General features: G+C 47.0%; 2 protein-coding genes across 10 annotated transcripts; one reads left to right on the top strand and one right to left on the bottom strand.

The window, feature by feature from the left end:
• Positions 1-13,893: 13,893 nt before the first annotated feature.
• XKR9 (XK related 9) lies at positions 13,894-37,943 on the bottom strand. 9 transcript variants are annotated; one of them, XM_084776607.1, is made up of 6 exons: positions 37,923-37,943; positions 35,803-35,924; positions 35,532-35,712; positions 33,238-33,864; positions 18,880-19,100; positions 13,894-14,588 (listed from the first exon to the last, which is right to left on the bottom strand). In XM_084776607.1, the coding sequence occupies exons 4-6, from the start codon at positions 33,504-33,506 to the stop codon at positions 13,960-13,962; spliced, it is 1,119 nt and encodes a 372-aa protein (XP_084632733.1). In that variant the 5' UTR covers positions 33,507-33,864; positions 35,532-35,712; positions 35,803-35,924; positions 37,923-37,943; the 3' UTR covers positions 13,894-13,959. The 9 variants fall into 9 exon arrangements, with proteins under 9 accessions (XP_084632733.1, XP_084632736.1, XP_084632732.1 ...); XM_084776610.1 differs by lacking the exon at positions 37,923-37,943 and adding an exon at positions 36,962-37,235 and having other exon boundaries at positions 35,606-35,712; XM_084776606.1 differs by lacking the exon at positions 37,923-37,943 and adding an exon at positions 36,962-37,235.
• A 2,444-nt stretch (positions 37,944-40,387) lies between these two features.
• LACTB2 (lactamase beta 2) lies at positions 40,388-72,565 on the top strand. Its single transcript, XM_084777415.1, has 8 exons — positions 40,388-40,584; positions 49,254-49,417; positions 52,342-52,468; positions 59,101-59,279; positions 67,041-67,189; positions 69,697-69,778; positions 70,338-70,420; positions 72,076-72,565. The coding sequence occupies exons 1-7, from the start codon at positions 40,463-40,465 to the stop codon at positions 70,379-70,381; spliced, it is 867 nt and encodes a 288-aa protein (XP_084633541.1). The 5' UTR covers positions 40,388-40,462; the 3' UTR covers positions 70,382-70,420; positions 72,076-72,565.
• The last annotated feature ends 52,784 nt before the right edge of the window (positions 72,566-125,349 follow it).

Genomic DNA, 125,349 nt, shown 5'->3' on the forward strand with positions numbered 1-125,349 from the left:
GCAGTACCGCAGCCAGAGTAAGAGACCACTGACCACATTACCTATCCAGTATTACTACTACCCACAGAAAATTAAGAGGTGCACAAAACTCCAGGAAAAAAAAACATTGCTTGTAAAAGTAACCCAATGCCCATTATCACAAAATAAAAAATAAAAAAATTGTAAGTAGCCTTCTGTTCTAGCTTACTTCTCTGTGATAAAAGACCAACTAAAAGCAATTTATGCTTCCTCCAAGTAACAGTCTGCCATTAAAGGAAGCCAAGGCAGGAGCCCAGAGACAGGAACTAAAGCAGAAATAGTGCAGGAAAGCTACCTGTTGTTCATTCCTGCTGCCTAGCTCAGCCTCCTCTCTATTTATCCCAAACCCACTGTACCACCCACAGTGGGCTGGGCATCCTACATCCATTAGCAATCAAGAAAATGCCCACCCGGCCATGCCCCCAGGCCAATCTAACATAAGCAATTCATCGACTGAGTTTCCTTTTTCCCAGGTGTGCCTAGGCTTGTTGACAAATTGACAACAACTAACTATGACACCATTGTCGCACAACTCAATGATATAAGTGCCATATCGGGCTGTAAAACTTAGCACATAGATGGCGCCACCAGCCAAAATGAAAACAAAGACCTAATCTATCAAAGCCCATAGTTATGGAAAAGTCTATAAATGTACTAGCATTGCCTGTCGGCTTCTGTAGATCTGCTTCTGGTGAACTGATCTTGTTAACTGAGGTGTGTCAACCCCGAACATGGCTTTTGTGCTTGAAAGCTCACCCTGAGAACACTGGGTGCTTGAGATCCCAGTGTAGCACCAAGTTACATTTATAAAGACTTTCTATTGGCTTAAATCCATGTCCAGTCTTCTCTGGTGAATATCCCACAATATACACCTTAATATTTATCTGTAGATGTAAATTAAAATATGATATAAAAAGCAAATAAAGGTATATTCCAGTACTATACCAAATAGAGATTACCAATAAAGAGATAGAAATTACACAAAAAGAATAAATTAAATTAAATAATATAAAAATAAATTAAATTAAATTTTAAGCTGCTAGATAGTCTAAAGAATATATTTGAACTGACAGAAGAATTAGTGAGTTGAGGATTATCTGATACAGACTATGCAAATCAAAGAAAAAGGAGAAAAATGAACAGCAATGTGGCAAAGTATGAAGTGTATCAATATGCACAGAAAAGCCAAGGGTATTTGCCACCAAGCCTGATGGCCTGGGTTCAATCCTCAGGATTCATATACTGGGGGAACGCTTTGTTGCATTTTTGCTCTGCTTTTTTGCTTCTCTCTCTCTCTCTCTCTCTCTCTCTCTCTCTCTCTCTCTCTCTCTCTCTCTCTCCTCTCCCCCTCCCCCTCCCCCTCCCTCTCCCTCTCCCTCTCCCTCTCCCTCTCCCTCTCCCTCTCCCCCCTCTCTCTCATCTCTCTCTCTCTCTCTCACACACACACACACTCACCATATAGTTCTGAATAAAAACAGTAAACAATAACCATGATTCAGCCCCATGGAAGCCTGCAGAAAAACTTTGCTCCAGAAGACAGCACTTCAACTTCCCACAGCTGCCCAGGTCAGCTGTGCTTTTTTTTTTTTCTTCTATGGTATCAGCTGGTTGATTTCACCAAGCCTTTCCACCCTAGGTGGGAGCAGATCTTCCTTGCCCAGTGCACAGAGTCAAGCACCTTTCTCCCCTGCCTCACAAACACACCTAGAAACAATGCTTTACCACTTACTTTTCATCATCACTGTGACAAAACTGCCAACAGTGGCAAATGAAGAAGTTTAGTTTGGCACTCAGTTTCACACAGTACAGTCCTCTGTGCCAAGAAGGCATGGTGATTAGAATGGCTTGGTTCACTGTGCCAGGAGCTTGCTGTAAAACCTATTTACATGTTGGCAAATTAGGAAACAGTGCTCAGGCCAACACCAGAAGTGTATACAACCTTCAATCTCTGCCCTTAGCAACTCACTTCTGCTGGCTAAGCCATGGGTGCCCAAGGGTCCCCCAAAATAGTGCCACCTGCTGGAAACCAGGTATTCAGATATGTGAGCCTGTGAGGCACAGGCAATCTGAATATCCCTTAACCCATTCTTGCTGGCATTAAATCTATTTTGGAGGCTGGCAAATCCAAGATCTCCACTGTGGGCCAATAAACTGCAGACACAGAATGAGCCAAGGCTGCAGTTCAAGTCCAAAGGTCAGAATTTTTTCTTGTCTATCAGAGGTCAATATTCTTTCTATCTAAACCCCAAGTCTATTAGATGTGGCACATCCACACTAAGAGAAGGGAGATGGGCTGGGCATGGTGGCTCACACCTTTAATCCCAGCACTTGGGAGGCAGAGGCAGGTGGATTGCTGTGAGTTCAAGGCCTGCTTGGTCTACAGAGCGAGTCTAGGACAGCCAAGGCTACACAAAGAAACCCTGGAGAGAGAGAGAGAGAGAGAGAGAGAGAGAGAGAGAGAGAGAGAGAGAGAGAGAGAGAGAGAGAGAGAGAGAGAGAGAGAGAGAGAGAGATAAGGAGAGGAGATGTTTCAAGTGCATTAGTTGTTGATGTCATCCAAAAGTATTCATAAAAATGATAATAATATTTGGCCACATGTCTGTCCCTGGGGCCTAGGCTATGCTGGCATGGAAAATTAACCATCACTGAGGTGATATCTAATGCTAAAGGTTTCTTTCTGAGGTGGCAAATTGTTCTCAGACTGACTCCAGAGATGGCTGACGTTCAGGAAAAGGTCAAGGCAAAGAACTCTAACTAGGTCAACTGTGCAGTACATGACTTGCATACTGGTAAAGCTGTTTTAGGGGAAAGAACAGACTGCAACAGCCATTTTCATATCCTTGACAATTGACAAAATGTCACCTACAATTCTTTTTTTTTAAAAAAAAAACTAGCTCTTATCTACTGACCACGGAAGAAAATACAAATCATTCTCTGAAGTAGTGCTCAATTGGTTAAGCAACCAGCATTTACTAAGACATTCTAGGACTGCACTACTAGTCAGCCCTCAGGAAGACATACTAATAGACTGCTTGATTGCCTCGGTCAGAAACCTCATCAACTGGACACAAACCTAGACTCACCTGGGAAAAGAAGATTTCAACCTAGGAACTGCCTCCACCAGATTGTCCTGTAGGAAAATCTGTGGCGTGTTTTCTGGATTGTTGATTGCTGTAGGAGGGCCCACCCTGCTATGAGTGGTGCCATCCCAGGCAAATAATCTTTGTTACATAAGACTGCTGGCTAATCAAGACTCGGGGATTCTCCCTTGGCCCCTTCTTGACTTCTTTGGGTCTGTGGATGGTAGCATGGTTATCCTGTACTACATGGCTAATGTCCACTTATAAGTGATTATATACCATATGGGTATTTCTGGGTCTGGGTTACCTCAGTCAGGATGATCTTTTCTAGTTCCATCCATTTGCCTGAACATTGCATGATGCCTTTGTTTTTGTTTTGTTGTTGTTGTTGTTTTTATTTTTTTTAACATTTTTTATTATGTATACAGTATTCTGCCTGCAGGCCAGAAGAGGGCACCAGATTCTCATTATAGATGGTTGTGAGCCACCATGTGTTTGCTGGGAATTGAACTCAGAACCTTTGGAAGAGCAGGCAGCACTCTTAACCTCTGAGCCATCTCTCCAGCCCGACGCCTTTGTTTTTAATAGCTAAGGAGTATTCCACTGTGTAAATGTACCACCTCTTTTTCTATCCATTCTTCGGTTGTGGGGTATCTAAGTTGTTTCTGACTACGAATAAAGCTGCTATGAACACAGTTGAACAACTGTCCTTTTGGTACGGTGGAGCATCTTTTGGGTATGCCTCTCAGTAGATACTTGAAGTAGATGGAGGGAGGGAGCTGTGTGGGAAAGTGGGTGGGGAGGTTAATGGGTGGGGATCAGGTGTAGGGAGAACAGTGGAGGGTGGAAAGGGGGAGGACCAGTAGAGAGAATGGAAATAGGTGGGGGAGCATCTCTGGGACAGGTGACGCCCCTGGGATTCTGTGGGGGCAACCCTAGTGGAGATTCCTAACAGTGGGGGATATGGAACCTGAAGCCACCACCTCCTGTAGGCAGCCAGGACTTCCAATGGGAGGGACAGGGACACTAACCCACCCATAAAACCTTCCACCCAAAATCTGCCCAGCCTACGAGAAATGTAGGGATAAAAATGGAGCAGAGATTGAGGAAATGGCAAACCCATGACTGGCCCAACTTGCGACCCACTCCATGGGAGAGAGCCAACACTTGGCCCTATTAATGATACTCCCCTATGCTTGCAGACAGGAGCCTTACTTAACTGTCTTCAGAGAGTTTTAATCCAGCAGCTAATGGAAAAAGATGCAGAGACCCACAGCCAAACAATAGGCTAAGTTTTGTGGAGTTCTGTGGAAGAATGGGAGGAAGAATTAAGAGAGGCAAGAGGGGTCAAGGACACCTACAGAGCAAAGTAGTCTGGGCCCATGGAGGCTCACAGAGACTGAACCACCAACCAAAGAGCATGCACGGACTGGACACAGACCCCTTACACATATATAACAGATGTGCAGTATGGTCATCATGTGGGTCCCCTAACACTGGAAGAAGAGGTTGTCTCCGACTCTGTTGCCTGCCTTTGGATCCCTTTCCCCTACTTGGGGTGCCTTGTCTGGCCTCAGTGGGAGAGGATGTATTTAGCCTTCCTGTGACTTGAGATGCCAAGGTGAGTTGGTACCCCTTAGCTTCCCCCCTCCCCCCGCCCTCCCTTCTCTGAGAAGAAGGAGAAAGGGAAATGGGATGAGAGAATTGTGAAGGCCGGACTGGGAAGAGAGGAGGGCTGGGATCAGGATATAAAATTATTAAATAAAAAATATATAATTAAAAAAGAGAGAAGCTGGAGAGATTGCTCAGTGGTCAAGAGCATTGTAAGGTATGTATCCATTTCTTCCCCCAAAGTGTTTTTTGGTCAGTGTTTTATCACAGCAATCTCAAAACCAAATATGCTGCTTGCTTGCTTGCTTTTTTTTTTTTTTTTTTTTTTTTTTTTTTTTTTTTTGAGAGTTTCATGTATATAGTTCAGGCTTGCTTCAAATTCCCCAGGTATTCAAAGAGGACCTTGAACTTCTGATCCTCATCTCTCCACTTTTGAGTTCTGGGTGGCAGGCATGTTTCACCACACCAGCTTATATGGTATTGGATGTTAAACTCGGGGCTTTGTGCACGCTAAACAAGTACTTCACCAACTAAGCACAGTTTCGTTATAGAGACTCAAGAAGAGGAGCAGTGCTCTGCTACTAAGGGACTTCACACTCTATACAAAGTTGTCTGAGGGACATGGAATTATAGCCCCTTATTCAAGAGGACTATACTCAGATTTACAAGCACACAACCACAGAATAAAATGTAAATTGTGCTCTGCTAGGTGAGCATTTCCCAGTGAATAATCTTATAGCAACCATAACTCCAGAAACCTGGGTCTAAAAAAAAAAGTAAGAAAAATATTTGTACATTGAATGAAATCTACCAGGCATCTAGGCGTATGCATGAATACATACTCCACAAACATTCTCAAGTGCTTCCAACTAACTAGCCATCTGAGATTTCTTCATCTCCTTGACTATGAGCTGGTTGTACTAAGGGTCTCTGTAGGCCAGGTGTGGTGGCACATGTTTTTAATGTCAGCATTTGGAAGACAGAGGCAGGCTGGTCTCTCTGACTTGGAGGTCAGTGTGGTCTGACCTCCATAGAGAGACCCTTTCTTTCTCAAAAAAAGAAAAAAGTATCCATATACTATAGGAGAAGGAGGGCGAAAAAGAAGAGGAGAGGGAGAAAGGGAAAAGAAAGGGAAAGGAAGGGAAGGGAAGAAAAGGAAAGGGGTTTGGAGGCTGAGGACCTTTTCCTGCCATGATGCTCGCTCTGCTGCCATTCCTGACACAGTCAGGTCTGCTGGCTCCGTGGGTATGAGGGCAGCTGGTTGCTTCTCCTTCAATGAAAGGGCTTGCATGGACTTAAGGCCATACAGACACGGCTGACGAATTACATGATTGCTCTCCAGTGTGCCCCAGCTAAGCGTATCCCCCACTGCAGCCTCCTTTAAACAGTGCTCCTCAAAACCCCTGCTTTCCTGATGCCATTTGACACAGAAGTGAGCAGGGTGCAGTCGGCCTTCACAGGTCAAGGCATTTTACAGAAAGGTGTAACATGCAAGCACAGTGATGCTCAGCCCTGCCCAGGGTCTTGGAAGAAGCCTGCACAAAGGAATATCCGAGCGTCTTCAGAGTGATCCGCTTGACTGTGAGGCCACCCTGACTCCTGGGCAATGTGGCTCTGCATTTGCACCAACTGCTTGGAAAGCTGGGTTGGCCAGCAACCCAGGAAGCCTTCAACTAGCAGTCTTTATCACTTTATTTGGGCTCACCACGTGATACTGAATAACCAATTGGTGTGCTCTTCCCTGGAGGAGACTATTTCTCCCATTCTCAGCATTTCTCCGCTGCCTATAGTTATCACATTTGTCCTACTAAAACCAGAACGTTTGCTCGCTTGCTTGCTGACATGATGGTGTTATTTAAAAAAGACATTTGCTTCTCATGCCATCAGACTCTGTATGGAAGTGTTAGTCTCACTCATAAAACAGCCAGCTCAGTCCTCCTTGGTGTTCTCACAATGTGGGTTAACTTGTTTGGCCCTGGCAGCTCATTGTATGAGAACCAGCAATCGATGGCGTGCAGCCAGGGCAACAAGGAACAGCATCTCAGAAGCAGTTGGTGACAGGAATCTCTGGCAGGGACGGGTATCATGGGAAACGGGCACACTAGGAGGTTATGCATCAAAAAGAAAAGACATGAGAGCCTCCTCCCCCAAAAGAGAGAGACAGAATCCTGAATCTGGGCCTGGAGTCACACAGAAGAAACCAGATAAATTTGGGAAGCTAATGTGAACAAGTGGTGGGTAAGAGCTGGAACAAGAGGGGCAGCTGAACTGGTTATGGTGCTGTGGTGTGCGAAGCAACAGGTGGCGTAAAAGCAGTCAGTACACAGGCCACTCTAAGCGAAGAATTTCCATCTTTCACAGGATTCGAGTGTTATTGCTGTCTTCTGAATCCTTCATATCTGAAGGGTGACTGTGTCATACCTGTGTACAGCATTGATAAAATGTCCATCCAATCAACACATCTCACAATAATCATATAATAGTAATGGTAGTGGTATTTGCAAGAATTGACACACAGTACTCTGTTTTCTCAAGGTAATACTCAGTATGAAATGATAGTAATTATATATGTATACATATACACATACATACATACATACATACATACATACATACGTACATACATACATACATATATACATAGGGCATAAGAAGATTAACTGCAATGGAAGGAGTACTAGACAGGGTAAGAAGGGAATATGGTTGAAAACACTATGTACATGCATAAATTATCACAATGAAACCTGTTGTTTTATACAATCAATATATCCTAATTTAAAATGTTAAGTTCTACAATACAGTAACAAGTAATTGTTGGTCAAGTCACTAATTAAGAAGGGTGTTGTATTAGTGTTTAATTGCATGGCAAAAAAAAAAAGGAAGGGTTTATCTCGACTCCCAGAAAGCAGTTTGTCGTGACGTGGAAGGCTGGGTGCCAGGAACAGGAGGCAGGTGCTCACTTGCACCCACACACAGGAAACAGGACTCAACGACTGCTGATACTCCTCCGCTTGCTTTCTCCTTTTAATCCTGTCCAGCAATTAGAGTGGGTCCTCCCACCTCCATCTAAAAGAGAGAAGCTCCCGCACGCATGCCCAGACACTGGTCTCCCAGATGACGCTAAACCCTGTCAACTTGACTCCCACCGCCTCAGCACAAACTCTGCTCTACAGTACAATTGCGAGTGAACAATAATGCAATAAATTGATGAGTGGTTTTAATAGTCTCGTGGCTTGTGGTAGTAACAAGTTAGCAGAAAAACTGAAGGAAAAAGCAGTGCGTCCAATTTGCCTGTGCTTCCACTGCCCTCTAGTGGTTACTTTGAAAGTAGTTCTTAACAGCTGTTGATTCAGAACTCAGGAGCGGTTCTCTAGCATCAGCAGCACCTGGGAATTTCAGACATCAAAGTTCGAGCGTCACCTGGTGACGACACCATCAGTCTATTTTAGTGGCTGTCCAGGTAATTCTGATTCAAGCTAAATGTTCTGAGGCATATCATTCTAAGAGGAAAGCATCCATAGTTACAGTCAACATGAAAGGTTTAGGCATATTTGTATGTCGTTAAGTAAAACCATTGTTCATTATTCTCTTTCCCCATTTTTTTAGAATCGTATTACATTTAGTGTGCTTGTTCATGTGTGTGCATGTGTCCTTGCACGTGCTCATGTGCATATGCCTGGGTGCGTGCGTGTATGTGCCTATGTGTGTGCATGTGTGGGTGTGCATGTGCCTGTTCCTGTGTGTGTGTGTGTGTGTGTGTGTGTGTGTGTGTGTGTGTGTGCATGACCCACACAGCATGTGTGGAGGTGTGAAGATGACTTTCAGGCAAATCAATTTTTTCTTGGTTTTTCAAGACAGGGTTTCTCTGTGTTAATCTATCAATTTTTTTCCTTTAATTATGACAATTTATCTGAGAGAGGTACACAAATTATGAAAAGAAATTATGATAAAGAAATTATCAATTTTTAAAGATTTGTTTATTTATTATTTTTACAGTATTTTGCCTGTTTGTGCCTACAACCAGAATAGGGCACCAGATCTCCTTATAGATGGTTGTGAGCCACCATGTGGTTCCTAGGAATTGAACTCAGGACCTTTGGGAAGAACAGCCAGTGCTCCTAAACTCTGAGCCATCTCTCCAACTCCAAAAGCCTTTTATATATACAGAGTTATGGAGAAAGGGCTAAAAACCTAAATCTTAAAAGTTCAAAGCCGTAAGTGAATGAGGCAGGAAAAGGGATAAATAGATAAAAAGAAATTTATTAGATATTAAAATTAGATATTACATTTTCATCTTTAAAGTAGACAAACTAAGCAAACCGTCTAACTAGGCTCTAGCCACTTATTTAAATATGTGGCTAACTATTGTTCATAGTACCAGTGACGCCATCCCAGCTCTTAGGCCAAGGCTGAAATCACTTGGGCATTGCATGGGCAACACTCCCTAGGGGTGGGAGTGTGTGATGGTCAGAGAGATCATTGTTTCAACCAGCATTTTGGGTAAGTTTACACTATTTCTTGGAGTCCCTACAACAGATAACTTCCAATTGGGGACCTAAAGTCTCATGTTGGATGGGTTCTTACGGGGTGGACGGCAATGGCGTGTCTTTGCTCTTTACTGAAAGCCTCCAGCTAGATGGTACTCTTATGAGCTTTTGGGCAGTCTAGAATGTTGTGTTTCCCTGGGGCCCAGGGTGCAACTCAGATCCCGTTCTTTCAATTAGCCATCAGAGTTCTGCACTCTCCGGTTCCTGGCGTCACAGGCTGCTGAGTGGGAGGGAAGACTCCATCCTAAATGCACTCTCTTGATCTGCTAGTATCTGACTGGGAACCTAATAGGTATCCCAGTTTTCTATGTCGCCAAGTCGTTATAAGGGTTAAATATGTGGACATAAGAGAATTAAATGGTTAGCTAAGAACACTTTAAATGAGGTGTTTACTTAAGGTAATATCATAATAAGATTGGCAAACATTACAGAAACTGAAGATGTAAATATGCAATCATGGCTACTGTCCAACTCCCATAAATAACCACTATGAACTGTCCAGGAGATATTCCAAAGCACTCCAAAGATAAATAAAACAACAGGAAGAGGTGGCCTTCAAAAGAAGAAACAGCGCAGAGACCCCAGACAGAGCTGGGCTGATGGTTCCGTTAGAAAAGTGCCTGCTGCTGATGCTGATGCTGATGCTGATGCTGATGCTGATGCAGCAGCAGCCTGAGGAGCTCGGTGAGGATCCCTGGAGCCCATGGGAAGTGGGAATGAAGGCACAGCCTTGTAAGAAAAGCTGGTGCTGTGCTGAGACAGGCAGAACCATGAAGCTCACTGGCAACATGGACTGTCGGAATTAATGAGCTCCAAGTTCAATGAGAGACCCTGGAAAGTGGTCAAGGAGAGATGCCCAAAAGAGACCTCTGGCCTCCATACAAATATGCAGACACACACACTAACAAGTACACACACACATACACACGACAACATACACACACAAAATACACACCACACACACATAAAAATTACAAGTGCAAACTTAGACCTCTTATTTTTTTAAAAAAAATCACTACTATTAGAAAATCTACAGTCTCCGTGGTGCTAAGGCCCAAGTGACAAAATGTGCTGTGACCTGAGCTATTCAAAGGGGAGGGGGTACTCTTGGAAATGAGGAAGCCAGCAGAGATGAAAAATTACTCCATGTACTAACCATGCTTGGCTATCTGGCTGGTTCTGAATTGTATGCATGAAGGACATGCTCTAAGCAGCCTCCTAAGGATAAACATTACTTAATATTCAAAGTTTAAAGTTCAAGTAAGATGCCTGCCAAAAAGAAAATAAAACCGCTGTGAGGAACAAACAGAATCAAGAGAGCCTAATATTTAGGGCAGCCAAGATGGCTCTGCAGGTAAAGATGCCTGTATCAAGGCTGACTGCCTAAGTTCAATCCCTTGAATTCACCTGATGAAATCAGAAAACCCAAAAGTATCCTCTGATCCCACACACATGTAAGTCTACACACACACATAAGTCAGATAAGTGTAATTAAGAGTTTCAAAATAAAAAGGAAGGTCTGAAGGAGATATTCATAAAGCCAAGACACAATTCAAAATTAGTATATATGCAAGGAAGCATAAAAGTGTGCCCCATTCACAAGAAAAGATGCAAGAAATGGAGACCAATCCCAGAATGACCTGGATATCAGCATTTTAAAAGTATAAAGCAGCAGGATGAAGGGAAATATGCATATGGTGAATAAAACCATATAAAACTTTAGCATTTAGAAACCATGAAAATTCTATAAAACAATCATGTAATATATGAATTTTAATTAATGGAATAAACGTAACAGAAATTCTAAGAAAGAAAAATATACTAATACATTGTAGACAATTCTAATCTGAGGAACCAGGAAATAAATTGGGAAAAATAAGCTTCAGAGATATGTAGGCTGTTAATAATAAGGCTAGCATAGCTGTGAATAGAGCTAGTTCAGGAGCAGAGAAAGGGAGGAAAACGGGTGCGAACAACAGCCAGATGCTTCCTAACCTGGTGAAAACCAAAAATGTACATTTTCTAGAAACTTGAAGAAACACAAATTGAGATGAAGATAAGGAAGAAACCACACTCATTATCACAGTGGTCAGACTAATGCAAAGCAAAAGTAACCATAAAAATCTCAAGCCCCACCAGAAAGTAACAACACATTCACAGAACAATTTGGCTGGCCACCAATTTCTTATCAGAAAACATGGAGGCCAGAAATAAGTGGAATCATTTCCTAACAATGAAATAAGTACCCCAAACTTGAAAATATCCTACCAACCCAGAATTCTGTATCTGGAAAAAACCTGTTAAAAACAAAGGAAAGAAAATCACAGGATTCAGGTTTAATAGAAAACATGAGCCGGGTGTGGTGGCGCATGCCTTTAATCCCAGCACTCGGGAGGCAGAGGCAGGTGGATCACTGTGAGTTCGAGGCCAGCCTGGTCTACAAAGCGAATCCAGGACAGCCAAGGCTACACAGAGAAACCCTGTCTCAAAAAACCAAAAAAAAAAAAAAAAGAAAGAAAACATGTTACAATCTTGTGCCCAAGGTAAACTACAGATTTCCAGTTCCTCCGAAAGGAAATGGTTCTAGAAGGGGAGATTGCTGGGTCGGGAGCGCGGCCTTGTGTGAAGTATGAAGACCCAAGTTCAGATCCCTAGAATCGACATTCATAAATAACGCATCTCTTATTGCAGTGCCCCTGCCATGAGGCAGGAGACAGAAACAACAGAACAATCTCCAGGAGCCCTCAGGCCAGGCATCCCGGCACGCAGCAATAAACAAGGTGGAAGGCAAGGTCCAACACTTAAAGTTGTACTCTGACTTCTACATGTGCACTGTGGCTCACGCATATCTGTACTCACCCACGTGAACAGAGAGGGAGGGAGGGACAGGGAGGGAGGGAGAGGGAGGGAGGGAGAGGGAGGGAGGGGGGTAGTTCTTCCACACTGCTGTTGACTTTTACAGCACAGGGGGTGTACTTCAGTAAGCATTCTAAAAGACAGCTGTTGGCTTTTTTTAAATTAATTTATTCATATTACATCTCAATGGTTATCCCATCCCTTGTATCCTCCCATCCCTCCCTCCCTCCCATTTTCCCCTTACTCCCCTCCCCTATGACTGTGACTGAGAGGGAATCCCTCCCCCTGTATATGCTCATAGGGTATCAAGTCTCTTCTTGGTAGCCTGCTATCCTTCCTCTGAGTGCCACCAGGCCTCCCCATCCAGGGGATGTGGTCAAATATGGGGCACCAGAGTTCATGTGAAAGTCAGACCCCACTCTCCACCCAACTGTGGACAATGTCCTGTTCATTGGCTAGATCTGGGCAGGTGTTTGAAGTTTACTCCACGTATTGTCCTTGGCTGGTGCCATAGTTTGAGCAGGACCCCTGGACCCAGATCTGCCCATCATAATGTTCTTGTAGGTTTCTAGTACCCTCTGGATTTTGCCATTCTCCCATGCTTCTCTCATCCCAATAGGATGTCCTCCCCTCTGTCCCACTTTCCTGGTAAGTGAAGACATCCATGGGGCATGCCCCTTGGCTTTTGTCAAAGCTTTGGCATGTGCCCCTTTCAAGCAGCAGACTCTGTCCACATCTGTCCTGGATCCCCAACAGTGCCAGCACAGAGCTAGTACCAAATGTTTTCAAACAGCTTTGATTCTTGGTAATCTATTTTATCCTTTAGGATTCCTATTCTAAAGAGTTACTCAACAGTTTCTTATGGTTATAAGACTAGATAGGGTGTGTCCAGTGTTTCTAATAGTAACAGAAAAATGGATTTTTAAGGATTCATCCATCAAGGCTCACAGTGAAGAATGAAGAACAGAAGTCAAGGCAGCTCAGTGGGGAGGTTTGGGGTTTCCAGGAACCTGGCCTCATACAAGTGTCCTCTTAATTACTCCTAGCACCAAAATGGACTCCTCAGAACTGCCCGGACAGGGCTTGGTCACTGCCAACACTCTGCTCTTTTTAAATCAACTTGTGGGATTGGTGGCTGTTGTTTAATTAAAGTTATTTATTTTGGACACAGGCAAATCCTTATAGAAGGTGGGCCAATAGCCATAAACACATTTAAAAATGATCAGAATCCCTACATATAGAAGTTGGAAATAAAACAATAAAAATATCACCTCATATCCACTGGGATGGCTGAGAGAGACAGAGGAAGGCAGACAGAGACAGAGGGGGCCACAGAGAGGTAGCACAGTGGACAAGTGCTTCTTGACAAGCACGGCGGCGAGGGGCGGGGAGCCAGAGTTGGGGTCTTGGGCAAACATTATGGCCTCCCCAATCTCAGTGCTCAGGAAGCAGAAACAGGATCTCTAGAGCAAGCTGTCTAGCTAGACTAGCCGAGTCAGCGGAGCTCTGGGCTCAGGGAGAGAGATCCTGTCTCCATAAATAGTGATCAAAGAAGACACTTGGTGTTGACCTCTGAACTTATTTGCTTGGAACCAGTGAGTTGGCTGCGGGTGCAACTCCGTGGGAATATGCTTGGGTAGCATGTATAAGGCTCCAACTTTCATCCTCAGCAACACAAAGAAAAAATCATTTTTAAGAATAAAATATTATTATGCCCTTTTTGGCCCTGTACTATAACTCATTTCAAGTCAGAGGTGAGAAAATAAATAACAATACATGCATATGACAGACATTTTCTTTACTAGGCAACGAAACAAAAAATAAAACATCTTTCATAAGTTCATAACTTAGTCCATTAGAAAATATCTTATTCTGCAATCTCTCTGAGGTGCTTTTCCATCAACTTCATCATGTTGTGTTTCTGTATTTCTGTTTGGATGGAAAACTCCATAATAAACAATTAGAAAAATAATCCCAAGAAGAAGACTGAGAACTATGATTGCACTAATAGGGATGAAGTAGTCTGAATTAAAAATAAAGAGAGGGTAAACCCAGAACACAGCCAAGATGCCCAGGGTGCCTAACACCCTTACAGTGTAATAGCAAGACATTGGCCATCTGGTGTTCTGTCCCTTGATATTAAAAAACGTAAACACGAGGATGAATCCAACAACAACCCTATATAAGAATTCCATACCTGCGGAACTGCAAAACTGAGTTCGGTTTATAAGTGCCCATACGAATCCCATGATCCAAAGAAATGACAACAGAACCAAAGCAACCTTCACGTCTAAAAACAGCAGAAGTACTACAGTCAGCATCCATGATAACAAGGTAAACAACTTGTAAAAGAGATATGTGAGTTTGGGGCAGAGTCCATTGAGGAGACGTTTATCAGGCAATGACTTCCTTAGAGCTATTTGAAAATCAACCGTTGACCAAGAAATAGCACAGCAGGAAACCATGATGACTGCATCTACAAAACAAACAAAAACAAAAGGCATGCTGGTTTAGGAATGGTAACGATATTATTGGTAATAGTAATAGAAAATTAGCATGTGCCGTGCATGCTTTAGTGCTGTGGACACACACCAAAACGTCAGGTGGTTTGCTTATCTAATCCTTTGAGGGCAGTTTTTGTTTGATAGCCTCATATTGCATTAGAGGAGCTGAGGAAATATATTACTTGATTCTTATCGTGCACTAGAATGTGAAGGAACTGAGACTTGAAACTAAAACCTTCTGAAAGTTGGTATGCTATACAGGGGGAGGTAATCCCCCTCAGGAACAGTCATAGGGGAGGGGAATAAGGGGAAAATGGGAGGGAGGGAAGAATGGGAGGATACAAGGGATGGGATAACCATTGAGATGTAACAAGAATAAATTAATAAAGGAGAAAAAGAAGTATAAAAATAAAAAAAAGAAAGTTGGTATGCTAATCAACCATACTGTACTGCTCTAGAATTACCTTGAATAGATTCAGTAAACAATACTTTGATTACACACTACAATTATAAGTCTAGGCTTCCTGCACTATTTGGTTTTGACCTTGTACACATACCGAATTTACTGAGAGATGGCTTAATGGGGTATGAGACAGTTTAACAGAAAATTTAACATACGTGTACACCATTAACAAAACCTTTTCTCATAATCTACAGGCCCTTAGTCACATGAATAAATAGACTCTGAAGTTCACAATGTCCTATAGGTTTGACACCTTTACCAATTTTGTTCCAGCAAAGAGCAGAAGTTCATCACTGTTCTGGAAATACAAGCCATCACTACCTCACGGTCAAAGCAGGGGGTGGCTTAAAAGGCGAGTCAAATACATGAAAAGTCAGAATGAAATAGTGACAGAGATCACAGAATGTGAGTGACTCTGAGTGAGCAGCAGCCAAGATCTGCGCGTGCACAGCCACATTTTCAGTCATGTCTCCTGATGAGGACGGGCTAGGAACACCTTTCTCCTCTCGAGTTTGGCACAAACCAGTCCAGATCTGAACTAATTTTTTCCTCTTGTTTTGTTAAAATATCACTTTCTCCTAAATTGTCCAGTGATTTTTTTTATAAGTCTTTCGTCTATGGATGCTTTGCCTGCATGTACCTGGTGCCCACGGCGGCCAGAAGAGGGCACGGAACCTTCTGGAATTAAAGTTACAGGCGACTGTGAGTCTTCACACAGCTTCTAGAACCCTGCGCAAGAGCACTAAGCGCTCTTAACTGCTAAGCCATCTTTCTATCCCATGTGATTGATGGTTTTTATATTGGGTGAGGGGGTGTTTTTTGTTTCGTTTTGTGAAACAGAGTCTCACTGTGTAGTCCAGGATACTTTTGAACTCACGTTAACCTGTCTTCCTCAGGCTCCTGAGAGCTAGACTTATGAGTGCTAGACTTACAAGTGTACACCACCACACCTGGCTTCGATCTCCTCCAAATTTATGCATCCACGTGGTTTTAAAAGTTCTACTAGCCTTAAGGAAAACCAGCAGTCGGTTTCTGTCATTCCCGACACTGAGCTGTAACCGCAGGAAGACATGCCTGTGAGCTCCACTAGCTGCCCCTCTGACGTGCACTAGCACGCTTCACAAAGCACACAGCCTGAGTTAATCCGCAGGAGAAACTGCTCACTTGACTTCTTTTTTTTTTTTTTCAGAACAAGGAAAATTTAACACATATAAACATGGCCTTCCTAAAATTTCCTCTCCCTCTAACGGCCCAAATGTGAAACAAAATGGTGTTTGGTGAAAGCTCTCAATGTTCACCTTATTACAACTATGTAGATAGGAATTAGCAGTTACGGAATCTGACACTGGAATTCATATGGAGATCACATCAAAACTGGACATCACTTTTGGTAACACAGTCATTTTCTCCTTATTAGTTCTGCCAAGCGAGGACCACAGGAAATCTTTCCATTATCTAGCACCTTCTTTGTTTTGCTTTGGTTTTTTCCAGTATCTTGAAGTTTTCATTGCACAGGTTTTCCTCTTCCTTAACAAGGTTTATTCCTAGGTACTTCATTTCTCCAGTGTCTTCATTTCTCCAGTGTCTTCTCTGTGAGGTCTTTGTTGTCTGTCTGAAGGCACTGGTTTTCGTATATTGATTTTGTGTCCTGCAGCTTTACTGGAAGTACTCTATTAGGTCTGCAAGCTTTGTGACAGAGTCTGTGGAGCCTTGTAGTGTAGAATTATACAGTCTGCAAGTAGGGACAGTTTGACGTCTTCCTTTCACACTTTTATCCCTTTTATGTCTTTCTGTTGTCTTGTTTATCTGACTAGGACTTTGAGCTCTCTCCCGAGTAACAAAGATGAGAACAGAAGTCCTTGTCTCGTTCCTAATTTTAGAGGCTGCTTTCAGTTTTAATGGTAGCATAATATCGGCTAGAGGTTTATTGCATATGGCCTTTACCATTTGGAGGAACGAGCCATCCATTCTTAATCTCAAGACTTTTATCACAAAGGCATGTGACACCTTTTTAAATCTTTTCTGCATCTCCTGTCCTTAAGTTTATTTATATAATATATTACATTTATTGAATTGAGTGTGTTAAACTAACCTAGTATCTCTGAAATGAAGCTCATTTAGCCATGATGTATGATATTCTTAATGGTATAATACTGCATTTTTACATTTTGAATAATTTTTATGATCATCAAATAACATCCAAAAACATTAAAAAGATGAAAAATTTTTCATTCATCTTTCAACTAGTAGTAGCAGCCATACTTAACATTTTGGCACACTTTCATTCAAATTTCTTTCTTTCTTCTAGTCATTTGTATCCTTAAGAATATGCTGATGGAAACCCTCATAAACAGTTTTGATTAAGTTTGATCTCATAAATGCTTATGCGTTAAATTTTCTTTGTAAAGACTCTTCTAAGACCTATATGTTTTATTCTAAATACCTACAGAAACTCATTTACCAAGTTCTCTGTTTCTAAATAATATCTCCTCCCCCCTCCTACTATTTTTAATTAACTTTCTTCAAATTCTTCCCTTAAAAAAAAAAAAAGAACAAGCTGGGCGGTGGTGATGCACACCTTTAATCCCAGTACTCTGGAGACAGAGGCAAGCACTCTCTGTGAGTTTGAGACCAGTTTGGTCTACAAAGAGAGTTCCAGGACACCCAAGGCTACACAGAGAAACCCTGTGTTGAGAGAGAGAGAGAGACAGAGAGAGACAGAGAGAGAGAGAGAGAACAAAGAAACAAAGAAAGAAAAGTGGAAACCCAGAAGTCATATCCATTTGATAACCATTTGCAAATGAAAATTTAGTTTTCTCCAAGGGAGTCTCAGTGGGGGAACCAAAGCACTCTTAGTGTAGGCCACATGCCCAGCAGTAAATGGTAGATGCCAGCAGAAAATGAACTTAAGGTTATCTTTGGAGGTTCCTTGTTTTATAAAGCATGTGTCGGGTTTTTTCTTTCTTTCTTTTGACTTTATCTATTTGTTTGTTTATTATCCTATAGGTCCTCTGTGTGTATATATATATATATATATATATATATATATATATATATATATATATATATATATATATATGGCTTCTGGTTTTGTCTTTTTATGGTATCACTGTGTGTGCAAACTAGTGGGTTTCTGTCCAATTTGTTTGGGGTTTTATGTTATTTTATTTATTATTATCCCTTAGGATAATATCAGGATATATTGTTTGAAAAAAATCTATTTTAAATAAAAAGGATCAACTGAAAAAAGAAAAACAGCAACAATAAGGACAGCATTATAACAGAAAGATGCAAAAGTTAACTTGTCACATCATTTAATAGTCAAATATTTTAAAATACAACCTAAATTAATATACATATCAGAGTGGCTGGTAAACTGTGGTTTATCTGTCATTTGTAGCATGCTGTGTGTGCTAAGAAGGATGGGGAACCCTCCCTGTATTGATTCGGACAGTTCTGCAGGATGTACAACAAAATGCAAAACAAAAAGCCAGTTGCTGTCTTCTTGGTCTTAAGGGAAAAAAGAAAAGAAAAGACAGCATACATTTTCCAGGCTCTCTGGAGGACTGTGTAGTGACTGAGAGCAGTAGTCCCTCACTGGGCAGACAGGGAAGGAACATGAAGACCAGAAAGAGAGATTATAGCTTGACACATTTCTTGATAATCGAAACACGTTGTGAACTTCATTTCAAAAAGTGATTTTTAGGAATTAAAGGTTTCTAAAACAATGCTAAGATTTCCATAGTTACGATAGGATCTCAGTGGCATACACGTAGCCCAGAGCATTAAGAAAGACTTACATTGACTTAAATTTGCCTGGCCATACTGCAGGAAGGCGTAGAGTTGGAGGAGGAGTTGTGGGCACCCTTCCAGGTAGGTCTCAAACAGCCTGAGCATGCTCAAGTCGGTGGCTGTGTCAATAGCTTCTTTGTGAGGATCCGTCTGTTCCTCCGTGACATTGTTCTTCCTGTGGCTGTGTTTGAAAGCCACATGGTAACCCTGTCTCAAGGCAAACCAAAACCTGTAAAGTAAACGTGAGCATTTCTCTTCAGTCATATACTTTTAGACATTAAATTCATTTAAAATAACATGTAAAAGATAAAATACATATTTATGAGACATGGATGTTTCAAAACATGTACATGTTGAATATTTAAATCAAGTTAAACATAACACCTCAAGTACTTGTTACTTTTTATAATGAAGATTTACAAAAAAATCGTTCTAGGTTTTTGAAATACATATAATATTATCTACAGACATCCTACCCTACAATAGACCTTGTTACTTTTTTTCTCTTACTATTATTTAGCACCTATTGATCAAGTCAATGCAGTTAAACATTTTGTGGCCTATTTTATTTTTCTGGAGAGATACAGAGAGAGAGAGAGAGAGAGAGAGAGAGAGAGAGAGAGAGAGAGAGAGAGAGAAATAATATGTAAGTACCGAATTTTTCCACACATATTCTCCAGTATATTTCCTTATAATCACTTCACAGGCTTCACTGAGATTTGGCCCTCATGAAATTTAAGTGTCTGTGTGATGTATCTACTTTTATCTACTAAGTACAGATGATTATATCTCATTTTTACAATAATCATGAGATAGTTGGGAGCTGTTTTCATTTCACAATTGGAAAAACTAAGGCTGCAGACAGTAAAACGATTCACTGACACTTATATGGAGAGTAGTAGGCCAACCTAAAGTCCAAACCCAGATTCTGGAATCTTTAACTACTGCAGTCCAAAAGACAAGCCCCAATTTAGTGCTTGTTGGTTTATCTTAACCTCAGCACAGAACATTTCCTTTCACAATGTGAAGGCTGAAGAGGAGATTGAATCTTTCCCATTTAATTTATCAAATCATTAATACCAACTGACAAAGGGACTCTGGGCATTTTCATAATAAAGATATTTTTAAAAACAGAAAAAAAAACCTCAAAGACTCTGACAGAACACCTGTTCAGGTTTTTCTTCTAAAATAACTTAAATAAATACTAGATACTATCCTAGAGATAAAATTCATAATTTTAAAAAGTTGATGCTTATTTAGAAGCAATCTGAGGCTAAGAGAAAGACAACCTAAGCACTACTTTAAAACCTATCAGAACCCCTTACCTGCCCTCGGTTGCTTCACACATATAATGATGTGTAGACAGATGATGAATGATAGGTGGATAGATAGATAGATAGATAGATAGACAGACAAATAGATAGATAGATAGACAGACAAATAAGTAGATGATAGATGACACATAGATAGATTGATATTCCATGACAAAACCAAATTTAAATAATATCTAGGCACAAATCCAGGCCAGCCCTACAGAAGATACTAAAAGGAAAACTCCAACCCCAAGAGGTTAACTACACCCAAAAAAATATAGGAAATAAATAACTCCACACCAGCAAAACCAAAAGAAGGGAAGCACACATACACACACACACACACACACACACACACACACACACACACATACACACTGCCAATAACAACAACAACAACATCAAAACAACAGGAATTAACAACCATTGGTCATTAATATCTCTCCACATCAATGGACTCAATTCCCCAATAAAAAGACACAGGCTGACAGAATGGATGCAAAACCCGAGTCCATTATTCTGCTGCATACAAGAAACACAACTCAACATCAAAGACAGACATTACTTCAGAGTAAAGGGATGAAAAAGGGTTTTCCACAAGAAGCAAGCTGGTGTAGCCATTTTGATATCTAATAAAATAAACTTTCAGCCAAAATTAACCAAAAGAGATGGAGAAGGACACATCATACTCACTAAAGGAAAAATCCACCAAGATGACATCTCAATTCTGAACATCTACCCCCTAAATGCAAGGGTGTCCACATTTGTAAAAGAAACATTATTAAAGCTTAAATCACACATCAAATACCATACATTAAAAGTGGGAGACTTCAACACCCCACTCTCACCAATGGACAGATCATCAAAACAGAAGCTAAACAGAGAAATAATGGAGCTAACAGACATTATGACTCAAATGGACTTAACAAATATCTACAGAACATTTCTCCCAAACAGAAAAAAATATACCTTCTTTTTAGCCCATCCCAGAATCTTCTCCAAAATTGACCATATACTCCATCACAAAGCAGTCCTCAACAGACACAAGAATTCAATGAAAATGAGTTCACACATACCCAACCTTACGGGACACAATGAAAGCAGTGCTAAGAGGAAGTTAGCACTAGGTGCCTTCATAAAGAAATTGGAGGCATTCCATACAAGTAACCTAATGGAACACCTGAAAACTCTAGAAAAAAAAAAAAAAAGAAACAGACACACCCAAGAGGAATAGATGACAGGAAATAATCAAACAGAGGGCTAAAATCAATAAAATAGGGACAGAGAGAACAATACAAAGAATCAAAAAAGCAAAGAGGTTTTCCTTGAGACAATCAACAAGATAAATAAACTGTTAGCCAAACTAACTAAAAGACAGAGAGAAAATACCCAAATTAACAAAATCAGAAATAAAATGAAGTACATAACAAGGAAAATCAACAAGACAGACAAACCATTAGCCAAACTAACTAAAAGACAGAGAGAAAACACCCAAATTAACAAAATCAGAAACAACAGACACCGAGGAAATCCAAAAAAAATCATTAAGTCTTAACTTCAAAATCATGTGGAGACTGGAAGGCAACTTTGTGGGGTCTACTTTTGGGCATCTTTATGTTGATCAAGGTCAGCTTTGCATACCACACCACAGACATTTCCCACTAAGCCATCTCAATGATGCTCAAATAAAATTAATAAAAACATTACATCAGTAAAAACACTATATAAGTAAAATATTGTCTTCTGTTCAGATTATAAATATGTTATCATCTAAGGATGGAGAAAAACAAAATAATTTGAATAATAAATTCTATTTGCAGCTGGAGAGATCACTCAGTGGTTACGAGCACTGACTGCTCTTCCAGAGGACCTGGGTTCAACTCCCAGTCACCCACATGGCAGCTCACAGCTGTCTGTAACTCCAAGTCCTGACATCCTCACACAGATATACACACAGGCTAAACGCCAATGCACGTAAAATTCAACTAAATAAATTATTTTTTAATTCTATTTGCAAATGAAAAAATCAAAATCAATTGGCCAGAATTAACAGCAAACTTAGTTACAACCAGATTGCTGAACTAAAGATAAGTGCTATAGATTGAATATTTGTGTTCCCCAAAATTTATATATTGAAAACTAATTTCCATTTTGATATTGGAGAGGGGTTTTGGAGATAACTAAATGGTGGAATTTGTGGCCCATAAGTAAAATCCTAAGTGTATCTTACCCTCTCACCAACTAGACAGCAACTAGGCAGCTCCTGAGAATGAGAAAGCAGAACCTCTGTGCTAGTCTGAATAAGAATGCCCTCACAGGTTCAAAAACTTACATGCTTAGGGAGTAGCAACATTTGAAAGGATTAGGAGGTGTGGCCTTGTTGGAAGAAGTGTATCACTAGGGGTGAGCTCTGAAGTTTCAAAAACCCAAGCCAGGCACAGTGGCCTCTCTCTTCCTGCTGCCTGCTGATCTGGATGTAGAACTCTCAGCTCCTTCTCCACATCATGTCTACCTGTGTACCACCATGCTGATAATGGACTAAATTTCTGAACTGTAAACCAGCTCCAATTAAATGGTTTCTTTTATAAGAGGTGCCTTGGCCATAGTGTCTCTTCACAGCAACAGAACAGTGGCTAAGACCACCTCACTAGGCTTTAACCTGCCAGGACCCCAATAGTCTCTAGGACTGTGAGATATAAATTACTTTAGCTTAAAAGCCACCTGGCCTGTGGTATGTTTTAAATGTTATAGGAGCCTCACAGACTAAGGTAATGGCTCAATAGAAACCAAACTAAAGCGCAGAGGAAAAAAAAGGAGTGTGGGTACCTATGAGATGAACTTCAAAACACTGTGTAGAATTTAAGTAGCAGAAGAAAAGGAGACTAAAAGAGGAAAATCAACTTGACAAAATATTAATGAAAATATATTCTCCACATGATCAAAAATAGCAATTTGCAGATCCAAGAAGTTTAATGAGTCTAAGCAGAGAGAATGTAAACAAAGCCACCCAGGGCCACATCCTTGTTAACTGCTCAGAGTCCAGCAGATAGAGAAGATAGGTCTTCTACACAGGGAAGCAACGAGAATGCTAGCTGACTTCTAAGGTAAGCCAGAAAAAAAAAAAAACATTATCAGTAATTACACTGAATAGAAATAGATTAAACACCCCACCTAAAAGAGGCTGACAGATTTTATTTTGTAAAAAAAATAAGAAGCATGGCAGGAAAAATAGCTCAAAGATTCGATTCACTGGCAGACCTCACAACCCCCCACCCCCACCCCGCCCCCCCAGCCCCACCCCATGGCCACTCACTGCCATCTGTAACTCCAGTTACAGGGAATCCAATGCCTGATGGCCTCTGCCGGAGCACTGGGCATGTAGAACATAGACATAATGCAGGCAAAACACTCATACACATAAAACAAAAACAAATAAATCTTTTTAAGATGATGCAAATCTATGTGACTAGCAAAATACGTGCACATAAAACACAAATAGTTTCAAAGAAAATCTCTGATCTCCAAGACGAAACAGACTGGGGAAGGAGTAAGCAGGATGAGGAGGAAGTGCTCCACTGCTGTCAGAATCAACTCTTCTAGGTCTGCATCCCCGCCCCAGACATGCACCAGGTCTGCATCCCCGCCCCAGACATGCACCAGGTCTGCATCCCTGCCCCAGAGACGCACCGCACCGTACTTAGATGCGATAGGCACACACACCTGATAAACGATGCTCGGCAGCATTCCTTACATCTACCAACACAAACACTATTTAGTCTTATTTTTTAAGAAAATGATCCCACAATTCAGGAAATCTCAAGTTTTCGACACAAACCCGTGGATTTAATAAAGTGCTCTAACTTTTTTTTTTTTTTTGCTTACTTCTCACTACTTGTCTCCGTAGTCTGACATGTCCTAGACTAAGGAATTAAAAAGTAAAGTTTAGAAGATGAAGGGACTTTTGTTACATGTCCTTCACTACTGTCCAACAGAATTCAGTGGATTTTCTTTTTCTAGTTCATTTAATTGTTTACCAAGGATTGTTTAAGGCATATGTGTTGATTAATCTCTACCACACTGTATTTTTTGATCCCCACCCTCCCCAACAACCACAATGTATTATTATTAGTTTTCATGCAGACATTCTCAAGTTCTTTATGTGCATACAAGCAGATATAAGCATTGACCCCTTTCACAACCTTTATCATCAAACGATCACAGCATGTGACTGCAGCATGTACCATGTCTTCACACCTGACTTTTTCCTCTCAGTATTATTCATTTGTTTTAACAGCAATGCAGCTTGCTGCTGCATAGATATACCATGACTCTATCAATGGAAATTAAACTTGTATTCAACTACTACAATGTTACAATTAAATATTTGTACACATGTATACACATGTGGGCAAGTACAGTAAAAGGGACTTTATTATACAAAAGTACATATTGTAGTATACTTACTTGCAAAATGGTCAAACTACCCTCTACAGAGACTCCAAAATCCACACTCTGATCAATAAATTATAAAGCTATTTATATATATTATCACTAGGATTTTTGCCAATCTGATAAATTACAAATATTCAATGTAGTTTTTACATTTTTATTATGAATGAAGTTAGCCATCTTTTAGACGATTTATAAACCATTTATACTTCTGTATGTATGACTATGCTTCTTTTTTTCTCTCTCTCTTTATTTTCCTATCAAGTAGACCATCTTTTACTTTCCTCCCCTGCCACCCTCACCCATGTGGTGCTGGGGACAGAATCTGGAGCCTTCTGCCTGATGAGTGAGCACTTTCCTACTGGCCCGCATCCTTAAAATTCAGGCTACAAATTCAAATGTTTTTCCTAATGTCCCTCTTCTTTGTGCTTTTGGTTGTTTGTTGTTACTGTAGTCTACTGGAAAGTGCTTTGGTTTATGGTTGAATCTACACTACCTTTCTGGAAATTTAAACATCATCCTGAAAGCATCAAGATGTTGAGCCACAGGCTTTCCCCATTCTAAGAATATAAAGGAATTCTCTCATTTTTCTTAGTTCTTCTATATTTTAGTACATATTGAATATTTTTTCAACAAAGTGTACTCTGTTGTCTAGTTTCCTACCTAGAAATACAGCCCCTAACATGCCATTGACCGTTATCAATTCCAAATGAATCCAACCCTTTACTGTCTCCTTCTACATACACTTCCCTCTGGGACTATTCTCCCCTAAACCTCATGAACCAGGTCAGAACTGTACACGTTTCATTCTGCATTCTTTCTTCTAAATTCCCACCACAGAATCCCACTCAGCTCTGCTTTTCTAGTCCCGAGTTCCAAACTCTTCCACATACCTCCCACAAACCAGTATGAGCCACTCAAGCAGGTTTATCAGAGATGCAGCCGCATTTCTACGACAACTTTTCTATATTAGCTGTTTTTCCTCACTGTTGTGACTAAACACCTGAAAAGGCAACTTAATAAAGGAAAAGTTTATTTTGTCATACAGTTTAGGGGTGCAACCCATCACAGTAGGAAAGGCATCAAGACGGGATCATAAAGCAGCCGGCCACATTGGAGCCACAGTCCAGAAGCAGAGATCCATGGCTGCTGGTGCCTGGCTTGCATTCTCCTGTTTGTTCATACAGGATTCCAATGCTTGGAACTGTGCCACTCATCTTCCCATCTCAACTAAGCCAAGCTATATGCTCCCCCGCAGACATGCAAGGGGCGTGCCCCCTGATGCTCTAGATGTCATCAAGTGTGACAATGAAGGTTATCCATGACAACCTTCCATATCCATGGCCTTACAGAAAGACAAAGGAATAGACTAAAAGAGTCAAAATTAAACCCACAGAGGCACAGCCATAGGACTCCTGACAAAGTCACACACCCAAGAGAAAAGAACCTCTTCAGCAAGCGGTGCTGGGAACCAGCTATCTGCATGTAGATGGTTACTTCAGATCTTTATGTCTTACCCCATATAAAAATGCACTCACCATAGATAATCATGTAAGACATGAAACCTGTGACATTGCTTTATTAAAACGTAGGGCAAACATTTCCATATATGGACACAGGCAAGGACTTTCTGAAAAGGACTCCATCAGCTCATGAAATACTTACAAGGAATGAGAAACACGATTCCATGGGATCAAGAGCTTCCCTGCCATGAAGGAAACAATTACTAGGGTGAAAAGACAGCACACAGGATGAAGGTCTTTGCTAGATACTGATCTTACAGGAGACTAAAAGCTAGAACCTACAAACAGCTCAAATAACTAAAAGCCAAAACAACTGATCATCTGTCTTCGTTAGTGTTTCCATTGCTGTGAAGAGTCACCATGACCACAGCAACTCTTACAAAGGAAAACATTTAACTGGGGCTGGCTTAGAGTTCAGACGTTTAGTCCATTATCATCACGGTGGGAAGCATGGCAGCGTGCAGGCAGACATGGTGCTGGGGAAGCAGGTGAGAGTCCTATATCCGGATCCTCAGGCAGCAGGAAGGAAGAGTGAGCCACTGGGCCTGGGTTGGGCTTCTAAAGCCTCAAAGCCCATGCCTGGTGACACACTCTCCAACGAGGCCATACCTCCTAAAAGTGCCACTTCTTATGGTCCAAGCATTCAAACACATAATTCTATGGGAGACATACCTAGTCAAACCACCACATTATCTAATTGATAATTGATCAAATGTATTAACTAGACAGTTCTCAAAAGAAGTACAAAAGGCCGATAAGTACATGCAACTCAAAACTCACAGAGATTCCATCTCAAACCAGTCAAAATGGCTACTGTCATTAAAATAAAAACTAAATATGCTTGTGAAGATACTAGGGTAAATGAACATTTACAGAGTGCGGTAAATAATTAAATCACTGCAGCCACTAAGTAAACCATTATGGAGCGCTCTCAAAACATTAATGATTGAACAACCACAACAATCCAGATGTCTATTAACAAACAACTGGGTAAAGAAAATGTTGGAGTCTGAAGACAAGGCTCAGTGGGTAAGAGCACTTGCTATTTGGATCCCAGCACCCATATACAAAACCAAGCATGACCAAGTGAGTGCCTGTAGCCCCAGGGGTATGGGTGATGGAGACAGGAGACTCACTATCGCTTCCTTACTTCTGGCCTAGAGTCAGGTGCGGGAAGAAATCCTGTCTGGAGGTACTAAGGTGAAAGGGAAGAGCAGTATCTTCTTCTGGCCATGCATGCATGCACAGGCATGTGCAGCTGCCCACATGTGCAAAGGCACATATAAGCAACACACACACACACACACACACACACACACACACACACACACACACGAAAATGTGATACGTATTAACAATGGCATTTTAGTCAGTCATAAAGAATGACACTGTACTATTTACATGAAAATAGATGGAACTGGAGACCATAATGTAAGCAAAAGAAACCAAACTTTAGAAAGAAAACTGTTATATTTTGTCTAATACGCTGGATCCTGGATATATATGACATGAAGGTGGAGGAAGTACTATCCAAGGGGAGGAGGGGTTAAAAGGTGAAACGGATGGAAAGAAAAAAGATGTAAAAACTAGGAGAGAGGCAAGCATCACACATGGTTTCCTATATATGGAAAGTCAAACCTATAAGAGTCATGAAAAGAGAAATAAGACAATTTTGGTAGAAGAAAAAGATGAGGAAGAGAGACAAGAGAGAATAACCAAGGGGAGAATGCGTGTGAGCACAGCACAGTGATGTGCATGTGTAAAAATGTCCTGAGGAAGTGCACTACATTGCATGCTAATGAAAAGATTAACATAAAAACAAACCTCTTCAAGTGTAACTCATGTCTTTTGATTAGTTTAACTGCATAACTCTTATTGCTCATATGTGCTACACAGTAAATCTTGCCTACATATATCTACTTGCATATCACCACCTAATTGAAAGTATGAACTTCCAGGACTAAAAGTAAGTACTGGTTTTTTTTTTTAGCTCCCCTAAAGCCAGTAAACTCCTTTCTAATTGCATGTTTTGTCTCTCTTAAACAAAGCAACATGTTCTATTAAATCAAGAACCTGTATTAATGAATCTGGAAAATCCGGGCCCTCTAGCAGTGATGCATAGAAATAGCAATACCAAAAAGCAAGTGACCTTTGCGCTATCTTCAAATAAGGAACCTTTGTACCTTTACTCATTTGATTACTCAGCTTCAAAAAATGGTCATGTCTGTTTGGATTAAAGAGTAACAACGTTGGTTACTCTCACACTCAGTCCTGTAGCAGCCAGTTTGTAGAAGGCCCTCTGCCCATCCCCAGCTCCATTCACTGAAAACTCCACCTCTTAGTGCTGACCCAGACTGACCCTGTGCCTTCCATGCCTGTCTCTTATCCTTTGTCCTGTGACTTGTCCTTTGTCCTCCTGCAGCCTTTGTCCTATGTTAGCCTGCCTGCAAGAGCCCCTCCCGCCACCACAGGTCTATTCCCAGGGAACTCCTCTTGGTGTTGACTCGATCTTCATTCAGTTCTTTTCTGTCACCACCAACTTACCAAGGCAATGTCTACCAGGAACCAGACAGCTACAACACTTGCCTAGGATTCAGAGAAGGTAACTGAAGACCAGCACACCCACCCAACAATAACAAAAGCAAATATCAACACCAAGAAACATCTTAAACATCATAACTCAAGAGACTTAGACTTGAGTGCAAAAACATAAACATGAACAGCTGTGATAAAATGTCTCTCCCAGAAGGCAGTAGCCTTATTACCGCAGGCCCTGACAAATGCCATCTAGCTGAAATACAAGACAAGGACTTCAAAATAGTAATTATGAATATGTTCAAGGAGCTTAACAAGAGTATGAATAAATTCCTTAATGAAGTCTGTGAAAACACAGATAATTGAATAAAAAATAAAATCAATTCACAAAGAAAGAGAATCACTAAAGAAAACCAAACAAATAAAACCAGAAATGAAAATGTTAGGATTTCACGCAAAAACCCCAGAGGGAATCTTGCCAACTGTGGTGGTTTGAATAGGAGTGACCTGCATAGGCTCACATATTTGAATCCCGGGTCAACAGGGAGTACTTGAGAGGGATTAGGAGATGTGGCCTTGTTGAAGGAAGTGTTTTACTTTGGAGTGGGCTTTGGAGTTTCAAAAACCCAAGCCAGGCCTACTATGCTCCCTACCCCCCCTCTCTCTCAGCTACCTTGTCTGCCTGCATCCCACCATGCTTCCTGTCATGAAGATAACAAGCCCCTGAAGCTGTAAGACAGCCCCAGCTAAGTGTTTTCCTTTACAAGAGTTGTCATGGCCATGGTGTCCCTTTTCAGCAATGGAATACTGGCTAAGACACCAACAAACTACAAGACACAGAAGAGAGAATCTTGTGTGTTGAAAGCAAATCAGAGGACATTGAGAGCTCAGTAAAAGAAAATAGTAAAGCTAGAAGAAAATGCAGGTTCAAAAGATCCAGGGGGTGGAAAAACAGACCCAGGAAGTCTGGGACATTATGAAAAGAGCAAAGATAGCCGGGCGTGGTGGCACACGCCTTTAATCCCAGCACTCGGGAGGCAGAGGCAGGCGGATCGCTGTGAGTTCGAGGCCAGCCTGGTCTATAAAGTGAGTCCAGGATGGCCAAGGCTACACAGAGAAACCCTATCTCGAAAAAAAAAAAAAAAACCAAACAAAAACAAAAAAAAAAGAAAAGAGCAAAGACATGAATAAAGGAAATAAGTAAGGAGAAGTAGTTCGGGTCAAAAGAAAGCATTTTTAACAAAACAATAGAAGAAAATCTCCCCAAACTGAAGAAGGAAGTCACGATTAAGGTACAAGAAATATACATAACACCAAATAGACAGGAACAGAAAGGAAATTTCCCATGACACATAATAATCAACACCTTAGATGTTCAGAACAACCATGGCAACAAAAAGAATATTAAAAACTCTAAGGGAAAAGAACAAGTGACATATAGAGGCTGAACTATTAGAATAACAGCTGACTTCTCAAAAGCCAGAAGGACCTGTAAAGACGTTCTACGGATTCTGACACACCCCAGGTGGTAGCTGACACTCTACAGTCACCAGAACTATCAACCACAATTGACACACAGAGAGAAGAACATTCCAAGCAAAGCCAAATTTAAGCAATATCCAGCTACCGATCCAGCTCTACAGACAGCACTAAAAGGAAAACCACAGTCTGATGAGGATAACAACACCCAAGAAGAAGAACTGAGAAATGTCAGGACAGAAATAAAAACAAGGAGAAAACATATGCACACAACAGCAAAATAGCAGGAATCAATAAACACTACTCATTGATAATGCCCAATATTAGCAGTCTCAGTTCCTCAAACAAAAGACACAGATTAACAGATTGGATTAGAAAACAGGAATTATCCTTCTGCTACATCCAAAAAATAAACCTTAGCACCTAGAACAGACATCACCTCCGGGGGTAAGGATGGAAAAAGGTATTCCAGGTAAATGGACTCAGGAAATAAGCAGGCATAGCCATATTAATAGACAAAATAGCCTTCAAACAAAAACTAATCCAAAGAGATAGGGAAGGATACTACATACTCATTAATGGAAAAAAATCATCAAGCGGATAATTTGATGATAAACATGGGGCACTCAAGTTCATAAAAGAAACACTACTACAGCTTTAATCACACATGGACCCTCACATGCTAATAGCCAGGGACTTCAATACCTCACCCCTGCCAATAGAGACATCATCAAGACAAAAACTACTGAAGATAGCTGACATCATAAATCAAATTGACTTAACAGATATTACAGAACATTTTATCCAAACACAAAAGTGTACAGCTTTTTTCAGTACCTCATGGAACTTCAAACTGAACACATCGAAAAGATTATCCACCATAGCCTTTATCCCAGATATACAGGAATGGTCAGCATACTTGAATCAATAAATATAATCTGCTACATGAACAGACTGAAAGGTCAAGTAATACGATCATTTCATTAGATGCAGAAGAGGCCTTTGACAAAAACCCAACACCCCTTCATGATTGACAAACACAAAAAACAAAAAAACTGCACCAGGAAATTTTTCCAGCTGATAAACACTTTCAGCAAAGTAGCAAGATGTAGCGTTAACACACACACACACACACACACACACACACAAACACAACAACAACAACAACAAAACCACAGTAGCCTTCCTGAGAAAGCTGAGAAAAAAATCAGAGAAGCACTAAATTTTGAAATAGCCTCAAAATATGTGTGTATCTTAGGATAACATTGCTGGAACAAGTGAAAGACTTTATATAAAAACTTTAGAACAGTGAATAAAGGATTGAAGAAGACATCACAATATAGAAAGATCTTCCGTGTTCATGGATTGGTAGGATTAGTATTGTGAAAAGGAACATTCTACCAAATGCAATCCACAGAGTCACCACAATCCCAATCAAAATTATAGTACAATTTTTCACAGAAACTACACAATATTCAACTTTATATAGAAATTCACACACACACACATACACACTCATTCAAGGATAGCTAAGAGAGTCCTGAATAAAGAGAGTCCTGAATAATAAAATAATGTCTGCAAGTGTCACCATCTGAGATTTCAAGCTATATTACAGAACTATATGTAATAAAAAACAACATGGTATTGGGATAGAAACAGACACAATGATCAATAGAATGAAATTGAAGACAGAAATATAAATCCAAAGACCTATGAGCACTTGATTTTTTACAAAGAAGCCAAAAAGGCACACTGAAGGGAAAACAGCATCTTAAACAAATGGTGCTGATCAAACAAGATGGCATGTAGAAAATGCAAATAGATCCATACAAGTCACTTTGAACAAAACTCAACTCTAAATGGATCAAGACCTACACTTAAGAACAGATACCCTGGCCAGGCATAGTGGTGCACGCCTTTAATCCTAGCACTCAGGAGGCAGAGGCAGGCAGACAGATCTAGGCCAAAACAAAAAACAAACAAACAAAAAAAAAAAAAAAACCAGGAAATTCCAGGTGAGTTCTAGGTCAGCCTGGTCTACAAAGTGAGTCCAGGACAGCCAAGGATACACAGAGAAACCCTGTCTCAAAAAAACAAAGAAGAAGAAGAAGAAGAAGAAGAAGAGGAGGAGGAGGAGGAGGAGGAGGAGGAGGAGGAGGAGGAGGAGGAGGAGGAGGAGGAGATACCCTGAATCTGATAGAAAAGAACATGGGAAATAGTCTTGAACTCACTTGTACAGGGAAGGTCTTTCTGAACAGGACACAGCACAGGCGCTAAGTCCAACAACTAATAAATGGGACCTCATGAAGCTAAAAATTTCTGTGCAGCAAATAGTGGGCATCATCATTCAGGCTACTGAAAGGGGAGAGGTCTCTACAAATTACATACACCTACTAGAGGGTTAGGATCAAAAATTATAGAGAATTTAAAAACTAACCATCAAGAAAACAAATAACCAAATTTAAAAATAAGGTACAGAACTAAGCAGAGTTCTCAAAAGATGAAACACAACGGCTGAGAAACACATAGTGACATGTTTGGCATTCTTAGCCATCAGGGGCTTTGAGAATTCCTTTTTCTCCAGTCCGAATGGCCAATATCACTAGAACAAATGACAGCACATGCTGGTAAGGATGTGGGAAAAGAGAAATTCCCCTCCATTGCTAGTGGGAGTGCAAATTTGTACAGCCACTATGGAAATCAGGGGTGTGGCAGTTCCTAGGGAAGTTGGGCATAGATCAGTGTAAAGATCCAGCTGGATCATTCTTGGGAATGTATGCAAAGGATGCTTCATCCTGCATCAGAGGTATTTAACCCTCTCATTCAAACCACTGCAGGAGGCAATGGAGGGGTGGGGGGCGGGGTGATGGAGGAAGAAGGGTCTATTAATGAATCCAGAAAAGGCCTAAGAGTTCAGCAATGACTTACATAAAACTAATGGTTAAGAACCAAGTAATATTTGCTCTATTTGCAAAGAGAGAACCTTGAGATTTGACTATCTAAATTTAAAGTTGGACCTTCTGCTTGGATAACAAAACAATGCTGAGGATTAAACATATGCACTCACCTTGTAAAAACTCCTCCTTGCAAGCAATGAAGTAGAAGAAAATGTTCACTTTCTTGTCCTGCTTTCTTTAAGTCAGCCTTCAGCCATGAATAGCTAAAACATTGGACTATCAATGTTCCACAAAGCACAAAGCTTAATGTTAAAATGCCAAAATCATATTGTCCATCATGGAAATACCTAACAGATAGGAGGATGTCTGCAACTAAATCAGTTACATAGATTATAATGCCAAAAACTGACATCATAAAATTGCATTTGGTGTATCTCATTGTGAATGACTATGGCTCTTGGAAAGCTCCTCTTTTTCAGATACAAAAATAAGAAAAATGCCAAGATGGATAATAGTTTTTCTTTCAGTTTAGCTCTGACACTTGCTGTCTACTCTCTGAGTCTACATAGAGAAAAGAGTGTGGAGCTTTTGTTCAGAGTGTTTATCTAATATCCATGAGGTCCCATATTCAGTCCCTACCACCAAAAATAAATAAACAGGTATTATGAAATTGGAACACTGAAACAAAAGTGAATAATTTTAATGTTCTTTTTTTTTTAATCTACTGTAGATGCAGTGAAACCAGAAGGCTTTGCTGTATCTTCTCCCTCATCATGATCTTCATTAGATAGCGATGCCTAAAACAAAAAACAAAACATGTTTCTAACTCTTAACTGTAATTCTTGGCCCAAGATTTTGTCAAGATCCTATGTTTCTAAATAGAACATATTTGAGCTAAATATACTTCTTAAACTTGAAAAAGTCGAGAAATATAATTACTAGCTGATATTGTCATCAAACTCAAGTACTTAGGATTTTAAGCTATGTCTTCTCATAAAGATTTTATTATAGGACCATTTATATTTGCCAAATAACATGCAAACAACCCAAATGGTACCTGGTTCCAAATCCCACTACAGAGCCCCAGCAGCAAAGGCAGCACACCCCTGACTCAAACACACACATGTATACCAACATGTCAGACTAGAGAACCCAGAAATAATCCCACATAGCCACAGCAGGCAGGTCCTTCACAGGTACCAAAAACAGACAGAACTGAAAGGTTCTTTTTTCAAAGTGTCCCATGGTATGACCTCAGAGTTTTTGGAACACGGTAAGAAAATGTTTAAGTGTTGACTGTGGTTTTACCTGAGAAATGAAATGACATTTCAGAGGATTGGTTTCCTTCATCATTCTCTACTGTATGCTTTACATTAAATTTGTCCCCTCAATGTTTATATATTGAATCCCTAATTTCCAAGTTTGACCATATTGGGAGATGGAAACTTTAAGAAGAAATCAACACATCACCAGCTCCTGGGGGGGACAGGGGTGCAATAAGACCAGTCTCCTTAGAAGGGCTGGCAAGTGCTGCTCAGGGTAGAGAAAACTTGCCTAGCTCTGCCTTTGATCCTCAGTGTCCCAAAGGGGCGGTGGAGGGTGGGGAGGAGAGACACCAGAGAAAGGGCCATGTTAGGATGAAGGGATATAGTAAGGAAACGCCACCTGCAACGGGAGGAGCGAGACCTTCTCCAGAAACTACCCCTGCGGCAGTCGATCTTAGACTTCCGTCTCTAAAACTGTGAGAGAACAGATCATGCTCCTGTGCTCCCATCAGTCCCTGCTGCTCTACGATTGGCTCACTACTCTCTATAAAGAACACTTGGTGCTCTGAAAGCCCACAAGGGAAAGGGTTACAAAACGCACACATGCAAACTAGTACCTACTGTTTCATATTATTTTACCACTCACAAGCATTTTGTTGAAGAGTCTACAGAATAATGCTAGGAGGCATTGTACTCTACTTATGGAACAAGAGTAAAATTCTTTAATTCACTTACCAGCCTCTTCCCAGCAAAACTATAACCAGGAGATTTCAGAATATTAAAACCAAAATGCAATTGTTGAACTGAAATTTTATGTAGGATTTTTAATATATGTAGCTTACTCAGCATTATAGGCTATTACACCTAAGTAGTCTCTGTGTATATTTGTCAGCCCATCTGTAAAGAGAATCCCCTTTGCCTGACATCATTAAGGAAAACCCCAAAATTTTTTTCTTTAACATTTTACAACTTCGAGTCATTTCCAAGAAACAGAAACTGTATCATTATCAGAATATTAGACTTAATAGATTCGTTAACATAGCAATGTCTACATTCTTGATTCCGTCAGAGAGAACATAATTCCAACAGGAAGTAAATCTACACAGCAAGCTGATAAACAATGTAGCCATCATGCAGACATCCCACGACTCTCTGAACCCAGAATTCCATAACTTGTATGACAGATAGTTCGTCTTTACCTCCACAGTTGATCACTGTTCCGATACCACCCGAGTGAAAGTGACAGCACCTGTAAAATGTGGCTTCTACTTACGGACTTCATAGAATAGCCCGGTGAATTTCATTGAGAGATCAGCCCAACTGTATGGCTAGCTGGCTGCCAGCCAAAATATATAACCTTTGCCCTAGTGCATGATCATTCTGCAATAAAGCAGACATTTAAATAAAATAAAATAAAACTAAGAAAGTTTCACTTACAACCAAACTCAATTCAGGTAAAACTAGACTTACTTGTGACAAATGTAAAAAGGCTTCTTCAATTCAACGTCCTTTCTTCAAAATCTTCACCTTATGAATTTTATTTTTTGACTGAACACACGGATATAGAGTGTACAGTTGTTTAGGATCAAGTACTAAAGGGAAACCAAAGTCACCTGTTAGTCACACGGAGCACTCTAATCTGTTGATAAGAGTCTGTGCAACGCGATGACAGTGCACCTTGTAAGCCTGGCGGAGAGAAATAGCATGCTTCCTCTTTATGTTTAGACTCTAAGCTTTAACATAGTTATCATTTAATATTAAGAAAATATAATTTGAAGGGGGGGTGTCCTATTAACTTCAAAAATCAAATAAAATGCCTAGGAACAAATCTAACCAATGAATTAAAATAAAATGAACACATAGACACTGGAGGGTAGAGAGAGAGTGAGCATACTTGTGGATAGACAGATCAAATTGTGAAAATGATATTACCAAAAGTGATCTACAAATTCAGTGTACTCCCATCTGATGCCCAATGACTTCTTCACAGAATTAGGCAAAATTCCTAAAATTCACACATAAGCACAAAAGGCAACACGTAGTTAAAGCAAACAGAACCATGCTGGAGGTATCACAATATCCAATCTCAAATAAAGTCACAGAGACATAATCGTCTACAGTGTGGTGAGGGCAGAAAAACAGGCATGCAGACCAGTGAGCAAAACAGATAGCCTAAGAAGTAAACCCACAGTTATGGCTTAAACGTGGAGAAAAGACAGTCTCTTTAACAATGTGCTGAGCTGGGCACTGAGGGTACACATCTTTAAACCCAGTACTCAGGAGACTGAGGCAGGCGATCTCTGTGTTTGAGGTCAGCCTCATCCAAAGAGTGAGTTCCAGAACAGCCAGAGCTACACAGAGAAACCCTGTCTTGAACAAACAAAAAAACATGGTGTTGAGAAAACTAGATTTCCACAAGTAGATAAATGAAACAGTTAAGTCTCAAACTCTGAAACTCTGGGACTAATGACTGAGGTGCCTATTTAACATTATCAAGTGGGCATGACCACTAGGTTCTCCCAGCATCCCGCAATCCCAAACTGTTAGCAGCACGCTGGCATACGCCATCTTCTACCCTGAGCCCTTCCCGCTGAGGCTCTTCCCTGTATAATCCAGCCCTTTGCTTTACCTGTGCTCTTCCGGACCTTTGGCCTTCTGACTGCCTGCCGCACCTGGTTTCCTCTCTTCCCTCTCCGTTCCCCTCCCCCTCTCCCCACACTGCTCAGCTCAGTCCAGTCATGTCCACTCTGGACTCTCCCTAATGTCCCTGCCTCGGCTTATGCTCTCCTACAAACCTATAATAAACTTTCCCCTCCACCATACACTCCAGGGGGCTTGATCCAGTTTGTTTTCCCTGCCAGTTAAAGAATTAAAGGGCAGGAAACTCTGAAGCACAACAGGTGGCAGCAACTTCGCAGCCAGAGCCAGCAGTTGGAGAAAGGCGTTGATTGGGGGGTGGGGGGTTGGGGGTGGGGGTGGGGGAGGAAACACACTGAGCAGCACACACTGAGCAAAGACCCTCTGCAAAGCAGAGCGGCGACTCAGACAACCTAAAGTCCAGTCTCCTCTTGAGGGGTGGGCTTGAAAGCCTCTCAGTGGCTTTCCTCCCTGAGTGCAGGGTTGGTAAGTTTGAACACAAATAGGATGGATGAACCACTGGTCCAGAACTGTGTGTGACAAGTCCTGATACAGCCTTGAACTTGTTGAGCCAGTCCATCAGTGGGGGGGGGGGGGGGGGGGGGCTGCTGGTCTCAAGAAAGGAAGATGACATAGGGGAGGGGAGTAAGGGGAAAATGGGAGGGAGGGAGGAATGGGAGGATACAAGGGATGGGATAACCATTGAGATGTAATATGAATAAAATTTTTTAATGCAAAAAATAAATAAAAAATTTTAAAAAGAGATTAAATAAATAAAGAAATGAAAAAGAAAAAAAAGAAAAAGAAAAGAAAGGAAGATGAGGAAGGAGCTGGCCATCTTGGAAATTTACCATCTTTGTTCCCTAGCCATGGCCCCGCTCCCTGTCTGTCTGCCTCCCAGGAAGTCCAGTCTAACTCTTAATAGCTTAGCAAAAAGGCACATTAACACGCACCATGTGGAAAAGGACAGCTGTATTGGAACGTCCTCCACAGATGCTCCCCACTCAGCCTGCTCAGCCTCAGTTGCACGCCTTGCTACTCCATAGCCAGGACCATGTAATCACACCGCCCCAACTCATCGTTGGTTATGTCAGTGAGAAGTGGCATGTGACAGACTTGTCCTGGGAAGACACAGCAGTACTGCCCAAAGCAACAACTGTATCATCAATGTCCAACTTGGTGATGTTAGGATCCTGCTTCAGTCTGCCTACCTGTGATGGCATTGCTTACCTGCCACAGGAGTGTGGCCCTACCCGGGGCCATATAAAAAGGATAGATCCTCCATGAGATCTCTCTCTCTCCCTCCCTCTCTACTCTCTCTTCTTCTTACTCTTCTTCTTACTCTTCCTGTCTCTGTCTCTCTCTTGGGGTACCCCTCCCTTTTTCCTTCTCTCCCCATGCTTATTTAATAAACCTAATATAACATAATATCTGGTGCCGTGTATGTTTCATTATCTTAGTCTCATATATAAAAGATGAACCAATGAACTTTTTTCTTTTTTTTTTTAACTCGGGTTACCAGCCATGCATGGTGGTGCACGCCTTTAATGGCAGCGCTCAGGAGGCAGAGGCAGGCGGATCACTATGAGTTCAAGGCCAGGACAGCCAGGACTGTTACACAGAGAAACCCTGTCTCGAAAACCCTAACAACAAAACAAAACCTAGGGCTACCAACAGGAGTATGTGATGACTCACAGGCAGTTGCACTACCAGACAGCCCACCCCAATGTGGGGATGATTCTGACCTGACACACTGCACAAAAAGATGGACTTTGGAGCTGTGTGGGGAGCTGCAATGCTGCTGCCCCTTTCAGCAGTCAGCATCTACAAGTGCTGTGAATAAATAGTGACGGGATGAAAACCTGACATAAATGATTTTGATGGGTACTCTCAGGGCATATTGGGCATCACCCCCCCCCCAAAAAAACAAAAAAACCTGACTTGACCCTTTCAGTAGTGCTTTTCAAATTAAGTTCATTCTTGGGACACAAACCAGAAAACTTCTTAGACATGGCAAATACACATTTCAACTACTCTGAAACATTGACCTGTATACTTGTGAAGTCATTCCTTCTGTGAAGAAGGATATAAAATCGACTGTCCTAAAAGTCAGACCAAAGACGTATCAATTGCACCACTGTGCCTAAAAAGAGTGGACTAAGGTAGTGCATATGCTCTATGTAGATTCGGTGCGTTTTATTAAAGTAACTTACAACCCACATTTTTAAGTAGGAAGCAATGGTTATTTCTTGTCAATTGGAAAAGATCTCAGTACAGAGAAAATAAGTCGCTTTCACCTTGGACACAAAACCAGCCTATTTCCCTGGCCAAGAGTACGATAGAGAGGAAGACATATAAATCTGCAGATGGGATCATGTGTTGATGTAAAACAAGTACAAAGAGAGGCCCAAGCAGACTTGGTTCTCCATTTTACTTTTTTTTTTTTTTCCGTTTTTCGAGACAGGGTTTCTCTGGGTAGCCTTGACTGTCCTGGACTCACTAGGCTGGCCTCGAACTCACAGCAATCCATCTACCTCTGCCTCCCTAGTGCTGGGATGAAAGGCTTGCGCCACCACCGGCCGGCCCATTTTACATTTCTAACATGATGATAAATCGTGCCTGTTAAAGAGTTAAGGACTACATGGAATTTTAAGAGTTGGGGATTAAAGCGGGATGAAAGAGCTTGCCTTGTAAACATGACAACCTGTGTGTTTGAGCCTCCAGAATCTATGTAAAAATGTGGGGCATGGTATCACATTTTTATAATGCTTGCACTGGGGAGACAGGGGAATCCCCCGGGGCTGTCAATAGCTGGCCAGTCTGGCCTAAGTGGTGTAAGTCCAGGCTGGTGAAGGGTAGATGGGCTTCCTGAGGTGACACCTGAAGATGCCTTCTGGCTTCCACAGGTGTGCAGGGACACTTTCCACCCCTGTTGTTGAAGACTGAAAAGGGATAACCCGGGGTGGCATGAAGCACTCAGGTTCAAGTGCTATGTAAGCATCGCTTGCATCATATATTACGAAAAGTAAATTACTCTCCAATGTCACACGGTGCCGCTGCCTAAAACCTAGCCTGCCATTCCTTCCCGGGTCAGTGACTCAGCCTGCCTACCCTTATCCCCGCCCCCCCCCCTTTCCCCATCTCTGCAGGGTAACTTTCCTAAGAAGTCGTGTCGCTCATCGTCACGGATATGCTCGACTACTTGGGTACAAAGTCCGGAGACCCACCAGGCTCTGAGACAGAGAGGGCTTTCGGCTTCCCCTCAGGTCAATGCGGGCGAGTCTGGCCGGTTCAGGCCACCACAGATCTCTGCCCGGAAGGCGGGGCCGGTCACCTGATGGCGGCTGCCAATCCTCTCCGGGCCTCCGCGCTCCGTCTCTCATGTGACCGCCACCCCGCCCACCCCACGTGACCGCCGCCTTACCCACGGGGCCCGGGGGCAGCTGCGCGCAGAGTGACGGCGAGCTGGGCGCCGCGGTCACCCGGGGTAAAGATGGCTGTGACTCTGCAGCGCATCGAGCAGCTGTCCAGTCGGGTGGTGCGCGTGTTGGGCTGTAACCCGGGTCCCATGACCCTGCAAGGCACCAACACGTACCTGGTGGGGACCGGCAGCAGGTAAAGCCCCGACCCCCGACCCTCTGCAGCTCACACACCCGCGTGGCGGGGAGGCGAGGTTTCCCGAGCTCCGCCGAAGAGAGAAACACAGACTTCCTGCTTCTGAATCCCGCTGTACTTGCTGTCCCGCTGCCCGCGGGGGGTAACCGAGTTAGTCACCGGAGCCTGTGTATTGGTGCACACTTGAAATCCAGTTTGGTCACCGCAAGTTCGAGGTCATGTTGATCTACATAGCCAATTTCAAGCTTGGTAGGGTCATATAGCAAGGCCCTTGCTCCCGTGCCCCGAAAGTGTACAGTGTGGGCTTCTCTGATTTCGTTTTGCCCAGAGCCTCCCGTAGTGAAAGCTATCGGCTGTGCCGAAACCGTTCTCTTACAGTAGAGGGCAGAATTTTGCTTCCAATTCAACCTAAAACCGAAAGAGCAACGCAGCCCCTGCCTAACCCGTTTTGCTTTTTCCTCTAACCGTGTATAGCTTGTACGCATTTAAAGTGTCTACCATAGTTACCCTTCTTGAGTAAAAGAAATTTACAAGCAGCTGACCCTAGGGAAATGGGAGTATTCTAAGTCATGCAGGCAAATACGGAGAAGCCCAGAGTGAATAAAGCCAGGGGCAAGTGTGGGACCTTGAGGCTTCGTGCAGTTGTAGGGGGGTAGAGCATTAAGCAGCCTAGTGCCTAATTTCTAGGGACTAGCCTGAGTTGAGTTGCCCTCAGCCCAGTGAGTACAAGGGCATTCTCCTCGGTGTGTCATTTTAAACTCTTTCTGAAGTCAGGACCTAAGAGTCCAAATAACCCTGGAGAATGAATGCCCTGTTGGAGTTGGGTGGATGATCCCAGGAAATTCAACACAACCTGCCTTTCTTTGAGGGTTAAAATCGTTGGGTTGCATTGAGAGGCAAACTTGTATGGAAAATACACACTGACTTCCTTACACCTTTGACTCACACTCAGCACAACCAAATGCTTGTCCTGGAAGAGCCTTAGGAGAGCTGAAACCGAGGAAGAGCAGCCCCATGGCGTGTCATCGTCGTCCCGAGTCCCCCAACCCCCCCCCCCGCATCCCCTCAACCCCCCATCCCCGTCTTCCTAAGAAGGAATGTGCAGTGGACTCACTCACTCCGCTTAAGTGATCCTTTTAGTTTATAGATGGGTAAGTAGTAAGCAAAGCTAAAATATTTCATGTGCAGATGATGCTACTCAACATAACTGAAGGGTGACTGGAAACAAATATTAAGTGGGTCCAAATCAGATGTGCCAAGATTTGTGTCCACTGTTTCACCTCAGGAGAAGGTCCAAGGCTATAGGTGGCTCTGCCTCATTAAACTCAGTGGCATTTTTATATTCTCTTTGTGCTAACGTTGGGACTCGCTGGTCATTCCCTCCTTGACTTGCTAACACAACATCCTGTCCAGCATCTCTCAGACCTTTGCATCCCTCTAAATGCAATCCTCACTTCATCTTATTTAATTGCATTTATTTATACTTGTGTGTGTGCATGGGGCAGGGGGGCGTTCACACACCATGGCTGGAATATTGAAATCATAACTTATAGCATGCAATTCGTTTCCTCTCACCCTGTTATTCCTGAGGATCAAACTCAGCTTGTCAGACTTGACAGCAAGCGCCCTAACCACTGAGCCATCTCACCTGCCTACTCCTAATTCCCTGTGATGGTCAACCAAGACTCACATCAACCTTACCGAGTTTAGAATCACCTAGAATACAAACTTCCAGAAGGGAATTTTAAGGAGAAATTTAACTGAGGTAGGAAGCCCTACACTGACTAGCAGAAACATACCGTGTACTCAAGTCCTAACGTGAGTTTTTAAAAAGAGAAAGCAAATAGATCACCAAGCATCCGTCTCCCTCTCTCTGCTTCCTGGCCCTGCACAAAATATGGCCAGCTGTCACTTCCGCTGCCGTGGCTAGAGTGGCTCTTGCCATCACGCCTTCCCTTCCATATTGGCCTGTGTCCTCAACCCGAACCAAAGCAACCCCTTCCGTCAATTGCTTTTGTTGGGCGCTGTGCCAAAACAGTAGAAAAGGTAACAGACACCCACTCCTGTTTTATATGCTATTGTTGATGCTCTTACCTGCTTCCTTGGTTTCACCTATCGTCTGTCTGTTAATAACACTGAAATTTAAAAGAAGCCCAACCTCGATCAGGCTCATACCTTGCTGCTTTCATTTTTTGTTTTGCGAGACAGGGTTTCTCTGTGTAACCATGGCTGTCCTGGAACTCTCTTTGTAGACAGGGCTGGACTCGAACTCACAGAGCTCTGTCTGCCTCCCTGAGTGCTGGGAAAGGCATGCACCACCACACCTGGTGCTTGCTGCTTTCTTAGCTCTCCTGTATTATCCGAGTCCTCCTGAATTGCTGGACTTTTTTGTTTTGTTTTGTTTTTGTTTTTGTTTTTGTTTTTCAAGACACGGTTTCTCTGTGTAACAGCTCTAGCTGTCCTGGAACTCGTTCTGTAGACCAGGATGGCCTTGAACTCACAGAGATCCACCTGCCTCTGCCTCCGAAGTCCTGGGATTAAAGGTGTGTGCCACCACTGCCCAGCTTGGACCCTGTCTTGGTAAACAGAACCGGCCGTGTATTTTATCAAACAAAATGTCTGAACGCTCTCTAACATTTCTCTCCTTCTGGCCCACATCTAAACCATCTTGGGAATGTGTTTTTGACTACTAGTCAGTTCAGTCCTTAAGGAAATGTCTCTATTCGCCTTCTAACTGGCTTACCTGCCTCCACTTTTGTCCCCTGTCAGTTCAGTCTCCCAAACGTAGCCATCTTGTTCATCTTAAAAGGCTCTGGTCCAGCCATGCTGGCCTTCCTAGTGTCCCAGATGAGGTGTATTTCTCCATCCAGGCTTTGGTTTGCACTTTCTTCTGTTTCTCCCACTTCACCTAACTTCATTCACCCTTAAGAGCACATGTAAAATGTCATTTCCTTGTGGAAGACCTGTCAGACTACACTAATTTTCACTATTTTTGCACACCATGGATTACATGGTGTTTATCTCAACAGCATTTCTTTTTTTTTTTTTTTAAGACAGGGTTTCTCAGTGTAGCCCTACCTGTCCTAGACTCACTTTGTGGACCAGGCTGACCTTGAACTCAAAGAGATCCACCTGCCTCTGCCTCCCAAGTGCAGGGATTAAAGGCATGCGCCACCATGCCTGGCAACAGCATTTTTTTTTTAAGACTAGGATCTGTATGAATAAGAAGTTTACTGCCTTTCTCTACGTGGCCATGTGTTGATGGAAGCTCCACAAGGACTTATTTCTGTCTCCTCAGCACCAAGTCTCGCACAGCAGAGATGGAAGAGTGGACCCTCGCTTTTTTCTTGGCGTGCTGACAGCCCTAGCTGTTCTTCCTCCCTTGTTTTGGTCAATGCATAAATAACACAATTCACTAGATCTCTGGTACCTAATTTGCAGATACTCTAGAAGCATTTCCAGGGCATTGTCACATTCCTCCTCTGATAGCTGAAATCCTAACTTTTCCTATCAAAATTGTACATACTCTGAGGACAGACTTTGTATGTTATAATAGAAGAAAGGCCACGGAGGTTTTATTTGTTTGGTTGATTGGTTGTTGTTGTTTGTTGTTTGGATTTCGAGACAGGGTTTCTCTGTGTAATAGCCTTGGCTGTCCTGTCCTGGACTCGATTTGTAAACCAGGCTGTCCTGGAACTCACAGCGATCCACCTGCCTCTGCCACCTGAGTGCTGGGAATAAAGGCATGCACCACTATGCCTGGCTAAGGCCATAGAGTTTTAAATGTTTCTGGTGCGGATATTATTGTGTATGACATTTTACCTCTTAATGCTTGTTCAACCTCATTTTTTCCCCCAGTTTTATAATGTCTGGATACTGTGCCATTCTGAGCAGATTGTTTTTCTGCTAGGACTTTTAGCTTCAGTCCAAGTGTCCTTTGCCATTTGTTTGTTTGTTTGTTTGTTTTCTGAGACAGGGTTTCTCTGTGTAGCCTTGCCTGTCCTGGACTTGCTTGGACCTCGGCTGGCCTTTGAACTCACATCGATCTACTGCCTCTGGCTTCCCGAATGCTGGGGTTAAAAGTGTACACCACCATGCCTGACTGCCAATCCCAATTTTATTAGACCAAAACTGACCAGTTAAGTCTCCCAAAAACAAACAAACACAAAGGAAGGCCTGGGAACCTCTATTGCCAGAGGTTGTTTTTACTCAGCCTTTGATCTGCACACAGGCAACACAGGCATTCCCAAAGATCTATTTTCCCTGTTACTGCTTAAGTAAACCTGTTTATTAACCCTGTTAATTTTGTCGTAACTTTTTATCGCCATGATATACTCTGGACTATAAAAATTTAAATTCAGTGTTAGATTGCCAGGTGTTTCAAAACTGCTTCTTAGGGGGAGGACAAGGCAGTGATTTAAATGTGGTAATAAGGGAGCTTTGTGGCTTGAAAGTTCATAGTATTCTTGACACGAGGCATGGACGGATTCTTTTTAAGGACCTTAGGCAGTTAAAGAGCAGTAAGAATTTGGAGGAAACTTTGAAAACAAAAAACAAACAAAAACCTACAGAGACAGCCAAACTTCTAGGATCATGGCCTAGTGGGTGATTCATAGAATACATTGAGTTGTTATTTTAGTGTGACTAAATGCACAGAGGGCCAAGCATTCCACAGTCGATTGTAAATATGGAGGCACATCAATGGGCTCCCAAACAAACAACGTGTCCTTCCCTCATGGGGCTCACAATGGTAAAATGGTAGCGGGTATGCAGACAGCAATGAGTAAATTAACACATCACTATATGTCACATAAATAATTGAGGGTGGGGCAAGGGAAGGTGTCTAAGGATGCCATCTAAATAAATTCACTGCAGCCCAAGTCAACCTCGCCTCAGAATGACTGCCTTTTTTTTTCCCCTGCAGGTCCTGTTACTTATACCTTCCAAATGTTCCTTATGTCATTTCAGGCTTTCTGTGTTCACTCGTTAGGGCCTTCTGCATCCTTGAGCCAGCATGCCCATATGCAGAAGAGTTTACAGTATATTTCTGAAGTCCATCCACTTGTCCCCTCAATTAAGGCCGCTGTCCTTACTACGTTCATGTACTTAATTCTGTGTTTTGTTTGTGTATGTTTTATTTGTGTGTGTATGTATATGTGCCAACATGCATGTGGGAGTCACAGGACAACCTGAAGGAGTCAGTCTCCCTCCCACCACGTGGGCCCTGCGGACTGAACTGAAGTTGTCAGGCTCAGCTGTGAGCGCCTTTACGAGTTGAACCATCTTTGCTCACCAGACAGGGCAGCTTTTTAGAGTTTTGTCTTATAATGTAAAAGCTTCAGCAAAGTCATGAACACATTTGGATACTTGCACAGTGTTTAAGTCAGATTAAACATTTATCTCCTCAGACATTATCATTTGTTGTGAAAACTTTCACAGTCCTTTTAGCTTTTAAGATATGCCCAATGTGTTATTGTTCTAGAAGTCACTACCCTGTACAAGGGCACACTGCACTCCCTGCTCCTACCTTCCTATCTCCCTGCTCCAGTACAAGAGGAGTTGGTTGTCTTGGCTGTTGATATTAGAAACAAGCCCATCAAATGAATATAACCATCCAGTTATCTCTTTGTGCCATCTGGGAAGGGTATATGTATGTATGTAGTATATGGATATGTTCCCATGGGTATGTTCCCATGTACATGCATGCAATGTTTGCATATATGTAAGTGTCGGGGGGAGGTGCTAATGGGTGACGGCAGATGCTTTCTACCTTATCTTTTAAGACGTGGCCTCTTACAACCGGAACTCCCCTTTTTGACTCCACTGACTAGCCAATGAGGCCCATCATCCACCGTCTCCTGTAACCAGGGAGCCCTAGTGTCTGAGAGTCCTCCTATCTCACTTCTGTGGCCCTCCCATCCACCCTACGTTCATCCCTCCTGCTCTCCTGCCCCTTACCTCCTTTTCTTCCTCTTAGCGCTGGTGTTACAGGCCCAAGCCATCATGTGCCTGTTTTTTTCTTGGATGCTGGAGATCCTAACTCAGGACCTCGTGCTTGAAAAACAAGCAGTGCTCCCCTCTGTGTGCCCCATTTTAATGCCCTGAGAAAATTCTTTTCTGCCAGGTATTGGCTTTGGTCCTACACAGCTACCCCTTCCACCCGTCATTGGAAAGTAAGCAGGGCTGTTTATATTCCTGCAAGAATTGATGGCATGGCACAGTTGGCGATGAAAAATGAATGACTCATGCCTGTCGAGGCTAATCTTTCTCAGGCAGCCCAAACCAGTGAGGTGTGGTTAGGAAATGCCAGAGGTTAAAACGGTCATGGCCAGGCAGTGGTGGCGCACACTGTAATCCCAGCACTCAGGGAGGCAGAGGCAAGGCAGACCTCCGTGAGTTCGAGGCCAACCTGGGCTACAAAGTGAGTCCAGGACGGACAAGGCTACACAGAGAAACCCTGTCTTGAAAAATAAACAAACAAAAAATCTAGATCCCACGTCAGAAAACGTGTTTATTGTATGATTTTGATGTCAGGGTGATAGTGGCTTAGTGGAATGAGTTTGGTTGTTCCCTTTCAGTTTGAGAAGCGCTGATGTTAACTGTGCTTTAGAACTCTAGAATTCAGCTAGTAAACGTGTCCATTGATGGCCAAAATGCCTTCATGATGGCTGTATGTAGAAATGTATCTATTTCTTCTTCAGTGCCGCTGGTTTCTTTGGTTTTGTGTGGATTTAGGTTTTGGTTTTGGCTTCTGGTTTTGTTTAAGTTTGAAAGTATTTCTGATGATCCGCTGGATTTGATTGGATTGTATTCTATTCGTGACGTTTATTATTTTCTATACTTTCGTAATTGAGACTCCTTCCTCCTCTGTGTTTAGGGTTCCTTTTTGGACTTTCTGCAGAGCTGCCTCGGTGGTCATGAGCTTCCTTAGTTTGTGGAGGTTGTCCTTACATGGCTGCTCAGTGCTGGGCTTCCGGAACATGGGTGTGCAGTAGTGCTAAATTTTCTGCTTCCCCCGGAAGGGCTGTGAAAGGCGCCCTCCTTCATCTCAACCTAGGAACAAAGGAGGCAGCAGTGATGACAAGCCCCAGGAGAGCGCCAGCGGGTGCCATCTTTTCTTTGCTGCTATAGAGCCAGTGAAAGGCTCTTCTTTCTGCGCCCTCGAGTTGGAGCAGAACTGTCCCTCTTGTAAAGCTAACCGACAGTAGTTTCTGGACTTCTGTGTTCTCACTGTTTGCTGTGGCCCTCTCTTGCCTTTCCACAGTTCGCATCTCACTCTTCAGTCATGTATTGGGTGTTTCCTTGTGGGAACACCAGAGACTGCAGTTTGTTCCCATTTGGCCATTTTCTATCAAAAGACCACATTTCTGTAGCTCCTCCTCCTCCTCCTCCTCTTCTTTTTCCAATTATTATTACATTACATTTCTCCTTTCCCTTTCCTCCCCCCTAAACCTTTCCCTGTACCCATCCTCACTCTCCTCCAATTCACAGCCTCTCTTTTCACTAATTGTTATAACACGCACACGCGCACACACACACACACACACACACACACACACACATTCATGTGCATATGAATATATATTACTTGTATGTGTGTGTGTTCAGTCTGCTTGGCACTGAACAACCGATTGACGTTTTCTTCCCTGAGGAAGGCCACCTCTCCCATTTTCAGTTTCTCCACTTGCCTGTAGTTGTTATGTTGGATTGAGGTGTCGTGGGGTTTTCTCCATGTAGTTTGCTAGCTGTTGGTGTCATCCTTGTCCAGCCCCATGTTTGGGTAGTTATGTAGATGAGACTTTAGGGGTGGAGCTTCTGACGTTACTAGGAGACACAGTCTCACAGCAAACTCCCAGGTCCTTTGTCCCTTACCATCTATCTGCTCCCTCTTCCACAGTGCTCCCTGAGCCTTAGGTGTGGGAGTGTTTTGTGGATGTTTCTATTGGGACTGGGCTCCTAAGCTCTGTGTTTTGATTGGTTGTACATTTTTGTGGTGGTCTCCATCTGTTGCAAAGAGAAGTTTCCTTGGTGAAGGGTGTTTATCTGTGGGTATAAACCTGCTCAACAAGAAAGATACCATTCCTAGACCTAGAAGCCTAGCTAACGTCTTAGCGCTAGTGACGTCTTGGTCACTGGGGGAGGATCTACAACCAGTAATTTACTAAACCAGCATTATCCTAACAATAATCTATAAGTGTGCCATTTAACCCCCAAATAGACCGCATTTCTTTAAGGATGCTGTTAGATTCTGTGAGATACTTGAAAAACATACAGCCCGTCTGGAATGTATACCACATAAGGGCACATATTCTGGTATCAGAAAACCTGAGCTTGAATGCTGCTTCTACCATTTTATGGCAAAGTAACGCTAGGCAAGTGACTTAATTTCTGAATGGTGAAATGTCTGCCTTAGGAATACATTCGAAGTGGCACTGGGTTTACTTGAAATGCCATGTTTGCTCGAGATCCCTGCTGACAGCCCCTAGTTCACAGTTACACTTAGCCATAATGTCTTTCCAAGAACTTCCTTACAGTAAGATTGCTTTAAACTGGAGTCATATGTTAAGAGTACTTTATAGTTTCCTGAATTGAATCAAGTTCCCTGGGTAAAACATATGCTAATGTGCACGCCAGGTTCCAGCTGTGATCGCCTTGCATGTCTTTTGTAGGAGGATCCTCATTGACACCGGTGAGCCGTCAGTTCCAGAGTACATCAGCTGTTTAAAGCAAGCGTTGGTGGAATTCGGCACAACCATCCAGGAGATTCTGGTGACGCACTGGCACCATGACCATTCCGGAGGCATAGTAGATATTTGTAAAAACATCGGTGGTGGTAAGCAGAAAACACGGGGCTCACTGTGGAAGGCTGTGCTTGACAAATAATTGATAATTTAAAGTCTTGTTTCTTTTTCTTCTCTTTTCTTTTTCTTTTTCTTTTTTTTTAAATTTATTTTCAAGACAAGGTTTCTCTGTGTAGCCTTGGCTGTTCTAGACTCACTTTGTAGACCAGGCTGGCCTTGAACTCACAGAGATCCGACTACCTCTGCCTCCCAAGTGCTGGGATTAAAGGCGTGTGCCACCATGCCCAGCTCTTTTTCTTTTGTAAATGCAAGTTGAATACTGAATACTGTCAGTTGTAGCAGAGGTGACACAGAAAGTGAAAAAGCTAAGCTTTAGTTTAGGCTCTGTGACAACCACAGTGTCAGACTTTAACAACTGTTAAGGCCTTACTGTTTGTCAGGCACCGCACTGAACACTGTCCCTGGGTACTGTAAGGTCACTGCTATGACTGCCTGCTCCCAAGGCCTGAGGCCTTCCATAATGTTAAAACAGCCGCTAATATATATGGAAACCCGGGCAACAGATCAGTGTCCCAATAGCTTTCTCTCCCTGAGCCCTATTCAGTACAGGCGTCCTTCCTATTCCCTTAATTCCTTTATCCTACCATCAAACTCTTAGATGGAGACAGTCAGTGACCAGACAGTCAGGTGCCTGCTGTGTGTCAGGTACTGTGCTTGGCACAAAGATAGCAGCAATGACCTCAGGAGAGAATGCTCTCTGGAGCTTTCGTTCTACAGAGTGAGCATCCGTAAGCCCAAACACACCAGCCTGACACCCCGGTTGGGAACTTACATACTGGACTCCATGTGAGAGATGACAGTCAAAATGTAGCACTCTAAAAGTATTAGAGAATTATATAAAATTACCTTTTGGGTACTCTAGAGAAAAATAGTTTTAGGTCCAGACAAAATAACAAATATTTGTATATGACCATTCAGTTGATATAGAGAAAGTAGAAGAGAAGTTTGACACACACTTTTATAGCTACTAAAATTTTAGTGCCTTTTTTTTTTTTTTTTTTGAGAAAGATATTGTTGTCTGCCTTTCTGGGCCTCGCAGGAGCTACACAAGCTGTGTGCAGACTTAGGGTGGCAAGGAAATGGTTCCAAGATACTTTGCTTCATGGTTCCCTTAAAGTTCTGCATAATTTCTTCCCTGAATCCCTGGGCACTGTATTCTTAGCCCCTTCAGTTGTACAGTAGTTTCCCCTGGTTTGTATTGATTTAGTGTTTAATTACCAGTAGGACAAATGTGGTTCAAGTAGTTTTCAGTGCCAGCTACCTATATGGTTTTTTGGGTGGTTGGTTGGTTGGGTTTTTCTTTTCTTTTTTTTTTTCTTCTTCTTCTTCTCCTCCTCTTCTTCCTCTTCCTCCTCTTCCTCCTCCTCCTCCTTCTTCTTCTTCTTCTTCTTCTTTTTGGTTTTTTGAGACAGTGTTTCTCTGTGCAGCCTTGACTGTTCTGGACTAACTTAGACCAGGCTGGCCTTGAACTCACAGCAGTCGGCCTCCCTCTGCCTCCCGAGTGCTGGGATTAAAGGAGTGAGCCATCACATCCGGCGCTTGGTTGGTTTTTCAAGACATGGTTTCTCTGTGTAATATTCTTGGCAGTCCTGAAACTCTTTGTAGACCAGGCTGGCCTTGAACTCACAGAGATCTGCCTGCCTCTGCCTCCCAAGTGCTGGCATTAATGGCATGCACTCCTAAATCCATTCTTAACAGCACATTCTTTGTCTTAAAAGCACTCCTGTGGATTTTCTCTGCTGACTTGTCTCTTCAGTGTTTCAGAAGGAGTATCCGCTATAGGTCTTCACTCCATGTGAAAGTTCCATTTCTCCAACTATGTCAGATTTTAAGTGCTTTTATTTGTTATACATATATACTGTCCTGGTTAAATGACTGGCACTGCTGATTGGTAAAGTATTGGTTTTCTTCCTATTGGTGAGGAGTCATATATGTTTATTTCAAGTTTAGAGTCTCTGAAACCCCTTTCAACACTAACAGCATAGGTAGTCTTGTTATTAACTGCGACCATGACCCCTTCACCGTTAAGTGGGCACCTAGATAGAGAAGGGTGCTCATCTTCCATCTGGCCATCTCCCCATCACCTCCCTAGTGTCAGAAGCCAGCTGAGATTATGAAGAACTACTTTGAAATGTACACACAGAATAGAAATGACTAGAAAATCACAGAAGCAGCAGGCCATGGTGAACGTGTGTCCTTAATCTCAGCACTCAAGGAAGCAGAGGCAGGTGGATCTCTGTGAGTTCGAGGCCAGCCTGGTCTACGAAGTGAGTCCAGGACAGCCAAGACTACCCAGAGAAACCCTGTCTCAGAAAACAGTGAGGGGTGGCCAGGGGGTGGGGAACTAAAACAAAGAAAATCACATAGGCTTTTATGTGCCCTAAAGGGGCATGAGAGAGTAAAACGCTCTGGGAATACCTGAACTAGTCTTATCTCAAATGATGGTGCTTTAATTCTTCCTGCCTTCCTCTTGTCCTGGTGCTAGGGCGCATGCAGCCATTAGTGAGTGTTACCTATGTGACCTGGTGCTAGTGCACCTGCAGCCACCAGTGAGTGTTACCTGTGTGACCTGATGCAAGTGCACGTGCAGCCACCAGTGAGTGTTACCTGTGTGACCTGGTGCTAGTGCGCGTGCAGCCACCAGTGAGTGTTACCTGTGTGACCTGGTGCTGCGCCTGCAGCCACCAGTGAGTGTTACCTGTGTGACCTGGTGCTAGTGCGCATGCAGCCACCAGTGAGTGTTACCTGTGTGACCTGGTGCTAGTGCATCTGCAGCCACCAGTGAGTGTTACCTGTGTGACCTGGTGCTAGTGCGCCTGCAGCCACCAGTGAGTGTTACCTGTGCGAAGGCTGACCTCTTAGAGTATGACGATGTATTTACATGATTTGTGCCTAGACACTACCTACAACATTAAGAAACTTCGACGGAATCCTCAGAGAGAAGAAACTATAGCAAACGGAGCCCAGCAGTATGTTTATATAGAAAACGGAGAGCTGATTAAGACAGAGGGAGCCACTCTCAAGTAAGTGAATATCCCGTAGGAAAAGCGAGGTGCCTGTGTATCTGTGCTACAAGGAAGGCTGAAGGGCAAGTTAGGTGTGTCTGCCTGTGCGTGGGAAGATCATGAGGAAGGGAAACATCTTACTCACCCCGTGCTCTCCGGAAGGAGAAGGGCCTGTGTGCAAAACCAGAAAAGGAAGGCATGTTACTCGGTTACTCGTCAACTCTGTATTGTTTTGGGTGGATTTTAATTCATACCTCTGTTTCACACAAATACAAATTGGAAAGACTAGGCCCAGGCGTGAATGCTCATGGGAGGCTGAATCAGGGATATTGCATGACTCAAGGCCAGTTACCTAAGAAGTTCAAACCACCTTGGCTACAGCAGGAGACCCTGGCTCAAAAAGCAAGTTTATTTATTTTAAAAGTTAGCATTTCCCCCTTGGGTGACTCAAGGATCTACCTCAATGTATGGTTTTCCCAATGTTCTCACTTTGAAAATATAGTAAATACTTTGGGGGTCAACCTGTTTCAGGGACAAAGGATTTTCCAGCTCAGATCTTTTGAATTGATAGTCTCTGTCTCCTAGAGTCTGTACTTGCCTTCAGCTCTCAGAATGTCAACTCGCACCTGGGGAGTCATGCAGGATTGCTTTTAACCGTTTAACTCTTTTCCACCTTTACCATGTCCTGACCCTTCCTCCAACTGGCTTAGATTTTGCCTCAGAAGTACTTGTCAAGGACAGCAAGATGCTCAGTGGCTAAGAAGGTTTGCTGCCAAGCTTAATGAGCTGCGGCGTTCAGTCACTCAGACCTACATGGAAGAAGGAGAGAGCTGACCCCCACAGGTGTCTCCTGCCTCCACACTCCATGCCCTCACCCGACCATACATATCAATAAGTTAAATGTAATTTAAACAAAATTAGAAGCACTTGTTAGCGTTGTCCCCTCTTCGTGTGTATTCCTGTTCCTCCCTAGCCATCCATCTCCAGGCTTTCCCCTGTCTAGTCTGCCCTCGCCCCCTCTCACTTGAACCCTGGATGATTCACACTGCCTACAAGAAAACTGCCCTTACAGCTCCAGGGTCCGTCCCAAACAACGTTTCTGGTCCAACCTCCCACTACGCCTCTCACAAACACAGCTAGGCAGATGTAAATGCCCGTGGGCATATTATCTGTTCAGCCTTTGTTCACTTCGTCCCTTTTCCTGGGCACTGCTTCTTTCCTTGGACTTTTCTCCCTGGTGAACTATTGTTTGCCCAGTTTGCAAGCTACTTTGAATATCTTTCCTGAACAGAATTCATTTCCCTCTCCTCTAGCTCTCATATAATTCTTGGTACTCCATTAAAACACTTATTGTGTTAGGTTTTTGTAGGTGTCTTCTCAGTTCCCACAATGCACAGTAGTGGTTAATGCCAGTCGCCATAGTAAGCTAGCCTAGAAATAGAATAGTTCAAATACTGAAAAAGTTTCTCAGTCACATGAAGACCCAAAACAGTTCCTGATTTTGTGAGTGGCCCTCAGGGTGTTCAGCAGGACAGTGATGTGGGTTGCTTGGCCTCATGGCTCCTCGCTCCTCTACACTTGGCTTTCAAAGTCCCCTCGCTTAGCTCGATAGAGAAGAAGATGGAGAACATTCCATACAGGAGGTTCCGTGGGCCAGGCTTTCTGCTGCGTTAGCCGTTAGCTCAGCCAGGCCCCACGAGAGAGAAGAGACAGTCCTGGTCATTAGCTAGTCATCCTGTACCTTACATAGGCATGTGCCAGGTTCATCCTGTACCCTCAGTCCCTGGCACATAGAAGGCACTGTGTATCCTACAGACAGGGGCTTTAGCTAGGCAAGTGGATGCGTGCTTGAGTGGGAAGGGGAAAAGGAAACAACGTGTATCCATTGTACTCTTCCAAACCAGTGGGTACTTCTCTCCAAGGTGCCAGGCATTTTTAAAACTTACTTGTACAGGGGGCTGGAGAGATGGCTCAGCGGTGAAGAGGACTGGCTGCTCTTCCAGAAGCCCCGGGTTCATTTCCCAGCACCCACACGGCAGCTCACAACTGTCTGGTCTGTAACTCAAGTTGCAGTGGAACTGACTCCCTCACACAGACATATGTATGTAGGTCAAACACCAATTGTACATAAAAATAAATAAGTTTTTTCAAAACTCATTGGTACAATTTATATACCAGCTAGTTTGGAGTAGATATCTTAAAAATCACACACACACACACACACACACACACACACACACACACACACATATACACACAGGGTGGACTCAGTGGCATGGTACTTGCCAAACATGTAAAAGGCCTTGCTTTTTTGTTTTGGTCTTTTGTTTGTTTTGGGTTTTTTTTTTCTTTTTCTTTCTTATTTTGTTGTTTTTTGTTTTGTTTTGTTTTGAGACAGGGTTTCTCTGTGTAGCCTTGGCTGTCCTGGACTCACTTTGTAGACCAGGCTGGCCTCGAACTCACAATCCACCTTTCTCTGCCTCCCGGGTCCTGGGATTAAAGATGCGTGCTACCACCACCTGGTTTTAGGCCCTGGTTTTAATTCCTAATGCTGCATGGAAAAAACAACTCACACACACACACCCCATATATGTAGGTGATTAAATTTTCTCACAATAACAAAGGGAAATAAACATTGTCCTTTGCTACTGCTGTGACAAAACAGTATGACCAAGGCAAGTAGTAAGAGAAAACTTGTAATTGGCCTCACGGTTTCAGAGGGTTAGAGTCCATGAGGGCAGGGCTAAGGCATGGTGGCAGGGACTGCTGAGAGCTCACATCCTGATCCGCAAACGGTATGTCCCCTAAGCCGAGTTTTGTTTTTTGTTTTCTGAAGCAGAGTTTTTTCTGTGTGGCCCTAACTGTCCTAGAACTCCAGGACAGCCAAAACCACACAGAAACCGTGCCTTGAAAAAAAAAAAAAAGATGGGGAGGGTTGTCAGAAGAGGGAGGCAGAGAGAGGGCTGGCTCTTCACTGGTTACGTCATTATAAGAGTAGGCACCATATACAACTGAACCAGCTGGTAAACTATGTTTCCTTGGCCTTTTCCTCTCCTGCAGCTAATCATGGCCCTGTCGAGTAGTTTTCTATGTGTTTACCACTAACTCACCTCCGCTTGTACAAGCCTTCCGGGTACATAGCGGATCAGGGACTCCCTCCATCACAGCTTCCCAAGAGCCGTCCTCTGCCTCCCGCCTCCTCGTGTGCTTTTTGTCACCTGGACAGCTTTGTCTGCAGCCCCCAGTGCTGTCAGCTGCACTGACTCTCACATGGCTTTCCTTGCCTCTCCCCAGTGTTGGATCTTCGATTTTCTGGAACTCCTGACTTTATTATACCCCTTCTTTTTTAAGACTCATGTCTGATGGCTTCTAAAAATGGAGTGATCATGGACACCTTCCATATCTAGATGTGCCTTTTAAAGTGCAGCTCTAGGCTGGGGTGTCACTCAGTGGTACCATGCTTGCCTGACATGCACAAGGCCTTAGAAAATTAAAATCTAACTTGATTTAAGATAATGCTGGATGAGCCGGGCGGTGGTGACACACGCCTTTAATCTCAGCACTCAGAAGGCAGAGACGGGCAGATCTCTGTGAGTTCGAGGCCAGCATGGTCTACAGAGCTAGTTCCAGGACAGCCAAGGCAACACGGAGAAACGCTCAAAACAAACAAACAAACAAAGATATGCAGGATGAGTTCTGAGTTACAGATAGATAGAAGTAAAAAGCTCTAGTGTGTTGTGTTGCCAGCCAGCAAGATGGCTGCAGGCAGTAATGTACTGAGGAGTTCAGAAAGCTAGAAGAAAGGATTCTGAGTGTTTTTTTTACCATAAATGATCATGTTTGTGCAAATAGGCATGTTTAACCCTATTAGGCGTTACACAGTAGATACTGTTTTAAAACACTACATGGCATGCCAGAAATAAATACAGCTTTTATGTTTTATCTATCAGTTCTGTTAATTTAAAAGGGTTTTTGTTTGTTTGTTTAGTTTCTTGGTTGGCCACGGTGGCATACGCACCTGTAACCCCAGCACCTGAGACCGTGAGACAGGAGGAGCATGAGTTGGAAGGCAGTTGAGGCTACAAAGCTATCAAAACAGAAAGACTGGAGCCGGGCGGTGGTGACGCACCACTTTAATCCCACTGGGGAGGCAGAGGCGGGCGGATCTCTGTGGGTTCGAGCCCAGCCTGGTCTACAGAGTGAGTCCAGGACAGCCAAGGCTACACAGAGAGACTCTATCTCGGAAAACAAAACAAAACAAAAAATTCTTTTAAATTTTTATGTAGATACTATGAGAGTAAAATTTTATTTTTGGAACATGTAGCCCCTAGGTTGCGTATGATCACCTTGTCTCGCCTGTTTTCTTGGTAGATTTACTAACACTCCGCTATTCTGTCAGAGCTCCTGTGCTCACCGCTCACGTTCCCTCCCGCTCCTGAGTTGCGTCTGTCCTGCTTTTTACTACACCCGGGAGGTTTGTGTCTTTGTTTTCTCATACTCTGTCCCCTCAGTGCTCCTTTCACACTAACCGAGCATTAAATCTAAAGCTAGGGGGACAGTTATATTTGCCCTGTCCCCCTAGATAGCTCATCATTGAGCTTTATTTAAAATGTTTCGAGAACAGAAAAATCAGTCTGTCTAACTCAGACAGACAAAGGTCATTGAGTTCGTCTCTTTAGCTAAATAAAACTAAACTGGAAGTGTCTTCATCAGACATGTATTGCTGCCTCCTGGGATTCGGTCATCTAACATGGAAAGGCTGGTAGAGCCCACCCCAGAGTGGCGAGGGGTCAGACATGCAGGGCCCACTCTGCTGAAGTCAGTGCTGAGCCGCGAAGTGGACAGTGGGAAAGCAGAGGGGTGCTGCCTGTCAGCAGACTGACTGGTCCACACGTTAGACAGTGTGTTACCATGCAATACAACTGTAATTCATGATGCACAGCGAAACAGGGAAATTAACAGTACAGGAGATTAGCTCTTTACGTGGCTGAGAAACCAAGAGGTGCTTTGCAGAACAAATTATTTGGACTTAGCTCTTATATTTTTGGTAGCTGTGATATAAAACAGTGTAAATATAAACGAAAGCTCTTTAAAGATCTCTTGTCACCTAGGTATCATAATCAGTTTTGAACTTTAAGCATTTTTGTTTGTAAATATTAATTAATAGACAATAACGGGTTTCGTTATGGCATTTACATTCATGTATATAATGCATTTCATATTTACCCTTTAATTATCCTCTGTCCTCTCGTTTCCTTCCCACTCTGCTGATCTGTTTCCTCCTCCCAACTTGTCTCCTTCTACTTCCATATCTTTTCTCCCCAGTCGGGGGAGGGCAGGGGGTGAGGGGGAGGTGTGCGCATGCACGCACGCACGCACGCACGCACGCACGTACATTTCTCCCACTGAGTTTGATTAGGATTTAGAGTTGGGGCAACCAAATCAGTAGCTGCACTACCAAATAAAAGCATAAACCCAGTTCTGTATACCCGTAAATAGGATCGGTTATGGGTTTTTATTTGATTCTAAAGGCTTGTTATCTTTCTATTCACATTGTTTTAAATATTTTTATGGCTTACAAATACTCTTGATATATTAATAGGCACCTCACCTATACTTATTAAAATTTGTTTTGTTTTTGTCTTTTTGAGACAGGGTTTCACTGTGTAGCCTTGGCTGTCCTGGACTCACTTTATAGACGAACTGACAGCGATCTGTCTGCCTCTGCCTCCCTGAGTGCTGGGATTACACGCATGTGCCATCATGCCCAGCTTAACAGAAATATTCTTAAGTTTATTTGTTTCCATTTACTTTTAAAGTAACTATGGAGGCTGCTCTTGCAAAGGACACAGGTTTGGTTTCCACCCCTCGGTGGCGTAAAATCACCTGTAACTCTGATTCCAGGAAATACAACCCCCCTCTTCTCACTTCTGCAGGTACCAGGCATGTGTGTACTGCACGTACATATATGACGGCAAACCACTTAAACAGATTTTTAAAAATCTAAATAAGCCGGGCGTGGTGGCACGCACCTGTGATCCCAGCACTCAGGAGGCAGAGGCAAGCAGATCTCTGTGAGTTCGAGGCCAGCCTGGTCTACAAAGAGAGTCCAGGACAGCCAGGGCTACACAGAGAAGTCTGTCTCAAAAAACTGAGAAAATAATTCTTTTAAGTTTTTATATAAATACTATTAGAGTAAAATTTTATTGCCTATAAAAATTTAATAACGTTGACAAATGCAATATAGTAAATGAAACCTCAAAAAAAATCAGTTTTATTTTTTACTTGTTAGCATAGGAAATTGAAATAGCTATGTTTTTACTAAAATTACTATGTCTACATAATCTTGGATTTTTATCTTTTTTATACATCTTCATGTATCTCGAATTTGTTGTAATCATTTTTTTATTTATAAAAACAAGAAAATATGTTATTAAATATGTACTTCTGAATAAGAAATGTGACCTAATAATGGGGGATATTTTTCTGGGGTCAATTTTCCATGAGCAACCCCTGGAAAAAATGGAATTTGCCACTGTGTGGCAGCACGTCTTGTCCATGGATGACAGAATTCTTTACTTATCAACAGTCCCCCAACCTGAGAACTCATACATGTTGTCTTAAGGTTCATACCTTCTGTTCCTGACTAGAGTTTTATACACTCCTGGCCACACTGATGATCACATGGCTTTACTCCTGGAAGAGGAAAACGCCATCTTTTCTGGGGATTGCATCCTAGGAGAAGGGACAACGGTCTTTGAAGACCTCTCTGATTATATGAACTCACTAAAAGACTTACTAAAAATCAAAGCTGACATTATATATCCAGGTGAGTGATGCCTTTTAACTTAGCGAGCCATTCTTTTCCCATGACAAGGAATGTTCACGTGGCTTACCTCTGAGTTGAATACATAGAGAGACAATTTGAAGGTTTGTATCAGCATATATTAAGTGTTTGAGTCCGAGGTTCCACGATGGCCTTTTCATCCATGTATTATATAGCGTACCTCGATTGTATTTACCTGCATCGCCCTCTTTTACAACCCCTGCCACTGTCCTTCTGAAACTTTTATTTCTTTCAAGGATTTTATTTTTAATGACGTGTGTCTGCGTGTGGGTTTGTGCATGTTGGTGCAGTGCCCATGGAGGTCAGAAGAGGCTGTCAGATCCCCTGGAGCTGGAGTTGCGGGGGGTTGTGAGCTTCCTGACTGGGGTACAGGGAAGTGGACTCAGGTCTTCTGTAGCAGTAGTCCATGTGCTTAGCCTGTCAGCCGTCTCTCTCTCCAACCCCGTCATTGCTTTTCTTTCGTTCTTTCTTTTTTAATCTAGAGTCAGCATAGGAGTGAAACATGTGATACTTGATTTTCTGAGGCTGACAAGATGATCCATCCAGCAAATAGCATGATTTCACTCTTTATGGGATATTCTGTTATATATAAATACTTTTTCATTTCCTTTCATCCATTGACAAGTACCTATGCTGATTCTAGAACTTTCTGTTGTAATTAGTGCCAGGATAACGTGGACATTTAGGTGTGTCTTGGTTTCTTTGGGTATGTACCCAACAGTGGTACAGCTAGACCATGTGGTAGTACTATTGGAAAGTTGGTTTCTTTTTACAGTAGTGAGGGCGAAACCCAGGGCCTTGTACATGATAAGCAAATACACCTCCTCTGAGCTACTCCATTTTTCATTTTATGAGAAACCACCCTGTTGACTCTGTGTTGACTGCACTACTGTGCATCTTCATCGGCAGTGTTTAAAGGTTCTCTTTCCCCCACAGCCTAACCAGCATTTCTTGTTGCGGCTTTTCTGGAAGATAGCTCTTCTGACTGGGGTGACGTCAACTCTTGGTGTAATCTGGGTTGGCATTTCTCTGGTGGCTGATGGTATTAAATGTTCTTTTTCCTGTATGTATCAAGTCTTTGTACTTCTTTTGAAAACTGTTTCATTGGAGGCAGTTTTGGGTATGATGGTGTGTCTGGAACCCTGGAACTGAAGACAGGAAGATGATGATAAATCCAAGGCCAGCGGTACAAGCAATGTAATGAGATCCTGTCTCTACTCATTTTCCCACTTACTGACTGATTGTTCTTTTAGTCCTTGGTTAAAAGAAAGAAAGAAAGAATTACTCAAGCACTGTATTGAATTAGAGAGGAAAGAGTGGACATCTTGTCTGTTTCTTGGATTTACAGGAATGCTCTGTTTTTCTCCCGTTTGTGCGTCAGCCACTAAGCTTGGCAGGCGCAGCCTTTGTTACGTTCCCATCTGTCTCTCCCAGCCTACCTTCTTCAAGGCTATTATCATGAAGGGATGCTGAACTGTTTCAACGTCTTCTCCTGGTGAGATGGGCATTTGATTTTTGTCTTTGATCCTATTTGTGTACTGTACTGTGTTTGTTTACTTGTATATTTTGAGCCATCTCTTGAATTAGGTCAGTTTGATCATGGTAATATGATCTTCTTTGTGTTACTGAATTCAGTTTGGTGGGTTTCGTGTTGTTTGAGGATCTGTGTTCAGTATGGACATTGCCTTAGTTGCCTTTGCTGTTGGACCATTGTCCAGCAACCTCAGGAGCAAGGTAGCTGGATTCATTCGTGTCCTGGGTCCTTTTCTGCCTTGTGGAACAGCTGGAGGATCATTGGTCCTACTATTCTTAAAGAGGCAGTGCTCTCCAGTCAATTCTTATAGTCCTGGGCTTTTCCTTGTTGAGGACCCACATGCTACTTCAATCCTGTTTCCCACTGCACATGCTTGCTTGCTTGTTTCTGTCCTCTCCTTTCTGATCTTACTGAGTCATATATGGCTAGAAATTCACCCATTTCTTTTTGCTGTTCCAGTGTGATAGACTAAATTTGCAGAATATTGTGCTGGGAAGTTCAGTAGTCTCCTGCAGTATTTCCTTCTTTATGTTGTATTTTGTTTAACTCTTTTCTCCTTTTAGTTAGTTTGGCTAAGAGTTTGAGAATATTATCCTTTTTTAAAAAGCAGTTTTGTTGTTGATATTTTGTATTCTTTCCATCTCTATTTCATAGTCATTACTTTATTCCATGAACTGTTAACATTTCTATTTACTTTGCCCCTAGTGGAACCAACAACTTTATTTTTTCTCCCACAGCTTATATATCCCAGCAGAATCTTTCAAGCAGTACAGAACAATTACAATGAGTTTATGTAAGAAAACTATGTTCCCCAATACCCTCACATGATCAAATTTTTATGTATTATAGGTGAGAAATGAAATATGAAAAAAATTATTCCCAAGAACCCCCATACACTTCAATTAAGCAACTTGTTACAGATTAACAAAATGTAAGCAAACAAAGTCATTTTTTCAGCCAGCCTTTCTTTACTGGCAGGCTGCAAATTGTGGTTACAAAGAAAGAATCGATTATCTTAAAAAAGAAATCTTATAAAAATTTTAAAAGAATCACAAATCTAAACTTCTTTATAAAAAAAATCAACCATTGTTACTTTAAATCTACTCATTAACAGTTTTTATTAAATCATATCAGGAACCTGAAGGCCAAATGGGCACAAGAATTAATTACCTTGAAGGCTAGCTTCAGTGAGAGTCACTTGAGTCAGTGCAAACTAGGGTGTTGTTCTTGCTCGCCAACTTCAACAAGTTCCTAACTATTTAAAAAATGTACTTTTCTGAACTTTAAAATGCTCCTCAAGATTTTCTACATCAGAGACACTGACAAAAAACATCTTAACCTAACTTTCTAAAACTATTTAAAGCATATCAGCAATTCTATAAAGTCATTAATTCATGTACGCAATATTATTTTATGAAAGTTCATCTTCATATTGATTTGCAGAAACATTGCCTGAATGAGTGGCCTGTCACCCAGGAAGCAATCCCACCAGACTATAGACAGTGAGGGTCTCCCCATGCCCCATCACACCATGCCAGAAAACAGGAATATAGCAGTGACAAACATGAGAAGGCACGGAAGCAATGCAGAGATGAATCCCTTGCACCACAAGGTACAGCCATCACAGCCATGCACGATGGTGTGCTGTCTCCAGGAAGCTCCCCTGCCTACTGCAGCTCCTCCTGCATGGCATCTGCCACTAGCTTTGCACTTTGATCATCTTTCTGCATCCGCTAAGGCATCATTGAACGTACTGAACTCCCCTGTGGCCTCTTTAACTGTTTTTGGTAACTATTCTGTAATACACACATACACACACAACTGACACACACAGATGCGATCTGAGAGTTCATATTAGTATGCTGATGCAAAAAATACTATTTCTATTTACTAATCTTGGGTTTCTCTTATTCCTATTTTAAGATATCGAGGTGCTTAATTTGTGCACACACATGCACATAGCGCACATGTGGAAGTCTGAGGACAACTTGGAGGAGTTGGATCTCTCCTTCCACCGTGTAGGCTCTAGGGATGAAACTCAGCTTATCAGGCTTAGTGACAGTGCCTATACTCACTGAGCCATCTCTCCCCAGCTCCTCTCCGGCTTTTTTAATGCAGAGCTTTCATAGCTGTTGGGTGACTTCACCCGAGGAGATTGATTTAGCTCATGCTTGCAATGGGGAGTCTTCAGAGGATAACTTCTCTGAGTGCATACTAGAGCTGGTCCAAGGTTGCTCAGTCGGCTTCCCAGGCCTCCGGGTCCTGCTGACATGTCTGCTCTTATTCTGGTAGATTTCCCTTTGTGACTGGACGTGCCCTGTGCAGCTTCCGTGCTCTGTAGTGGTTCTGTGCTCTGGGTGTGTATGGCTGTAATATGACATGGAAAGGCTGTTTTCTGGTCATGCTTTGGGGATTCTAAATGCTTCCTGTACTTGAACGCTCTGCTGTAACGTTACTGAATGTGATCTATTTGTCCTTTTTCAGTAACTTAGTTTCTTTTTCAACGCTACACATCCCTAGGTTTGATCACTTCATCTACCACTGAGGTCTTAGGTGTTGTGGCCATGGTGGCTTGCTTTGGTTTTTCAGTCTCATCGGTATTTGAATGTAATATTGTCTTTGTCTCCAACCCATGATTTGCTAGCACTGGGGCTTCCTTCACATTAGAGCTTCCCGTCTTATGTCCAGGATCCACTGCCAGAACCGAGTTTTATGGCCTTTGGAGCTAGGCAGCTTCTCACTTGCTCCAGAAGTCTCCCTAGTTTTTGTACTCAAGGATGGCAAGTTTCCAAGCCAAGGTGCACACACACATGTGTCAGCATTCCTCAGTGGACACCAAAACCTGAGGGAAGTCAGCAGTGTGGCCACTGGTATCAGGGCCTCCAGACGCTGCCACGTACTTAAGCACCATGCAGGGAGAAGGAAGGCATCGGGGGAACTTCCTGGTCTCTCATACCAGTTTAGAGCTGTCAGTCCTGCCCTGACACATGAACAGAAACAGCTTCTGAGGCCAAGCCGTTATTGTTCGAGGCCCACAGCTTTCCATGAGCAATGTGGTGAGTTCCTGACCCCACAGAGTAGGGCCACCCATCACCACAACCCCACAGCACAGCCTCTTCCTGTTCCCTGAACTTCTAGGCAACTCCACATTTAACATACCCCCCTTTCTTGCGGACTACTTTTGTACAGACAGACACGGTATCAGCCTGTCCCCCAGCTTGCTAACTTGTAATTACTGTTTGACTTCAGGTCCCCAGCATAGCTCAATCTCAAGCAATGTGCCCCTCTGGAGAGCGCCCCAGGCTGTAGCACCCCTAGGTGTGGGAGCAGAGTAACAGGTCCCTGCTTTGCCCCTGGCTGCCACACAGAAGTCTCAGTCACACCAGCTCCCCACGCTGGATTTAAGGCCCTCTAAAATTGTGGGTCTCTCCCACAGCTGGGACTGCCAGTCTGTTGACATCGGGACTGCCTCCCTTCCCTGTGGTTGCAATGGCAGCTTCTCCCTTCAGGAGCAGGGGAGGAACCGCAGATTGTTTCAGGGCCACATCTGTATCGCCTGTGCTGCTCTGTGCTTCTTAGATGCCCCCTTCCTCTTTCTTGGCTCTCCGTGTTCTTCCCTCGCTTTCCCCTTGGTGCAGTTTGCTCTTTTTTACCCAGACTCTTCTCACCCATGACCTTAGAGGGAGCGTGCAGTGCCACCCACCCTACCCCTTTAGTTACACGTTTGGTTCTTTTTTTTTTTAACACATTTTTTATTGAAAAATAAAATAATTCATATTACATCTCATTTGCTATCCCATCCCATGCATCCTCCCATTCCTCCCTCCCCCCCGCTTTCACCCCATTCCCCTTCCCTATGACTGTGACTGAGGGGGACCTCCTCCCCCTGAATATGATGCTAGGGTATCAGGTCTCTTCTTGGTAGCCTGCTATCCTTCCTCCGAGTGCCATCGGGCCTCCCCATCAAGGGGACATGGCCAAATATGGGGCACCAGAGATACACATTTGGTTCTTTCCTGGCTGAGAGCCATGTCCATAACACTTTCTGTAAGATGCTCTCTTCAACATCCACACTGCTGTTGACTAAACTATTGAAACAAAACAAGCTTACGTGGGAACAGGGAAATGCCTCGGTCACTGTTCTTTCTTTTCAACTGACTTCTCTGGCAAACCGCATTTTGGCTGGGAAACCCTGGGTTTCTCTGAACTTTAACTCACAGTGTTGATATGTCAGGTTTCCATAGCAACTATAAAATGGTGCGTATCCAGTCTTCGGAAGAAGGAACCTGTTATGTGTAGATGTCACTGCACTGTTTACAATATGAATGTCCTCTCTGTCATAGAAGCTACGGAAGAGTCCCAGAAGGGAAAGGGGAATTGGTTAATCTTCTGTCTTGCTCCTAACAAAACAGCCATGGGACGATCCTGCATTCTCCCCTGCGTTCTCGGTGCTCAGGGACTAGTCAGTGCCCCATAAGGCTGGGTTTGTGTATTACCAGGACGTGGGCAGAGTCGGCTCAAGGAGCAGCTGCTGGGGCACTCCTAAACTGGACCAGGGAGAGGCTGCCTACAAAGGTTCTGAGAGTGTTTGCATCTGGAGCTCCTTGTGTATTATTAGCAAGGAAGTTGTTTTTATGTAAATGATGCTCTGTCACCATAGTTACCATATAGTAAAGACTGCATCCCTGCAGGTATCATGAAATGGCCTTTATAGCTCTGTGCTTACAGAAGCCCTGAGAAGTAGGTGCTGCAGAATCAGCTCAGAGAGGCTCACAGTTTTCCTCCCAGAGCTAAGAAAGATCAGCCTGTTATGAACCAGAGTGCAGTGCTCGTCACGTGACACCAGGTTAGCCTGCCTCTGAATGTTTTGTTCTCGAAGATTTAAAATATCTCTTCTGTGGACGCCTGTACCATGCGGCACTGCTTAAAGAGCAGACGGATTTCAATGTAACTGCATCTGGGTTGTCACAAGGTCTGAGTTGCTACATTTGCTCTAAGACTTTTGTTCTACTGCGGGTCTTAGCCTGCATTTATATTCTCCCATTTCAGTCTTTTTTGTTAGTAAGCTTATTGCAGCCGTTAAGAGGGCCTAGTGGGAACCTTAACTCCACCTCTTCTTAGCTATATAGCTGTAGTCAGGTTACATCCCTTCCCTGTGGATAGAATAGTACCAACCTCACAGGATCTGTGTAAGCACAGAGTACTTCAAGTGCGTGCCGCAATGCTGAGCCCCAGTGAGCCCTTTACATATTACCTACCGCTATTGTGGGTACTGTTTTACTACATGTATTACTGCTAAAATCAATCTTATATTCTAAAGTGCATAATAGCATTATGTATGTTTATTTGATATAATTTGCTAAAGGTTTTTGGCATTATACACAAATTTTCGTTGTTGCCATTAAAGTTGTATTTTCCCCAAGCTATCTGTAATGTAGTACATATTTATTAGCATATATGAATTATATATAATAATCAGTCTTATGACATTCTCATAGGTTTATATAATATTTTGGGGGGGGTTTGAGAGAGGGCTCAGTGGTTAAACGTGCTTGCTCTTTGAGATAACAGGCATTCAGTTCCCATGTCTGGTGGCTCCCAAGTACCTGGAACAGCAGCTCCAGAACAACCAATGCCCTCTTCTGTCTCCATGGGGACCCATGTATTTAGTCACAGCCATACAGAGGCGCATAAATTATAGGATAAATCTTTAAAAATTATATTTTGATCATTTTACCTCCTACTGGAGTTCTTGTGCCCTCTCATTCCCACTGACCCCTTTTCTCTTTCCCAATGCCCTTCCTCTCCTTCTGCTTTTATGTCTTCCCATGGTGACAGTTTAATTAGGGTTGCTTCCAGGAGCCTGGCCATAGGGTATTTGCAGGAGGAGCATTGGCAGGTCACCAATAGCTACACTATTGAGCAACTGCCAGCTGACAACAGCTCCTCAGGGGGAGGCTGGGGATCTCGTGGGCCGTCCTCCCATCACAGCATGTTGACAAGCCACTTCCAAAGTCCTGTGTGCAGTCTTTAAACCTGAGCTTTCCAAGCAATGGATCCCTATGTATGTAGTATGCTTTTCAGGACAGTGTATGAATTATTTTTAAATAGAGTGAATTAGCTTTGTACTTAGTGGGCCTTAGTGAATTAGCTTTGTACCTAATGGTCTTTATTTGGTCACAATAAATTGTATAATTCTCTTAATTCAGGACATGGCCCGGTAATCTATAATGCTGAAGCTAAAATTCTGGAATATATTTCTCACAGAAATAACCGAGAAGAGCAAATTATTACATTATTCCGTGATAACTTTGAGAAATCATTTACAGTAACTGAACTTGTGAGAGCGATTTACAAGGTAACGTTCTTTCATCGTATCTGTTCATGGCCACTACGTGTAGGCTATGTGACGTGTAGGCTATGTGGGGAACGTAATATGTCACAGCAGACAACTACTGTTTGGATTATGTAGGTCCTGCTAATTGTCTAGGCTTGAGACTCGCAGTTTAAGTTAAAAAAAGAAAAGTGCCAAAAACAAAAACAGCCATCCCAAGCCACTTTAAACCTTCCTTACTTGCCCCAGCAGGAGAAAGAGCTCAGGATAGTTTTGTAATAGCACATGTTATTTTAGCCATCTTAGTCATCTGGTGTCCACCTCAGTAAGTGACAAAATAAAGCAATTCCTGAGGGCACTAGCAGTGGGAAGCTGTAGCCTAGTAATGGAAAACTATGCATCAAAAATATGTATAGAATACTTACAGGAGAGAGCCGCAGACCTCAGTGTGTGGGCTCTGGACACATTCCTGTAGCACACATGGCTCAATTAATGTCACTCCATGTTTTAGTACGTTTCATATCTGTTGTGCAGATATGTGTGTAGGATTTTGGCAGATTGTTTAGGTTTTAGAAGTCCCGCTATGGTGCAAACAGTCGCACACGCATAGTCTCAGCACCCAGGAAGCAGGAACTGTGAGTGAGAGGCTACCCTGCAGTGACCTGGAGACATAACAATTAGTAAAGACACTTAAAGCACCTCAGCCTTGCACCAGGCTGCTAAGCCGAGTGTGAGATCCCACACCTATAATGCAAGAATTCGGGAGGCTGAGTGAGTTTGAGGCTAGCCTTGGAGACAGGGAATAGCCAGATTGAACTGTCTCCAAAGGAGAGAGTGAGCCAGTGGTACAACCCTTTGTAAACAGCAGTGTTTCTTTGCAAATATCTGTGTTTTGTTTTATTTTGTTCTGAGATAGAGTTTCTTTGTGTAACAGCCCTGGCTGTCCTGGACGAGGCTGGCCGAGAACTCACAGAAATCCACCTGCCTCTGCCTCCTAGAGTGCTGGAATCACAGGTGCGCACCAATATGCCTAGCCAAATACCTGTGGTTTAAGTCTACAGCAAGAAGACTATGGATGCTAAGTGACATGGGATAAATACAGAAAAAGCAGTTCTTTGAAGCAAGCTGGGCATTGTGGCACACATCTTTAATCCCAGTCCTCGGGAGGCAGAGGCAAGCAGATCCATGTGAGTTCGAGGCCAGCCTGGTCTACAAAGTGAGTTCAGGACAGCCAAGGCTACACAGAGAAACCCTGTCTCGAAAAAAAAAAAAAAAGGAGAGAAACAAGCCAGTTAACTTCATGTACAATGAGACAAACAAATCCACCAAATTTTGACTGAAATAATTTGATAATCTTGGCAAGATATTTTCAGGAAGCTGAGACAGAGAGTGTTCTGGTTTCAATCCATTGCTGTGATAAATCCCTGACCAGAAGCCACCTGTACAGAGAAGGACTTATTTGGTGTATACTTGCAGGTCACCGTCCTTCATTGAGGTAAATCAAGGCAGGAACTCAGCAGGGGACCCACAGAGAAACTGCTTGAACCAGCTTTCTTATTTTATATAACCCAGGGCCCACCTGCCTAGGGACTGTGCCATCCACAGTAGGCTGGACCCTTGTAGGCCAGTTACTAATCAAGACAGTCCCCCACAGACATGCCTCCGGGACAGGCTGATTTAGGCAATTCCTCAGCTGAGGCTGTCCTGTCACTTGTCTGTAGGCTGTGTACAGTGACAAAGCTAACTAGGACTCAGAGGTAGTGAATGTAATGAAAGAAATTGGCATCAGAACTATAATCCTTATTTAAATAATAAAATGAGCTTTCTCTTTTATTCAGATGACATGTCAATATTACATTATTATTTTAGCAAGAGTAAAGGAAAACCGTGAGTCACAGATACAAAGATATTATTATAATACCTAAAAAAAAAAGCATAAAGCCATTCAAAAGTATTCAGAAACTAAGAAGAAATTTTATATTTACTCAGTCCTTCATTTATAAATATTAATGAGTTTCTATTGTGTGGCAGTATGCATTAACACTAGGAATTCAGGAGTGAACAAAATAAGACACTGCTATTATTTGGTGGCATTTAATTATTTTATCTATAGAAATATAAAAGAATATTATTCTAAAGCAAGACCATTTGCAAAGTAGAAATTGTTTAAGTTGGAAGTATATTTTTTATTCACTTTTGCTTTTTTGAGGCAGGGTCTCATTATGACAGGCTGGCTTTAAACTCATAATGTAGCCAGGGATGACCTTGAATGTCTGACCATCCTGCCTCCACCTCCTGAGTGCTGAGACTACATGTGTGCCACTTACCCAGTCCATGTGGGGGTAGGATGGGACCTGGGCTTTGTGTATGGCAGGAAAGCTGTCAACTGATCTATACCCCTGACTTTGGTTAGTGCTAAAGTATGCTCAGGTTAAATTTTCTATTGTGTTTGTGTGTCTTGTTTTAAAGATTCCAAACAGTTAAGTGTTCTTTAGAAATGAGACTCCTTTTTATCCCTCTTTTCCTTTCAGAATGTTCCAGAGAGTTTACTTAAGATGGCAGAGCATAATCTCTTGCTTCATTTGAAAAAACTAGAGAAAGATGGCAAAATATGTATGTATACTTCAGAATTATAATGCATTTCCCACTAGCATTTAAATGTTTTTGCAGGTACTTAAGTTTTGTTTTCATTCCAACAGCACGCATCTGCGGTCTCCCTTAAATATCACATTCAGTGGAGAGATATAAACACTAGGAAATAGGGTCCAACTCCTCCATGGTGACCCTCAGAGTTGTGCATCGGGAGGACAGTATTCTAGATGCCAAGATCAGGAAGACTGACGCGTGGTACCCTTGACAGCAGGCACAGCTTCTAAGTGCCAGCGAAAACAGTGACGTCAGGGACAATTAAGTATAAGTTCTGTAATTATTTCCTGATGGTGGACTAAGTTGTCAAATCAGGCATTTTTTTATAAAAGTTTAATCCTTAAAAATCAAGAAGTTCACCAAAGCTTCAATTTTATGTAGCTGCTTCGGCCATATGTTCACATACAGGAAGAAACTCACTTTATAGTCATCAACAAAATTCCTGTAAGGAATGGGCACTTTTTCTTACTACAGAAAAATTTGAACTCCAGTATATATACTTACCCTCTTGGTTTTTTTCTTACAGTTTACATCACAAGTCCTGACAAGAAATGGAAAGCTGTCCTTTAGTTTCTGATCAGAAGTGTCTGGTTTTACTTTTACAGAATGGTAGGTGCTTTTAGCTATAGATTATTTATAAAGAATATTGAATATAGGACTTTATACCTTTGTAAGCTATGTAAATTACATAGTATATCTTTAGGACAGGTTACTGCTCTAACTTTCAGCTTGGAAAATTTTACCAACTATTCAGAATCTAGCACTTTATCAACTCCCTGTGGATTAAGTAAAATGGTCACTTAAGAATAATAAACTTTGGGGGCTGGAGAGATGGCTCAGAGGTTAAGAAGCACTGGCTGCTTTTCCAAACGTCCTGAGTTCAATTCCCAGCAACTACATGGTGACTTACAACCACCTATAATAACTGGACACTAGCCCAAGGGGCATGTCCCATGAAAGTTTCACTTACCAGGAAAGTGGGATAGAGGTGAGGACATCCTATTGGGACTCTAGGTGAGAGAAGCATGGGAGAATGGGGAAGCCTCCAGAGGGTCCTAGAAACCTACAAGAAGAACACTATGACGGGCAGATCTGGGCCCAGGGGTTCTGTTCAAACTATGGCACCAACCAAGGACAATGCATGCAGTGAGCATCAAACCCCTACCCAGATCTAGCCAATGGACAGGACATTCTTCACAGTTAAGTGGAGAATGGGAACTGACTTTCACATGAACTCTGGTGCCCCATATTTGGCCATGTCTCCTTGATGAGGAGGCCTGGTGGCACTCAGAGGAAGGATAGCAGGCTACCAAGAAGAGACTTGATACCCTATGAGCATATACAGGGGGACGAAGTCCCTCTCAGTCACAGTCATAGGGGAGGGGAATAGGGTGAAAGCGGGAGGGAGGGAGGAATGGGAGGATACAAGGGATGGGATAACAGTTGAGATGTAATATGATTGAATTAATAAAAAAAACTGTAATAACAAATAAATCCAAAAAAGAACTGATAAATTTTGCATAGTTCAAGCCAGTTAGTACTTTAAATGCTATGTGATTAATAATAATTTTTAAATATTTTATACATATGGGCATTTTGCCTACATGAGTGTCTGTGTGCTCCATACATGCAATGTACATGGAGGCAGGAGGGGCACTGGATCCCCTGGAAGCTGGACTTACAGGCATGAGTCAGCATGGGGATGCTTGAAAGAAACCTCTGAACTGCTGAGCCATCTCTCCAGCGCCTGAAGAATTATCTTTGTAACCCATTAGTATAACCAACACGCTTTGCAGGTTTACATTTTAGTACAGAAATAGTCATCAGTTTATATATGAATTTTATGCTGGAAAGTGTCTTCTTTTAATTGCAAGTTTGCAAGATAGGCTTTTAAAGTATATAAATAACATTCTTAAATAATGGTTAGCTTAGTAGTATTGTGTGGTAGTTTCCTCTGAATTGAAATATTCAAACCTTGAGGGAGGCTCCTAAGACTCAGGAAGTAAATAAAACTTATAGGGCTCAGGAAATAAATAACTCACAAGTCTCAGAAAGTTCCTGGGACTTAAATGATTCACCAGGTCCAGGTTATCTCAGCAATACTGATTACTGGGGAGAAGAGACTTTCTCACCTCTTGAGCTACCTACAAGTGATATAGGGGAGCAACAGGGTTGTGGCTTTCATGAGTCATCAACCCTGCTGGAGTAGGGTTTTCAATAATGCATTTTTATGCTACCATAACACATTTTCTCTTGTTCCATAGAAACATGTCATATACCCAGGAGTGTACTATACTACAAAATAACTATAAACTGAACAATTAAAAGCCAGTGACCCAATTCACAGAAGGACGATGAACTTTTCTCCAAAGACGATATCTAACTGAAAAGATGTTAAAGATCACTAAGCAACACAAATACAAATCAAAACCACAGGAAACGTCTTCCTATCCATTTGGATAGCTGCTGTTTCCTAAAAAGATGAGAACAGCTGCTGACGTATAAAGAAAGTGGAATCGTTTGTTTGTTTGTTTGTTTGTTTGTTTTGAGACAGGGTTTCTCTGTGTGGCCTTGACTGTCCTAAACTCACTTTGTAGACCAGGCCAGCCTTGAACTCACAGGGATTAAAAGGCATGTGCCACCACGCCCCGCTAAGAAAGTGGAACCTTTATATACAATTGATAGTGTGGTAAAATCGTATGGCCTCTGAAAAATATGTGGCCCTCCTCAAAAAAATAAAACAGAATTACAGTATGATTGAGCAATTCTTCTTCTGAAAATCAGTCCAAAAAAAAAAAAAACTGATGTAAGCAGGTATCTGTGAGGCTGATAGGAAAACGTCTTAAAAACAAAGGAAAATCTGACATGTTGCGTCACGCATGAATTCCAAAGACATATGTTAAGTGAAATAAGACACCAAAGTCAAATACTGTATGATTCCACTTACAGTGGAATTAGTAGAGCACCTAAGTTCGTAGAGCCAGAGAGTGTCAAGTTGTGAACGCAGTGATTTGGAAAAAGGGGGATGGAAATTATCAAGGTTCAGTAGGGGACGACAGTGCGAAGAGTTGCGGGCATGAATGCTGGTGCTGACCACTAAACACTAACCGTGTAGACGGAGTTAATGCCAAGTGATGTCTCTCGAATGATCAGTAGGAACCAAGTCCTCACTAATACCACCACCAAAAATAAAGAATGAGGTCACACATAATCAAATTTAGACAGAGGGTGTAATTTATTGGTCTGTCAAGAATTAGCTTCCCTCTTAGCTTGCTTCTCTTCTTTCCCAGACTGTTGACTGCAAACACCATTCAAAGCAAAAAGCCGAAGGGTCAGTGTTGGTTTGCCTCCATCTCTCATGGCCAACCCTTACCCCACTCTGCCTCCTGAATTCATCACTCTCACCCAGTCCTAGCACTACCCACCCATCGTCCTTCTCACCCAGCACTAGCACTACCCACCCATCGTCCTTCTCACCCAGTCCTAGCACTACCCACCCATCGTCCTTCTCACCCAGTCCTAGCACTACCCACCCATCGTCCTTCTCACCCAGCACTAGCACTACCCACCCATCGTCCTTCTCACCCAGCACTAGCACTACCCACCCATCGTCCTTCTCACCCAGTCCCAGCACTACCCACCCATCGTCCTTCTCATCCAGTCCCAGCACTACCCACCCATCGTCCTTCTCACCCAGCACTAGCACTACCCACCCATCATCCTTCTCACCCAGTCCCAGCACTACCCACCCATCATCCTTCTCACCCAGCACTAGCACTACCCACCCATCGTCCTTCTCACCCAGTCCCAGCACTACCCACCCATCATCCTTCTCACCCAGCACTAGCACTACCCACCCATCGTCCTTCTCACCCAGTCCCAGCACTACCCACCCATCGTCCTTCTCACCCAGTCCTAGCACTACCCACCCATCGTCCTTCTCACCCAGTCCTAGCACTACCCACCCATCGTCCTTCTCACCCAGTCCTAGCACTACCCACCCATCGTCCTTCTCACCCAGTCCTAGCACTACCCACCCATCGTCCTTCTCACCCAGTCCCAGCACTACCCACCCATCGTCCTTCTCACCCAGTCCTAGCACTACCCACCCATCGTCCTTCTCACCCAGTCCTAGCACTACCCACCCATCGTCCTTCTCACCCAGCACTAGCACTACCCACCCATCGTCCTTCTCACCCAGTCCTAGCACTACCCACCCATCGTCCTTCTCACCCAGCACTAGCACTACCCACCCATCGTCCTTCTCACCCAGCACTAGCACTACCCACCCATCATCCTTCTCACCCAGCACTAGCACTACCCACCCATCATCCTTCTCACCCAGCACTAGCACTACCCACCCATCGTCCTTCTCACCCAGCACTAGCACTACCCACCCATCGTCCTTCTCACCCAGTCCCAGCACTACCCACCCATCGTCCTTCTCACCCAGCACTAGCACTACCCACCCATCATCCTTCTCACCCAGCACTAGCACTACCCACCCATCGTCCTTCTCACCCAGTCCTAGCACTACCCACCCATTGTCCTTCTCACCCAGTCCCAGCACTACCCACCCATGGTCCTTCTCACCCAGTCCCAGCACTACCCACCCATCGTCCTTCTCACCCAGCACTAGCACTACCCACCCATCGTCCTTCTCACCCAGTCCCAGCACTACCCACCCATCGTCCTTCTCACCCAGCACTAGCACTACCCACCCATCATCCTTCTCACCCAGCACTAGCACTACCCACCCATCGTCCTTCTCACCCAGTCCTAGCACTACCCACCCATCGTCCTTCTCACCCAGTCCCAGCACTACCCACCCATCGTCCTTCTCACCCAGTCCTAGCACTACCCACCCATCATCCTTCTCACCCAGCACTAGCACTACCCACCCATCGTCCTTCTCACCCAGTCCTAGCACTACCCACCCATCGTCCTTCTCACCAGTCCCAGCACTACCCACCCATCGTCCTTCTCACCCAGCACTAGCACTACCCACCCATCGTCCTTCTCACCCAGTCCCAGCACTACCCACCCATCGTCCTTCTCACCCAGCACTAGCACTACCCACCCATCGTCCTTCTCACCAGTCCTAGCACTACCCACCCATCGTCCTTCTCACCAGTCCCAGCACTACCCACCCATTGTCCTTCTCACCCAGCACTAGCACTACCCACCCATCGTCCTTCTCACCCAGTCCCAGCACTACCCACCCATGGTCCTTCTCACCCAGCACTAGCACTACCCACCCATCGTCCTTCTCACCCAGTCCCAGCACTACCCACCCATCGTCCTTCTCACCCAGTCCCAGCACTACCCACCCATCGTCCTTCTCACCCAGTCCTAGCACTACCCACCCATCATCCTTCTCACCCAGTCCCAGCACTACCCACCCATCGTCCTTCTCACCCAGCACTAGCACTACCCACCCATCGTCCTTCTCACCCAGCACTAGCACTACCCACCCATCGTCCTTCTCACCCAGTCCCAGCACTACCCACCCATCGTCCTTCTCACCCAGTCCTAGCACTACCCACCCATCGTCCTTCTCACCCAGCACTAGCACTACCCACCCATCGTCCTTCTCACCCAGCACTAGCACTACCCACCCATCATCCTTCTCACCCAGTCCCAGCACTACCCACCCATCGTCCTTCTCACCCAGCACTAGCACTACCCACCCATCGTCCTTCTCACCCAGTCCTAGCACTACCCACCCATCGTCCTTCTCACCCAGTCCTAGCACTACCCACCCATCGTCCTTCTCACCCAGTCCCAGCACTACCCACCCATCGTCCTTCTCACCCAGCACTAGCACTACCCACCCATCGTCCTTCTCACCCAGTCCCAGCACTACCCACCCATCATCCTTCTCACCCAGCACTAGCACTACCCACCCATCGTCCTTCTCACCCAGCACTAGCACTACCCACCCATGGTCCTTCTCACCCAGTCCTAGCACTACCCACCCATCGTCCTTCTCACCCAGCACTAGCACTACCCACCCATCGTCCTTCTCACCCAGTCCTAGCACTACCCACCCATCGTCCTTCTCACCCAGTCCTAGCACTACCCACCCATGGTCCTTCTCACCCAGTCCTAGCACTACCCACCCATCGTCCTTCTCACCCAGCACTAGCACTACCCACCCATCGTCCTTCTCACCCAGTCCTAGCACTACCCACCCATCGTCCTTCTCACCCAGCACTAGCACTACCCACCCATCATCCTTCTCACCCAGTCCCAGCACTACCCACCCATCGTCCTTCTCACCCAGCACTAGCACTACCCACCCATCGTCCTTCTCACCCAGTCCTAGCACTACCCACCCATCGTCCTTCTCGCCCAGTCCTAGCACTACCCACCCATCATCCTTCTCACCCAGCACTAGCACTACCCACCCATCATCCTTCTCACCCAGTCCTAGCACTACCCACCCATCGTCCTTCTCACCCAGTCCTAGCACTACCCACCCATCGTCCTTCTCGCCCAGTCCTAGCACTACCCACCCATCGTCCTTCTCACCCAGTCCTAGCACTACCCACCCATCGTCCTTCTCGCCCAGTCCTAGCACTACCCACCCATCGTCCTTCTCACCCAGTCCTAGCACTACCCACCCATCGTCCTTCTCACCCAGTCCTAGCACTACCCACCCATCGTCCTTCTCGCCCAGTCCTAGCACTACCCACCCATCGTCCTTCTCACCCAGTCCTAGCACTACCCACCCATCGTCCTTCTCACCCAGTCCTAGCACTACCCACCCATCATCCTTCTCACCCAGTCCTAGCACTACCCACCCATCGTCCTTCTCACCCAGTCCTAGCACTACCCACCCATCGTCCTTCTCACCCAGTCCTAGCACTACCCACCCATCGTCCTTCTCACCCAGTCCTAGCACTACCCACCCATCGTCCTTCTCACCCAGTCCTAGCACTACCCACCCATCGTCCTTCTCACCCAGCACTAGCACTACCCACCCATCGTCCTTCTCACCCAGCACTAGCACTACCCACCCATCGTCCTTCTCACCCAGTCCCAGCACTACCCACCCATCGTCCTTCTCACCCAGTCCCAGCACTACCCACCCATCGTCCTTCTCACCCAGCACTAGCACTACCCACCCATCGTCCTTCTCACCCAGCACTAGCACTACCCACCCATCGTCCTTCTCACCAGTCCTAGCACTACCCACCCATCGTCCTTCTCACCAGTCCCAGCACTACCCACCCATCGTCCTTCTCACCCAGCACTAGCACTACCCACCCATCGTCCTTCTCACCCAGTCCTAGCACTACCCACCCATCGTCCTTCTCACCCAGCACTAGCACTACCCACCCATCGTCCTTCTTACCCAGTCCTAGCACTACCCACCCATCATCCTTCTCACCAGTCCTAGCACTACCCACCCATCATCCTTCTCACCAGTCCCAGCACTACCCACCCATCGTCCTTCTCACCCAGTCCTAGCACTACCCACCCATCGTCCTTCTCACCCAGCACTAGCACTACCCACCCATCGTCCTTCTCGCCCAGTCCTAGCACTACCCACCCATCGTCCTTCTCACCCAGCACTAGCACTACCCACCCATCGTCCTTCTCACCCAGTCCTAGCACTACCCACCCATCGTCCTTCTCGCCCAGTCCTAGCACTACCCACCCATCGTCCTTCTCACCCAGCACTAGCACTACCCACCCATCGTCCTTCTCACCCAGTCCCAGCACTACCCACCCATCGTCCTTCTCACCCAGTCCCAGCACTACCCACCCATCGTCCTTCTCACCCAGTCCTAGCACTACCCACCCATTGTCCTTCTCACCCAGTCCTAGCACTACCCACCCATGGTCCTTCTCACCCAGTCCCAGCACTACCCACCCATCGTCCTTCTCACCCAGTCCTAGCACTACCCACCCATTGTCCTTCTCACCTAGTCCTAGCACTACCCACCCATCGTCCTTCTCACCCAGTCCTAGCACTACCCACCCATCGTCCTTCTCACCCAGCACTAGCACTACCCACCCATCGTCCTTCTCACCCAGTCCCAGCACTACCCACCCATCGTCCTTCTCACCCAGTCCCAGCACTACCCACCCATCGTCCTTCTCACCCAGTCCTAGCACTACCCACCCATCGTCCTTCTCACCCAGCACTAGCACTACCCACCCATCGTCCTTCTCACCCAGTCCCAGCACTACCCACCCATCGTCCTTCTCACCCAGTCCTAGCACTACCCACCCATCGTCCTTCTCACCCAGTCCTAGCACTACCCACCCATCGTCCTTCTCACCCAGTCCCAGCACTACCCACCCATCGTCCTTCTCACCCAGTCCCAGCACTACCCACCCATCGTCCTTCTCACCCAGTCCCAGCACTACCCACCCATCGTCCTTCTCACCCAGTCCTAGCACTACCCACCCATCGTCCTTCTCACCCAGTCCCAGCACTACCCACCCATCGTCCTTCTCACCCAGCACTAGCACTACCCACCCATCGTCCTTCTCACCCAGTCCCAGCACTACCCACCCATCGTCCTTCTCACCCAGTCCCAGCACTACCCACCCATCGTCCTTCTCACCCAGTCCCAGCACTACCCACCCATCGTCCTTCTCACCCAGTCCCAGCACTACCCACCCATCGTCCTTCTCACCCAGCACTAGCACTACCCACCCATTGTCCTTCTCACCCAGCACTAGCACTACCCACCCATCGTCCTTCTCACCCAGTCCTAGCACTACCCACCCATCGTCCTTCTCACCCAGTCCCAGCACTACCCACCCATCGTCCTTCTCACCCAGCACTAGCACTACCCACCCATCGTCCTTCTCACCCAGTCCTAGCACTACCCACCCATGGTCCTTCTCACCCAGTCCTCAGCACTACCCACCCATGGTCCTTCTCACCCAGTCCCAGCACTACCCACCCATTGTCCTTCTCACCCAGTCCCAGCACTACCCACCCATCGTCCTTCTCACCCAGCACTAGCACTACCCACCCATGGTCCTTCTCACCCAGTCCTAGCACTACCCACCCATTGTCCTTCTCACCCAGCACTAGCACTACCCACCCATTGTCCTTCTCACCCAGTCCTAGCACTACCCACCCATCGTCCTTCTCACCCAGTCCCAGCACTACCCACCCATCATCCTTCTCACCCAGCACTAGCACTACCCACCCATCGTCCTTCTCACCCAGCACTAGCACTACCCACCCATCGTCCTTCTCACCCAGTCCCAGCACTACCCACCCATCGTCCTTCTCACCCAGCACTAGCACTACCCACCCATCGTCCTTCTCACCCAGTCCCAGCACTACCCACCCATCGTCCTTCTCACCCAGCACTAGCACTACCCACCCATCGTCCTTCTCACCCAGTCCTAGCACTACCCACCCATCGTCCTTCTCACCCAGTCCCTAGCACTACCCACCCATCGTCCTTCTCACCCAGCACTAGCACTACCCACCCATCGTCCTTCTCACCCAGTCCTAGCACTACCCACCCATCGTCCTTCTCACCCAGCACTAGCACTACCCACCCATCGTCCTTCTCACCCAGTCCCAGCACTACCCACCCATCGTCCTTCTCACCCAGCACTAGCACTACCCACCCATCGTCCTTCTCACCCAGCCCTAGCACTACCCACCATCGTCCTTCTCACCCAGCACTAGCACTACCCACCCATCGTCCTTCTCTCACCCAGTCCTAGCACTACCCACCCATCGTCCTTCTCACCCAGCACTAGCACTACCCACCCATCGTCCTTCTCACCCAGCCCTAGCACTACCCACCCATCGTCCTTCTCACCCGGTCCCAGCACTACCCACCCATCGTCCTTCTCACCAGCACTAGCACTACCCACCCATCGTCCTTCTCACCCCAGTCCCTAGCACTACCCACCCATGGTCCCTTCTCACCCAGTCCCCACACTACCCACCCATCGTCCTTCTCACCCAGCACTAGCACTACCCACCCATCGTCCTTCTCACCCAGTCCTAGCCACCCATCGTCCTTCTCACCCAGCACTAGCACTACCCACCCATCGTCCTTCTCACCCAGCACTAGCACTACCCACCCATCGTCCTTCTCACCCAGTCCCAGCACTACCCACCCATCGTCCTTCTCACCCAGCACTAGCACTACCCACCCATCGTCCTTCTCACCCAGTCCTAGCACTACCCACCCATCGTCCTTCTCACCCAGTCCCAGCACTACCCACCCATCGTCCTTCTCACCCAGTCCCAGCACTACCCACCCATCGTCCTTCTCACCCAGTCCCAGCACTACCCACCCATCGTCCTTCTCACCCAGTCCCAGCACTACCCACCCATCGTCCTTCTCACCCAGTCCCAGCACTACCCACCCATCGTCCTTCTCACCCAGTCCCAGCACTACCCACCCATCGTCCTTCTCACCCAGTCCTAGCACTACCCACCCATCGTCCTTCTCACCCAGTCCCAGCACTACCCACCCATCGTCCTTCTCACCCAGTCCTAGCACTACCCACCCATCGTCCTTCTCACCCAGTCCCAGCACTACCCACCCATCGTCCTTCTCACCCAGCACTAGCACTACCCACCCATCGTCCTTCTCACCCAGTCCTAGCACTACCCACCCATCGTCCTTCTCACCCAGTCCCAGCACTACCCACCCATCGTCCTTCTCACCCAGTCCCAGCACTACCCACCCATCGTCCTTCTCACCCAGCACTAGCACTACCCACCCATCGTCCTTCTCACCCAGTCCCAGCACTACCCACCCATCGTCCTTCTCACCCAGTCCCAGCACTACCCACCCATCGTCCTTCTCACCCAGTCCTAGCACTACCCACCCATCGTCCTTCTCACCCAGTCCTAGCACTACCCACCCATCGTCCTTCTCACCCAGTCCTAGCACTACCCACCCATCGTCCTTCTCACCCAGTCCCAGCACTACCCACCCATCGTCCTTCTCACCCAGTCCCAGCACTACCCACCCATCGTCCTTCTCACCCAGTCCTAGCACTACCCACCCATCGTCCTTCTCACCCAGCACTAGCACTACCCACCCATCGTCCTTCTCACCCAGCACTAGCACTACCCACCCATCATCCTTCTCACCCAGTCCTAGCACTACCCACCCATCGTCCTTCTCACCCAGTCCTAGCACTACCCACCCATCGTCCTTCTCACCCAGTCCCAGCACTACCCACCCATCGTCCTTCTCACCCAGCACTAGCACTACCCACCCATCGTCCTTCTCACCCAGTCCTAGCACTACCCACCCATCGTCCTTCTCACCCAGCACTAGCACTACCCACCCATGGTCCTTCTCACCCAGCACTAGCACTACCCACCCATCGTCCTTCTCACCCAGCACTAGCACTACCCACCCATCGTCCTTCTCACCCAGCACTAGCACTACCCACCCATCGTCCTTCTCACCCAGTCCTAGCACTACCCACCCATCGTCCTTCTCACCCAGTCCTAGCACCTCCCACCCATCGTCCTTCTCACCCAGCACTAGCACTACCCACCCATCGTCCTTCTCACCCAGCACTAGCACTACCCACCCATCGTCCTTCTCACCCAGCACTAGCACTACCCACCCATCGTCCTTCTCACCCAGTCCTAGCACTACCCACCCATCGTCCTTCTCACCCAGTCCCAGCACTACCCACCCATCGTCCTTCTCACCCAGTCCCAGCACTACCCACCCATCGTCCTTCTCACCCAGTCCCAGCACTACCCACCCATCGTCCTTCTCACCCAGTCCTAGCACTACCCACCCATCGTCCTTCTCACCCAGTCCTAGCACTACCCACCCATCGTCCTTCTCACCCAGTCCCAGCACTACCCACCCATCGTCCTTCTCACCCAGCACTAGCACTACCCACCCATCGTCCTTCTCACCCAGCACTAGCACTACCCACCCATCGTCCTTCTCACCCAGTCCTAGCACTACCCACCCATGGTCCTTCTCACCCAGCACTAGCACTACCCACCCATCGTCCTTCTCACCCAGCACTAGCACTACCCACCCATCGTCCTTCTCACCCAGTCCTAGCACTACCCACCCATCGTCCTTCTCACCCAGCACTAGCACTACCCACCCATCGTCCTTCTCACCCAGCACTAGCACTACCCACCCATCATCCTTCTCACCCAGCACTAGCACTACCCACCCATCATCCTTCTCACCCAGCACTAGCACTACCCACCCATCGTCCTTCTCACCCAGCACTAGCACTACCCACCCATCGTCCTTCTCACCCAGTCCCAGCACTACCCACCCATCGTCCTTCTCACCCAGCACTAGCACTACCCACCCATCATCCTTCTCACCCAGCACTAGCACTACCCACCCATCGTCCTTCTCACCCAGTCCTAGCACTACCCACCCATTGTCCTTCTCACCCAGTCCCAGCACTACCCACCCATGGTCCTTCTCACCCAGTCCCAGCACTACCCACCCATCGTCCTTCTCACCCAGCACTAGCACTACCCACCCATCGTCCTTCTCACCCAGTCCCAGCACTACCCACCCATCGTCCTTCTCACCCAGCACTAGCACTACCCACCCATCATCCTTCTCACCCAGCACTAGCACTACCCACCCATCGTCCTTCTCACCCAGTCCTAGCACTACCCACCCATCGTCCTTCTCACCCAGTCCCAGCACTACCCACCCATCGTCCTTCTCACCCAGTCCTAGCACTACCCACCCATCATCCTTCTCACCCAGCACTAGCACTACCCACCCATCGTCCTTCTCACCCAGTCCTAGCACTACCCACCCATCGTCCTTCTCACCAGTCCCAGCACTACCCACCCATCGTCCTTCTCACCCAGCACTAGCACTACCCACCCATCGTCCTTCTCACCCAGTCCCAGCACTACCCACCCATCGTCCTTCTCACCCAGCACTAGCACTACCCACCCATCGTCCTTCTCACCAGTCCCAGCACTACCCACCCATTGTCCTTCTCACCCAGCACTAGCACTACCCACCCATCGTCCTTCTCACCCAGTCCCAGCACTACCCACCCATGGTCCTTCTCACCCAGCACTAGCACTACCCACCCATCGTCCTTCTCACCCAGTCCCAGCACTACCCACCCATCGTCCTTCTCACCCAGTCCCAGCACTACCCACCCATCGTCCTTCTCACCCAGTCCTAGCACTACCCACCCATCATCCTTCTCACCCAGTCCCAGCACTACCCACCCATCGTCCTTCTCACCCAGCACTAGCACTACCCACCCATCGTCCTTCTCACCCAGTCCCAGCACTACCCACCCATCGTCCTTCTCACCCAGTCCTAGCACTACCCACCCATCGTCCTTCTCACCCAGCACTAGCACTACCCACCCATCGTCCTTCTCACCCAGCACTAGCACTACCCACCCATCATCCTTCTCACCCAGTCCCAGCACTACCCACCCATCGTCCTTCTCACCCAGCACTAGCACTACCCACCCATCGTCCTTCTCACCCAGTCCTAGCACTACCCACCCATCGTCCTTCTCACCCAGCACTAGCACTACCCACCCATCGTCCTTCTCACCCAGTCCTAGCACTACCCACCCATCGTCCTTCTCACCCAGTCCCAGCACTACCCACCCATCGTCCTTCTCACCCAGCACTAGCACTACCCACCCATCGTCCTTCTCACCCAGTCCCAGCACTACCCACCCATCATCCTTCTCACCCAGCACTAGCACTACCCACCCATCGTCCTTCTCACCCAGCACTAGCACTACCCACCCATGGTCCTTCTCACCCAGTCCTAGCACTACCCACCCATCGTCCTTCTCACCCAGCACTAGCACTACCCACCCATCGTCCTTCTCACCCAGTCCTAGCACTACCCACCCATGGTCCTTCTCACCCAGTCCTAGCACTACCCACCCATCGTCCTTCTCACCCAGTCCTAGCACTACCCACCCATCGTCCTTCTCACCCAGCACTAGCACTACCCACCCATCATCCTTCTCACCCAGTCCCAGCACTACCCACCCATCGTCCTTCTCACCCAGCACTAGCACTACCCACCCATCGTCCCTTCTCACCCAGTCCTAGCACTACCCACCCATCGTCCTTCTCGCCCAGTCCTAGCACTACCCACCCATCATCCTTCTCACCCAGCACTAGCACTACCCACCCATCATCCTTCTCACCCAGTCCTAGCACTACCCACCCATCGTCCTTCTCGCCCAGTCCTAGCACTACCCACCCATCGTCCTTCTCACCCAGTCCTAGCACTACCCACCCATCGTCCTTCTCACCCAGCACTAGCACTACCCACCCATCATCCTTCTCACCCAGTCCTAGCACTACCCACCCATCGTCCTTCTCACCCAGCACTAGCACTACCCACCCATCGTCCTTCTCACCAGCACTAGCACTACCCACCCATCGTCCTTCTCACCCAGTCCCAGCACTACCCACCCATGGTCCTTCTCACCCAGTCCCAGCACTACCCACCCATCGTCCTTCTCACCCAGCACTAGCACTACCCACCCATCGTCCTTCTCACCCAGTCCTAGCACTACCCACCCATCGTCCTTCTCACCCAGCACTAGCACTACCCACCCATCGTCCTTCTCACCCAGCACTAGCACTACCCACCCATCGTCCTTCTCACCCAGTCCCAGCACTACCCACCCATCGTCCTTCTCACCCAGCACTAGCACTACCCACCCATCGTCCTTCTCACCCAGTCCTAGCACTACCCACCCATCGTCCTTCTCACCCAGTCCCAGCACTACCCACCCATCGTCCTTCTCACCAGTCCCAGCACTACCCACCCATCGTCCTTCTCACCCAGTCCCAGCACTACCCACCCATCGTCCTTCTCACCCAGTCCCAGCACTACCCACCCATCGTCCTTCTCACCCAGTCCCAGCACTACCCACCCATCGTCCTTCTCACCCAGTCCCAGCACTACCCACCCATCGTCCTTCTCACCCAGTCCCAGCACTACCCACCCATCGTCCTTCTCACCCAGTCCCAGCACTACCCACCCATCATCCTTCTCACCCAGTCCTAGCACTACCCACCCATCGTCCTTCTCACCCAGTCCTAGCACTACCCACCCATCGTCCTTCTCACCCAGTCCTAGCAAACCCACCCATCGTCCTTCTCGCCCAGTCCTAGCACTACCCACCCATCGTCCTTCTCACCCAGTCCTAGCACTACCCACCATCGTCCTTCTCACCCAGTCCTAGCACTACCCACCCATCGTCCTTCTCACCCAGTCCCAGCACTACCCACCCATCGTCCTTCTCACCCAGCACTAGCACTACCCACCCATCGTCCTTCTCACCCAGTCCCAGCACTACCCACCCATCGTCCTTCTCACCCAGTCCCAGCACTACCCACCCATCGTCCTTCTCACCCAGCACTAGCACTACCCACCCATCGTCCTTCTCACCCAGCACTAGCACTACCCACCCATCGTCCTTCTCACCCAGCACTAGCACTACCCACCCATCGTCCTTCTCACCCAGTCCCAGCACTACCCACCCATCGTCCTTCTCACCAGTCCCTAGCACTACCCACCCATCGTCCTTCTCACCCAGTCCCAGCACTACCCACCCATCGTCCTTCTCACCCAGCACTAGCACTACCCACCCATCGTCCTTCTCACCCAGTCCTAGCACTACCCACCCATCGTCCTTCTCACCCAGTCCTAGCACTACCCACCCATCGTCCTTCTCACCCAGCACTAGCACTACCCACCCATCGTCCTTCTCACCCAGTCCTAGCACTACCCACCCATCATCCTTCTCACCCAGTCCTAGCACTACCCACCCATCGTCCTTCTCACCCAGCACTAGCACTACCCACCCATCGTCCTTCTCACCCAGTCCTAGCACTACCCACCCATCATCCTTCTCACCCAGTCCCAGCACTACCCACCCATCGTCCTTCTCACCCAGTCCCTAGCACTACCCACCCATCGTCCTTCTCACCCAGCACTAGCACTACCCACCCATCGTCCTTCTCACCCAGTCCTAGCACTACCCACCCATCGTCCTTCTCACCCAGCACTAGCACTACCCACCCATCGTCCTTCTCACCCAGCACTAGCACTACCCACCCATCGTCCTTCTCACCCAGTCCCTAGCACTACCCACCCATCGTCCTTCTCGCCCAGTCCTAGCACTACCCACCCATCGTCCTTCTCGCCCAGTCCTAGCACTACCCACCCATCGTCCTTCTCACCCAGCACTAGCACTACCCACCCATCGTCCTTCTCACCCAGTCCCAGCACTACCCACCCATCGTCCTTCTCACCCAGCACTAGCACTACCCACCCATCGTCCTTCTCACCCAGTCCCAGCACTACCCACCCATCGTCCTTCTCACCCAGTCCCAGCACTACCCACCCATCGTCCTTCTCACCCAGTCCCTAGCACTACCCACCCATCGTCCTTCTCACCCAGCACTAGCACTACCCACCCATCGTCCTTCTCACCCCAGTCCTAGCACTACCCACCCATCGTCCTTCTCACCCAGCACTAGCACTACCCACCCATCGTCCTTCTCACCCAGTCCCAGCACTACCCACCCATCGTCCTTCTCACCCAGTCCCTAGCACTACCCACCCATCGTCCTTCTCACCCAGCACTAGCACTACCCACCCATCGTCCTTCTCACCCAGTCCCAGCACTACCCACCCATCGTCCTTCTCACCCAGTCCCAGCACTACCCACCCATCGTCCTTCTCACCCAGTCCTAGCCCCTACCCACCCATCGTCCTTCTCACCCAGCACTAGCACTACCCACCCATCGTCCTTCTCACCCAGTCCCAGCACTACCCACCCATCGTCCTTCTCACCCAGTCCCAGCACTACCCACCCATCGTCCTTCTCACCCAGTCCCAGCACTACCCACCCATCGTCCTTCTCACCCAGTCCCAGCACTACCCACCCATCGTCCTTCTCACCCAGTCCCAGCACTACCCACCCATCGTCCTTCTCACCCAGTCCCTAGCACTACCCACCCATCGTCCTTCTCACCCAGTCCTAGCACTACCCACCCATCGTCCTTCTCACCCAGTCCCAGCACTACCCACCCATCGTCCTTCTCACCCAGCACTAGCACTACCCACCCATCGTCCTTCTCACCCAGTCCCAGCACTACCCACCCATCGTCCTTCTCACCCAGTCCCAGCACTACCCACCCATCGTCCTTCTCACCCAGTCCCAGCACTACCCACCCATCGTCCTTCTCACCCAGTCCCAGCACTACCCACCCATCGTCCTTCTCACCCAGTCCCAGCACTACCCACCCATCGTCCTTCTCACCCAGTCCTAGCACTACCCACCCATCGTCCTTCTCACCCAGTCCCAGCACTACCCACCCATGGTCCTTCTCACCCAGTCCCAGCACTACCCACCCATTGTCCTTCTCACCCAGTCCCAGCACTACCCACCCATCGTCCTTCTCACCCAGCACTAGCACTACCCACCCATCGTCCTTCTCACCCAGTCCTAGCACTACCCACCCATTGTCCTTCTCACCCAGCACTAGCACTACCCACCCATCGTCCTTCTCACCCAGTCCCTAGCACTACCCACCCATCGTCCTTCTCACCCAGTCCCAGCACTACCCACCCATCGTCCTTATCACCCAGCACTAGCACTACCCACCCATCGTCCTTCTCACCAGCACTAGCACTACCCACCCATCGTCCTTCTCACCCAGTCCCAGCACTACCCACCCATCGTCCTTCTCACCCAGCACTAGCACTACCCACCCATCGTCCTTCTCACCCAGTCCCAGCACTACCCACCCATCGTCCTTCTCACCCAGCACTAGCACTACCCACCCCATCGTCCTTCTCACCCAGTCCTAGCACTACCCACCCATCGTCCTTCTCACCCAGCACTAGCACTACCCACCCATCGTCCTTCTCACCCAGCACTAGCACTACCCACCCATCGTCCTTCTCACCCAGTCCCAGCACTACCCACCCATCGTCCTTCTCACCCAGCACTAGCACTACCCACCCATCGTCCTTCTCACCCAGTCCTAGCACTACCCACCCATCGTCCTTCTCACCCAGCACTAGCACTACCCACCCATCGTCCTTCTCACCCAGCACTAGCACTACCCACCCATCGTCCTTCTCCACCCAGTCCCAGCACTACCCACCCATCGGTCCTTCTCACCCAGTCCCAGCACTACCCACCCATCGTCCTTCTCACCCAGCACTAGCACTACCCACCCATCGTCCTTCTCACCCAGTCCTAGCACTACCCACCCATCGTCCTTCTCACCAGCCCTAGCACTACCCACCCATCGTCCTTCTCACCAGCACCAGCACTACCCACCCATCGTCCTTCTCACCCAGTCCCAGCACTACCCACCCATCGTCCTTCTCACCCAGGCCTAGCACTACCCACCCATCGTCCTTCTCACCCAGTCCCAGCACTACCCACCCATCGTCCTTCTCACCCAGTCCCAGCACTACCCACCCATCGTCCTTCTCACCCAGTCCTAGCACTACCCACCCATCGTCCTTCTCACCCAGTCCCAGCACTACCCACCCATCGTCCTTCTCACCCAGTCCCAGCACTACCCACCCATCGTCCTTCTCACCCAGTCCCAGCACTACCCACCCATCGTCCTTCTCACCCAGTCCCGGCACTACCCACCCATCGTCCTTCTCACCCAGTCCTCAGCACTACCCACCCATCGTCCTTCTCACCCAGTCCCAGCACTACCCACAATCGTCCTTCTCACCCAGTCACTAGCACTACCCACCCATCGTCCTTCTCACCCAGTCACTAGCACTACCACCCCATAGTCCTTCTCACCCAGTCCCTGCCCACCCATCGTCCTTCTCACCCAGTCCCAGCACTACCCACCCATCGTCCTTCTCACCCAGCACTAGCACTACCCACCCATCGTCCTTCTCACCCAGTCCCAGCACTACCCACCCATCGTCCTTCTCACCCAGTCCCAGCACTACCCACCCATCGTCCTTCTCACCCAGTCCTAGCACTACCCACCCATCGTCCTTCTCACCCAGTCCTAGCACTACCCACCCATCGTCCTTCTCACCCAGTCCTAGCACTACCCACCCATCGTCCTTCTCACCCAGTCCCAGCACTACCCACCCATCGTCCTTCTCACCCAGTCCCAGCACTACCCACCCATCGTCCTTCTCACCCAGTCCTAGCACTACCCACCCATCGTCCTTCTCACCCAGCACTAGCACTACCCACCCATCGTCCTTCTCACCCAGCACTAGCACTACCCACCCATCATCCTTCTCACCCAGTCCTAGCACTACCCACCCATCGTCCTTCTCACCCAGTCCTAGCACTACCCACCCATCGTCCTTCTCACCCAGTCCCAGCACTACCCACCCATCGTCCTTCTCACCCAGCACTAGCACTACCCACCCATCGTCCTTCTCACCCAGTCCTAGCACTACCCACCCATCGTCCTTCTCACCCAGCACTAGCACTACCCACCCATGGTCCTTCTCACCCAGCACTAGCACTACCCACCCATCGTCCTTCTCACCCAGCACTAGCACTACCCACCCATCGTCCTTCTCACCCAGCACTAGCACTACCCACCCATCGTCCTTCTCACCCAGTCCTAGCACTACCCACCCATCGTCCTTCTCACCCAGTCCTAGCACCTCCACCCATCGTCCTTCTCACCCAGCACTAGCACTACCCACCCATCGTCCTTCTCACCCAGCACTAGCACTACCCACCCATCGTCCTTCTCACCCAGCACTAGCACTACCCACCCATCGTCCTTCTCACCCAGTCCTAGCACTACCCACCCATCGTCCTTCTCACCCAGTCCTAGCACCTCCCACCCATCGTCCTTCTCACCCAGCACTAGCACTACCCACCCATCGTCCTTCTCACCCAGTCCCAGCACTACCCACCCATCGTCCTTCTCACCCAGTCCTAGCACTACCCACCCATCGTCCTTCTCACCCAGCACTAGCACTACCCACCCATCGTCCTTCTCACCCAGCACTAGCACTACCCACCCATCGTCCTTCTCACCCAGTCCCAGCACTACCCACCCATCATCCTTCTCACCCAGTCCTAGCACTACCCACCCATCGTCCTTCTCACCCAGTCCTAGCACTACCCACCCATCGTCCTTCTCACCCAGCACTAGCACTACCCACCCATTGTCCTTCTCACCCAGTCCCAGCACTACCCACCCATCGTCCTTCTCACCCAGCACTAGCACTACCCACCCATCGTCCTTCTCACCCAGTCCTAGCACTACCCACCCATCGTCCTTCTCACCCAGTCCTAGCACTACCCACCCATCGTCCTTCTCACCCAGTCCCAGCACTACCCACCCATCATCCTTCTCACCCAGCACTAGCACTACCCACCCATCGTCCTTCTCACCCAGTCCCAGCACTACCCACCCATCGTCCTTCTCACCCAGTCCTAGCACTACCCACCCATCATCCTTCTCACCCAGTCCTAGCACTACCCACCCATCGTCCTTCTCACCCAGCACTAGCACTACCCACCCATCGTCCTTCTCACCCAGTCCTAGCACTACCCACCCATCATCCTTCTCACCCAGTCCTAGCACTACCCACCCATCGTCCTTCTCACCCAGCACTAGCACTACCCACCCATCGTCCTTCTCACCAGTCCCAGCACTACCCACCCATCGTCCTTCTCACCCAGTCCTAGCACTACCCACCCATCGTCCTTCTCACCCAGTCCCAGCACTACCCACCCATCGTCCTTCTCACCCAGTCCTAGCACTACCCACCCATCGTCCTTCTCACCCAGTCCCAGCACTACCCACCCATCATCCTTCTCACCCAGCACTAGCACTACCCACCCATCGTCCTTCTCACCCAGTCCCAGCACTACCCACCCATCGTCCTTCTCACCCAGCACTAGCACTACCCACCCATCGTCCTTCTCACCCAGCACTAGCACTACCCACCCATCGTCCTTCTCACCCAGTCCTAGCACTACCCACCCATCGTCCTTCTCACCAGCACTAGCACTACCCACCCATCGTCCCTTCTCACCCAGTCCAGCACTACCCACCCATCGTCCTTCTCACCCAGCACTAGCACTACCCACCCATCGTCCTTCTCACCCAGTCCTAGCACTACCCACCCATCGTCCTTCTCACCCAGTCCCAGCACTACCCACCCATGGTCCTTCTCACCCAGCACTAGCACTACCCACCCATCATCCTTCTCACCCAGCACTAGCACTACCCACCCATCGTCCTTCTCACCCAGCACTAGCACTACCCACCCATCGTCCTTCTCACCCAGTCCTAGCACTACCCACCCATCGTCCTTCTCACCCAGCACTAGCACTACCCACCCATCGTCCTTCTCACCCAGTCCTAGCACTACCCACCCATCATCCTTCTCACCCAGCACTAGCACTACCCACCCATCGTCCTTCTCACCCAGCACTAGCACTACCCACCCATCGTCCTTCTCACCCAGTCCCTAGCACTACCCACCCATCGTCCTTCTCACCCAGCACTAGCACTACCCACCCATCGTCCTTCTCACCCAGTCCCAGCACTACCCACCCATCGTCCTTCTCACCCAGCACTAGCACTACCCACCCATCGTCCTTCTCACCCAGTCCCAGCACTACCCACCCATCGTCCTTCTCACCCAGTCCTAGCACTACCCACCCATCGTCCTTCTCACCCAGTCCCAGCACTACCCACCCATCGTCCTTCTCACCCAGTCCCTAGCACTACCCACCCATCGTCCTTCTCACCCAGTCCCAGCACTACCCACCCATCGTCCTTCTCACCCAGCACTAGCACTACCCACCCATCGTCCTTCTCACCCAGTCCCAGCACTACCCACCCATCGTCCTTCTCACCCAGTCCTAGCACTACCCACCCATCGTCCTTCTCACCCAGTCCCAGCACTACCCACCCATCGTCCTTCTCACCCAGTCCTAGCACTACCCACCCATCGTCCTTCTCACCCAGTCCTAGCACTACCCACCCATCGTCCTTCTCACCCAGTCCTAGCACTACCCACCCATCGTCCTTCTCACCCAGCACTAGCACTACCCACCCATCGTCCTTCTCACCCAGTCCCAGCACTACCCACCCATCGTCCTTCTCACCCAGTCCTAGCACTACCCACCCATCGTCCTTCTCACCCAGTCCCAGCACTACCCACCCATCGTCCTTCTCACCCAGTCCTAGCACTACCCACCCATCGTCCTTCTCACCCAGTCCCAGCACTACCCACCCATCGTCCTTCTCACCCAGTCCCAGCACTACCCACCCATCGTCCTTCTCACCCAGTCCCAGCACTACCCACCCATCGTCCTTCTCACCCAGTCCTAGCACTACCCACCCATCGTCCTTCTCACCCAGCACTAGCACTACCCACCCATCGTCCTTCTCACCCAGCACTAGCACTACCCACCCATCGTCCTTCTCACCCAGTCCCAGCACTACCCACCCATCGTCCTTCTCACCCAGTCCTAGCACTACCCACCCATTGTCCTTCTCACCCAGTCCCAGTACTACCCACCCATCGTCCTTCTCACCCAGTCCTAGCACTACCCACCCATCGTCCTTCTCACCAGTCCTAGCACTACCCACCCATCATCCTTCTCACCCAGCACTAGCACTACCCACCCATCGTCCTTCTCACCCAGTCCCAGCACTACCCACCCATCGTCCTTCTCACCCAGTCCTAGCACTACCCACCCATCGTCCTTCTCACCCAGTCCCAGCACTACCCACCCATCGTCCTTCTCACCCAGTCCTAGCACTACCCACCCATCGTCCTTCTCACCAGTCCTAGCACTACCCACCCATCGTCCTTCTCACCCAGCACTAGCACTACCCACCCATCGTCCTTCTCACCCAGTCCCAGCACTACCCACCCATCGTCCTTCTCACCAGCTCCAGCACTACCCACCCATCGTCCTTCTCACCCAGCACTAGCACTACCCACCCATCGTCCTTCTCACCCAGTCCTAGCACTACCCACCCATCGTCCTTCTCACCCAGCACTAGCACTACCCACCCATCGTCCTTCTCACCCAGTCCCAGCACTACCCACCCATCGTCCTTCTCACCCAGTCCCTAGCACTACCCACCCATCATCCTTCTCACCCAGCACTAGCACTACCCACCCATCGTCCTTCTCACCCAGTCCTAGCACTACCCACCCATCGTCCTTCTCACCCAGTCCTAGCACTACCCACCCATCATCCTTCTCACCCAGCACTAGCACTACCCACCCATCGTCCTTCTCACCCAGTCCTAGCACTACCCACCCATCATCCTTCTCACCCAGCACTAGCACTACCCACCCATCGTCCTTCTCACCCAGTCCCAGCACTACCCACCCATCGTCCTTCTCACCCAGCACTAGCACTACCCACCCATCGTCCTTCTCACCAGTCCCAGCACTACCCACCCATCGTCCTTCTCACCCAGCACTAGCACTACCCACCCATCGTCCTTCTCACCAGTCCCAGCACTACCCACCCATCGTCCTTCTCACCCAGTCCTAGCACTACCCACCCATCGTCCTTCTCACCCAGTCCCAGCACTACCCACCCATCGTCCTTCTCACCAGTCCCAGCACTACCCACCCATCGTCCTTCTCACCCAGTCCTAGCACTACCCACCCATCGTCCTTCTCACCCAGTCCCAGCACTACCCACCCATCGTCCTTCTCACCCAGCACTAGCACTACCCACCCATCGTCCTTCTTACCCAGTCCCAGCACTACCCACCCATGGTCCTTCTCACCCAGCACTAGCACTACCCACCCATCGTCCTTCTCACCCAGCACTAGCACTACCCACCCATCGTCCTTCTCACCCAGCACTAGCACTACCCACCCATCGTCCTTCTCACCAGTCCTAGCACTACCCACCCATCGTCCTTCTCACCAGTCCCAGCACTACCCACCCATCGTCCTTCTCACCCAGTCCCAGCACTACCCACCCATCGTCCTTCTCACCCAGCACTAGCACTACCCACCCATCGTCCTTCTCACCCAGCACTAGCACTACCCACCCATCGTCCTTCTCACCCAGTCCCAGCACTACCCACCCATCGTCCTTCTCACCCAGTCCTAGCACTACCCACCCATCGTCCTTCTCACCAGTCCCAGCACTACCCACCCATCGTCCTTCTCACCCAGTCCTAGCACTACCCACCCATCGTCCTTCTCACCCAGCACTAGCACTACCCACCCATGGTCCTTCTCACCCAGCACTAGCACTACCCACCCATGGTCCTTCTCACCCAGTCCCAGCACTACCCACCCATCGTCCTTCTCACCCAGCACTAGCACTACCCACCCATCGTCCTTCTCACCCAGCACTAGCACTACCCACCCATCGTCCTTCTCACCCAGCACTAGCACTACCCACCCATCGTCCTTCTCACCCAGTCCCAGCACTACCCACCCATCGTCCTTCTCACCCAGCACTAGCACTACCCACCCATCGTCCTTCTCACCCAGCACTAGCACTACCCACCCATCGTCCTTCTCACCCAGTCCCAGCACTACCCACCCATCGTCCTTCTCACCCAGTCCCAGCACTACCCACCCATCGTCCTTCTCACCCAGTCCCAGCACTACCCACCCATCATCCTTCTCACCCAGCACTAGCACTACCCACCCATCGTCCTTCTCACCCAGTCCCAGCACTACCCACCCATCGTCCTTCTCACCCAGCACTAGCACTACCCACCCATCGTCCTTCTCACCCAGTCCTAGCACTACCCACCCATCATCCTTCTCACCCAGTCCTAGCACTACCCACCCATCGTCCTTCTCACCCAGCACTAGCACTACCCACCCATCGTCCTTCTCACCCAGTCCTAGCACTACCCACCCATCGTCCTTCTCACCCAGTCCCAGCACTACCCACCCATCATCCTTCTCACCCAGCACTAGCACTACCCACCCATCGTCCTTCTCACCCAGTCCCAGCACTACCCACCCATCGTCCTTCTCACCCAGCACTAGCACTACCCACCCATCGTCCTTCTCACCCAGCACTAGCACTACCCACCCATCGTCCTTCTCACCCAGTCCTAGCACTACCCACCCATCGTCCTTCTCACCAGCACTAGCACTACCCACCCATCGTCCCTTCTCACCCAGTCCCAGCACTACCCACCCATCGTCCTTCTCACCCAGCACTAGCACTACCCACCCATCGTCCTTCTCACCCAGTCCTAGCACTACCCACCCATCGTCCTTCTCACCCAGTCCCAGCACTACCCACCCATGGTCCTTCTCACCCAGCACTAGCACTACCCACCCATCATCCTTCTCACCCAGCACTAGCACTACCCACCCATCGTCCTTCTCACCCAGCACTAGCACTACCCACCCATCGTCCTTCTCACCCAGTCCTAGCACTACCCACCCATCGTCCTTCTCACCCAGCACTAGCACTACCCACCCATCGTCCTTCTCACCCAGTCCTAGCACTACCCACCCATCATCCTTCTCACCCAGCACTAGCACTACCCACCCATCGTCCTTCTCACCCAGCACTAGCACTACCCACCCATGGTCCTTCTCACCCAGTCCTAGCACTACCCACCCATCGTCCTTCTCACCCAGCACTAGCACTACCCACCCATCGTCCTTCTCACCCAGTCCTAGCACTACCCACCCATCGTCCTTCTCACCCAGCACTAGCACTACCCACCCATCGTCCTTCTCACCCAGCCCTAGCACTACCCACCCATCGTCCTTCTCACCCAGCACTAGCACTACCCACCCATCGTCCTTCTCACCCAGTCCTAGCACTACCCACCCATCGTCCTTCTCACCCAGTCCCAGCACTACCCACCCATCGTCCTTCTCACCCAGCACTAGCACTACCCACCCATCGTCCTTCTCACCCAGTCCCAGCACTACCCACCCATCGTCCTTCTCACCCAGTCCCAGCACTACCCACCCATCGTCCTTCTCACCCAGTCCTAGCACTACCCACCCATCGTCCTTCTCACCCAGCACTAGCACTACCCACCCATCGTCCTTCTCACCCAGCACTAGCACTACCCACCCATGGTCCTTCTCACCCAGTCCTAGCACTACCCACCCATCGTCCTTCTCACCCAGCACTAGCACTACCCACCCATCGTCCTTCTCACCCAGTCCCAGCACTACCCACCCATCGTCCTTCTCACCCAGCACTAGCACTACCCACCCATCGTCCTTCTCACCCAGTCCCAGCACTACCCACCCATCGTCCTTCTCACCCAGTCCCAGCACTACCCACCCATCGTCCTTCTCACCCAGTCCCAGCACTACCCACCCATCGTCCTTCTCACCCAGTCCTAGCACTACCCACCCATCGTCCTTCTCACCCAGTCCCAGCACTACCCACCCATCGTCCTTCTCACCCAGTCCTAGCACTACCCACCCATCGTCCTTCTCACCCAGTCCTAGCACTACCCACCCATCGTCCTTCTCACCCAGTCCTAGCACTACCCACCCATCGTCCTTCTCACCCAGTCCCAGCACTACCCACCCATCGTCCTTCTCACCCAGTCCCAGCACTACCCACCCATCGTCCTTCTCACCCAGTCCCAGCACTACCCACCCATCGTCCTTCTCACCCAGTCCTAGCACTACCCACCCATCGTCCTTCTCACCCAGTCCCAGCACTACCCACCCATCGTCCTTCTCACCCAGTCCTAGCACTACCCACCCATCGTCCTTCTCACCCAGTCCTAGCACTACCCACCCATCGTCCTTATCACCCAGTCCTAGCACTACCCACCCATCGTCCTTCTCACCCAGTCCCAGCACTACCCACCCATCGTCCTTCTCACCCAGTCCTAGCACTACCCACCCATCGTCCTTCTCACCCAGTCCCAGCACTACCCACCCATCGTCCTTCTCACCCAGTCCTAGCACTACCCACCCATTGTCCTTCTCACCCAGTCCCAGTACTACCCACCCATCGTCCTTCTCACCCAGTCCTAGCACTACCCACCCATCGTCCTTCTCACCCAGCACTAGCACTACCCACCCATCGTCCTTCTCACCCAGCACTAGCACTACCCACCCATCGTCCTTCTCACCCAGTCCTAGCACTACCCACCCATCGTCCTTCTCACCCAGCACTAGCACTACCCACCCATCGTCCTTCTCACCCAGCACTAGCACTACCCACCCATCGTCCTTCTCACCCAGCACTAGCACTACCCACCCATCGTCCTTCTCACCCAGTCCTAGCACTACCCACCCATCGTCCTTCTCACCCAGTCCTAGCACTACCCACCCATCGTCCTTCTCACCCAGTCCTAGCACTACCCACCCATCATCCTTCTCACCCAGCACTAGCACTACCCACCCATCGTCCTTCTCACCCAGTCCTAGCACTACCCACCCATCGTCCTTCTCACCCAGTCCTAGCACTACCCACCCATCGTCCTTCTCACCCAGTCCTAGCACTACCCACCCATCGTCCTTCTCACCCAGCACTAGCACTACCCACCCATCGTCCTTCTCACCAGTCCCAGCACTACCCACCCATCGTCCTTCTCACCCAGCACTAGCACTACCCACCCATCGTCCTTCTCACCAGTCCCAGCACTACCCACCCATCGTCCTTCTCACCCAGTCCTAGCACTACCCACCCATCGTCCTTCTCACCCAGTCCCAGCACTACCCACCCATCGTCCTTCTCACCAGTCCCAGCACTACCCACCCATCGTCCTTCTCACCCAGTCCTAGCACTACCCACCCATCGTCCTTCTCACCCAGTCCCAGCACTACCCACCCATCGTCCTTCTCACCCAGCACTAGCACTACCCACCCATCGTCCTTCTTACCCAGTCCCAGCACTACCCACCCATGGTCCTTCTCACCCAGCACTAGCACTACCCACCCATCGTCCTTCTCACCCAGCACTAGCACTACCCACCCATCGTCCTTCTCACCCAGCACTAGCACTACCCACCCATCGTCCTTCTCACCAGTCCTAGCACTACCCACCCATCGTCCTTCTCACCAGTCCCAGCACTACCCACCCATCGTCCTTCTCACCCAGTCCCAGCACTACCCACCCATCGTCCTTCTCACCCAGCACTAGCACTACCCACCCATCGTCCTTCTCACCCAGCACTAGCACTACCCACCCATCGTCCTTCTCACCCAGTCCCAGCACTACCCACCCATCGTCCTTCTCACCCAGTCCTAGCACTACCCACCCATCGTCCTTCTCACCCAGTCCTAGCACTACCCACCCATCGTCCTTCTCACCCAGCACTAGCACTACCCACCCATCGTCCTTCTCACCCAGCACTAGCACTACCCACCCATCGTCCTTCTCACCAGTCCCAGCACTACCCACCCATCGTCCTTCTCACCCAGTCCTAGCACTACCCACCCATCGTCCTTCTCACCCAGTCCCAGCACTACCCACCCATCGTCCTTCTCACCCAGTCCTAGCACTACCCACCCATCGTCCTTCTCACCCAGCACTAGCACTACCCACCCATCGTCCTTCTCACCCAGTCCCAGCACTACCCACCCATCGTCCTTCTCACCCAGTCCTAGCACTACCCACCCATCGTCCTTCTCACCCAGTCCTAGCACTACCCACCCATCGTCCTTCTCACCCAGCACTAGCACTACCCACCCATCGTCCTTCTCACCCAGCACTAGCACTACCCACCCATCGTCCTTCTCACCAGTCCCAGCACTACCCACCCATCGTCCTTCTCACCCAGTCCTAGCACTACCCACCCATCGTCCTTCTCACCCAGTCCCAGCACTACCCACCCATCGTCCTTCTCACCCAGCACTAGCACTACCCACCCATCGTCCTTCTCACCCAGCACTAGCACTACCCACCCATCGTCCTTCTCACCCAGCACTAGCACTACCCACCCATGGTCCTTCTCACCCAGCACTAGCACTACCCACCCATGGTCCTTCTCACCCAGTCCCAGCACTACCCACCCATCGTCCTTCTCACCCAGCACTAGCACTACCCACCCATCGTCCTTCTCACCCAGCACTAGCACTACCCACCCATCGTCCTTCTCACCCAGCACTAGCACTACCCACCCATCGTCCTTCTCACCCAGTCCCAGCACTACCCACCCATCGTCCTTCTCACCCAGTCCCAGCACTACCCACCCATCGTCCTTCTCACCCAGTCCTAGCACTACCCACCCATCGTCCTTCTCACCCAGCACTTGCACTACCCACCCATCGTCCTTCTCACCCAGCACTAGCACTACCCACCCATCGTCCTTCTCACCCAGTCCTAGCACTACCCACCCATCGTCCTTCTCACCCAGTCCTAGCACTACCCACCCATGGTCCTTCTCACCCAGCACTAGCACTACCCACCCATCGTCCTTCTCACCCAGTCCTAGCACTACCCACCCATCGTCCTTCTCACCAGTCCCAGCACTACCCACCCATCGTCCTTCTCACCAGTCCCAGCACTACCCACCCATCGTCCTTCTCACCCAGTCCTAGCACTACCCACCCATCGTCCTTCTCACCCAGTCCTAGCACTACCCACCCATCGTCCTTCTCACCCAGCACTAGCACTACCCACCCATCGTCCTTCTCACCCAGTCCCAGCACTACCCACCCATCGTCCTTCTCACCCAGTCCTAGCACTACCCACCCATCGTCCTTCTCACCCAGCACTAGCACTACCCACCCATCGTCCTTCTCACCCAGCACTAGCACTACCCACCCATCGTCCTTCTCACCCAGCACTAGCACTACCCACCCATCGTCCTTCTCACCCAGTCCCAGCACTACCCACCCATCGTCCTTCTCACCCAGTCCCAGCACTACCCACCCATCGTCCTTCTCACCCAGTCCTAGCACTACCCACCCATCGTCCTTCTCACCCAGCACTTGCACTACCCACCCATCGTCCTTCTCACCCAGCACTAGCACTACCCACCCATCGTCCTTCTCACCCAGTCCTAGCACTACCCACCCATCGTCCTTCTCACCCAGTCCTAGCACTACCCACCCATGGTCCTTCTCACCCAGCACTAGCACTACCCACCCATCGTCCTTCTCACCCAGTCCTAGCACTACCCACCCATCGTCCTTCTCACCAGTCCCAGCACTACCCACCCATCGTCCTTCTCACCCAGTCCTAGCACTACCCACCCATCGTCCTTCTCACCAGTCCCAGCACTACCCACCCATCGTCCTTCTCACCCAGCACTAGCACTACCCACCCATCGTCCTTCTCACCCAGTCCCAGCACTACCCACCCATCGTCCTTCTCACCCAGCACTAGCACTACCCACCCATCGTCCTTCTCACCCAGTCCTAGCACTACCCACCCATCGTCCTTCTCACCCAGCACTAGCACTACCCACCCATCGTCCTTCTCACCCAGTCCCAGCACTAGCACTACCCACCCATCGTCCTTCTCACCCAGCACTAGCACTACCCACCCATCGTCCTTCTCACCCAGTCCTAGCACTACCCACCCATCGTCCTTCTCACCCAGTCCTAGCACTACCCACCCATCGTCCTTCTCACCCAGTCCTAGCACTACCCACCCATCGTCCTTCTCACCCAGCACTAGCACTACCCACCCATCATCCTTCTCACCCAGTCCTAGCACTACCCACCCATCGTCCTTCTCACCCAGTCCCAGCACTACCCACCCATCGTCCTTCTCACCCAGTCCTAGCACTACCCACCCATCGTCCTTCTCACCCAGTCCTAGCACTACCCACCCATCGTCCTTCTCACCCAGTCCCAGCACTACCCACCCATCGTCCTTCTCACCCAGTCCTAGCACTACCCACCCATCGTCCTTCTCACCCAGTCCTAGCACTACCCACCCATCGTCCTTCTCACCCAGTCCTAGCACTACCCACCCATCGTCCTTCTCACCCAGCACTAGCACTACCCACCCATCATCCTTCTCACCCAGTCCTAGCACTACCCACCCATCGTCCTTCTCACCCAGTCCCAGCACTACCCACCCATCGTCCTTCTCACCCAGTCCTAGCACTACCCACCCATCGTCCTTCTCACCCAGTCCTAGCACTACCCACCCATCGTCCTTCTCACCCAGTCCTAGCACTACCCACCCATCATCCTTCTCACCCAGTCCTAGCACTACCCACCCATCGTCCTTCTCACCCAGTCCTAGCACTACCCACCCATCGTCCTTCTCACCCAGCACTAGCACTACCCACCCATCATCCTTCTCACCCAGTCCTAGCACTACCCACCCATCGTCCTTCTCACCCAGTCCTAGCACTACCCACCCATCGTCCTTCTCACCCAGCACTAGCACTACCCACCCATCATCCTTCTCACCCAGCACTAGCACTACCCACCCATCATCCTTCTCACCCAGTCCCAGCACTACCCACCCATCGTCCTTCTCACCCAGCACTAGCACTACCCACCCATCATCCTTCTCACCCAGTCCTAGCACTACCCACCCATCATCCTTCTCACCCAGTCCTAGCACTACCCACCCATCGTCCTTCTCACCCAGCACTAGCACTACCCACCCATCATCCTTCTCACCCAGTCCTAGCACTACCCACCCATCGTCCTTCTCACCCAGTCCCAGCACTACCCACCCATCGTCCTTCTCACCCAGTCCTAGCACTACCCACCCATCGTCCTTCTCACCCAGTCCCAGCACTACCCACCCATCATCCTTCTCACCCAGTCCTAGCACTACCCACCCATCGTCCTTCTCACCCAGTCCTAGCACTACCCACCCATCATCCTTCTCACCCAGTCCTAGCACTACCCACCCATCGTCCTTCTCACCCAGTCCTAGCACTACCCACCCATCGTCCTTCTCACCCAGCACTAGCACTACCCACCCATCGTCCTTCTCACCCAGTCCTAGCACTACCCACCCATCGTCCTTCTCACCCAGTCCCAGCAATACCCACCCATCGTCCTTCTCACCCAGCACTAGCACTACCCACCCATCGTCCTTCTCACCCAGTCCTAGCACTACCCACCCATCGTCCTTCTCACCCAGTCCCAGCACTACCCACCCATCGTCCTTCTCACCCAGCACTAGCACTACCCACCCATCGTCCTTCTCACCCAGTCCTAGCACTACCCACCCATCGTCCTTCTCACCCAGCACTAGCACTACCCACCCATCGTCCTTCTCACCCAGTCCTAGCACTACCCACCCATCGTCCTTCTCACCCAGCACTAGCACTACCCACCCATTGTCCTTCTCACCCAGTCCTAGCACTACCCACCCATCGTCCTTCTCACCCAGTCCCAGCACTACCCACCCATCGTCCTTCTCACCCAGTCCCAGCACTACCCACCCATCGTCCTTCTCACCCAGTCCCAGCACTACCCACCCATCATCCTTCTCACCCAGCACTAGCACTACCCACCCATGGTCCTTCTCACCCAGCCCTAGCACTACCCACCCATCGTCCTTCTCACCCAGTCCTAGCAATACCCACCCATCGTCCTTCTCACCCAGTCCTAGCACTACCCACCCATCGTCCTTCTCACCCAGTCCTAGCACTACCCACCCATCGTCCTTCTCACCCAGCACTAGCACTACCCACCCATCGTCCTTCTCACCCAGTCCCAGCACTACCCACCCATCGTCCTTCTCACCCAGCACTAGCACTACCCACCCATCGTCCTTCTCACCCAGCACTAGCACTACCCACCCATCGTCCTTCTCACCCAGCACTAGCACTACCCACCCATCGTCCTTCTCACCCAGCACTAGCACTACCCACCCATCGTCCTTCTCACCCAGCACTAGCACTACCCACCCATCGTCCTTCTCACCCAGTCCCAGCACTACCCACCCATCGTCCTTCTCACCCAGTCCCAGCACTACCCACCCATCGTCCTTCTCACCCAGCACTAGCACTACCCACCCATCGTCCTTCTCACCCAGCACTAGCACTACCCACCCATCGTCCTTCTCACCCAGCACTAGCACTACCCACCCATCGTCCTTCTCACCCAGTCCCAGCACTACCCACCCATCGTCCTTCTCACCCAGTCCTAGCACTACCCACCCATCATCCTTCTCACCCAGCACTAGCACTACCCACCCATCGTCCTTCTCACCCAGCACTAGCACTACCCACCCATCATCCTTCTCACCCAGTCCCAGCACTACCCACCCATCGTCCTTCTCACCCAGTTTCAGCACCTCCCACCCATCGTCCTTATCACCCAGCACTAGCACTACCCACCCATCGTCCTTCTCACCCAGCACTAGCACTACCCACCCATCGTCCTTCTCACCCAGCACTAGCACTACCCACCCATCGTCCTTCTCACCCAGTCCCAGCACCTCCCACCCATCGTGCTTCTCACCCAGCACTAGCACTACCCACCCATCGTCCTTCTCACCCAGTCCTAGCACTACCCACCCATCGTCCTTCTCACCCAGCACTAGCACTACCCACCCATCGTCCTTCTCACCCAGTCCCAGCACCTCCCACCCATCGTCCTTCTCACCCAGCACTAGCACTACCCACCCATGGTCCTTCTCACCCAGCACTAGCACTACCCACCCATCGTCCTTCTCACCCAGTCCTAGCACTACCCACCCATCGTCCTTCTCACCCAGTCCTAGCACTACCCACCCATCGTCCTTCTCACCCAGTCCCAGCACCTCCCACCCATCGTCCTTATCACCCAGCACTAGCACTACCCACCCATGGTCCTTCTCACCCAGCACTAGCACTACCCACCCATCGTCCTTCTCACCCAGCACTAGCACTACCCACCCATCGTCCTTCTCACCCAGCACTAGCACTACCCACCCATCGTCCTTCTCACCCAGTCCTAGCACTACCCACCCATTGTCCTTCTCACCCAGTCCCAGCACTACCCACCCATCGTCCTTCTCACCCAGTCCTAGCACTACCCACCCATCGTCCTTCTCACCCAGCACTAGCACTACCCACCCATCGTCCTTCTCACCCAGTCCCAGCACTACCCACCCATCATCCTTCTCACCCAGCACTAGCACTACCCACCCATCGTCCTTCTTACCCAGTCCTAGCACTACCCACCCATCATCCTTCTCACCCAGCACTAGCACTACCCACCCATCGTCCTTCTCACCCAGTCCTAGCACTACCCACCCATCGTCCTTCTCACCCAGTCCCAGCACTACCCACCCATCGTCCTTCTCACCCAGCACTAGCACTACCCACCCATCGTCCTTCTTACCCAGTCCCAGCACTACCCACCCATCGTCCTTCTCACCCAGCACTAGCACTACCCACCCATCGTCCTTCTCACCCAGTCCTAGCACTACCCACCCATCGTCCTTCTCACCCAGCACTAGCACTACCCACCCATCGTCCTTCTCACCCAGCACTAGCACTACCCACCCATCGTCCTTCTCACCCAGCACTAGCACTACCCACCCATCGTCCTTCTCACCCAGTCCCAGCACTACCCACCCATCGTCCTTCTCACCCAGCACTAGCACTACCCACCCATCGTCCTTCTCACCCAGTCCCAGCACTACCCACCCATGGTCCTTCTCACCCAGCACTAGCACTACCCACCCATTGTCCTTCTCACCCAGTCCCAGCACTACCCACCCATCGTCCTTCTCACCCAGCACTAGCACTACCCACCCATCGTCCTTCTCACCCAGTCCCAGCACTACCCACCCATCGTCCTTCTCACCCAGCACTAGCACTACCCACCCATCGTCCTTCTTACCCAGTCCCAGCACTACCCACCCATGGTCCTTCTCACCCAGCACTAGCACTACCCACCCATCGTCCTTCTCACCCAGTCCTAGCACTACCCACCCATCGTCCTTCTCACCCAGCACTAGCACTACCCACCCATCGTCCTTCTCACCCAGTCCTAGCACTACCCACCCATTGTCCTTCTCACCCAGTCCCAGCACTACCCACCCATCGTCCTTCTCACCCAGTCCTAGCACTACCCACCCATCGTCCTTCTCACCCAGCACTAGCACTACCCACCCATCGTCCTTCTCACCAGTCCCAGCACTACCCACCCATCGTCCTTCTCACCCAGTCCTAGCACTACCCACCCATCGTCCTTCTCACCCAGCACTAGCACTACCCACCCATCGTCCTTCTCACCCAGTCCTAGCACCACCCACCCATCGTCCTTTCCTCCTGAACTAGAAAAATGTCGGTTAGCTCTTAGCTCCCCCTTCCATTCTTGAAAATGACTGGGGAAGAAGATTAAAAGGGCATTCTTAGTTGTGGAAATCTCATTTGAAAATTCATGCAAAGCTAGGTAGTGGTACTGGAGGAGGCAGTGCCCTCAGCCTTTAATCCCAGCACTCAGGAAGCAGAGGATGGCAGATCTCTGTAAATTCAAGGCCGGAGTTCCAAAACAGCCAAGCCTACACAGAGAGACCCTGTCATGAAAAATAACTTTTTAATAAAATAAAAAGAAATCCATGCAGTTGTTACATGGCCGTGGCACACTTCAGATACTGGACGTTGCAAGGAGATGTTTTCAGAGAGCGGGAAGGATGGGAAGCTCCTAAATGTATTAGTGATTTAAAAAGCCTAGCGCAGAGCTCTAACAAAAGCTGTGACATACACTAAATGCTCTGTGCTGGGGACTGCACCAGACACCAAGGAGAGCGGCAAAGGAGAAGGAAACACAAAATCTGCACTTGTGTGAGCTCATATTCTTGTTAGCAAGACAATGTAAGCACCGTTGTGCTGGATCCAACCTGGTTGTGTTATTCAAGGCGGCTAATGGAAGCCCGAGCTCAGTCTATACAAAGTGGTTGCCAGATGAAGATGCAGCATTTGTTAGATGAGAAAATGTACTCCAGTTGGAATAAGCCATGCCTGTACACATAAGCAGGTAGAGAAAAGCATCCTGTGTTTGAACTAGTTTATATAACCAGAATATATGGTATTTGTGATGGAGGGCACAGAGCTTATCAGAATCTCACGAGAGCATTATAACCATACAGGACCCAGTGTACCAGAGTCACAGATGGTGGGGCCTAGCTGCAATCCCAGTGGTACTGGTGGATGAAGCTGGAGGATCTTCAGTTCTCAGCCAGCCTGGGGCATCAAAAACAAGTGAATTAATATATTATTATTTTATATATTAATTCCTATATGTCATATATAATACATTCTACATAATAATAAATATATTTAGATATTAATTCTACCCATGCTTTATACAATAGAATGCACTAAACTTTAGCTGTAGGGAATACATCCGAATACCTCCAGAGGATAACTGATATCACAGATGTTATTGAGTCTTACACACGCGTGCGCGTGCGCGCCCACACACACACACACACACACACGCATGCACGCAGCTGTACCTACAATAAAATTTGCTTTATAAAGGCACAGAAGAGATTAACAATAACTAGTAATATTGTAGAACTATATCCATGCAGTCAGGTGTAATAGGGGCTCACAGGTATGGTGACACATGCCTTTGATCCCAGCACTTCGGGAGGGAAAGGTAGATGGTGGATCTCTGTGTTCGAGGCCACCCACAGAGTTTCAGGCCAGTCAGGGCTACACAGTGAGACCCTAGTCAAAAAAGAATAAGTACTCTCTGTCCCCCTTCTCCAAATACCTTACTGTATTTGCTTTTAAGAGAAGCACTTTCCAGCTGCTTGTGGCTTACCTGACTTGCCAGCATCACTACATTTACACTTGGAACGTGATTTACTAAAATAAAAGTTACCCACACACAAGCACTTACTGCAGTCCTGTGGTAAACTGGTAATCCACGGGGCCACTAAGTGTCTACAGCCATAGCACAGACAGTGCACAGAAATGGGATAAAGGGTGATTCATGTCCTGAGTCGCTCAGAACAGGACACTATGCAGTTTCACCTCATTACTCAGAACGGCACGCAGTTCAGGTTCCAGGGCCTCGCACGATTTAAAATAATTATCTAGCATTACTCTGCCTGAGTAGCAAGTGTTTGTCTCCTGCCATTAGAGCAATGCCTTCCCTCTGTTTCCAGTGCTTTGCCTCCCCATTCAGTACCCCCAGTAGCTTACTCAAGATTTCATACCATCCTTTACAGCACCTCTGCCTCCTCACTATTACAATCTCAGGTAGTTGGCAACTGAGTAGCTCTTTGTGCCTCACACAGAACTGAGAGAACACCCCAGCAGATAATTACTGCCTGTTTTTGCCATGTTCTCTTACATTACTGACTGGCCTCTGTGATAACTGTTCTGAACAGCGGTCTGCCTAGCATCCTATAAACAGGAGCCCTGGGCAGGATGAAGGTCTGTGATTGCATGGGAAGGACAAAAGCAGGGAGGGATTGCCCAAGGCCTAGAGGACTGCACACATGAGTGCCCCTTAAAGGAGAACTAGCCCAAGAGCTGGGCAGGCTCAGTGGCAAAGCATGAAGCCTGGAGTTTGGATCCCAGCACCACGTAAAGAGCCAGGCGTGGTGGTCCACACCTGCGCCCCACAGCAGAGGCTCCTTTAAGAGTCCACTGGCTAACAGGTCTGTCCAGCTTTGGGCTCCATGAGAGACCCTGTCTAAGAAATGAGACGGAGAAGAGATTGAGGAGGATGTCTGACATAACCTCTAGCCACCACAGAATCGGACAACCCTGCGTACACATCAGAAGGGGGAGGGGGAGGAGGAAGAAGAGGAAGAGGGGGAAGAAGTGGTCTCCAAACATCTGGTTGATCTTTGAGAATAGGAGTCAGGTAGAAAGAAGGCTAAGAAAACAAGATTTCTGGTTTGGTCCTGTGTAGATGTTGATAAGTAGAGGGATGTAAGGTCCAGGTCCTGCTACATACTGTATAGAAGAGGAAAGGTAATTTCACTACATGTCTGGGGTGCCTCAAACACCCAGCATGAGGCAATGTAAGCATTCAGAATGTAGAAACGGAGCTAAGTCAACGAGGTGTATTTCATTGCAGTCTGAACGTTCTTGTTAAATAGCTCAGGCAAAATGTTGATCTATTCAGGAAACTGACCAAAGGATGAGAGGAGCCAGGCTTAAGACCACGTGTCTCTCACGTTGCACATCAAAGACTCCATGTGGATTGGCTTAAGAACCGGGTGGGGGAGTTGGCTATGGGCAGCTCTGAGTGGTTAACCTACCCAGCAGGAATGGCTGGCTTTTCTAGCTTCACTATGAAAATGTCTTAGGGAAAAGATTCAGTGATGTGTACCGGCCCACTGCCTTACCCATTCTTCAGGTCAGTCCACGAGGCCACGGAAACAGGTGGTGCTGCCTTCTGCCCCGTGTTAATGGCACTCCTACCCTTATGGCTGGCTTGAAGATGGCACACTCCCAACAACAGTGCCACAGGAAGATTATGGACAGTTTGCTTACTGCATAGGTTTCCTTTCTGAATGCGTGAGCAATATTTTATAAGTCAGATGTATGCTGGAATTCAGAGCTTAGGCAACCAGAGTCTTTTTTAAAAGATTTATTTATTTATGATTATTATGTATACACTGCTCTGCTTGCATGTACTCCTACAAGCCAGAAGAGGGCGCCATATCACATTACAGAGGTTATGAGCCACTATGTGGTTGCTGGGAATTGAACTCAGGACTTTTGGAAGAGCAGGCAGCGCTCTTAACCACTGAGCCATCTCTCCAGCCCCGAGTCTTTTTTACATAGGGCCGTTAATGTAGCCCAAACTGACCTTGAACTCTCCATGTAGCCCCAGGCTGGCCTAAAACTGATCCTCAGGCCTCATTTCAGCCACTGAGGACTGGAAGTACAAGCCTGTGCCACCATGCCTGGCTCTGCAACCCTAATCTTCGGCGGGACTTTGAATGTTTTAATCACTAGGTTGTCACTTCAGGAAAAAGTCTATGAAGTGGCTAAGAGTGGAAAACTAAAATCCTGAAAACAGATTCATGTGCATAGATTCTTAGTTCTGTCAGTTACCAGTACTTGTCTCTCTTACAAGTCTACATACTAATCGGGGATAAATTAGACTACTGCCTACCAACTTGTAGGCAGTGTTAGAATAGTTATAGTCTCATTGTTATCGATCTTTCTTCCTCATTCTGTTGTTTAAGGTATTGGGATGTTTTGTTTCAGTTGGGGAAAAAGTTCAGAATTTGAAGTACTAACCAAGAAAATCACTTCTACCTGGGACTGGAGAGCTGGCTCCGTGGTTAAGAGCACTAGTTGTTCTGTCATGGTAGCTCAAAACCATCTGTAAATCCAGTTCTGGTTGATTGGATGCCCTCTTCTGACCTTTGCAGGCACTGCATGCAGGCACACACTCTGGCATAAATAAAAATAAACAAATCTTTTAAAAAAAGAAAGAAAATCAGTTCTATCTGCATGGATGTAGTGTTGTGAAAGACAATGCCCCCCCCCCCCATAGGCTTACAGGGAGTGGCACTATCAGGAGGTGTGGCCTTGCTAGAGTGTGTGTGGCATTGTTAGAGGAAGTGTGTCACTGGTCCAGGTTTTGAGATCTCTGATGTTCAAGCCAGGCCCAGTGTGGCATGTTCTCTTCCTGCTGCCTGCTAATCCAGATGAAGAATTCTTTTCCTTCTCCAGTATCATGTCTGCCTGCTCGCTGCCATGCTTCCTGCTGTGACAATAATGGAGTAAACTCTAAAACTGGAAACCAGCCCCCAGTTAAATGTTTGCCTTCATAAAAGTTGTCTTGGTCATGGTATCTCTTCACAGCCAAAGAAACCCTAACTAAGATGCTGCATAAGTAGACAAATTTGGAATGAAAACGAAAGCCTGGTGAGGGGTACTAAGTGTATTTGCTTTGTTTTATTTTTGAGAACTTAGTATGTAGCTGAGGATGACTTTGAACTTCTGATCCTCCTGCCTCTACCTCCCAAGGGTTAGAATTAGAAGATGTCTCGGCTAACACACCAGCTGTGTGCCGTGCTGGGGATGGGACCCGTGGCCTCATGCGTGCCAGCTGCATTTGCTTCTATATGACTACTATCTTGGGGAAACGCCAAAACCAACAAGAGAACAATAGCACTGGTTACATACCAGGAAAACTGACAGATAGTATGCATACAGTTGTTTAGCGTTTTGAATTTTTAATTGTTTTTGTGGTTTATGTTTAAAATAGAAATAATAGAACATTTTAATCAAAGTAAAAGACCCATTCAGGTACAATGGCTACTTCCTGTAATCCCAGTGCTCCAGAGACTGCGGAGGGAGCAGCACAAGTGAGGCAGGCATGGCTACTGCATAAGACTTTATTAAATGAGCAGACAAACTGGCCCACATGGGTTATGTAGAATCTAGTGAGAAAATCCGCATCCCACAATAGTGGGGAAGTACATGATCTGTGGGAAAATGGAACATGAACACTCTGCTTCTGTCTGTCTCTGTCTCTGTCTCTGTCTCTGTCTCTGTCTCTGTCTCTGTCTCTCTCTCTCTCTCTCTCTCTCTCTCTCTCTCTCTCTCTCTCTCTCTCTCTCTCTCACACACACACACACACACACACACACACACAGAGAGAGAGAGGGAGTTATTGAGAAGCTCATGAAAGAGGTCTGGAACAGAGATAGAGTGGGAAGTACATAGTGAGGCTGCAATTAAAGTAATGGGTAACTGCGAGTAGACAGCCTTGCAGTGGCTACACAGGAAAAACTGGGAGATACAGAAAGAGGACCAGGCAATCACAGCAAGGGTACCAGGTGTCTGAGAAAGGAAGATAGATAGATAGATAGATAGATAGATAGATAGATAGATAGATAGATATAGATATAACACTTTTCCTTGGAAATTTTAATTCTTTGCTACTGATTATCTACAATAGATTGGCCACATGTTTATCATTACTCCTTTCCAAGATCCATTTAAGAAAAAATAGTAAGTGAGACTTTGGCTATAGTTCAGTGGCAGAGCATTCAAGCATGCCTGAGATCCTGGGTTCACTCCCAAACACCACCACACACACACACACACACACACACACACACACACACACAAAGTATACACTTATATAAAAGCAATAGTAAGTTACATCCAGTGTTATTCAGTTTTCCATTACTGTAACCAATAAGCTCAGTTAAGTTAAGTTAAAAAGAGAAATGGCCCAGGATTTAGGGTTTTCAGTCTATGGTCATTTGGCTCTGTTTCTTTGTGGTTATGGCAATGTGCACATCATGGTGGGGGCACCTGGTAGAGGAAACTGCTTACTTTATACAAGTCATTGCTATAGAGAAGAGAAGAAATCACCTTTGTTAAGTATGTGCCACACAACATCCATGGCATAAGATGTATTGTAGAAGCATGGGGAAAGAAAGAAGGTAAGAGTGCCCCAGGGGGACAGAGAGAAAGACAGAGTAAGAGAGTGACAGTTGGCCAGTTGATTCTTTTTATCCTGGGCCTCTGGTGGCAACAGCAGGTAAGGACTTCAGAGGTTGCTAAGCAACCTGGAGGCAGACTTATGAAGCTGCTTAGATGCTAACCACCCCTCCCTATGCCTTGAGATGAGGACTAGGAGGCACTTGGCCCTGCACAAGACTCTCATCTACAAGATTGTTGAAAGGAACATGAATAAAGGTAACACTAGTTTTCTGGGGTTTGGTGGAGGTTGTTGTTGTTGTTTGTTTTTGTTTTGTTAGGGTTTTTTTGTTTGTTTGGTTGGTTGGTTTGGTTTGGTTGGTTGGTTGGTTTTGGTTTTTCAGGACAGGGTTTTTCTGTGTAGCCCTGGCTGCCTGGCTGTCCTGGACTTACTTTGTAGACCAGGCTGTCCTCGAACTCACAGCGATCCACTTACTTCTGCCTCCCAAGTGCTGGGATTACAAGCCACCACATCCAGTGACACTAGTTTTCTTAGTGGGAGAATTACTTGCATACTGAAAATATTTAGTCAACTAATTAATCATGTGTGGATGAAAGGAATCAAAAAAAAATCTACCAGCTATACATTACCTCTTTAGTTCCTGGAATAAGAAAAAAGCAACACACACACAGTCAGGACATTCACAAAATACCTTATTGATAAGGCCAGTAGGAGTAATGGCCTATTCTGGCTCACAGTTTTCAATGGAATGAACGTCTCCAGTGATCTAACCTCATCCCAATAGACCCCATAAAGGTTCCACCCCCTCTCCACCTTTGGGAGAATTTCACTCTCAGACCATCATAACATGTTTAAAGCAAGATCCAGGTTAAGGTGGGAGGAAGGGGGCTTCAAAGAGAGATCTCCAAGGGGTAAGAGGAGTAAAGTAATAGGTTATCTGACTTTACAAGGGAAAGCAGTGGTCATCATACAGAAGCTGGGCGGAACCATACAAAACTGGAATTCATAGAAAGCCAGACTGGAAGATAAAAATGAAGCAATTATTGATCCAAAGAAACAAGTGATGCAAGAAAGAAAATCAACATGAAGTAATTTCTCCCTCTGCATTTTTATTTTAAATACTGACTAAAAATTTTACAAGAAAATGGAGTTTCAGAATTCCTTACTATTTCCTATGGTAACAGAAAGCCTAAAATTGGCAAACCAAGAAATAGCTGTACAGGGCTGGAGAGACGGCCCATTAGGGTGGAACCCCCATGATTCAACTGTGAAGGATTTATAGTGAATAAGAAAACAAGCACAGCCATGCACACAGCACCTTGCTATGCCATACTCTGTCCTGCCTTTAAACTCTGCTAGCAAGAAGGCCACCACCGTACGCAGCCCCTAGATCTGTGCCTCCAGAATTATGAGACACCTTAACCTTTCCCTTATGTATTTCTTGGCTTGATAGTTTGTGTTGATTTGATACAAGTTACAGTCATCAGAGAGGAAGGAGCCTCAATTGAGAAAATGCCTCCATAAGATCAGATGGAAGGCAAGCCTGTAGGCCATTTTCTTAATTAGTGGTTGATGGAGGAGGGCCTAGCTTATGGTGGATGATGCCATCCCTGGGCTGGTGGTCCTGGGTTCTATAAGAAAGCAGGCCGAATTAGCCATGAAGGAGCAAGCGAGTAAGCAGCACCCCTCCATTGCTTCTACATCAGCTCCTGCCTCCAGGTTCCTGCGCCATTTGAGTTCCACATCATGGTAGTGGCAGGCTATCTGTCCAGTGGGCTCTTCACCTGTACAATCCAGCAGCAGTACCTCCTTCAGTGGCTCGTTGCCAATGTGGACAACATTCACTGTGCCTAGCACAGGAGATTGGTACCTAATAGTTCTTAGTTGCTCAAATTTTTGTCATTCTTTTTCCATATTCACAAGTGCCCTTATGATTATTTCCATTTGTGTTGAAGCTAAATGCCACAAACCAACAGACTTACTCTTCAGTGAAATTTTATCCAAATTTTATGCTACAAAATATGTATTCGCCATATTGAAAATTTAGAATAGTTTTTTTTTTTGTTTTTTGGGTTTTTTTGGTTTTTTGTTTTTTTTTTTAGACCTTAAACAAGTGACCTTCCTTAGCCTGTTTCCTCACTTGGAATGAGGATAACCCATTCCATAGTGATAATAAGGTTAAAACTAATGACGTGTATGAAAATGCACTTCAGGAAATGAGCATGCTTTAATTTATTGCCTTGTGCTGTGAGCTTTGCCTTAGAGCCCACAGGCTGATGCAAACGAGGGAAGAATTCCAATAATCCTTGGCTGTGCTGCCAAGACCTTGGTTCTAGTAGGCACAAAGCCATGTACCATTTTTTGATATCTGCTTCATTCCACCACTCATAAATTCCAGAGGCATAATTCCTTCTCACTCTAGAGGCAGATTAGGGACATGTTCTGCAGAGAATGATGCCCTTCACATTAACTGGGATGACAGTGACCTACTAGGCAGCCTCCCTGGCAGGATGAAGTGCTCACTTCCCTTCTAAGACAGCTCCCAGAAGCTGCTGCTGTCTCCAGCAGGTGCCAGCCTTCCCAGGAAGCAATTACCCACTTTCCTGTTGTCTCCCATCCAAGTACTAACCAGGCTGCTAATCCTGCTGAGCTTCTGAGATCAGATGCTATCAGGCACGTTCAGGGTGGTACGGCCATAGGTAGTTTGCTGTTCTCTTCATTCAGGAAAACCAGGGCTTTCCTAAAAGCAAACCAAGCAAACTAAGGTGTCTCTGTGACGGCCCCTTGTCTTGCGGATCCTCCCTGCCAACCCCTCCACCTCCCTCTGCCAGTTTCCTCATAGCTAAGTTGTTCCATGCTTTCTTTGGCTTACTTGGATTCACATTAAAATGGGACTTTTGTTTGTTTATTGGTTGTTTGGGGTTTTGTTTTTTGTTTTGTTTTGTTTTGTTTTGTTTTTCCCCCAAGACAGGGTTCTCTGTGTAGCTCTAGCTGTCCTGGACTTGATTTGTAGACTAGGCTGGCCTTGAACTCTCAGAGATCCACCTGCCTCTGCATCTGCCTCCCTGAGTGCTGGGAATACAGGTGTGCACTGCCGAACCCAGCTGTTAGAGCAGGTTTTTTTTTATTTTTATTTTTTTATTTTTTTGTTGTTTTATTTTGGCTTTGGCTTTGGTTTTGGTTTTGGTTGTTTTTTTGTTTTTGGTTTTTTTTGTTTTGGTTTGTTTTGGTTTGGTTTGGTTTGGTTTGGTTTTTCAAGACAGGGTCTCTCTGTGTCCTGGACTCCCTTTGTAGACAAGGCTGGCCTCAAACTCAAAGTGATCTGCCTGCCTCTGCCTCCCGAGTGCTGGGATTAAAGGTGTGCACCACCGTGCCCGGCTATAACAGGGTGTTTTATCCTCTGCTCTAAACACTTCTCACTGTCCCTTACCTGTTCCTCACATGTCCCTTCACCATGTTCTCTCTAAGACACTGCTCTTGTCCTAATTGCCCAACACACCTTCCTCTATGTTTTATTGAATGCCAAAGCTCATGACCAGGATGGACCCAGTGGCCTAATGTTATCCCTATGTCAGACGGCGTGGGGGGTATGACCATAAACTGTTATCCCTGTTTCAAACAAGAACACAGCTTCAGTGAAACCCCCTATTAACTATTGTATTAACTTTTAACTTCTATCATGAAGAATGTGAATTTTGCTAAAATTTGTAAAATCAGTAGGATTTTACTAAAGGGTAGACGTTGTGGTTTTGTAGCAGTTAATTGCGTATGTTAAAGTAAAATTATCATAAAGGAATATGTGAACGCACTGTTAAAAACAGTGTAACAGATGCCCGTACTGAGCATCTGAAACCACCTATTTAATGCAAGAATCACTGAGTGAGGTCAGTCAGCTTTTCATCAATGTGACAAATACCTGAGATAAACAACTTTCAGACATAAAGGCTGGCTCCATGTTAGCTTCAGGGGTTTCAGCTAGGATTAGATCTGCTGCTTGATTGCTTAGTCCTGAGACACAGTGGAAACAGCTCGGTGGAAGGAAGGAGGTACTGTAGGAAAGCCGCTCACCCGGTGAGAGCCGGAGCAGAACTGTGAGGAAGGCCTAAGCACAGGCTGCACTCTGCGCCATGCCCCACCCCAAACCCATCCAACTTTGAATGCATTACTGATTGATCCATTGATAGACACGGTACAGGGAGTTCAAGCCAGGACCAGATACAGTATCACCGTCAAGGCCTGCCCCTTCGTGGGCCACCAATGTCATAGAGGCACCCCAAACGTTCCACAACCTCACAAAACAGCGCCAGCAGCTAAAAACTATAGCCTTGCCATTGGCCTCCGTTTCGTGGTGAAGACTGCAGTTGCTCCACCTCCCAGTGTTCTCTGATGGCTACTGTTGTCAACTTGACAGCATCTGGCATCAGCAAGGTTGCAGGTCCCCAGGCACAACTGTGAAGGATTAGGTTCGGTTTCCATTAGGTTGGCCTCTGGCCATGCCTTTGGGGGTTATCCTGATTAAATGAATTGAAGTTGAAAGACACTAACAGTGGATGAAGCCATTCTCTGAGTGTGGGCTCTCGATTGCATAGAAGAGGGGAAAAAAAAAAAGCTGGGCCTGAGCTGGATCATTCTCTCTGCTAGGTTTTCTCCACCACCACGGAATCCTCGAACTGTGGGCTAAAACAAGCCCTTTCCGCCTTACACAATTTTGTCGTGGTATTTTATCTCAGCAACAGGAAAAGGAGCCCAAACAGCTGTACATCCATTCTCATGAGCGCCAAGCCCAAAGCCTCTCTGAAGCCCAAGGCAAAGTGTTATCATCCTTATAACATTCAAAACAGCAAGTCGCAGGCTTCCACCATGAAATGGGCAGAAAAGCAGCATCAGGGAGGGGAGGACCAAGCAGAACTGAAGCCCTGAAGAGCAAACACCAAACCCTAGACATTCATGTGGAACAGCAGAGCACAGGGCGGCAGGATCGAGTTCCAGACAATTAGGCCGCTCCACCCCTAAAGCCGTGCTGGCTGGAGCCCAGGTGGCTACTTCTCTTGGATAACACTGGTCACTACCTGAGGCTTTCCTTAGCAGATAGTACACATTCCTTCCATGGATTATTTCTTGCTGTCTCAGATGATGCTTCAGTCTCATTTCCAGATGTTTCCTTCAGGGATTCCTAGCCTTTCTGTGAGTGGCAGCTCCCAGACCTCCCTTGGAAGTCATGGAGGACACTTCTGTAACTCTTGCCCATGCGTGTGTCCAAAAGAACACCAAGTTCCACCTGCAGCTTCATTTGTAGCCAAGCCTGCTAAACCAGGGGTGCAACTGTCTCTGCCCGTGCAGATGCCTAAGCACCCCAGGAAACAATTCTCCAAGCAGTCCTGCCCAAAACATCACAACAGAGCTTTCATCTTGGGTTTTGTTGTTGTTGTTGTTGTTGTTGTTGTTGTTGTTGTTCATTTATTTTTCTGGCTTTAGCCTAGGTCTTATTATACAGCTCTAGCTGGCTTAAACTTGCAGATATCTGTCTGCCCCTGCCTTCCAAGTGCTGGGATTAAAGGTGTGTGGTATCATTCCTGGCCCAGGCTACCCTCATCCTCATCTTCATCCTTGGCTTATTTCATATATATATAATATTTAATATAATATATATTAAAGGGGGATTGTTAGATTGGCATACAGACTGTATTCTGAGTAGTCCAAGGAGGAGAGACTGAGAAGATAGTTGTTCAGCTGGGCTGGATGTCTCATTAGTCCTAATCTAATACAGAAGGCCTGGAGGATTCCTGGAGAGCTGCTGATGTTCCGTCTGTATTGAGATAAATTGGTTCTAATATAAGGGAGAGGATGCCTCAGCAAGAGGGTAGATGGATTTGCCAGCAAGAGTTAGGACGAGCAGGCAAAAGACCAAGTTTCCCTCTTCCACCAAACTCTGAGTCTGGAGTGGGTGTGGTCCTGCTGATGCTGAGCCACATAGGGCTTCTTTCCTGATGTGCTTGTGATATATGGTCTTTGCACTGTCACCAACCTCAGCAGCCACAGCATTAAACCAGTGTTCCTTCTCTAACCAGTGCAAGCGTTGCAAAGCTTTCTGGGCTGTTTCTGTGGCCGTGGCTTTCTCTATAAACCTGGCTAAAGACAGCTGGTAATCTTCTTGTTTGGGTCTGAATGCTGTGGCGCTTTTTAACTTTCCTTCGTTCAGCACTTTCAAACCCAGCTTCACAGTGACTCTGCATGCAGACAGGAGGTGGACCAGCTCTTTGGCAGGTACAGCCTGACCAACTCCAACTCCAGTTCCCAGTAGAGCTTATTACCATCTGAGACCCAGGTTCAGAGTCTCACCACGTCCAGTCCTGTCAGTGCTGTGTTTGCCTGCACTTACACCAGAGTTACTCATTAACACTTGCCTACATTTTTAGATTATCCAGACTTTTCCAAATTCCTTCCACAAACCAGTTCTAAAGTCTTCTGACCCACCCTATAGTCACTGTATAGTCACAGCAGCATCCCGACTTCTCGGTACCCATTTCCTGTTTAGTTTTCCTTGTAGTTACAAAATATTCGAGAAGAGCCACTTAAAAGAGGAGACATTCCTCTTGTCCCACAGTTTCAAAGGTTTCATACCATGATGGCTCAGCATCATCAATGTTTGTAGCTCTATTGTGAGGCAGAAGGGCAGAGGGAAGTGGGTGATGCAGCAGAGGGCTCATCTGTTGGCAGCCAGGACACAGGAAAACAGGACATGGGGCCAGAGACAAGGTGTACCTTCCCTTCAAAGGCTTATGACACACTTCCTCCACACACTCTAATGAGCTTGTCAGCACGTTCATCTGTACCCTTCCCACAGCACCAGGGGCCATCTTGGAACACCGCCTTCAGGACAGCCTTCGGCATGGAAGCCTTCTGAGGGACTCTTCATATACAGGCCACAATAATGCTTAGCTCCTCTTTTCCTACAAATGAGGATTGATTAGCCAGATACTGTTACTGAGCCGTTGCCTCCATTACCGTGATAGAATGAAACAGGGACAAGCTACACAAAGGGAAGTAGTGACTCCAGTGTATGCCTGTAACCATGGGTGATGTGAAGCACCATAATTTAATTCCTTTTCCATCATAATTAAGCACTTAACACACATTATAGCCACATTTTTGTAGTTTCCGTAACAGCAAAACTAGCATAAATTTCTTTTTTCCCTCCTGACTGTTTCAGGGATAGAACCATCTCTCGACTTCTCTTTGGCATATCTAAATGTCCAGCATCATTACTCATGCAAATTAGGGCCATTGGGAAGTAAAGTTAGGGTACTTGAACACAAGTTCTTATGATCTGATAAACAAAATAGCTAAGTAACTGACAGTAGTGTGCGCTGCATGGAAACACTGCACAAAAGATAAGTCACACCCTCCTAAGGGGTGGTGTAGAACAGCCCAAAGTTACAGCAAGTTAGTTGGAATGGATCCTATTTAAAACTTAAGAGTTGTTTATTTCTGGAATTTTCCATGTAATATTTTCAAACTGAGGTTGACATCAGATAATTGAAACCACAGAAGGCAAAGATGCAACTAACAGGAGACTGCTAAAGTATATTTTAATAAGAAAGGATCTTAGTCCTTCCTTAATCCATTAGGAGACTTTAAAAAGCAAAGACAATTGGTTAATCTAGTCTCAAATAAATCATGTTCTCTTGATTGGAAAAAAAAATTTAAAGAAGAACAGAAGTGGCGGGCAGTGGTTGCGCACGTCTTTAATCCCAGCACTTGGGAGGCAGAGGCAGGCGGATCACTGTGAGTTCGAGGCCAGCCTGGTCTACAAAAGCGAGTCCAGGAGAGGCAAGGCTACACGGAGAAACCCTGTCTCAAAACAAAACAAAAGAAGAAGAAGAAGAAGAAGAAGAAGAAGAAGAAGAAGAAGAAGAAGAAGAAGAAGAAGAAGAAGAACAACAACAACAACAACAACAACAACAACAACAACAACAGAAGTAAATTTTCCAGGCTGAGAAAAAAATCATAGGTGTAGCCCAGTGATGCACGCACACCGTGTTCATACCTTCAGCTGTGTATCGCACCTCACTCATCACTCAAACCCAGCAGCACTTTCCTGCATCTAGAAACTGCCTTCAGCCTCCATCCTAACAGGATAATGAGTGATGTGTACCTACTGGGAACAGGAGCGAAGGAGGACAAGTCCAGCCTGAGATATGGGGCATTGGTGGGTACCATTACCCAGCAGTGAGGTCAGAAAGACAGGTTCAGGGACATGAGAACGGCAGTGTAAGCTAAAGATGCCCATTTTTAAAAAATTAATTAATTCATCTATTTAGTAGGGTGGGAGTGCACACACCATGGTGCGTGGTGCCAGAGGACAACTTGTAAGAGCCAGTTCTCTCTCCCATGGGGTTCCAGAGACAACCCCAGCAGTCACCCTTACCCATGAGGCATCTACCCACCTCCAAGATTTCAGGGATTTTTTTTAATTCAATTTTTATTTTATGTGCATTAATGTTTTGCTGCATGGATGTCTGTGAGGGTGCCAGCTGCCACGTGGGTGCTGGGAAGTGAACCCTGGCTTGTGTCTGATGTAAGAAGACAATCAAATAAAGAGTCCTTGGAGAGAGCAAAAGCTTTAGGCCCAGGGCTTTGGTGAATGGTTCCAGATCTGTACACATGTGGAAAGGATTCCCCCCAGCAGCAATAGTCAACACCACTGAAAAGGGAACGCAGCAGCCCTTTGAGGTGAGGAAGACCACGGACGTTAGTGCATCTGTGTCATCAAGGCTGCCAGGGGACTCGGTGCTTAATTATGTATATGGTACTTTAATACCAATTTTACTCAAACAATAGATTCTCACAACTCTCCAAAAGTCCAGACGGTAAACTTTTTAAAGCTCGTAATAGTCTTTCATGCTAGAATCCTAACAATTGATTTATTTTTGGCTCAGTGCTGTCCAAAATGGCAGTGTTAATACAGTTCATATCCTCTGAATCTGAAATGTATTAAAGACATATTGGATAAGTCAAGTAGTAAAATAGGGAAGGAGAAAAGAATAATAATTATATTAACAGATGTACTCAAGAGAGGAAATGTACTGTAAAAGTGGCTTCTCTGGACTCCAGCATTCATCCTGGTTCTGGCAGCTTTTCTTTAGATTCTTACATTTTCGTCTATTATATGCTCTTTTTGGTCACAAGTAATATAATCTAGGCCATTAAAAGATGAAATGAGTCCAGGACAGCCAAGGCTACACAGAGAAACCCTGTCTCAAGAAGCAAAAAGAAGAAGAGGAGGAGGAAGAGGAAGAAGAGGAGGAGGAGGAGGAGGAGTCTCCTTTTCACTCTCCACCAGTGTACAAAAACTTGCTTTCAACAAGCTGCTTCTACTGTGTCCTGGCCCTACAGTCAAGGCATCAGTCTCCATCCTCCTTGGTAGGTGAACACTGTTCCTGTCTCTCACACTTGGTCTATGTTGAGGTCTTACTGTCTGGGTATGATGACAGATCCCTCCCTCTCTAAGCCATTTGGTGATCTCCATACTGAACCATCCTGCTCTGCCAGCTTCTTCCTTCCCCCTTCTTACTTACTCTCTTTTTCACTCTACCAAAATGCTTGCAGGCTGTTAAGCTGAGATGGCTCCAGCACCTGGAGTCCCTACATAAATAATCCATGAACTCAACTTAATGTCAACTGCAAAATGCACCTTAAGCTTTGCCAGTCAAAACTGCCAGCTAACCTTAGGCGAGGAACTGTACACTGCCACCGTGGACATGTGCAGGCCAGGAGAGCTTTGTGGACTCAGTCTCCCCATCCACCTTTAGACGGGTTCTGGGAATTGAACTTGGGCCTCCAGATTTCTGTAGCAAGCTCTTTACACACTGATCCATCTCACCTGCTCAAAGATAAACTTATTAAAAGCATTGTCTACACTGTACACTTGCTGTTTATCTTTCCTCCTTATTCACTGCTTTCTAAAAATGATCCCTCATCAGAGAAACATGAGCTCAGGCCCTGGGGTGCTTTATGTTAGGATGATTTAAAAAACAAAACAACAACAACAAAGCTCTCCACTTTGAGTTCATAAGGTTCCATAGGCCTCGGGGTCTCTGACTACTGTAAAGGAGTGGTCAATGTTGGCATGTCATAATGACTTTCATCACTGTTATCAGCCAATGTGTGTGTTCAATTGTAGGGTCCACCCCTGAGTCTGTGTCATTCCCTGCCAGTCTGATCTGCTAGTTACATCATAAATTGCAGAATACATACCTGAGGGAATTATGTAATCTCAAAGGGCCATAGAGTGAGCTTGCTTCCTAGAAATAGTTTCTATGAGTTTAACTTTACATTTTCAATAATTAAATAATGATAACATGTAAAAACATATATATGCTTTCTTTTAAAACAACAACAGAGATGCTCACATACTATAATCTGTTCTGTACCCATAGAATAATTGGCCAAATATTGAAGTAAATGTGATTTAAACCATAATCTATATGGTAGCTTGCATCAGAAAGATGCCCAAAAGGCTTAGGTATTTGAACACTTGGTTCCTTGCTGGTCTTGCCAGTTTGCGATGTTACAGAACTGAGGGGCAGCCTCGGCAGGGGAAACCATCACAATCCGGCTGCAGGAGGATGTGCAGTGCTCATGGCTTCTCCCACTGCTGTTTTCCGTGTAGATTAGCCAGATTCATGACTCTGCAGCCATCCCATAATTTCCCTGTCTTTATGTCCTCTTACTTTTTAGAATCCAAATGTGAAATAAAGTCTTCCTTCTAAAGTTTCTTTCATTAGAACATTCTGTCACAGTCACAGAAGAAGAAATAATGTGGATAATATGAAAATCTCATCTCACCCCATAGTGTCCAAATATTTTCCTATAGTCAATGTTGAGGTAAACTAATGAATTTAATTAGTTAGCTAGCTAGGTAATTGAGCAAAGTTGCCCCAGGTTTCTTTAAATTAATTCATATTGTTTGTTTTTAAATGGCATATATTTATTAATAAGCATATATTTAAAATTAGAAGGATATGACATCAAAAGTGAAAGTGCCCTATCATATACCTGGAGATGACAATGATTATCTCTTCCCTTGGTTTTTATTCATGTTTAGGCCAATTATGCTTTTCAATATGGGATTACAACAATAATTTTCTTTAGCTTCTATTTCTGTATTTATTTTAATCTCTGCATAGAAATATTCTACATTAAAACAGTATTATACATACCAAAACAAAACAAAACAACAAGAACAACAACAACAACAAAAACTAGTCTTGTGAAGGCAAAAAATAGTTTCCTGGCTGACTGCTCAGAGTCAGTTCTAGCAAGTGAAACGGTGAAAACCCAGGGGACTGGGACTTGATTTACATAGAGTAAGAATTACTCTGATAGGCAAACATTTCTAGCCCCATGGTTCTGGTCTTTCCAAGCCTCAGTTTTCCCCGATTTTTAAAACTCTGTGTGTGTGTGTGTGTGTGTGTGTGTGTGTGTGTGTGTGTGTGTGTGTGCACGCACACGTGTGCCCAAAGAGGCTAGAAGAAGGCCTAAGATCCCTGGAGGTGGAGTTACAGGCAGTCATGAGGCCTGGATGTGGGCGCCAGGAACTAAACTCACTCGTCTGAAAGAACAGGCACGTTCTTACTCACTGATCCATCTCTCCAACCTCCTGTGCTTAGCTATTTTTGTGGGCACCTTTTTTGCATTTAGTTTCACATCATCTCAGAAGCAGTTTTTCCTCTTCTGTTTATCTCTTGCAGCTTGCCATCCCCCCCCCCAGGCCCCTACACACACACACACACACACACACACACACACACACACACACACACACACACATGCTCTGGAGGAGGGGGTTGAATCCTTAATCCCCAGCATTGGTCCCAGTGCTGTACCTTGGAAGACCATGGAGTTAGGTGGTAGGATCTAGCTGGAGGAGTGGTTCACTAGTGGGTGAATCATAAGGGTTAAACTTTAAGCTGGCTTTCCACCTGCCTCTACTGTGCTTTGGTCCACTGACATGTGACCAAGCGACACCTGACATCCCCACTGCCGTGAAACCCTTCATGCCTTCCCCCTGCCCCCCCCCGCCCCAATAATAGACCAAATCCTCTAAACCACAGGCTAAAAGCAAGCCTCCCCTAAGTTGCTTCTTTCAGGCATGCGTCAGTGACAAGAAGAACAAAGCAGCATCACATATAACCAGGCCGACCGACCTAGCGTCTCTGTGCCAGGTGTTTTGTTACAGTGGGAAAGCTAACAAATATGGCCATCTTGCCCTACGCATTTCTTAGGAAGGCACCCTAAAAAGGAGGAAGCAAGAATTCGAAGTCACTTCCCCCTAGCCATTGCCACGGAGATAAGTACACCGTACTTCAAAAACCCTTCCTACCTAATTATCAGGTAGTATCAACCTTAACAAGATGGCCCCGGGGAGGCATGAGAAGGAGCCCTCCTCACACATGTGCCTAGGATGGAGACTGCACAGAGCCTCCGAGCTGCAGTGTCTCGGGTGGCTACCTCAAGGACATGTGACTCGTAGTAACTGCCTCCGCTACTGCCAACTCCCGCAGCAACCCTTAGAACCAGTGGCATTTGCGTTAAGATCTTGGATGGACTTCTTTTTGTCCTTTATCCTCTCGGATGTGCCTGCTCCGCTGGAGCAGTGTGTCTAGGATTAAGCTCCTGCTGTTCCCTCTAAGTGCTATGCAGTGGAGAGTCAGTCTCTCCCACTTCCTTGGTGTTGGTATGCTTTCCTCACGTCCATAGTCAGACCTCCTGTGTCACCAAGGATCACCACAGCCTGTCCCCCGCTTCCATCTTCAAACCTTTCCACTGCATCCCCCAGGTGTGCCACATGAAAAATCCTTCAGAACCTACCCCCCACCCCTTACATCTTTCTGGATATTTTCTTCTTTGTCTTTCTTAGAAGTCAGGCTACAGCCCTAACTGGAAACCAAAACCTGTTTTCTCTAAAGCATTCTCAAGAAGTGGCTGTTTCCTCCCTCCTACGTGCCACATACCACACGCCCAGGGGCAGAGTCAAGTGTCTTTTGTGGCTCTCATTGCTGTTGACAGGCAATTCCTCTCCAGCTGAAAAACCCCAGTTCTTCTGAAAGCCCACACCCTCGAAGTCTACCCCCCACTCGCCCTCCCAGCGCTCCCAGCGGGCCATCATCTGCTGGCCTTCTGTGCCTGGTCCACAGCAGACATGAGCGTCTGCCTCATGGGCTGCCTCCCTTTCCATCTTGCTCTCTCCGTCATTCTTTGTGGCTCAGCAGCCCCCCAAAATGTGTGCCAAGAGATCAGTCTCCTGTAGCCCAGCCTCCTCGTTTTCCACCGCTCTCTTCTCCTCAGCCCATCTCCTGCCCTGTCCACCTCGTCCTCAGTACACACAACAACCTCCACAGTCATGTCTATCACTCTGCCTCTGGCCATGCCCTCACAAAGAACCCGCCCCCAACAACTCTCACGGGTGCCTCCAGCTGAAGTGCCCTAGCACCATTTTCTGTCCGCTGCCTCTGTCAAAGGACTGGAACAGAAAAGATGGCCTCCACCAAAGGACTTGAGACCTTTGCCAGGAGACCAGGGAAGCCAGAAGAGATAACAGAGTGTCCAGAAACAAGGAGTGCCATAGGCCATTTGCCACCAACAGCCTGATGGGGAGAGATAGAAGCAAGGAGTGTGATACGCCATTGCCACCATGAGCCTGAAGGGGAGAGGAAGTCCCTGCACTCCAGGAAGAGGAGGACGTGATGAGAGAATCATACCAGAGGCATGGTAAGAGAAGAGCATGTGGAGGGGAAGCACATATCCCTCTCTGATCTTGGGCCTGTATCTTCCACTCAACTTCCAGTTCTATCCAGCTAGAGACCAGGAGCCAGGGAGCCCCAGTAATGCAGTCTAAAGATGTTTGTCTCTCAGCGGGGGGGGGGGGGGATGGGAAATGCTGTTCAAAAAAATATGGCCTCATCTGCACACATATTTGCCCCCCCCTTGTCATGCCAGCCTGACAGAAACACCCCTGCCTCTTCTGCACCTGTCTCCAGGCAGGAAAATGCGGCTGCAGAAAAATTATGTGAGTCAGCTTATCAGTCCACCTTAATTTTATATCCAAAAATCTCAAGTGGACCCAGCTGTCTGATTGGATTCCTCTAAATCCATCAACTTCCCATGAGTTTTCAGTTCTTTTCCCAAATACCATCATGCTGTCTCTAGTCCTAAGACTTCTACTGAGAAAACAAACGACCAAGGGAAGACAACTACATGTCGGCGTTATGGTACCCTCTAAGATATGAT

Source organism: Acomys minous, assembly GCF_964271855.1.
Source record: "Acomys minous genome assembly, chromosome: 1".
In the NCBI taxonomy this organism is placed as follows: Eukaryota; Metazoa; Chordata; class Mammalia; order Rodentia; family Muridae; genus Acomys; species Acomys minous.

Coding starts and splice junctions, on each gene's coding strand:
- XKR9 (XM_084776607.1), bottom strand. CDS start 33,506: ATGAGATACACCAAATGCAATTTTATGATGTCAGTTTTTGGCATTATA. Junction 19,101..33,237: donor CAAGGAGGAGTTTTTACAAG/GTGAGTGCATAT, acceptor TTTACTTTACAG/GTTTTGGTTTGCCTTGAGAC. Junction 14,589..18,879: donor CCAGGCAAATTTAAGTCAAT/GTAAGTCTTTCT, acceptor TTTGTTTTGTAG/ATGCAGTCATCATGGTTTCC.
- LACTB2 (XM_084777415.1), top strand. CDS start 40,463: ATGGCTGTGACTCTGCAGCGCATCGAGCAGCTGTCCAGTCGGGTGGTG. Junction 40,585..49,253: donor CTGGTGGGGACCGGCAGCAG/GTAAAGCCCCGA, acceptor TGTCTTTTGTAG/GAGGATCCTCATTGACACCG. Junction 59,280..67,040: donor AGCTGACATTATATATCCAG/GTGAGTGATGCC, acceptor CTCTTAATTCAG/GACATGGCCCGGTAATCTAT.